Source organism: Tachysurus vachellii, chromosome 2 (assembly GCF_030014155.1).
Source record: "Tachysurus vachellii isolate PV-2020 chromosome 2, HZAU_Pvac_v1, whole genome shotgun sequence".
Lineage (NCBI taxonomy): Eukaryota > Metazoa > Chordata > Actinopteri > Siluriformes > Bagridae > Tachysurus > Tachysurus vachellii.
Window position 1 is genome coordinate 16678071 of NC_083461.1, and position 117344 is coordinate 16795414.

Sequence of the window (117344 nt, forward strand, 5' to 3'; positions counted from 1 at the left end):
AACAATTTATTTAGTTTAAATAAATAAACATAACCAATTGTTGTTACTCAGGTTGTTTCTCCTTGGATCCCACAATGTCTTCAAAATATCTGCTATAAGGGTTTGCACAGACTCTTCCACCAGAGGTGAGAATCTCAACCAAATCCAACATTACCTTAATCAGTATTAATAAAACATTGATGAAGTAATTCTTAAATGCTTACCATTTGTATATCAGCACTTATCATATGTGATGTTTAGTTGTGGGAGTTAGCATCAGGAATGCTTTATTTATTTCAATCATACCTCAAATATGTGTTTATAATGTGTTTATACACTGAAAAAATGTATTGGATACACAGGGACTGCAGTTTTGGTGTATTTAATAGATGTATTCTTTTTCTATTGTATTGTATTACACAATGGAGTTGAGTTACAATGTCTCTTGCAACATGCCAGATTACTGACCACTTTAAGAGAGCTTTTTTGGTCTTTTATAGTTAAATTTTGCTTGTTCATTAATTGCATAATATATCTATTTTCTTTTCTGCAACAGAAACAGCCTCTTCATTTACTTGCATTTTTTTCTCGAAGCTGTTGTGTATGGAGAATTCTCCTATGAGATCTTCGGGTTCTGTTTAGAAATGGACACCACTTTGTTCAACGTGTGTCTTCCGTATTTCTTCTTGGCAATTAAGTCGTATGTCTTTTACCTGTGCTGTGGTAAGGATCCAGGTAAGCAACATGCAAAGGTTCTACTAATGAGATATGTGGCTAATACCACAGACAGTCTGGCTAAACGTCTTTCTTTTTAGGTACACTGACAAAGGAAAACCATGCATTTCAGCTGAATGTGTACCAGTATGATGAGAAGTTGTTTCAAGAGGGAATCATTTGCCATACCTGTCATCTGGTGAAACCTGCCAGATCTAAACACTGTAGTGAGTATGAATTCATTGAGGAAGGTGCAATTTAAACTCGCTCAGGAGTTTTTTTTAAGAGCTTCAAGTTTAAATCTCACCATGAGAATTGTCAATTTCATGCCAAAGATCAGCTTGTTCTTGTGCTCTTCACTGACATTTGTAACCTTAAAATTGTTGTTAAAATCGCTGTAATTATGATCTGTGTCATATTTAGGTGTATGTAACCGATGTGTGCAGAGATTTGACCACCACTGTGTGTGGGTAAATAACTGCATTGGTGCTCAAAACACTAGATTCTTCCTGCTCTACCTGATGAGTGTATGTGCCATGGCAGGAGATATTGCACTTCTCACAGCAGACATGTTATTTCATTCTGTTGTGCGATCTGGAATCATGCATGCATATTACGTTGATGCAGAGGGTCAGCAGCAGCCTGTAGGAACTCTGTTTGTTATACAGGTAGGTCACCAAAGAGGAGGTCCTTTAATAAATGAATAATATTATAATCATAAAAGCATGAAATAATATTTTAATAAACCATAAGGTATCACGGAAGGAAAGACAGAAAATACATTATGAACAAGAATGTCTCAAGTCTCTCGACACAGTGACTTCACTGTTGTTGATCCAGTATTAAAAGATTTGTTTTCTACCCTTATGAAGAAAGCTTTGCCTAGACAGATGTGGGGAAAAAATGTCTAATTTCACAGTCCAGGATGTATCTACTTAGCCTGGCTAAATATGACATTTCCAAGGCTAACTGGTGCAAACCTCTCTCCACAGCACCTCTTCATGACCTTCCCTAGGATCGTCTTCTTGCTTGGATTTGTGGTATTTGTATTTTTCCTCGTGGCAGGATACACCATTTTCCATTGTTACCTGGCTTTGGTGAATCAGACATCTAATGAATGGTTCAAGCAGAAAGGCCATGGCTGCCAGCACTGCGATCCTGTCTCTGGACTTCAATGCCATGCTTCCTACAATCCACTGCGAGGATTTTATTACAGAGGAATCCTTAAAAATCTTGGGGAAATAATTTGGCCTTTATGCCCTACAGAGAAGAAAGACAATTAGTGTCTGGTTAAGGGAGTTTGGCCAAAATGTACTTAATTTCATGTTGCTAACAAGTAAAAGAATCTTATAGCTAAAAGTTTAACATTGTGCAAACTACATGCCTGAATCTTTGCACATTTGCTTTACATTCATTGATCTTAAACACTTGTTGATGGGGTTTCTGACTTTGTATGTCACTTTTATTTATAAAACGTACAACAGGACGTAAGAGAAACTGAAAACTCGCCATTTTCTTCATTATTTCGTTTTGTATGACAATAGAACCGATTTAAATAAAATGGATTAGGTTCATTTTATGAAAAGGTTTACATACATGTGGTATCTATAAAAATGCTAACCATCTTTCCTGTAGCGATTTGTATAAAATTAGACATAGTTTGCATAATGCTTTGTCTTTACCTTTTATCGATCCATTCTGTAGCTCCTGTATAACACATTTTGGACCCTAAACAAGTCTTATGACTATTTCTGTAGTCACTTCTACTATCTGTAAATTTCCTTTTGTCTGGATGTTTCCTTTTAATGTTTTTTTTTCCCTTATACCACTGTTTTTAACACATTGTGTTTTGTATGGCTTGGTGAGTGGGATTTTTTAAATAAATGTTTTTTGTCTGATGTTTGATAAAGAATGTGGCTGTAGATCAGACATGTTTTTTATGTTGCTGTCCCTTTAAGCCGGTGCGGAAGTGCTGTAATGTGCGGCTAATGCAATAAGGTCATGTCGGGATGTCTTGACACACACGAGTGCGTTACTTAACACAGGATATCTCTCTTTCAGTCTCGGTATTTGCTTGCTCCTGTCGACAAATAGTCTTAACGATAAATAACCAAGCTTATAAGGTTTGAGCAGTGTTACCAGTAGGACGTAAAATACCCACCGAGCTATAAGAGTGACATCGGTTCATATCTTCATGTCTGTGTCTAAATGTACGCGACTCACTGGTCCGGTGACCAAACAAGTGCTGGACTCAGTGGATTCTGTGCTGTTTGATTGCGATGGAGTGATCTGGAGAGGAGATCAAGCGATTCCTGGCGCCCCTGAAGTGATCAACTCGCTGAAAAAAGCTGGTAAACGCGTGTTTTTCGTCACTAATAACAGCACAAAAACGCGTAGAATGTACGCGGAGAAGTTAAACAAGTTGGGCTTCGAGGCCAGAGAGGACGAAGTGTTCGGAACAGCTTACTGTTCAGCTGTGTACCTCAAAACCGTGTGTAACCTCCAGGGCAAAGTGTACCTGATTGGAGGCAACGCGATGAAGCAAGAGCTCGAGGCGATAGGGATCGAGCCGGTCGGTGTTGGACCTGATCCAGTGTCAGGAGGACAGAAGGACTGGGCTAGTGTTCCTCTTGATCCGGAGGTCAAGGCCGTGCTGGTGGGTTTTGACGAACATTTCAGTTACATGAAGCTCAACAGGGCATTACAGTACCTCTGCAATGCTGAGTGTCAGTTTGTGGGCACCAACACTGACTCAAGGCTTCCTCTGGAGGGAGGCAAAGCAGTCCCAGGTGATCTGAGCTTGAACTCTCCTAGAGTGAAATGATGAATCCAATAGAATGAAGTGTTCACTGAAATGTGTGCTTTTTTTTCTTAGGTACCGGTTGCCTTTTAAAGGCTGTGGAGACAGCAGCACAGCGCCATGCACAAGTGGTGGGGAAACCCAGTAGCTTTATGTTCACATGCATGTCTAACCAGTTCGGGCTTGAGCCAAACAAATGTCTTATGGTTGGGGACAGACTGGACACAGACATCATGTTAGGTTCCACTTGTGGTCTGAAGACCCTGCTGACCCTGACTGGTGTCTCAACAATAGCAGATGCAGAAGAGCATCAAAGAAGCGGATGCCCCAGACGTCAGGAGATGGTGCCTGATTACTATGTTGATAGCATTGCAGAAATTTTACCAGCACTTCAAGCATAGCGGGTCAGTATTCGTGAGGATGTAAGATGTATCCTATTTTATGCAGGTTCAGTAAATATGAAGGTTTTTAATTTTGAACTAAAATAATTATTTGATTATATTATAGTAGTTCTGAACTAATTTAGTCTCCAGGACCCCCACCCCAAATGTCCCAGGTAATAGTAGGTGAATTTCTGGGTTAGGTCTCTTTGGAACTTCCCCAGAAGAAAACATGGACTGGCTCGTATGTCTTGAGGACCAGATCGAGACCCACTGCAACAGAGGATTCTAAAATATTCATATCTGTGGTTTCTTATCTCCAGTCCTCAGGACCCACAGCCACGTACCATTTTGCCTTACTTCAACACACCTAAGATCCAGTTTATGAATTGGTTTAGGTATTTGAGGGTAGGAAACACTAGAATGGGATCGCCATGAGTTGATTTCTAATCCAGCATTTGCTATTGGAAAACTGATCAGAATATGTATTGCCTATTATTAAGCTACAAAATCAAAATGTTTCCTATTAATAATCTGCTCCATTAGCAAGGTCTGCCTCTATTATTCCACAATGTCTATGTATAATATTGTGCTATTTGTCAGGTACAGTGTTCAAGTTGATTTGTTTGAGCCATTCTTTGAAGATATTTACAAAAATATAGGTACATGCCTATATACATATATGTACTGAATACAGAATCAATGTACAATGCTTTTCCCCCCCTGCTGTATATTTCAAACCTCAGGTACTGAAAAATGACCTGCAACAGACAAGATGGCTTATTGGTTGATAATGCAACCAATGTGGTTATTTGCTCGGATGAGCACCACTACACAGAACTAAATGAATTTTCTTTAAGGTGCATGTTCTTGTTTTTTTGTCATTGTTAAAGTTCGACCTGCTTGTAGGGTTTGAAGAATAACATCTACTGTAACTCACTTTTTGATCTGAGTTTTATGATCAATAACGTTTTCCTTTTTTTTTTTTGTCTTACCTTGAACAAAGTGCTGACTGCACAAAGATCAAATAAATAAGCATCAATTCAGACTGAAAGATGTGACTGGTGCAGTGTGTGCAAGCTGTTACATGTAATTATGTGATTTTTCATGATCAATTACAGTAGTTAAAGTCACCTTGGCCACAGCATCTGCAGTAGCTAATCCAAGGCAAGAGCAATGCATTTCTAAAATAACTACCTCTTTGTGATGACAAGCCCTGTTCACAGAGAGAAAAAAAAAACACTACCTCTCCCCTTTGTTTATTGTCTAGTATGGGGTGGCAGCCAATGGGTTGGTCTATGTTTTGTGTGGAGTGTGTGTTGGGAGGGTTAAAGATTAGCATTGAGGACCTGAGCAAGTATACAGCAAACTCTGTTGCTCAGTCTCAGTCATGAGCACAGCTTGATACAGACGATCAAGGGCTGGGGACTGAGGTGAAGCTTCTAGATGCAGAATGATGAGGTGGTGGAAATTCTCAGAAACCATTCTGGAGGAGCCACAGTGCATGGTGAGCTTCCATGATGCTCTTTTTCATTTTGAACATAAAAGATTCACACTGCCAAGTATAATTAGTGAAGAAAATGTATTTTAATAATTTTGGTAATTTTCTAAGAATAACTGATTTTCTAAAACCGACCGGGATTCATTTTTGAGACTTTTACATTAAAAGGATAATTGTTCTGCAGAATTTTCTCCAAAATCCAGCATAAAAATTCTTAAACTGAATTAGGCTGCAGTAGTGTTGTAATAGGGTGAAATTTATATTTCTTCTTGTCTCAGAATTGTGGCCCCATAGGCTCCTCCAGGTTTCCACAGCGTGTGTTATGGGGCAGTCTCACTGTCACATTGCTCATTGTTGTCATTGCCCTTATTGCCCTCATTGTCACCGGACAGTTCACGCTCCAAGCAGACACTCAGGTGAGAGAGAGGGCATCTGCTTAAGGCATTTATTACCTTTACAAATAAACAATAGAACTTAAATTGTTTTTAGTCTCTAAAATCTAAATGCTAAATACAGCTCTCACATACAGTCTTCATTGCAGGTTGTGCGCATCATAGCTTCTGACTATCCTGCTGCTCTGATCAATCAGTCTGCAGTAGTGGACAAACACAACAGTGTAGTGACATACTCAGTCACCTCACACACAAATCACACATCTACAGTGCTCTTTGACCTTAAACATGTAAGTTCTCAATTTCATTACTGGCATCTAATAAACCATCTAAATGTAATGGAAATTATTTAAAGATCATTTCTCCTGTATAGGGGTTAATATGCTACAAGCCTGACAACCAGGAAAGCTGCTTTCTTCGTCAAATGGAGACATCTGATTATGAAAACATGCACGTTCTCCTGAATGAGTCCAAACAACAGGTAATGCTTAATCAACAGCGGCTCAAATCCTCTTTTATTTAATTAAAAAAAAATCTACACACAATTTGAAGTTGACATCTTTGAAAAACTTCAGGACCCCCTTATGTTTAAGTGCCACTATACTTACTACCTGTCTAGCAAATTGACTGACACTTGAACATAGTGCAACCTCAGTGGAACCTCCTGAGTTGATTAAAGAGTGTTTTTGGCCGCTTTCTTCTTTCCAACTCCAGAAAAGGAGCAACAGACCGCACAGGTTCAGACGAACTCAGGCCTAGCTGGCTCTGAATTCCTTAGTACATTTGATCTGCCTCATACAGATCCCATTACAGGATGGGACCAGTAAGTGCACAATGGCCACTCTGTTGCTTTTTTCATCTTATAAGTCGCTACTGGGAGGAAAGAGCAGTCTTCCGTTAACAGGCATGAGACTTGTGCTGGCCACACGTCTCTCAGCACTTAACAAGCTGTTCCTGTGGTGGGTTATGATCTGCACAGAATAGACGGGTTGTTCCACTTGACTTGATGTGTATCCTTGTCCGGGTAGAAATTTTGGAGTAAGATTAGTTTTTCATTCTATCGTTGCACCTAATTGAGGCCATTAGACAACTCTGGGTAATTCAATCTGCTCACCAGAAGGGAACACTTACCCTACTGAATAGGCATTTGTAGTGAATTGCTATATATTATTAGAGATATTAACTGCTTTTTATTGTGTTCACTGACATCAGATCACAGGTACATGTCTCTCATTTCAATGGAGCAGTAATTAATTATGGTATAACTATGTTTATTAAACCTATAGATGCATTTATAAAACATTTTGTTACCAACAAGACAGTAATAAATGTATTTATAAAAACCTAATGCAACTGTAATTTAACCTACTAATATGTATATAAATATGATGGATGTGGTCATTATTTCAGGTTAATCAGATCTGGCTGGTGGGAAACGAGACTCAGAGACACACTGAGTTTTTAGGTGTTTTGTCAGGTCATCATGTGGATGCTTCAGTACTACAGCAACCACTGCAGGCTCTCTGTCAGCACAAGCCCGTATACTGGACCAGGAGAGCTGGTGGTGAGCGTTCGCCTACAAACACAACTTCCAGAAAGAAAAAATAAGCAAGCTAAAATGTTAACTCTTGTTATTTTTAATGCACTACCTTATTATTCTAAAGACAAACAAGGCTTCTAAATGTTCCGTTATGTTGGCGAACAAGCCAAGTTCAGGGGCACATAGCGTGAAGCACTTTAAAGAGCAAAGCATGACTGAGAAACATAATCCTGCACTTCAGTCGTGACCTTTTCTAGCGTTGTTGTGACTAACTGTGGCAGGTCTGGGAAAGTAAGGTAATTTTGTGATTGATGTAAGAATCTTACTGATCAGATGATCTCACTGATCTCCTTACAGGTCCCAAAGAACGACTAATTTACTTCTGCATTGACATCTGCTTCCCAAACAACATTTGTGTGTCTGTGTGTTTCTACTACCTGCCAGAATGAGCTTCTGTTCTGAGCGTTTGAGCACATGGAATGGAAACACACGTCTCCTGTTGTGGAGGCACATTCATGTTGCTATCAGTGAGACAAACCGGAGGAGCCAAACACAATGAGAACTCCCTTTTAAAATAGTTTTCCATTCAGAGACCCGTTGCTGCTTATATTATATTTGTATAACCTGATGCAGATGAGTAGCTGAAAGCAATGCTGAGCTACAATAAAGTGTCATGATTTTGGGTGAATCATTTTTCCTGAGTTCATACAGATACATATTGTTGGACTGCAACAGGACATTTTAATCATACAGAATAACCTTGGTGAAAAACTAATAGTGCTATTCAGTGATTAGTATAACATTACTAGCAAATATTACAATGACCCAGTCATTTAAATCAGTATTTTATTGTTATAGTTTGCATTTACAAGCATGTAGTTATATACAAATGTAGAAGCAAGAAAGATGTGTAAGAAAAAGCAAACCCCAAACCCCATGTGACGTGTGGTGAACCAGTATTTAAACAAATAATGACTGGATTCCTTTTGAACATCAAATCGGGTTCAAACCTTGCAGAATGCTGTTTAATAACTTATAGGACACGTATCTGAAGATATTATTTCAGAATCAAGGGTATACATATCCCAAACGCATACTGAGTTGTATGTTCTTTGTGCACTCAATTCTTGGGTTGCAACACTATTTTTTTTCCCTGTGTGTTTTAGAATTTATCTACAGCGTGTGTATTAAATGATAAATCATATTTAAATAACATTTATATTTAATAGCATACCATATTTAAATAGCATATACCTTTTGGACATGAGACCAATCATAACCAAATCTGATTTTAACAGTGTAATTATTATTCAATTTATAAACCAGGTTTTCTTTAGATGGAGGTACTAAGGTTGCACAATTATTTTCCTGTGTGTCCTGATGCCACTTTGTATTTCTAAACTAGTAATTAATTGGTTTATTAAGCAGGATGCCTGCTGAATGAAAATCACACAATCCCATACTGCAGTCTTGCATGTTCTTTGATGTTGCTACGGACTGATTAATGTTCTTGTTTTTCCATAAACTGTAGTTATAGACAAGCAATAATACTTCAATAACAAACAAAATAACATTTATCACTTCTGTCACTTATAGTTTAACATTATGGGTCCTGTAGGAGTACACAAGGGTGTAAACAGTCCTGCTGAATTGATTTAGACTAGTTCTGATTTAACCAAGCACACTGTCATTGAAAGCCAGACACACCACAGCCTTTTGATGCCCGCTGTACTCACGCTTGATTTCCCCCGTCTCTACACACCAAAGACGTGCCAAATTATCTGAAGAGGCTGAAAAGCAATGTTGAAAAACAATGAGAATGAGCTGCAAACCTGTACGAACTTCAGTTAAGCAAAATATTTTTTCTTCAATTCAAACTTATCCCTTGACGAACACACAAATACCTAACTACAGCTGCAGTGTAACTGTTCTTCATAAGCAAAAGGGAAGAAAAGGAAAAAAAAAAAACATGATGGAAAAAATGTACCTGTGACAATGTACTGCGAGTCTCCAGAGAATGCACAGTCCCACATCCAGCCACGAGACGTCTCTCCAGGGTTGTTACTCTTAATGCTCAGCTCTGTCATCAGTGAGAAGTTTGAAGTCCTCCATATTTTACAGGTCTGGTCTGCAGAGCAGGTAGCCAACAATCTACATAGAATAAAAACAGACTAAAGATAAAAATGAAGATAGGCAAAAACAAAACAATATACAATTGTTTACAAGAATTTCTTTAAATAATTCAGGATGCCCTTACGTGGAGTCAGGGCTAAATTTACAGCGCAAAGAGTAACGCTTGTGAGCAGGAATTTTGGTTTTGGGAATAAGCTGTGTCACTTCATCACCGATTCCTCCAGCCAAATTCCACACGTAACAGTTGCCCTATCGGTCAAAAATAGAAAATAATTTGAAAAATATTTGTGGCATTTAATGCAGAGCCACATTGTATCTAAGAACAGAAGAATCCTGACACAGAAAAAGTAGGATAAAGATACTCACAGAGCTATTAACAGCAGCCATGTAGCTTGCATCAGGGTCAATGTGCACAGAGTTGACGGACACCTCTGGCTCTGGGATGAGCTGCTCATTATGGTCTGTTTTAAGATCCCAGACATGGATCACACCACTTTGATCTCCAACAAACAATTCAGCCTAGAAACACACAAAACCTCAACTAAACTCTAATGAAAGATCCAATATCACAGCCTTCAATTTCAAAAACACAAATCTTACTTGGTTGGGATGAAGGCACACACAGTTAATGGGTGCGTTGACCTGAAAGATCCTTTGACACTGTAAATTTCTTGACCTGAATGAAATCAAGACAACATAAAAATGAACATTTCAAACATATCTTCCCTAAATCACTGGTAGCTTGTTTTTTTTAATCACCTTAGATCCCAGATGCGTGCCATGCAGTCTTCTCCTCCAGTATACATCCATCTGCCATCCTCATGGAAGCCAACTGATGTGATGTTTTTGCTAACGCCGTCGTAATTTATTACAGGATTTGGATTGTTTGAGTTGAGGTCATACATGCGTATGTGCTGATAACCTGTAAACAGAGGTTAACGGCAAGAACACCCGTTGAACAAAGTTCACCTTTTATTGTTAATCTGTGGATTAATAACAATAACTCACCAGCTGCTGCAATCATGCTCCTATCAGGTGTTACTTCTAGTGAATTCACCTGCTGGTGCTGGAGTTAAGCAATCAATGGGATAATTTAATATTCCCCATCATCAAAAGTCTGTCTCTGTCTGATAGACTATTTATCTATCTAATGTGGTTTAAGCAAATGTTGCATTTGAAAAATAAAACAGCATGTGTGTGTGAGTCAAGTCAAGAAGCTTTTATTGTCATTTCAACCATATATAGCTATTTCAGTACACTAAAATGAGACAACTTTTCTCCAGGACCACGGTGCTACATAAAACAAAGACAGAGCTAAGGACTTAGTAAGTCAGTCCTACCTACATAAAGTACAACTGTGCACCCTGGTGCAAACAGTGCAGGACAAGACAACAAGACAGAGTGTTTGTGTGTGTGTGTGTGTGTGTGTGTTTGTGTGTGTGTGTCCATTTTACAGATGGAAGGATACAGAGTCCTGGTGCTGTACTGTTCTGGTGCAGATCCCACTGTGTGCCTGCCAGAACCTCACAGTGTGGTCATACCCTGCAGTGGCCAGGATCACTGGGTCACTTCCAACTGTGCCTTGGTTTACATTCATGGTTAACTCTGTTGTTCTTAACTGCAGAAAACATAAGCATGTATAAACAGCGAGACTGTGTGACAGTTAAACACAGCGTGCTACTGTAGTTTAATGATTCTTTGATTAGGACAAGCAAACACTAAAGAACAAACACTATAGAAAAACTAGCGCTAACTAACTAGCGTCACGATGAGCTGTTGCTAGTTAGAGGACCGACTAGCTACCTAACAGCATCAAACGGAAACATAAAGGTTTTACCTTTTAGCAGATACACGATTAATCCTGCAGAATAATGGAAGAAAAAAAACCACGAACACCGTCATTTAAATATACTTTATTTACAAGAATGGAAAAGCCAAGTTATGCCCATCCGAACACATTCCCACTGAAACACGGAATGCATTTATTAGTTCCGGCATAGAGAAAACCTTTGGAAGCAAAAAAAAACAAAACAAACCCAGAACATCTTTAGGTTTATTTGAGAACTTTTGATAAACAACAACAAATACCAAAACAGAATACAAACAAGAAATACAAATTCAGGACAATTTGTTTCAGATCAAATATGACCCTTGCCTGACTTCTGACTTTATTACTATAGCAGTGACACTATTTGATCACAATTCCTGTGTGTATTATTAATAACTGGTGAGCCCACTGGCACTCATCTGTTCTAGACAGATATGTTTTGCTTTACTTCCACTGGATCAGCAAGGGTGCAAGACAGGATGCTTGTCCTCATGCCATTTTTGCTTCTTGTTGATGGTAACACCTGTTATATATATGAGAGAGAGAAAGAGAGAGAGAGACTATAAAATTTAAGGCAAATCGGTAAAATAATGTGAGAATTACTTTTTGCAAAATTAAATTTTTTATATTGAATTATGATCAACACACATGCACAGACACACACACACACACGCGCACACAGCCAAATGTTTTAGGACGTTCGCCTTTACATGCACATGAACTTTAATGACATTTCATTCTTAATCCTTTGGGTTTAATATGAAGTTGGCACTCCCTTTGCAGCTGTAACAGCTTCAACTCTTCTGGGTAGGCTTTCCACAAGGTTTAGGAGTGTGTTAATGTCAATTTTTGACCATTTCCCTAGAAGCGCATTTGTGAGGTCAGGCACTGATGTTGGATGAGAAGGTCTACCTTGCAGTCTCCGCTTTAATTCATCCCAAAGGTGTTCTATCGGGTTGAGGTCAGGACTCTGTGTCGGCCAGTCAAGTTCCTCCACACCAAACTCGCTCATCCATGTCTTTATGGACCTTGCTTTGTGCACTGGCGTGCAGTCATGTTGGAAGAGGAAGAGGCCAACCCCAAACCATTCCCACAATGCTGGGAGCATGAAATTGTCTAAAATGTCTCGGTATGCTGAAGCATTAAGAGTTCCTTTCACTTGAACTAAGGGGCCAAGCCCAACCCCTGAAAAACAACCCCACACCATACTGTAATACCCTCTCCACAATACTTTACATTTGGCACAATGCAGTCAGGCAAGTACTTTTCTCCTGGCAACCTCCAAACCCAGATTTGTGCATCTTTCTGCCAAACAGAGAAGTATGATTCGTCACTCCAGAGAACATGTCTCCACTGCTCTAGAGTGCAGTGGTGGTGTGCTTTACACCACTGCATCCAACAATTTGCATGGCACTTGGTAATATAAGGCTTGGATGTAGCTGCTTGGCCATGGAAACCCATTCCATGAAGCTCTCTACACACTGTTCTTGAGCTAATCTGAAGGCCACACAAAGTCTGGAGGTCTGTGGCTTTTGACTCTGCAGAAGACTGAAGACTTGAAGACTTCTGCACACTGTGCACTTCAGCATGAGCTGACCCCTGTCTGTGATTTTATGTGGTCTACCACTTTGTGACTGAGTTTCTGTTGTTCCCAATTGCTACCACCTTTTGTAATACCACTGACAGTTGACAGTGGAATATTTAGCAGTGAGGAAATTTCACGAATGAATTTATTGCACAGGTGACAAACATCAACAGGGTTCCCACTCTTTTTCAGAGATCATCTTCCAGGACATTTCATTCATTCATTCATCTTCTACCGCTTATCCGAACTACCTCGGGTCACGGGGGCATCAAGGCGTCATTGGGCATCAAGGCAGGATACACCCTGGACGGAGTGCCAACCCATCACAGGGCACACACACACACTCATTCACTCACGCAATCACACACTAGGGACAATTTTCCAGAGATGCCAATCAACCTACCATGCATGTCTTTGGACCGGGGGAGGAAACTGGAGTACCCGGAGGAAACCCCTGAGGCACAGGGAGAACATGCAAACTCCACACACACAAGGTGGAGGCAGGAATCGAACCCCGACCCTGGAGGTGTGAGGCGAACGTGCTAACCACTAAGCCACCGTGCCCCCCAGGACATTTCAAATTTAGCAAAAAAAGATTCACGGCCTAAAGTAATATGTTCTTCTCTCCAGAAGTCTTAAAAACAACGTACACTTTATGGCTATTACTTAACTATACTTTTAAAGACAATTTGTCATGTGAATGAAATTTCAACATTTATAAAATAAAAAGACGGCACATATTAATACCCTCTCCTTTCTCAGGCCAATGCCGTCATGCATGCTTTAGTTTGCTGTGCATTCCCCTTGCACATGATATTCAGATTAACAAGGTTAATATAACCTGCTTACCCGTCACCATTTCCTGAACACATTCGTACGGTGGCCGGGAAGTGCAAAACAAATTAACAAAACCGAAAACACATTAACAAAACCCAAACCAAATTAACAAAACCCAAACCAAATTAACAAAACCGAAAACACATTAACAAAACCCAAACCAAATTAACAAAACCGAAAACACATTAACAAAACCCAAACCAAATTAACAAAACCGAAAACACATTAACAAAACCCAAACCAAATTAACAAAACCCAAACCAAATTAACAAAACCCAAACCAAATTAACAAAACCGAAAACACATTAACAAATTCGAAAAAAGTCAGACAACCCAGAAACGGTAGTGTATCGTTTTTGAATGGAAACTTAGCGATCATTGGACAAGACACCTGTCACTCAAGATATACAGGTATGGAATCTTATGTGTAATGTGTAAAGTTCTCCATTTAAATAAAGTTCTCCGTTCAAGAAAATAACAGAATTAATCCACAGTAATCCATTCCATCCATCCATTCCAACTTTTCCCTGTGGCAGACTGTTGAACTTCATGTATACTTTGAGTGACAGGTGTCTTGTCCAATCACAAACTATACCAACCGCTTCCGGGTTGTCTGAAATGTCGTTGTGTTTTCTGATTTGTTCATTTGTTTTCTGATTTGTTAATTTGTTTTCTGATTTGTTAATGTGTTTTCTGATTTGTTAATGTGTTTCATGCACCGATTCAGACAACCCGGAAGCGGTAGGTATAGTTTGTGAATGGAAACTTACCGATCATTGGACAAGACGACTGTCATTAAAGATATACAGGTGAATGAAAGGTGTCTCGTCTGATGATGGTAAGTTTCCATTAACAAATTATACCAACCGCTTCCGGGTTGTCTGACTTGTTAATGTGTTTTTGGTTTTGTTAATTTGGTTTGGGTTTTGTTAATTTGGTTTGGATTTTGTTAATTTGGTTTGGATTTTGTTAATTTGGTTTGGGTTTTGTTAATTTGGTTTGGATTTTGTTAATTTGGTTTGGGTTTTGTTAATTTGGTTTGGGTTTTGTTAATTTGGTTTGGGTTTTGTTAATGTGTTTTCGGTTTTGTTAATTTGGTTTGGGTTTTGTTAATTTGGTTTGGGTTTTGTTAATTTGGTTTGGGTTTTGTTAATTTGTTTTGCACTTCCCGGCCACCGTACATTCGAGCACTTAAACCATTCCTAGCACCTGAAACCACCAACACAAGACAGCGTCATCCGTCACAGCGAGATTAAACAGCATAACAAAAAACCCCTCAAAACTCAGCGTCCCTGAACAGAGGGCTTTCTGTTACTAACGTTAATTGTTTTGACCAGTTGTAAACTGTTCTTTAAATGATCAAGAACATTTAAAAATAATAATTTTCCAGGACAACAAGATTTTTTCCAGGACAGTTTATGTTTTCTCTCATTTGCCATGTGTTTTCCAGGACTGGAACATTGGTGATTAATTTTCCAGGTTTTCCAGGACACATGGGAACCCTGGTCAATCATGGTACCACACTTGAATTCACTGAGCTCCTGCGAGTGACCTAGACCTAGATGTTTGTAGAAGCAGTCTGCATGCATGTTTGCTTGATTTTATACACCTGTGGCCATGGAAGTGATTGGAATCAATGATATACCTTTATATATGTTTTGCATCTTTCCAGTAGAAACCTCCACTTCAAGGCTGTCCGGTTAGACTCAGAGAGACACACAAATTCCTTAGACTAAAAGAGAGGCAAAATTTGCATTTGTAAACAGCTGTACTGTACCGTGCCATTCTAAATACATTGATAGATCACGTTTGTCTAACTCATGCTCAGCATGTTTATCCAGTGTTATTAATCTGACTCATTAGAGGTAAACAACATACCCTGGGTATTGCACTAGAAGCTTTGTCAGGAATAAAAAAGAAGATTTAGTTTCTACTCACAGTGCATCCCAGTGTTTTCTCAGCGACTGTGCCTGACAGGTTGCAGCCCTGCAGAGTTCCTGTGTGGTCACTGACATCCACCAGAAGATCAAAGGCTGCACTAACTTCACCTGCTTGTCCATGTCTTGGACACGCTGTATTAGTGCATACCTCAACCTCCTCATTTACACGAAATTTGCACCTGTCACTATAAAATGAGGAGTTCAGACCTGAGGAGAAAAACCATTAAACTGGGTGCATTAACTTCCAAGCATTCCTAACTTACCACCTGCTGCGAATGACTTTAGTAATGCAGGAATCTAATCCTAAAGTGGTGATGAACCCATATATCACACCATAAAAGGCTTCAGAGTTTTTTTGGACTCTGGCTTTAAGTTGACTCACTGTCAGTACATCACTAATGGAGTCCACTGAGAAATAAATAAGAAAAACAGATTCAGTACCTACCTAACATTATCGTATAAACCTTTACATATGCACATACTGCTACAAGAACATATATTTTATGCTTACATGGAACATTTACATTCATTTCTATCTCTGGCTCCTCTAGCTGTTCACTTTCTGATAATTCTTTGGCGTAACTGAAGAGCTGGTTGGCTTCTACTGTATCTATATGTAACAAAAAAAAACAACAGGGAGTGTTTGACACAAAGCTTAATAATGCTTTCCCAATGTTCACTAAATACGAATGATATTTTAATGGTTTAACATGTATCAATAGACACTACAACATACCAGGGTTTACAGTAATAATTGTTTTCGAGGTAGCTGTTGCGACCATACAGTTACGAAAAGTATCAAAGCTGATGCGAGCATCCACAATGAAGAGCACTACAAGTAAAAAATACATATATTAATCTATAGAAAATCAAATCCACATTCCAGTCATTTATATGTTGCCCTTTTGTATATTACTATACCTGTCTCCCTTGGCGGCAGGGTTTGCACAAACTGAATTGTTTCTCGATCCCAGCTATGAATGACAATTTTTTAATAACAATATAATAACACTGAGAACGTCAATTTGGAAATTGATAAATTACCATATAAAAGGGAAGGATGACAAAGTTTCATCAAACAGTTTAATCTCTAGCTTCTGCCCTTTTCGCCCATCTGAAGTAGTGAAGAACTTTGGCTCTCCAATCTTTGGGGCACAAATTACAACATGTCATATGAAAAAATCGTAACATTGTTTTATCAAAACAGTGTTTTAACGTTTCAATGCATGGACATTCCATAATTTCTTACAGATCGCACAGCAGCTAGAATATTAATAAAGTTCCCGTCTAGGCTTTGTCCATTTGCAGTAATGTCTCCCAGTGAGTAGAAATCCCCAGAGTCCTTTACTGGTATGTGGAACAGAGAAACCAGCCTGCTCTCGGTGTCTAAATCTGTACACATTCTAATCGTTGAGTGAGCTTCTGTCACCAACAATCTGTAAAAACTGGGGACAAGGAAATGTGTTTCAATAGTTTTGAGAATCAAGAATAAGTAGTTATAGGGCACCATTAGATATTTTTCAAAAATGTTCTTCCTTTACCTTGGGGTTGAAGGGCAGAATCTGTCCTCTCTCACTGGATCTTTAGCAACAACAAGAGGATTTTCAATGACAACTGAAAAAGAAATTATACGGTTACATCTAAATGACACAGTGGAAATATGCAGGACTGAGTACACGGAAAAGTGTTATATTTTATTTCTTACCACAGTCTCCTATTTTGATATGACTGGAAAGCCCTTGAATGTATTCTTCAGTGCCCCATGAAGATACGTTAATGAAATGGTCTGGAGAGTCTTTAATTGTGTAGCTGAAAGTGAATCGCTCCAAACCAACATCTAGAATTTATTACAATCACATAATTATCATCATTATTATTAGTAGTAGTAGTTGAGTGAATGAATGAATAAATGAAAGAAAAAGTAATTTATGATATAGCTAACTTTTCCTGTCAGGGAATCCTCTTGCATCAGTCTTTCCAATAACAATCCCGACCACATTCTGAAATTAAGATATAGACATTTTTAAGAAGTAAAAGTTAGCCAGTTATAAGCTATGCTAACACATTTAGCTGCTGAAGCCAATTCTTTTAAAACTACTGAGTGCTAAGCAGTATTAAATAAATAAACAAACAAATAAATAATAAAATAAATAAATAACTAGATAATTAACTAACTAAATAACTAGATAATTAATTAAATAAATAGATAAATAAAATAGATAAATACATAAATACTAAATATCTATTTAGTAGATAAATAAATATTTAATTAATTAATTAGATAGATAGATAGATAGATAGATAGATAGATAGATAAAATAAATATATATAAATAAATAAATAAATTACATAAATTACATAAATAAATAAATAAATAAATACTTGCTCACCGGACGTGCGATATTCGGGCTTAAGTCACGTATTGAAACACAGCTTTGTGTAGAAGCATATTCCATCTTTCGAGCTAAACCTAAAAAATAACAGCTATTCGTCTAAAGAAACGTTATATCATTAAAAATATTCACTTAACCTCTAAATTACAGGTGTTAAATTGAAAATAAACAAACAAACGTTCATACTTCGCATGCAGGTATTTATCTTATTGTTCTTACCAGAAATCGTCGACACAAACCTGTCAGGTAGCTTATTGCTAACTGGATGCGAGAGGTGACCTGTGAGGGAGATCAAAGGGTTTAGTGGCGCGTGTAGAAAAGAGCTGTGCACGCGCGCCACTGACGGCGCCTCAGAAGTATACGGATTGATTGAAATGCACTGGTTTGGGGATGAAGTCTTTTTGCACATTTCATTACAGATTTAGTCCCCACTTTGTTGCTAACCTCCATTCCGCCTGGCCCAGTCTGCATCCTGAGGGTATTCAGTGGGGCAGGATTTTATGTTTTATAAACATAACACACCTGGTCAGATACTAAGCTCCATATATAAATGTGCAAAATTATATGTATCTGGTTGTGTGTTGAAGTCATTGTTTTCTTTTCCAAATTACAAAAAAAAAAAATTAGGCACAATTTTATATTTAATTATACACATCTCAAAAAAATAAAGGGAACACTTAAGCAACACATCCTAGATCTGAATGAATGAAATAGTCTTATTAAATTCTTTGTTCTTAACATAGTTGCGGACAACAAAATCACACAAAAATTAATCAATGAAAATCAAATTTATTAACCCATGGAGATCTGGATTTGGAGTCACACTACACACTAAAATAAAACAAAACAAAAAAAATAAATAAAAAACACAACAACCACACACTACAGGCTGATTCAACTTTAATCTAATGTCCTTAAAACAAGTCAAAATGAGGCTCAGTAGTGTGTGTGGCCTCCACGTGCCTGTATGACCTCCCTACAATGTCTGGGCATGCTCCTGATGAGGTGGCGGATGGTCTCCTGAGGGATCTCCTCCCAGACCTGGACTAAAGCATCTGCCAACTTCTGGACAGTCTATGGTGCAACGTGGCATTGGTGGATGGAGCGAGACATGATGTCCCAGATGTGCTCAATTGGATTCAGGTCTGGGGAACGGGCAGGCCAGTCCATAGCATCAATGCCTTCGTCTTGCAGGAACTGCTGAAACACTCCAGCCACATGAGGTCTAGCATTGTCTTGCATTAGGATGAACGCAGGGCCAGCCGCACCGGCATATGGTCTCACAAGGGGTCTGAGGATCTCATCTCGGTACCTAATGGCAGTCAGGCTACCGCTGGTGAGCACATGGAGGGCTGTGCGGCCTTCCGTAAGAAATGCCACCCCACACCATTACTGACCCACTGCCAAACCGGTCATGCTGGAGGATGTTGCAGGTAGCAGAACGTTCTCCACGGACTTGCTGCTGGGTTGTTGCCCTCCTGCCGTCTCCTCCACGTCTCCTGATGTACTGGCCTGTCTCCTGGTAGTGCCTCCGTGCTCTGGACACTATATGCTGACAGACACAGCAAACCTTCTCGCCACAGCATTGATGAGCCATCCTGAGTGAAAGCACTACCAGCATTCAAAAGTGACCAACCTTCAGCCAGAAAGCATAGGAACTGAGAAGTGGTCCGTGGTCACCACCTGCAGAGCCACTGCTTTATTGGGGGTGTCTTGCTAATTGCCTATAATTTCCACCTGTTGTCTATTCCATTTGCACAACAGCATGTGAAATTAATTGTCAATCAGTGTTGCTTCCTAAGTGGGCAGTTTGATTTCACAGAAGTGTGATTGACTTGGAGTTACATTGTGTTGTTTAAGTGTTCCCTTTATTTTTTTGAGCAGTGTATATTGGCTATATGATTTTGAGTTATAGAGGTTTGTATTAAATCCATGTTTAAGACAACTTATTTCAGTGTAAATCCAATGACCCTTTATTAATAGAACAGTTTTATTTTAAAATTTTAAAATCAGTTGAATTATTCACATATTAGTAGGATACATCATATATATTTATTGAAGCCTGAAAGTTACATCACAGATCCCAGATAGAACCATAGGTCCAGAGGAGACATACTAACCCATATAATATGGATTAAAGAAGAATATTAATTACTATGACTCATAAAGCATCTGTCTTTGTTTGTATAATATTGTACATGTTTGAAATATTATAACTGTTTTACAGTGAGGTACAAAGCAGCATGACCATAATACATCTGTGAACAGGGCCTCCAGGTGGATTTTTGCCCTGTCCACTTCATTAAATGAGCATTCCCATAATGTGCATACTACAGCAGCTACAGCGTATGTTCGCAGACCTCCAGCCTCGCTTTAGTGCTTGCCGACCTTGTCTGTAAAATAAAAAAAAACAGGAATTTATGTTTAAAGTTAAGTAATTCATAAATTTTCAGATCTGTAACATAGCTAAAAAATACGAATTTAATGACATATCTATTGTTGCCTATATACCTTTTGGGACAAACTTCAGCGAGTGGCTAAAAATTCAAAATCTTGACATTCCTTCCTCTGGACCATCATTCAGAAACTCATGGCCTAGTCCATTGCCACACTTGCCACACAGAACCTGCACAAGGACCCAAACATTAACCTCATTTAATGGTACTGTTGAAGATGTAATTCTACTATGAGGCCGTATGTTTTAACAGTCAATCTTATGTGATGCTGATATTCACAGGTCACAGTTTCATTATAATCTTATAACCTTATAAGCTGTGAGTGTTTCCATCACTTTGGTAACACTGTCCTCGTGGATGGTTTCTGTGAAGGCTGGCCAAGGCGAGGAGTGTGCATATTTAGATCTACTTGAAAATAGTGGGTTTGCACACTGGGAGCAAACATATATTCCTGCAGACAATCAAATTTAAGATTAGGTTAAAAATAAATAAATAAATAAATAAAATATATATGTGTGTGTGTTAAAAATGAAAAATGTATCAACAGAATCAAATTGGTCATTTCATTACTGATTCAACTCTTTTGCAAGTACAAACACAAAAGGCATTAGAAAAGTTTTTTGTGTGTATTAGTAACACTATACAATGTTATTGCTGTATATTAAACTGAATCAAGCTATATTTCAAAGATTGAGATAAAAACACAGGCTTGTTACCTCGTATAAAATGGTCTTTGTACACTTCCTTGCCGAAAAAAGAACAAAACGACATTTTGTCTTTAAGGTTATAGACGGTAAAGTATAATCAACGCCACTCGAATTTAGATATTTGCATTGAAATTTTTAACAAAACAACATTAACGTCTCAGAGCGACTCCACCACGCATGCGCTGTTGGAAAATCCCGGTCACGTGATAATTACAACGCTTAATAGTGTGTAAACTGACCAGTAGATGTCAGTTTATTCCCATTATCAAGTTCCATGTAAGTGCATTTCCTTTACCCTTTCTTTCTTACTGGTGTCTTACTGACATGCAGCACAGTTTTAATAAAGGTCGAAAAATGGCTTAGAAAAGGGATACTATAACTTCAGTTTATTGAAGATGAACATGGAAGAATTAAAGTGGTAGATAAATAATAAATAATAATATCTTACATACATGTAATTGTTTACCATTTGTTATTTACATGTGTTGAACAAATGTTATAATCCAACTGTTAGCTGTGCAACTGTCAGAGCTTTTCCAGTTCTCCCATGACTTTGTTACTCAAATTTACAGTAATGTTTTAGCATCTCTGGGAGCTCCAACCAGTCCAAAGCCATTCTGTGAATGATGTACTTCTGAATAGTTTTTCGACAAAGTGTCTGAAGTGAGGGAACTAGAACAAAAAGAGAAGAGAGGAGAGAACAGTTCAATTTAGATCATACACACAGAAACACAAATATAACATGTACACACACACACACAAACATATATATATATATATATATATATATATATATATATATATATATATATATATATATATATATACAGAGAGAGAGAGAGAGAGAGAGAGATATTGTATGATTGAAAAACATTTGAGGACTCACGGCCATATTCCACTTGTACAATTCTGACACTTTTAGTAGCGGCGAATACATCCACAACAGCATAGAGAGGCTGAATGGTGGGAACACCTTTGGCACAGGCACCCATGTCTTCACCATTAATGACAATATGCATATCAGCAAAACCTTGTCTTTTTGGCACAAACAAAACTCCTATCCGACTGCGTCTGGCAGTGGGTGGCAAAGCGTTCGTTTTATACAGATCATCCAGGATGTGACTGAACCGACCAGGCCGACTACGTCCCACCAACTTATCCTTTGGTATGCATAAATTATCTATATACAAGTGACTTTCAGTGAAAAATGTTTTTATATTGCTGCCTTCATCCTCATCTGCTTGCTGCCCACCTGCTCCTTGGGCCTCCTGAACCTCATTCTCAATAACTTTGTTATGATTTCTGGTTATGGCAAAAACCCAGCTTCCTCCCTGTTCCACCAGGTCAGGCAGGGAATACTCAGGAACCGTCTCCAACTTTTGAGGGTCATGTGCTGTTAGTCCAATCCTGAGGTGGCCACACCAGCCTATCTCCTTGTCCTCGATTTCCACCAAGAAAATCTCTCCAGGGTTTAAAGGATGTTTACTAAAGCAAATTCCATTAGCAAAACTTTCAACACGAGTGGCCTTAGTCCCATAGCAGTCCAGTTTCACATTGGCACCATGAACTGGGTGAAACTCCATAAATTGCCCCAAAACTGTAGCCATTTTAAGAAGACATCCAATTAAATCTCAAATAAGTCTGTTTGACATAAATTACTCCAAGAATTACTATTGCATATGTGCCTTCTACCTGTTAAACCTATTTACGTACTTCTAGATATTATAAATCCTTGCTGAATGCATAGCGTTGGGGAAGACAAATACCGCTACAGCCCACCGAAGCTAGGAGAAGTTTCCAGTTTCAGAGTGCTTGCTATTTTTGATACACTACATCTGTCACTGGCAGTTTAAATAGATGGAAAGGTATGCAGATGAGATATGGGTGACTGGGTGGAGTTATAAGAATCCCTAAATAAGGATACCCTTTTCAATGCCACCTACTAACATGTATTGTTTTCAATCATTTTTGCCTTTTATTTTACTTTATTCAAAGAGCACCCATTCCTGTTGTGGACTTCAAAAACCTTTATCTGGGCCAGAACATAATTAATTTGCCCTACCTTTTTATCTAGTACAGTCTCAAAGGGTGAAGCAGGCACAAAGGGAAGGAGGTTGCTTGAAAAAGACGCTACTGTGATTTTCACTACATTTGGTTGTATTCCTAAATTTGGTCTGTCTTAGGAAATAGTAGCATAATAGAACTTTGTAATATAATTTAAAATGGTACTTGGTAATGGATTTTTTCGTAATGTCATAATATAGTCATATAATATAGCATTGTTGCTATAATTAATTCTGACTTCCACATCATGGTATACTGTGAGACAGGCATACCAATGTAGCCTATAAATTACTATTTATTTAACCCCTTTTCTTCTCATTTTTAGCTGTCCTTAATCCCAGCTAATTCTCCCTTATAGCATGTCAGCTAGTCAGGATGTCATTTAAACAGCATGGCAGCTACCTGTAACTGGATGCATCCTCAGTTTGAGTTCTGAAGTCTGAAATTTGGTCTCCTGCATCTCTATGGTAATCTGTTAGTGGAGTTTTGATGATGATCAGGCATACATAAATGAACAATGAACAAGAAAATGTAAAAATGTCTAGTGAATATTAAGAGTTAAGGGCAGAATCAATCAAGCAGCAAATGTTAAGCAGTTTTAGACATAGCTTTTCACATTTGAAATACTACTACGAATTTTCATTCAAATTTTCATTCGTCACTTCCATATTGCTTTTTTGAAATTAAACTGATCAGTTCCATTTTTAAAGTTTTTTTTTTTGCCAAAAAATTGACTTCTGATCTGATTAATTAATCACCCTCCCATGTTTCTCTTGAGTTTCCTAAGGCGCAAGTGAGATTTTATTCAAAACCAGATTATATTTTTGGCTAAAACAAAAATGTACATTGTCTGATCTCCACCAAATTTGTGCTGTGTGTTAATGGGGTCAAGTATAACATTGTGGTTTAATTCACTTCCTCCTGTCAGGCTGAAATTCTGAGATGTCATTTAATATACTGTATTATTCTGGAAGTCACTTATCAAATAAAATTATAATCAAAATTAATTTTTGCTCTGCTTACTCGCAGGATATTTTATATCTGTTACGGCTCAATACAGTGTGAGTACCAATCAGGACCTATTATCTGATTGGATAGAGTGGTGGGAAACACTGGACAGGGAGCTGTTATAGTCTGCTCAATAGTCTGGAGCAGACAATGCAGTAATAACAATAATAAATACTGGAAAGATGGCAAGTGCAGGACTCAAATTGAGGAGGTCATGCATAACAATCCAAGACCCAACATACTACCCACTATGCTATCAACAAAAGGAGGTAACTTTGTGTCAACTAGGTAACTTTCAATTCTATGATTCACTTATTTTATTTATTTTGACCACAATACTTCATGATCAGTGCCCCAAATTCTGTGCAGTGTGTTGTAAGAGTGATTATGTTGAGACTGCATTACTTAATCTGGATTAAAGATATAAGTAACCATGCATTTCATAATCACCTGCTGTTCGCCAAATCACATCAGGGCAGAAGCAGAAATGAAGAGATGATTATCTTCACGACTTCACAATATCATAGTTTCTAAAGAACTCAAATATGGTTAAATCTAGGTTTTCGATGATGTGGTCGTCTGTGTTAAAATGCCGAAGGCATGCAGGGAGAAGGCACCTAGAGTGGAACCAAGCTCTGAGCTGTAGGTAAAGAACATCCACAACTGGGTAAGCGTCTTTCTTTTGATTTATTGATCAGATGGAATTTTGAACTTTCTGTTAAAAATAAATATTCACACCTCAACTGGGTTTGACTGCTTCCATGTTTATAGTAATTATGACATATGATCTATGATTTTGAGTTTTCTTCGATTAATCATAATTAGCAATTAAGACGATAGAAATGCCGCATTTAGCCATGTATTTATGCATGAAAAAAGCAGCATCTAAAAACATTTGAATAAAGTTGCTGAAATAACCACTTCTTCAATTCTTTATACTTTTCTCCTAATAAATTTGAAGTAAACAGCTGACCAAAACAGATGACATAGGAATTGCTTTCTAACAATTATTAATACTTCAGATATCAATAATTTTATTGAACAAAAGTAGCATTCAGCTGTAACTGTAGTGTTTTTATGATCCTTAACAATTACATTTGTAATCAATGGCATTTGCTAGTCTGTCTCTAATTTTGCTTATGGATATGTTTTTATACAAAGGAGTCATTGCTTTAATGTTTGCTAATGCTTTCAAATGATTATTTAATGCAGCATAGAAATGCTTTAGGAAATATGATATAGGTGTGTGTTCCCCATTTGCCCCTTATTCCATCTTTTGTAGGTACACGTAATGTTTTGAGGCAGTTGAGATGCTGAATTTGTCACTGAACTTACAACAACTGCACAACTAGTCTTCAGCTAGCTTCAACGGAATGATTTTATTGCATGTTTGCCTTCTAGTCACTTCCCGATAGTTATGTTCACAGTTTGGTATGTTCACAGTACCAAACAATTGCCACTCATCATTACATTATACAGTTTTTAGCAGCAGACAGGTAACTTATAACAGAAAAAGATCCATTCAATGCTTTATATAAAAAAAAAATAGAATGGAAAGTAATAACCTGGTGTCATCTTAAACAGTGCTTTATCTTAAAAATAAAATATGCTGCTGGGTAGTAAATAGAATGCTATGAAATGATAATGCCATATTTTTAAGGTAAAGCAGCTGACAGTTTGTTTTTTCTTTTCTGATGTATTGAAGGTGATTTTTGTGTGGCACATAGAGATAAGAAGCATGGCAGGAAATAAAATTGAAGACCCAACTCTGCCGACTGAGCAGCATGACCCTGGTAGGATTGGCATCATCATCCAGCTAATAGGCACAAAAGGTGAATGGGACAGTCTCAAAGATGGTGATCTTACAGTCAAACTTGACAGGAATAACCAGAATTTCCTCCAGCCCAAGCCATCCTCCAATGAAATGCAGACAGAAAAAGACAAAGACTGGATTGTCCACTCTCCAGTGTTTCATGTTCCTGTGTCCCCATCTTCACCAGGCTCCCTTGGGGACTGCTCATCCTCCAGGCTGGGTTTCCTTTCCCCCTCTCATCAGCCTCTGGCTAGCCTGGTAAAGTCTCTTTCCACAGAGCTGGAATTAAAATGCACTTCATCACTCAAGCCCAGACCTTTCATCAGCTTGGTGAAGTCCATCTCCACTGAGCTTTCTCGCTGCAATCCTGAGGTGTCCCAATCCAAGTCAGACTCTAAGCTCAACCTGAACCTGTGGACCCAGCTCACACAATCTAAAGGCCATATTGGAGCCTCTCACACTGCCCCACCATCCCCTGTTGATCTTTCACCAACTGATGCTAAAACAAGCTTTTTTAAAGTGGAGCTAGAAGACACTTGTCGTAAGCTTACTGAGGCCATGCACGAGCCTCTCAGTGTGTTCAGTAAGATCATGCGTGAGGACAGCACGGGCAAGCTTAAGCACCAAAAGAGCACAGGCTCCATTGATACTTTCTACTCTAAAGGGTCTGGAAGTTCAAGTGGTGAACTTTCAGAAACTGAGAGTCCTAGGACAAGCTATAAATTAGAATGTGGGGGACTTGCCATGTCTAGTCAGCCTGTGAGGCTCAATAGGAAATGCATTCACTGCAGAAAATACCATTTCCATGGTAAACTCAACAAATTGGGAGCTGAAGAGCCCACTGAGATCTGCAAACATGAAGATGGTATAAATTTGACAAATAAAAGTGATCTGGCAGTCAAGCATGCATCGGACCAGCCCTGTTCCCAAGTCCCAGGGATGGGTCTCAGCTGTGTTGCTGTTTTATCATACTGCTTTTTCATCTTGCCTGTGTCCTCTTATTGGTCTGGAATGATTGTTGGCTTGGCATTTGGCTTCATGCTGGGGCTCCTCCTTATTCAATTAGAATTGACCAGACATCACTATTCTCTTCACTCAGATAGGTTTATTCAGAACACACATGACTGTATTCATGGTGAGAGCAAAATCAACACACTTAAGGTAATCTTTTAAAATGCATGTTCCTTTTAATTTGGTACTAATGTTGTAGTACAAATAAAGTGTGTACAACGTAATTTATCAATTACGTTGGGTTCTTTGGATGGTTATTGGTGTGTTTATCACATTCTTGGAATCAGACCTCTGACAAGGAAAGCCCAATGTTTCACTTTGTCCAAGGAGACAAAAGTTTAGATTTAACCCTGTATATTAAATTAAATTGCCATCATTTTAACATGTCTGCCTTTATTGATAGAATTGTTTTGAAGTCTGGCTGTCACCAAATCTGCTTAACCTATTTTTATTAAACAATAATTTATAAACATATTGAGGTATCTGAAACAATGTAGGGAATTCAACAATAGTAACATCATAACACCAATTTTTATATTTTTTTTTTAGATAAAAGAGGGACGAAAATTTGTTTTGCATTGCAGGGCTGGATTAAGGAGATGTATTCCTATGATCCAGAAACATACCACCCTTCTCTTATGCACTCTGTGTATGCGACACTGGAGGGGCCATGTATTCAGTTAGACTATCCCTGCAGCAACAATCCCCAGTGGGCCACCTTTAATGAGCTATGTTATGATCAAAGCTTCACCCACTCTCGTAGGTTTCGCCTGGACGGCAGCAAGGTCTGTGCTACACATTGAACTCAATACTACTACAGCATTGTTTCTTATTGTGTCTCTTGTTTGATTTGCACATTGTTTTACACACAAAAACATGAAGAAGGTTCTTTTTGCAATAGGTATTCCTGTTGCCCCCTACCCTGGCACAGAAGAGACTGTGGAACAGAAAGTATCCCATATGCATTACTGCAGCAAGTTCAGAGGAAATAACAGAGGATCAACAGGATGCACATTTTAATGAGAAATCATTCCTTTCACTATCTAAAGCCAATCACAGCAGCACACTCTACCTCTTTGCCAGAACAGGCAGGGAGAAAGAGCAGTGGTTCCATCAACTTCGTGCAGCATCCTTGTGCAGAAATGATGGCCAGAATCAACCTGGTAAGTGTCTGTTGTGCTTCAAGTTATAAAACAAAATAAATGAATTATATATTTTGTTCAAATGCCTGATACAATCCTGTTAATAACAATTATAATAATAGTAATAATAGTAATTTTTCCCACAAATAGATATCCCTGTATCACAAGAGGTTAAATCTTCTACATAAGTGCAGGTTTCTGGAAGCACTGAAAAGATCTCATCTACAGTATGTCTAGCTATGACTACACCACCTACATGACTGATCTAATCTCTTCAGTTCAAGGAAGATCTTCACTTTGCTTCTGCCATAACAGCAGGCAAAGCAGTTCTACTGAAAAAGATCCTCTTAAAGCATTCATTTTTTCGTGCTTATCTTTTTGAGCAGTAAAAGTGTGAATGAATGTGTCTGTCCTTTCATGAACTGGCATTAAAATTTTCTTTCTTTCTTTTTGTTTTCATTTCTCATTATGTTTGCTTTATTTAGAATGCATGTCATCACGGCGAAGGAATGCAGCCTGTCTGGGTTAATGCCCTGATTGGTTGTATCTTCTAAGATTTTCTCTGTGAGAAGCAAGTGTCTGATCAAGTTGCCTACAATATTCAGTGCAAGCTGAGCAAAATAAGAGTAAGCCACAAATATCACCAAAAAAACAGCTGATTCACATCAAAATAAATCAGTACAATGTATATTATGAATATTCTTGCATGCCCCAGATCACAGGCTTGTTCCAGCCCCAGGTCAATGCCTGAGGTGTGTAACCAAGCCTCACTTTATGTAGTGAAAATTCAACACAGCTGTTAAAGTTTACTCATTTAGTGATAAAACCACACAGACCACATGACAAGCAAATGGGTTTAAGAATCCATCAGAAATGACATTATCACATCTTATAAAACACATAAGGGGCATATTTCTTAAGAGCTGCTGCCGCTGGAGCTGTTGCACGTGATGGGTTCTTTGCCATGAGGTGCCATGTTGAACTTCCAGTGACCAGTAGTAGCGAGTGAGAGAAATAACACCAAATTTAACACAACTGCTCCCCATTTACACCTGAGACCTTATAATACTAACAAGTCACATGACACTGGGGAGAGAAAATGGCTAATTGGGCCCAATTTGGACATTTTCACTTAGGGGTGTACTCACTTTTGTTGGCAGCGGTATAGACATTAATGGCTTTGTGTTGAGTTAATTTGATGGGACAGCAAATTTACACTGTTATACATGCTGTACACTCACTACTTTACATTGTAGCACAGTGTCATTTCTTCAGTGTTGTCACATAAAAAGGTCTAATAAAATATTTACAAAAATGTGAGGGGTGTACTCACTTTGGTGAGATACTGTATGTTACCCAGAACCCTCTTATTGTTTACAGTCCTCTTATTTTGCATAAATGCTCAATTACAGAATGTATACTAGTCAGAACTATTTTGTATATCTGTCCTCCAGTATGGGGGGCATGGTGGCTTAGTGCTTAGCACGTTCACCTCACACCTCCAGGGTCGGGGTTCAATTCCCGCCTCCACCTTGCATGTTCTCCCCGTGCCACGGGGGTTTCCCCCGGGTACTCCGGTTTCCTCCCCTGGTCCAAAGACATGCATGGAAGATTGATTGGCATCTCTGGAAAATTGTACCTAGTGTGTGTGTGTGTGTGTGCCCTGCGATGGGTTGGCACTCCGTCCAGGGTGTATCCTGCCTTGATGCCCAATGATGCCTGAGATAAGCACAGGCTCCCTGTGACCTGAGTTCGGATAAGCGGTAGAAAATGAATGAATGAATGAATGAATGTCCTCCAGTGTTTTGTATTGTCTGTTTTTTGTCTCACACTGTTTGCACTAGGTTTCACACGAGGCACTTTATGTGACTAGGACAACTTACTTTAAGTGATTTGCGCTGTATTGTTTTATGTAGCACTTTGTTTTTATGTAGTAGCATAGACCTGGAGAAACATTGTTTCATTTCACTATGTACTGCATCAGCTATAACGTATATGGTTGAAGTGACAATAAAAGCTTCTTGATTTAAAGTGACTCGAGTTGGAGTTGGTCACCCCGATAGGTCAAAAAAAGTGTGTAATGTGTATTTGTACCTGTGTAGTGCTCCAGATATCCATTTCTGTATTTAGATTTACTATAAACATAAACATAAACATTGTGTGTCTTCAATTAAATATAATCCCTGTAAATACTGGAAAAAACTCCAGCAATGTCAACAGGGACTGTGACTCCTAGCTCTGCCATTTCCCTGTAATATTTTTAATAAGTTTATTTGGTTCTATTTCCCAAAATATACACAAACTAGTAGGCTAATGGTAACCCTGACCAGGCATTTACTAAGGATGAATGTTTGTGTATGATGTGCATTCATGTTTCCTGCTTTGAACTCCCCCAAATTTGGTGATCAGGTGTTTATAAACTTTGTGTGATTTGTGTTTATGCATATCAGCGTTAAAGACAATCTCTGTTTGAAGATGTCCAGATCTGTTCTCTGAGAAAGAGACTAGAATATTCTCTGTGAAAGAGAATGGCCTGTAAGACTATCTGTGTGTCTGACTTTTGCTGCTCCCTGCCTGATTATCTGCAGTTGTTATGTAATTCTTTGCATCACAGTCCTGCTGCTCTAATCACATTTCATCCCTCTTACAGATCATTATCATGCGATTTGGGCCTCATAATCTGCTGTAATAGTTTGTCATTTGTATTCTGTGTGATCCGAATCCTTTAATGCTCTCCACCAAGACCCTGATTATGACCCATTTAATTGTATTTTTTTATTTATCCATGATGTATGGATTGTTTTGGGGGGAAAAATATAGTATATATTTAATATAAAAAATATAACTATAAATAAATATAGTTGTTTTTCTGCTGTTGTTTTGTATATACAAACAAATAATTCAAGCCCTTAAAATCCCATATTGTTGTTTGTGGCTCTGTGGCTCCAGTTGAATATTGAGTATACAGGAGCCCTGCATATGAGATTAGAGACAAAAATTAACCTGTCAAAACTGGGCAAAGACCTAAAGTAGTCCTGAAAGTGATGCAGACCTACCATGTAAGGTTAGTTTGTGCTGAACACCTTTAATGATGCAGTTTGTTATATTATCCATTCATGTTATTCATATAATTTCAAATATTCCTTAAAGCAACTATACAATGTTCTATACAATGGATCTCTGGGTTCTTGATTTCAGGATATAGTTTATATTTTTTAAATAGTTTTTTCTGACCCAGAAATTACCTAGTCAAAACTAAAAATACTTTCTCAGTGCTGTTCTTTCCACATGGGAAATGAAGGCTTGTTGAATACAGTACAATGTATTTGCAGTTTGTCTAGCAGATAGCAGAGAGTTTTTAAGATGAAGAACTGCTATTTTTTTTTTTACCTATAATCACTTAATAATAATAGAAAATATTACTGTCTGGTTGTCTGGAGCAATCTTGCTGTACTGGCTGACATTGATGAGGTATCCTGTGCAGGCTCACCGACCACCGAGCCTCAGAAAACTCCGGTAGAGAAGGACACTAGTTCTGGTGCTGAGAAATGACTGATACATCCAAAAATATTCTTTAATACACGGCAGTTAGCTTTTTACATTGTGATGCATAGATTATATCTTTAAACTGCTTTCAAATCTAGATTTAGTCTAGATCAGTGTCAAAGCTGTCTTTAATCTTCTTTGCCTAATGCTTAATACCGTCCAGCTGTCGAACATCTCTTACTTCTCCTCTTTCCAGCAGTTTATCTAGAGGCAGGAGTGGATTTTGAGACTTGTCGACAAAATTGATAAATCCATATACAACAAATATATCAAACACGCATCTGCTGCTCACTGTTGAGATTAAAGAACTTTCTGGAGAACTTGTCAATATTCCACCTCCCCCTATGGAGAGAATATGGTACAGTCCACGCTCACAAACACTTCTTTTACATTACATTACATTCTTTGGTAATCTTAATAATCTGATTAAATGTTTAATGGAATATCTTTTTTTCTATGTGCCTCCAAAGCTTGACATGCAAGTTCATCCCAAACGGGGGGAATGGGAATTGACTTTCTGTCATGTCACTGAATGGATTGAGAAAAAACTTGAAGATGAGTTTCAGGTTAAACATTTACTATATTCTGTTTTTTTGTATATCATGTATTTACAGTGGGGGGCACGCTGGCTTAGTCGTTAGCACGTTTGCCTCACACATCCAGGGTCGGGGTTCGAGTCCCGTCTCCGCCTTGTGTGTGTGGAGTTTGCATGTTCTCCCCGTGCCTCAGGGGTTTCCTCCGGGGACTCCGGTTTCCTCCCCCGGTCCAAAGACATGCATGGTAGGTTCATTGGCATCTCTGGAAAATTGTCCCTAGTGTGTGATTGCGTGAGTGAATGAGTGTGTGTGTGTGTGTGCCCTGTGATGGGTTGACACTCCGTCCAGGGTGTATTCTGCCTTGATGCCCAATGACGCCTGAGATATGCACAGGCTCCCCGTGACCCGAGGTAGTTCGGATAAGCAGTAGAAGATGAATGAATGAATGAATGAATGAATGAATGAATTTACAGTTTTTAATATCTTGCGCACACTTTACAGAAAGTGTTTGTGTTTCCAAACATGGATGATATTTTTTCCCCAATAATGCACTCAGCCTTCGAGAGCCAACCAGAACTTCACACTCTTCTGCTCTGGGCTCTAGTGAGACCTGGATCCTGAACCATGCTTTACCTTCAGAATAGTGCCTCTTTGTGGCCATCTTTGAACCATTTTTTTACCACTGTGCATTTGGTATTTGGTTTATTCAGTAATAAAAATAAAATACAGTATAAAAGCAATAGTGCAGAATTAAATATGTTTATATTCTGTTGTAACTCACTGCAAGCAGAACATGGGTTCACTGTTTAATGTGCTTCCCATATGCACTCATATGTTTTTGGTTTTAATAAATGTGAAGACCGCACTATAAAATAAATTGATTATATGAAATGACATTATTATGTATGTACATTTGGTATGCTTATTTACTGCTATTTAGATTTGAAAAACTCTAGTTTTCTAGTTTCTCAGTTTTCCTCCCATTCGGTCATGCTCAACACAATATACCTAGTTTCTGTTGACGTAACATTCTTCAATACATATTAGTGTAGCAGTATTGCATGGTATATGCAACCCAACTGTTAGAGTTTACTCATATAGTGATAAAACCACACAGACCACATGACAAGCAATTGGGTTTAAGAATCCATCAGAACTTACACATTATCACATCTTATAAAACACATAATGGGCATATTTCTTAAGAGTTGCTGCTGCTGGAGCTGTTGCATGTGATGGGCCTTTGGCTGTCTCTGAAGCTTCTTCTTGTGCTGGTTCCCTCAGCAGGACTTTCCTCCTCCTCTCCTTCTTCCAGGTTCTCTCTGAGCTCCAGGCTTTCGCAGATCAGGCTGATCTGTTGAGTCATGTTGGCCATGCGGCTTTGCATGCGTTGCATTTTCCTGCGCAGTGCAGAAGCAATGGTTCGCTGTGTCTGTCGCTGGGCCTCATAGTGCTCCTGCAGCTCTCTGTAGCAGTTGTGCTCGGCTTGTGTAGTACGGTTCAGGAGCGTGCCACAACCCATCGGGCACAGCTGCTTCCAGTAGCTGCAGACCTGAGCATGTGCCTGGGCTTCTTTTCTCAGTGTCCTAGTTCCACAGCCCTGTTGTGGGCACAGCAGCCACTCGAATGGGCATGTGGAGCTGTGGAGGTACTGCTCTGAGAGGGGGAAGGTGGCTGTGCAACCCTGCTGCTCGTTTCGGCACTGAGAATAATAACATGTGATCAAAAATTTTGGCTGAGATTATCATTATACTTTTCCCATCATTCAGAGCAAGGTTTTTCTTACCTTGATTGGTAAACGGCCAATGGATTTACTGAGCTTGAACATAATAAATATAAGGCGCTGGCTGACAGGCTTCCTGCAGCATGGACATGTTTCCTGTCTAGATTGATTTGGTACAAAATTTTAGCATATTCACATGGAAACATGAATATTGGTCTGAATCATCTCAACTGCAAATTACATTTATATTATTCATACCTCCGCATCCACAGCAAAATGCACTTCTTGCAAAAGACATGGTTACATGCCACACGCACAGGGCAGCGTAGAACCCCTTTGCATATGATACAGATAAGGTCATGGTCTGGGGGGTCTACAAAAAGCTCCACTTCATAGCCACCACTCTGATATGAAACATAACCAGCCAAACACTGTTAGTTGGAGTGTGACTTAAAATCATGGAAAGGGTTTAATCTGAGTTCTATTCATTCTAGAAAAACTAAACCAATATAATCAATTCTAAATCTTATTGAAAATTTATTTAGATTTAATTTTAACATTTGACATTGTCACACATATATATATATATATATATATATATATATATATATATATATATATATATATATATATATATATATATATATATATATATATTTATAACTTTATCCCTATATATACATAATACAGTGATAACCTGCAATGGATTTTATACACTATATATATACAATAATATATAATATATTTATATATTATATATATTACTATACAATAATATGGGATTTTGAAGGCTTGAATTATTTGTTTGAAAGAACAGCAAATAAAAACCTATATTTTTTATAGTTATATTTTTATATTAAACTTTATCCCTAATGAGCATGCCAAACAACATTAGTAACCCTACTTGTACTTCTAACAAAATCTTGAATAATCTTTAAATGCAAAACACAGTAAACAAGCACATCCGGACTCACCATATTTCACTGTGTTAAAGATTTACAGCTGTTAGTGAAATGATACATCCTAAACAGTTCTGTGTTTCATCAAGTCCAAGCAGATGCTTCCATCCAACAAAACACAGCTTAACCATGCCATCTGAGACCATCTGACACCTAATGATTCAGATGATTCTATTTTCTTTTTCTTTTACTTTCTAGCACAGGGTATTATAAATATCAGGTGCTAACCACACTTGTCGAGAAGCAACGGAGGCCTATTTTAGTACCATCCAGGTTTTACTTAGTACCATCCAGGTTTTACCTTTTACAAAAGCAGAGCTGTGGAATCTACTGAGCTTTCAATGGCTTGTGTGCTCCAAATGACTACAAACTCTATTCTCTTGACACTGTTGTCTCTGAATGGCCAGTGGAACACAGTGGTGTTTTCTGCAGGTTGACTCATGTGGATATGCCGTATAATAGTAACCTCTTTCATATTCTTGCTATTTAATAAAATATTGCCAAGGTTATTCTACAGCATTAACATAGTTTCTGTATATTGTTCCTTATCAAGGATGAAACATAATTATTTGTTAGTGGAATATACTATACCTTCTATTTTATTGACTTGGTTTTATATTGGATTTTATATCAGTCATCATGGATCTTTGTTTGCCTAATTTTAAGGCAAGATAGTGTTTACTAGGAACATCCACTTTTACCTGTTTTAATAAAGACAAAGGTGTTGTTTGAGGCAGGCAGGATTGTTTAGCCTGTAGATTTTTCCAGATGTTTGGACAGCAGATGGCGATGTAACATTGTTCCTATCTATTTTGGATCCCATCAAATACATTGAACCATACACATTAGACAACACATGCAGTAATTTTGTTGATTTTAGGACATAGTTTTAATGATTTATTGCAGTTTCATTCCATTCATTACATTAATTATAAAAAGTAAAAACAGACCCAACATTCTTTATCTATAGATGGCAAACTGGCAGTTGTTCATTTAAAGTTATTATTTTCAGGGTTCTCAAGGTTATTAAATGGTTTCCTGTTTAAGAATAGAGGAAGAAACCATAATATTGCACACAAAGTAAGTGCACGAAGAAATGGCTTTTATTGTTTGACTTGCTTTATATAATGCAAATGCCCTTAATTCAGAGCAACTTACATAAGTGCATTGAAAAAAAAAAAGAGAACTAAAATGCTTTATAAATATGTCAGTCTTTTGTCATTGATTTAAGACAGCTAATGACTCACCTGTTCAGACATCTAGGGCGAGCCCATTCCACCATCTAGGAGCCAGAACAGAGAAGAGCCTTCATTGTAACTTGAGAGATGGTACAGTATGTCTGGCCAAACAATGTTAAAGTATTAGAGAGAATGTTCTCAATTTTATCTTTGTAGGAAATCATCAGTGTATTAAATCTGATCCACACGGGTACTCAAAGCCAGTAAAGGGAGAGTAGCAATAGGGTGGTATGTGAGAACTTGGAAAGGTTGAAGACAAGTCATACACTTGCATTCTGGATCAGTTGCAGAAGTTGGATTGCGTGCAGAAGCAGACGGGTAGTTAAGCATGTGACAAGGCTTTTTTGGCAGTGTTAAGGTTTATTACTGAAGCAAACTGTTAATATCCTACCTCCTGTACATGAAATAATTCACATTTAATGTATTTTCTTTTGGACCGTATGATCCTTATCAGTGGACAACTAATATTATATGCACTTAACATAAAACAATAAATTAAAAACAGATTTTAAAATAAGATCAAAACATACACACAGTAACAAGGAAAGCAGTATATGTACTATACACTGTCTATTACTGGAGCTCAATATTCATATGTGTAGGTGGAAGAGAATGTATTTTTTTGTCTCCTTTCATCAACCAACAGCAACTATTAAAGAACTGACACAAAAGATGACGACTGCTGAAAGACAAAACACTTTTATTTTGCATCCATATTATATTGTAGAATGAATGTCATAGCTGCACTTATATATTTAGCTGAGCTTCTTAAAAGTTCGGAAATATTTAATTCAATTCCAACATAATCCCATACTGTGGAACTAATGTAGTATTTTGGTCTTGCTTCACCCATTTAACTGTTGCTAACCTAAAGATTGTATAAAATGTAAATACATTTGCATACGATACTTCAATATCTGAAATGTAGACTGGATATATACATTTAGTCACTTACAATATACAAATATCTTCATAGGTGGACTGTGAATCATTTATTTACTTAGACAAACCTACATATTTGGTTGCCACACTAGAATAATCAATGTTTTTACAAGTGAAATGACATGACACACAAACCTTAAATAGAGGTCAAACAGAGGCTGACATACAAGGAACAGAACAATGAAAATCAGATCCATTTCCTTGCATAGGTAATAGAATTTACAAAGACAACTAGTACTCCAGGAAATCGTGCCTTGTTTATACCATTTCTTATAAGGTATACAGATGATTGTTTAAGCTGATGGTGAAGTCATGTATTCAGAGAGATATAACGAGTTACAGATTCCTTTGTATGATAACTTTTGTTACAGAGGAACCTAAGAAGCTTTAAAACTCTTTACGAATTACCGAATACCAAATGAGCAAGCCATAGATGAAAGTGGCAAGGAAAATACATGAGAAAATACTTTGAGATGAACTATACTCAAAAAAAGGAACCACAGCACCCATTCTATTCTGAGTGGTCTAAAATATGTTAGAATGTAAACAATTACAGTATACAGTAGAACACAGGCATAAGGCTTTTTTTTTCATTTAGACAAGAGCCAATGTAACATGATTTGATATGGATTACAAACCCTTATGGAAGACACAGTACAGCTTACAGGAAGAATATAGAATTTTTTAAAATTAATTACCAGCCTGCTTTCTGTCTGACACCTTGACAGCCTTATTGTACGACATGGCGTGTGACCGAAAAAAGGAAAGGCAAACATATTATTATTAAACCTATCTTAAGAATAGAACCTGTCTTACCAGTGGAAGTAATTAAATGGTGTTTTCATACTATGTTAGTATTTAAGCAACCATTAATTTCCCTTTAGAAATGAATGGTTAAAAAGGACATTCGAGGGATAGCATATAATCAGCTAGAGGAAATACAACAGACATGATGGTATTCAAACATATTTACTGTACAAGACAGAAATAATAGTATCATATGTTAGCATGGGATCAGTCCAGAATCACCAAACATTTGTTAAAAAAAACATATGCTATTCTTTCACAGGGCCTTCACAGTCTCAGTTCTATCAAATAGGCGAGCTTGGGTTTCCAGGGCTGATTTTCTGGTGTAAGTGGTACAGCGGGTGAGAATCTCTTGGGTTTGTGGACGAGGTGGCACCTGGGGGTGGTGTTTGGAAGGACTGCTGGTTTCAGAATTGGTAGGGCTTTGGCTCGCCATACTCAGAGCACTGTCAGGACTGTCTGATTCTGTATCTATATCTGACTGTCTTGGGTTCTCTTCCTCTTCATAGCCATTCAGACTCAGGCCCAGTGAAACAGAGGAGCTGGAGCAGAAATCAGTGTCATCGCTTAGGCTGCTACTGCGGCTGTTGGATTTGTCACGTTGGACTGGAGCACTGCAGCCAGGTAGTTCAGAGATCATCTCCATAGATTGGGACTTGCGGAAGTTAGACTTGTTGGTGGGGTGAGACAGCATGGTTGATAAAGTGGACAGGTTTAGGTTGGAGCTGTGCAACATTTTCCGCATGCTAAACAAAGGGTTTGTGTATGGCTGCAGGTATATAGAGGGCACATAACCTTCCTTTCCATTATATCTGTAAAAGCAAAGTAATATCACACAGCCAGAATCACCCACATCATAAAAGAACACTTAAATAAAACCTAAATTCCAATTAAAAAGGGATTTACTGTATATGTAATATTATATTGTATAATATAATTAATAATATCTGTACTACAGTAGCATACATTGTTAGAAAAATGGTTCTCTGTGTACACTTATGGGCGTTTGTAGATCCTTTTAAACTAGAGTGCTCCAAATGAGTTTCCCTACCAGAGGGTTCCAAGATGGAGCCACTACCATAGTGAAGCATTTGTATACAATAAAATATAGCTGATGCTGTACAACATCAGCAAAAACAGTCAGACTGAGTTACCTAACAAGCCACCAGCCATCATCAGACTTCTGAATAACCTTCACCACTGCTCCGATGTACACCGATAGCTCATCCATCATGGTAGAGGTGTAGCTCTTAATAGCACAGTAAAGAGTCACTGGGCACAAAAATTAAGAATTTTAAGATTAAAAGACTTTAACTCAATTTATACATTTTTACTTTTATCTCATCATCTCATCAACCATGTAACCTACTTTGACCACCTTCAATGTCAAACTCATCATCTCCCTCTTCTTCATCCTCACACAACTCCAAATAGGGAGCAGGAAACCAGGCTAAACGCTTCTCTTCATTCTCTACCAGCCACCATCCTGATGATTTCAAATGTAAATATAATCATGGATAACTGCTCAATCAAAAACATAATCCCTCTGTGTCATTGCATAGAAATAGGGCAAGACATACCTGCTTTATCTTTAATGAGAACTTCCAGCTTTTCATCCACTTTTACACTAAATGGTCTGTTTTTAGTGTCTTTGGTCTCATATGGAGCTACACACCGATACAGTTTGGTGATATATGGCTGGGACACGTTCCCAACACTGAAACGCTTACTGCTCAGGTCAACTCTGTTAGGGTTATCTTCTGGTTGAAAAACCATAATGCTGAAAAAAAAAAATCCCGATCAGTATAAAAATGTTTTTTTACCCAGAGTGCTCCTTAGGTCAAAACATTTGTTAACTGCTTTATTATTCTTTCAAAAAAAGATATTTGATATCATTACAAGATAACATTTTAACAATATTTTATCAATAGATAAAAAGAAGAAAAAAGATCAATAAACAAGAAAACTTGAGGTCTGGCCACAGAATCAAGCCTTTAATCATATCCTTGTTCATTCGATAAAGATTTAATTGGTACCAATGTTAAGATCTCCACACAGTAAACAAATTCAAAAGATACTCCCACAGATACTTTTATTTTTGGCCCCCAAAAGTACCATTCCTTGTACCTGGGATAGTACCCTCTATTTATTTTTTGCATCATTTACTAAATATGATTTAAGTGCAAATGTATGTGAATGTTATTGCTGAATGGTTAGTCCAAGTGCTCAAAGATGCAAGAATAGTCCTCATTAATGTGCAATTATGTACTTTATATCATGTTTACAGGTACACTCCAGGTACAAGTGACAAAGAAAGGCACAATTTATTACTTTTTTCCTGAGAGTATATTCCCATCTTCCTAATATATTCCTATACAACTTGTGTTTTAAGAATCCTAACTCATACCGCAAGACAGTTACTATAAAGCTAGAGTAGAAAGTAAGATACCTGTTTTGCACAAACTCTGGAAGCAGCTCTTCTTCGTTGGGAATAAAGAAATGAATGAGATCAGAGGATCGAGAGATATGTGGCTCACAGCACAGCAGCTTTGTGCAGTAGCACTCCAGAGCCTTTACACGCTGCACACACTGAGCTGGAGTCTTCCTCTGGAGGTTCAGCTTCATCAGGAAACCTGGCAGGAAAGTGTTTGGCACCTTCATTAAAAATAAATTTGAATTTTTTCCATCACAAAACGGAAAAAAAGTAAAGCGCTTTGAGCGTTAAGAAGCTGCAGGTACCTCCGAATCTGGGCAGCACTCTGTTTTGCTGGCGAAATGAGTTTTCCATTTGAATTTTCTTCTTTAGTTGCCTCTGTTTTGAAATGAATGGAAATATATAAATACAAACAAACAAACACTGAGCTTTGTTGGAGAGTGGGGTATACAGGAGTAGGCCTTGGTGTACTGTACCACAGAAAAGTAGCAACAGATAGATAGATAGATAGATAGATAGATAGATAGATAGATAGATAGATAGATAGATAGATAGATAGATAGATAGATAGATACTATATTGATGCAATCATATGTATACATGTAGTGCAATTCACAATTTAGTTATATTGTAAATAGACAACTAGACTCTATACACACTGTACAAGTAGACCCAGTGGGACAGGTACAACACAAAATAACTCAGCACTTGTGGTGTGTGAGAGCATGGACTACTGAGTGACAGGTCAACTAGCAGCATTGGGTGTTAAGAAAGTGTTTGTTTATGTTTAATGTGTTTTATCTGCTCTTCCTATATATGAATACCAAGCAACAACAAATCTCTCACACAAATACCTTGGCCCAAACATGTAAAACTGTCAAAAAAATAAGACAAATTCAACAATCTTTAGAATCCCATTATATGGAACGAGCTGAACAAGACTTAAAGATCTAAAAAGACCAGACACTTTATTGATCAAAACTACTAGCGATAAATAAATAAATAAATAAATAAATAAAGCACAGTTTCACTTTAAGCTTTCGCCCAAGTTGAAACTTTTTATAATAAACTGTTTACTACGACTTAATGTGTGAAATATGAAAATAATAATAATAATAATAATAATAATAATAATAATAATAATAATAATAATAATAATAATAATAATAAAACGTAATCTGCATTAGATTGAAAAAAAACAAAAAACAATTTATTTTACTTCAGTATTATACATATAGAAATGATATTTCATATGTAACATTTACATCCTTAATGAGCACTCCAGAAGCAGCATGGAGCATAAACTCCCTGAGACCACATGAAGACGAAACCAGGCTCAGACATCATCCTCATTCTCTACTAACCATGATGAACAGATATTCAATAAAATAACTCCACACAAAATAGATATAAACATGTTGGATCTCTTGATCCTTGTTGTAGAACATTAAGCAACGTGGATCGTTTTACAAAGCACTGAAGTTTCAGTATCTGATTCATTTCTGCATCTTCTGATTCTTACGTGAAGTTGCTTGAAGTCTTGGAGGGACCTGTATACAATCACGTCAGTCTCATCCGACCACATCACAGATGCCACGTACAACTGAAATACAAAACAGATAATAAATGAATTTATAATGTCAGTGCCATGGTTTCTAATCAGTACGTTAGATCCAGTAATCAGTAAAAGAGTCTTACTTTGCTCTTGCCTTTATACATGATGCCGATTATTCGGACGTTCAGAGGATAACGTTGGTCACTCATTGTGGTGTATAAAGCATAAATCCGAGCCCGTTACTGAGTGTGCACACTAGTGACAGCTCTAAAGCACTCTCACATACTCCGGTATTCCTTTCTATTTCTACTCGCTCCTGCACCAGCCAATCACATCACAGTGGGCGGTGCCAACGTGTCATCTCCTCCACGCCCATAGGCCAATTCATTAAACAGAGCTACATATTGACATCAATCACAATGTAACATTTCTACACATACACAATTACTGACTGCAGCTAGGGAAAACTTGTAGAAGGAAGTACATGCCAGGGTAAACTGAATGCAGTAGTCAGTCTTTATAAGACAAAATGACATTTTGTTTATTTATTTATTTATTTATTTATTTATTTTTTTCATATTTTATTTTATTTATTTCCTTTTTCAGAGCACAGTGAAAACAGCACCTTTTAATCACAAGGAAAGCTGTATTACTGATCAAAGACACTTATTTATAAGAGATGTCTGTCTGAAGAAAGCTTGAAACATAATCAACACCTCAAATATAACTCCTTATTCTCTAGGCCATCAGACATAACAACAGTGTCTGTCTTCAGCTCATTCTGTCTACTGAAACACGCTCAGATGAAAGGCTTTTGCCTAACCTGAAAAATGTATTTTGAATGTAGTCTAACAAATGGCACCTCAATAGTAGCTGTTATAATAAGTTTCGTATGCAAATATTTTTGCCTTGTAATAGTTTCTTTTCATAATGAAACACATGTATTTCATATACGCAAATGGTACGAGAAAGTAATTCAGTGAAATCTACAATAAAAAGCCATGGGGAACAACACTTATTTGAATTACAGTTGAAATTTATACATTTAAAATGTAGATATTAAATTTAGATATTTCTGTAAAGCTGTTTTGGACCATTGTGAATGATGTCTATTGTTAAAAGTAGTCTCAGGTACACTCAGCAGTGCTTTTGTTTAAGTACCTTAGAGACTCATCTTGCATGTTTTGTTGCAGCTAATCGCTTTTACCACTTCACAAAACCAAAACCAGTAGTTTTGTATTTTATATGTTTAAAGCAAATCTTACCTTATGTACACCACCACAACTGATTTGAAATGAATCAATCAAGAGCTCACAGGCACAAAAGTAACTGGTCAAACTAACATCATTATAAATGTAAGGATTATTTTTAATACATTAATTTCCTCCCTTGAGATGTTTTGCCAGTCTGTACTACAGCTGCCTATAGATACTCCTTATTTGTGGCTCCTTTTGCCATTAGTTTTATCTTCAGTAAGATGTGTTTTCTGGCAGGTTTTGAAGTTTTGTAACTTCAAATTTTGTAGTTTTGTAGTTTCATTTTCCACAACACGGAGCTTCTGTTCTGCTACCCTACCTTGTAAGCTTCATTTATTTTGTAAGTCACACCAATTGTTTACCATGACTAATGTGGGGAAAAGCCTGCTTGTGTGTCTGCTCTTCAGGTTGGCTATAGATATTGCTTAACATGGGTTGTACCAATAATATGCAAAAGTAAAGCTAAAATGCCCCAGGACAGTTTCAAATTCTTTTGAAGACACAAGGTATGTAAATGTAATACTGTGGATTCTGAACTTAATAGTCCTGGGAAATACCACAGTGGAATAAAGAAAACAGATTACATATAACTAAGACTTTTATACAGTTGTCTGAAAATGTTTGGACACCTTGGACAAATTGCATATTTTTATTTTTTAAGAAAACACAAATTCTAGCAGGTATTTTAGAGTAAAAAGTATTTGCTAATAGAAAAAAGCATGTTGTTCTTATAAAAATAAAAACTATTATTACTGTAGCATTGTCAGATTATTTTAGTACTAGAGGAATAAACTATTTTGGCAAATGCTGTTATTGAAAAATATATTTTTTGTGACAAAACTCAATAAAATCCCATCATTAATTATTTTCATTTAAAAGCATGCCATGTGTTTTCTTCATTGTAGATCGCACAATAAAAGGAGGGCTCAAAGGTGTGCCTCTTTAAGTCAAAGGTGTCTCTGTACAGAGAGCACTCTGTTTGCAAACAAACAAAAAGCAAAACATTATTTAATATCCTTGGAAATGTGTTTGTAATGGAGGACAGAATAAATAATGTGTGCATGCATGTGTGTGAGTTGGCATTGTTTTTTAATAACACTGCGAGAAAAGTTGTTCCTCACAACACTGTCCCATGTCAAGGTCCTCACAAGTGTACAAATACGTGTATGTGTGTTTTCTAAATTAAATTAGAAAGCTTACTGACATTACCCTGATATTTAATCAAACAACAAAATAAGTCAATCCAAGCTATCATCTATTTCCAATTTCTCCACAATGACATGGTGTCTTTATGGAGAAAGATCAGAGAAAAGATGGCGCAGGTGTCTCTTCAAACCAGGAGTGGTGAGAGGAAGCTGGCTATTTAGACAGGAAGGCAGCTGATCTGAGGCCACTAGCATCATTAAGGCCTGTGAAGGACTGCCAATGTTCATTCCATGGAGGGCTGCTCAAGATCATCTGCAGTCCAATCTGTCAGGGTTACCATTTGAGGACATCATCACCTGGTATAGGAACCCCATCTGCATGTTTTTATCTTCTGACTGGTTCAATGGGTAGTGAGAACAAACAATGCCACAGCACAGCTGAATTCTTAGATCTGATTTAAAAATTAGCACTTGTCCAAGAAAAAAAATATTTGGGGGCTGCATGAGTGCAAAAGGTGTTGAGGAAATGACATTTATAGATGCTACTATGAATAACAATACCAAAATACTGGCTGACTGTACAGCTGAAGTAGCTGTAAATAAACATTATGTTATTATGTGATATCATGATGTTATTGTGGTGTCCTGTTTTTTCTGCTTGTTGATGATGGCTCTGGTACATCTAATGTTTTGGAAAAAAAAAACGAATGCCTCTCCTGATTAACACCTTTCAACAAAAAGATCCCGTACATTCTGAAGTAATCTTATTGATGACGATAGCAGGTGGATGGCACAAAGATTATGTGATTTAATGTAAATGTGTGTGTTTTTTCCCCATAAAACTTTTCTGTGTGTTTTTCATTTGAATTTTATTAGTTGTCAACAAATCTGATATGATTTACCTTTACATTTTACATGACAAACATCTGCAGTTTTAAACCAGGTGTACATACATTTTATATCCACTCTTAAGCCAAAAACTATTTTGTTGTCAGCCAGACAGTGATTAATCATCATTAATACAATGTATAATTATATCAGTTGCTACATATAGCTCAAAGGCATTTAGTTTAGTTAATTGAGACTTGTTTCTTATTATGTTTAATTAGTTATGAATCCACAAGAATGCTGTATATTTAGATATAGATAACATATATATTGTTGTATAAAAAAACTGAGGAGATGATTAAAGGTCTAGCACAACCATGACAGTGCTGAGATTTGAATACAGAACCTTTTGAGCTGTGCCTCAATGTGCCTTATCCACTAAACCACCTACTATAATCACTTTGCTTTGCACATCTTTGAGAGAAAAAAATGATTTCAGTTAGGTTTTCTCATAGTTATAAGTACTGTATCACCACGAGAATTGGTATTGAACTGCTACAGCTTGTTGTTTGATAAATTTCAATAAGCAATCAAGGAACACATTGACCTTTGTTAAGAGTTACTCAGGGCACATTAAGACTGACTTTAGTTGTTTTACAAGTGTACATGTGAATATGCATGTTTACATTAGAGATAGGTAAAGGGGCAGAGTAAGTTAGACAGATTATTAAGCTTACTGGTCAAACAAGGAAACATAACTGTGCCTTACAGTAAATCTAAAGATAACACTTTCAGTTAGGGGAATCTGACCTGAAACAATGCTCCATAGGAAAAGCCTAGGCACACCTGATTGGTGTCAAAAGGAGCTCTTTTTCAGCCCTTTGAAGGAAGACCAAGCTTAGCAACATGTGTAATTTATTAGCCATCAATATCATTAATCTGCTGGGTGATATCAGTGACTCAGTCATTTTTAATGCTACTGTACATAGTTCCACCTTAACTACTTAACTATTAATTTCAAACAATATTTGTACACACACATGTACAATGTAAGTGTGTGTGTTTGTGTGTGTGTGTGTGTCTGTGTGTGTGTGTGTGTGTGTGCGTGCGTGTGTGTGTGAAAATTAAGTTTGATTTGTCAAGCTATAGCTGGTTTGAATATGTCAAAAATGCTCATCTGCTAGAGTTTACACAAAGAATATGTGAAAAGAAAATCCATTTCTTTGTCTGGCACTAAATTTTGTAGAACAAGTCATAAGATATTGCATTGGCTTGTCAAACAATATAGAAACTCAACTTTCCTTTTAAAATCTACTGGAATAAAGACACAATGAAAGAACATCCTACTACAGTACAATGATACAATTATGTATGAAGTCTACACACCACAGGCTTTTGTAGTCTATATAAATGAAGCCAAGATAAATCATGATAGAATTTCCTGGTATTTGTTGCTATTAATTTGGAGTTCATCTTGATTAAAGCCCCAGTTCTGGCTAAAGAAAGGCAGCCTTAAAGTATGATGCTGTCACCACTATGCTGCACTGTGGGGTATGGTGCTCTTCTGGGCTTCTTCTATGATTTTCCCTGTATTTTGTGTTACACTGAACCTGCCACGTTAACAGAAGTGTGTAGATTTAGCAGTAGGTATTATGGAGCCTGTAGAACACAGTTTATCAGGAAAATCCAGTCTGAGGTATAGAATTTGTTGAAATGTTCAAGAATAGTTACTATAAGTTGGAAACATACCTACATATATACATTACAAGTTAAGAAATTGATACTGAGAAAGCACAACCTATCCAGCGCCGGTTTTGCTTTGTTTTGGTTTTGCTTTTCCCTTTGGCATAGCATACAGTCTATGGGGTTTTTTTTTAGAAAAGGAAATCAAAAAATCAAATCAGTTAACAGGTAAGACCAAGAAACAGCCATTATATCTTGTAAGGAAACACTTGCTAGTATTAATAAACTCAAATTCCTTAACCTACAGGTAAAAACGTCACAGCTTTCTTCCTCCATATGATTATATTATATTATATACTTGTGTGGGAGAATTGGAACTTAAAATCTGTTGTCTGTTTTTTCTCACTCTCTCAGCTTATATTACTCATAACCACAACTGATATCAATAAACAAACATAGGCAAATGTATTTTAAAAAAAAGTATACAAATTCATAAATGTATAAAACTAAATAATAGATAAATACAATACATGCTGTCAAAGTATTTATTCATATAGTGAATTTGATTATGGCACAAAACCACAAATATTTCATAGTTGCACTGTTAAAGAGATATAATACATGTCATTGAGTATTTTTATAGTTCAAACAGCTTGCCCTTAATGGGGGAAACCAAAAACAAACAAGCAAACAAAAAAATGAAACCGGGAATATTCTCTATGCATGTATTTCTATTCAGTATACTATTTCAGTTAGTGAGGTCATTCTCTGTGCACTTATGAAATGCTTTGTCACTCTATTTACACTATTGCATTGGCCTGGGCGTGTTTGGCTTATTGCACAGAAAATTACAGTGAATACATAACACATACAAATATCATTATAGTAAATTGATTTCATTTTAAATGTCTTTTAAAGCATATTGCAATAAATCAGACAACATCTGATTTATTGAAAGACTGATGAAGAAGGCTTCATGTAATCATGAACCTTTCTGTCCATTATCAGCACTCTGTAACGTTCATAAACTGTAGATATTACTCATCACATATCTTTCATTCACTTTTAATTTACAAATTCACACATTTTTGTCAATTCTTGCATTTTTCAAATTCTTGTTTTATAATAACCATCCTCCTTTAAATTGTCACAATATTTAAGTCATGTTAATTCTATAATGATGCTTTTAAAAATGCATTATTATATGTTATGCATTACTAAGTTAATAATCCATTAATAATTATAACGTTAATAAACCACCTGAATTAGGAGGTGTATTCACATACGATTGGTCATATAGTGTATATATGTGCTGAGTAAACACCATACAGCACAAAATCTAAAAGACGTTTGCCAGACAACATCAGCGAGGATGGACTATAGCCTGGGAAGGAAAAAATGCATGAGTAATGCAATCTAGAATAATATACTACAACTTGCCTCAAAACATTTTGGGTTGATAATTTAATAGCAATAGCAGTTTGCAGATAATAGTTTGTTTTGTTAATTTTTTACTGGAATATAATTAGAAATAAAACTGAATCAGATATCCTGGGAGGGAGGGTGTTTAGACTGGGTGGGGTTCTGTCATCCTTTAAAACCTTTAAATCCCAGACTTTTCACTATTTACTGTTCTCACTGTACTTCTGTCTTATAAGACCTATTTTCACATTTTTAAATAAAATTTATTTTCCAGCTAATAATAAGCTGTTTGTTTGTTTGTTTGTTTGTTTCATTGTTTGTGAACACAAGTTCTCAAAAAACTGGCAAAGTATGTTTGTTTGTTTGTTTCATTGTTTGTGAACACAAGTTCTCAAAAAACTGGCAAAGTAATGCTTCAGTATTGTCTGCAGTAAACAATAGTATAATCTACGAATGCCTCTCATCTACTCTGACCTATAGTGCTGAAGATACACAGTAGTTTCAAATACCAATATCACAACTAATTCCCAAATTTTTCCAATGATGTGTGTAAGCTGTGATGTGTATTCTTTTTTTTTTTATTACTAAACTGCACCCAGTAGGTGGTAGTAGATGCACACTGTAAATGGTTGTATGCATTACAGTTAATGAGTTGCGGTAAAGTAACTCATTAACTGTAATGCATAGGATAGGATAACATCTGTGTTTACATTAAAGAGTACAATGAAACTGTTATATAGGGTGGACTGTAAACTGTTTATTGTTAGACCCCACATATTTATTGTTTACTTATCTGTTTAGGGTGAGTTTGGCTACCAAGAACTAGTCCTTTGAATGTCCCTAAGGTTTTGAAAGAGTTCTTTATATGCTTACATTATAGTTTATTAGGGACACATGTACATCTACTCAATTAGAGCAAAAAAGCATTTAAGAATACACAATATTTCAGGCAGATGGGCTAAAACAGCAGAAAACCACATCAAGTTCCACTTCTGTCAGCCAAGAACAACAGCAGAAAATGGGAATATGTAGCCTAGTCTGATGAATCACAATCAAATGAATCCATGAATCTAACCTGCCTAGTGTGGTTACACTTGGGAAATGGCATAATGGGAGATTTACAACATGAAATTGCATCTGAAAAATCTGTTGAGATTGCAGTTGAAATTGAGGTTTATTCTTTCACCTACACAGCCAATTCCCATACATAGCTTAAGCTTAACTTGAGCTTGAATTTAATTGTAGTTCCCAAAAAGTTAAATCCAAATGACTTAGATATGCAACTCTTAAGTATTAAATTATTGTGTTTTACATTTGGGCAAGTTTTTTGACTCTATATAAATAATGCATGTTTTTCAAATTTCTTAGACATTATAGCATTTGGCAGTCGTGTATTATTTGTTCTGTTCACCTCATATTTCGTTTGATCTGCATTATTATTGTTATATAATGTATTACTGTATATTAGTTCATTATGCTGTATTAATATTTCGTAGTATTTTTAAGTTCATTTAGTTTGTATATAATTATTTATTACAAAGCAGCTATGGTTATTTCAATATAATGAGCAATGTTACTTCTTTATATTTATGAGGACTTTTATTGTCAACACAGTTTATGCAAATTAAAACAAACCAAAATTATAATGCTAGAGTAAATGTTTAAATTTTAATATTTAAACTGAATGTCTGTTATGTTTTATAATAAAATCAAAACAATTAAAACTATTTAAATAAACAGAAGTTGCTAACTAAAATACCCACAAGCAACAACACAGGAAAAAGAGACTTTTATTTTAAAAATAAAAAAAGGAAGTTTCCTGCTTCACACATGATGGGGAAGGTCAATGTGGAGGATTTAAACTCGTGTTGTGAGAATTAGGAGCTAATTATTAATTATTTCTTAAGTTTATCGTTCGTGTTGATAAAACAGCGATGTTACAGAGTTTGTGTAAATTTCACCAGCAATTTGTTGGAGCTCTTCTGCCTTTTGCTGCTCGTCAGTTTACACTAGAAGCTTTACATTTATCAGCACACGTGCAAAGAGCCCATTATGGAAGTGCCACAGCAGGTGAGGTGTTGGGATGCTGTGTTCACTGTGCAGTTAGAGAAAGTGTCTGCTGCTTTCTATTTCATTATTCTATTATTCATTATTAAACCTTATTCTACAGAGCGTAAGAAATTCTACCAGGATGTCAGTATCTCTCAAGGTGAAGGTGAGTGTCCATGAAAAGTGCATGAAAATTTAACACGTTTCAAAAATTAAAAAAAAAAAAATTTGGTTTAGAAATTTCAACATTTTCAAAAAGAGTTTTTAGCAAATGTGTATTTCCATATTTATTTAATCTTACAAACAAAAAAAAGTGGTATTTTGACATCACTGAAGACCTGCTCAAAGGACTTTTACTTAACAGTTCATTTAAGTTTTTAATTAAAAAAATATATTATTATATTTCTAGAAATATAGTATGCAACTTCCAGAGTTTCACAGTTTAAATTCTGTTTTAGATGCAGAAGGCATTTAGGTTTTTATTGACCTTAAATTGAAGAGGTTTTCCTGTTGCTGAGGTGTTACTGTTTCTAATACAAGCATGATGATGAAGCTGAGTACTGGATTTGTTTTTGCCGAAGGTGGTCAGTTTGAGATCAACCTGGACAGGAGAAAGCTAAAAACTCCAGGTGGAAAACTTTTCACTGTGCCCAATGAAGCCCTGGCCATCGCTGTTGCTACTGAATGGGATGTTCAGAAGGACACACTGAAGTTCTACTCCATGCATCTAGTGAGATCCTTTAAATCGAATGAAACATGGATTGGTGAAATTATATTAATTATCTAATGTTGCATTTTTATCTATTGTTATAGACCACTCTGTGTAATACAGCTCTTGATAATCCAACGCAGCGCGACAAGGACCAAATGATTTCTGCTGCACTGAAATTTTTGGAGACTGACACCATTTGGTATGTTGCGTGATTGTGACTGCCTTGGATCTCTTCATCTGGAAATAAACTGCATTCATATTAACCATTTATTTCACTCATGAAAGGAAGCAGTGTTTGTAGGATCAGAGTTAAACTGATTTAGAGCTGAGCTGTTACCATGTCAGGGTTTATCAGAAAACATATGATCGCATGCTGCCTGACTCTCATATACATTTAGTTACAGAGTAGATGATCCTCCAGGTCTTGTTGAATTACAGAAGAATGAATGGGACCCTGTAATGGACTGGATTGAAAAAAGGTAACTATGTTTATATCATTATTAAAAAGACATTCTTTGTATTAGAAATGTCGATCTGCATGTACAGAGGAAATTGTTAATGTACAATTTATGCGTTTAATTTTTCTTTTAGGTACAATGTTGTTATCGGATCGTCCTCTAATATAATGGGCCCACAAATTCCAGAGAAGACCAAGGAAACATTTCGTCAGCACCTTAAATCTTATAATTTGTGGTCTCTGACAGGTATATCTTTCTAAACTTTAAGCATTTTAAAATTATTTCTTTTCTTTTAAGGAGTTGCGTGTAATACATTTTTAAAGGACATAGACTGAGTTAACATGGTATAGCTTCTTATAAATGGATTATACTGTGGTATGGAGTATTTATTTATTTTTGTTTGTTTATTTCAACTATGTGATTCCACTTAAGCTCAATATGGGGCACCTGTAAATAATTTCTATTATATTTCATTTGTCTTTTAATAAGGGTCAAAAGGATTACTGTTTGCTTTGTTATTAAATTAGCAGACTTTAAATAAATTGCATCTTTCTACAGGGCTTGAGTATATGATCTCACAGCTGAAGTCATTGATTCTGTCCTTTGGGCTGATTGACAGACATTTAACTGTGGAACAAGCAGTTCTGCTGTCTCGTCTAGAGGAGGAATACCAGGTATAATGATAAACATATCATTCAGCAGGTTACCTTTTAAACCACGCTGAATATAACAATAGTACATAAAGATAATGACATTTAAACTAACTGAAATAGTAATAACCACAACATCTAATCAGTATTTAAACATATTTTAGTGTCCAAGGCGAATGACCAGTCACTGTCTGTGTGATACTGTCTGTCTCACTTCCTCAGCGTGATTTCTGAGTTGTTTTCATACCATTAATAGCAGTATTTTTCATTGTCCAGTATATTTGTATTGAGCATTTGTGTGTTCACACTTCAGATCCAGCATTGGGGAAACGTTGAATGGGCTCATGACTACGATATGTATGAGCTGCGGTCTCGTACAGCAGCAGGAGCCCTGTTTGTACATCTATCATCTGAAAGTTCCGCAGTGAAGAAAAAACTGCTTCAGGACTAATCTGACCTGTACACATGAGAGATAATCAATTTTTTTCTAAGATTGTAGATTAATCCATGGCATCCAATTATCATGGAAACAAAATTTTGTGTAATATGTAGCATGTATGTCACATACATGCTACATTTTGGATGTTAAAACAAAAAGCTTTCTCTTCAGTGTGTTTTTGTGAATAACTTAAGAATGTGAATAACATGTTAATAATAACGTTAATAAAAATAATGGTATTTGTTATTTTCTATTTAGGCTAGCATTACCATCTCAGAGCTTCAGGATCTTTAGTGTAATTTTTTTGGTTACTGTTTGTACTGTTGACTCTACATGTCGCTGGGTTTTCTTAGAGGTCTTGGGTTCTCTCTCACCTCCTAAGAGCATATCAGTAAAATTGCACCTAGGTGTATGTGTGTTTGCATGGAGCTCTGTAATGCCCTGTATTCCCCTCGTGTGTGCATTTCTGTATTTTACTTAGGAAAGTCTTCAGATCCACCTTGAACCTGACCATGCTAAATACTTAAGAATGAATGAATGATGTTACATTTACATATTCTGTATGTTCTAATAATATTTCTTTGAAACATTAAATATACAGTGTTTAGTGAATTGACTAATTGACTTCCTTTTTAACTGTTATCTCTTAAGGTAAAATATTAGCTAAGTCTGTGGTGTACTTTAGGATCATGTGCTACATTAATGCTATCACCTCCTATAAAGGTCCAAAAGATAAGATTTCAAACAAGAACAAGGCCATATTTGTCAGCTAGTACGAATAATTATCCCCTGATATATAATGTTGTCATTAAAAAAACAAAACCTTTATATGTACATATCAGTTTTACATATACAATGTTTTAAGTACAAAATGCATTATTTCCCCACCTGCTGGTGTCCCTTTAAAGTTTTTTGTGATGGACAAGACTTTTGACCAATATGTGTAAAGTCCAGCGTTGCGTCTTCCAATTGGACCGTGTGAGAGGCGGGGCTTCAGTGTTTACAGCTTTATTCACCGTTAGTCGATGGGATTGTTGTTGACAAGATGGAGTTCTTGCTGGGAAATCCGTACGGTACTCCGGTGGGGCAGTGCATTGGTATGGGATTAAGAAATAAATTCATGTTATGTCTCTTACAGTGAGGTTAGACTGATTTACTAAAAAAAAAAAAATAAAAAAAAAAAACAGCTGTAGTGTTTGTGAGATGGTGCTAAATGCTAGCTCGCTATATTAGCTATCATGTATTTGGGATTTTTCTGTTCATGAATTAAACCCCATAAATATGTTGACATGCTTATTCTATATATTTAGAGCTGCTGTTGTCAAAAGAAAAGCTGAAATTTTAGATAAAGAAGTGTTTCTGATGCATCATCGCTACTGAAGGGCATCACTGTACTGCCCTTTCCAGTGCTAGCTAATGCTAATGTAGGCTGCACCAGCTAGTTTTAGTGATATTCTCTGATACTTATACAAATGTAGCTCAGCATTTTATGACTGTTTGTTAAATACTATTTTAAACTCAGTATATTGTTTTCTTTCTTAGAAAAAGCCACGGATGGCTCCTTACAGAGTGAAGACTGGACTATAAACATGGAAATATGTGACATCATCAATGAAACAGAAGATGGGTGAGGAAAAGAAAAGAAAAAACATCAGAAGAGGGACACTTTGGGTTGGTTTTGCATTTATAGCAAATGGAAGACGCCCAGCTCGATATTCATTTATCATGACTAATCAGTTGAGGATTAAAGGTCTTGCTCAAGGGTCCCTCAGTGGCAGTGTGGTGGTTCTGGGATTCAGCTGTTTAATGACTTGTCCAATGTGCTAGGTTTTTTACCAGTAACCCTAACAGTCCATGATACTAATAGTGAGGCTCCAGGACTCTGGGGTTTATGAAGCCGTGGCAGTGTAATCTGTATTTATTTATTTATATATTTATTTTTAAAGTGTCGTCAAATTACGATAGCTCACGTACATGTCCTATCGAAAATTACTGTTATGTCGTGTCGTTCAATCCGAGTACTGTTACTAAAAAAAACTGAAAGTGTTGTCAATATAATACCACAGTCTTCTTATTCTACATCTTAACAACAAGGATCCTTGGCTGAAAAATGTGTGAGATGGTTGCAAATTAATGAAAGACTCTTGGAGTTATGTTATTATGTCTAGATTATTTTGCTGGTACAGATTGGGTCAAATTGTCCCCTTAGAGAGAAGAGTCAAATCAATACAAAGTTATTCTGTCTAGTCAGCTTTTTCCTGTACTGAAAATTTGCCCAAATTCACAGAGCAGGGTCGCTGAATGGATTTAATAAGAATGAAAATGCTGTAATTGATATACTGTGGCCTAGGTAGTCCTCAGATTCCAACCCAACTGAAGACCTATGGGAGATTTGGAAGCTGACAGCAATTGAAACATCAGCATTGTCAAAACACCAAGAGAATATCTTTTAAAAAAGTTCTTTCTCTGTACAGTTCCAGGAACTTGGAATCAAAACTCGGTCAAGGCCATAAAAGCTGTTCTATCTGCATCTTGCTAAAACACTTTACATCCTTTAATTTGACATCTCTTTTATATGACCAAGAAAAGATAAACTGTCTGAATGTGTGTGCCAAAACTGTAACACAGCTCTTTATGTTACTAAATATCAAATATATTTCCTAATTGTGTATGTGGATATTCTTTTACAATAGCACTGGTATCAAATTTTGTTAGTCAGTATGTGTTACAGTACAGTAACTATAGCTGTCATAGATGCTGGATTTATGTTCAGATAAAATATATAAGATAATACACTGTAACATTCTGAGTTTATACATAATGCACATATAAATAATGTTTATGATTATAGAGTGTAACCAAAAAGTGAAATTACATAACTGAGCAAACCATACTGTACGGTTTCCTTTGACCACATGACAGATTTTTAAAATTACACAACTAAACGTTCTGAATGCGTTCTCTAATAGTCTTCTCTGGTGACAGGCCTAAGGATGCCATAAGGGCTGTCAAAAAGAGACTTAATGGGAATAAGAATTATAGAGAAGTGATGCTGACTTTGACAGTAAGCAGATTTCTTTTAATACATAAAATGATGATTTTTATCTTGTTTAATTGGATCTCGCTGATTATGCCACCTTTTCTCGTCTGTCACTAGGTTCTTGAGACATGTGTGAAAAACTGTGGTTATCGCTTTCATGCTCTCGTCACAACCCGGGATTTTATTGATGGAATTCTGGTTAAGGTCATTTCTCCTAAAAACAACCCACCAGCCATCGTACAGGACAAAGTGCTTGCTCTTATACAGGTGCAGATATGTGATACTAATGTGATGAAGATGAAAATATGATGCTTTGTAATTTGAAGCAGAGTAAATTAACTCCCATGCAGTGGAAGGATCAGGAGAGCTTCTGGTAATGCTTAGTTACAAGAGACCATGTAACCAAGGAGACCTGGCAATGTGCTTTGTCCCAGGAGTTGCTAATAATCACCATGTGTGATCTGGTTACCTCAAGCATCTCAGGTGTCTTTGACCAACTTGTTCATGTCTATGATAGTCTGTTGCTCTTTATAGAACTGCAGTGAAAGCTGTGACAGCTACAGTATGTAAAGATTCTTATAGTACCTTAAGTGCTTGTTATTAAGTAATGTGAAAGAGAGTATGGGTTTTTTGTTTTGTTTTGTTTTATTTTGTTTTTGTTTTTTTTTTTTTTATGTTTCTCAAAGAACAATTTGTTCTCACTTCACATTCATTTTCCTGTTCAACCAGTGCTGTGATTTGGTTTGTAAAAATATTGGTGATATTACTTCCGAAATTTCCCCTTAATGTCTTGTATGATTGTATGATTCACTGAGTACCTTTTTGTTCTTTATGGAATATATAGTAAACTTATACGACAGATTCTATCTCTAAACTCATACCTTATTTGGTTTGGATCTATAATGTAGATCACAGCACCTGTATATATTATCTTAACCTCCTTGGACTTAATTTCTGAGTTACACCCATTTTATTGTATAATCACACTACATTATTGTTCTTTCTGTGAGGTCTGGCTGGCAGAGTTGGTAAAGTTTTTTTTTTTTTTAAATGTTCTTTTTTCACACTTAAAATTCTGTGAAATCACTGAAGTCAATGTTTATTAATTATATTGTGTGCTGTGGCTCAGGCTTGGGCTGATGCTTTCAGGAGTAGTCCGGATTTGACAGGCGTAGTCCATGTTTATGAGGAAATGAAGAGAAAAGGCATAGAGTTCCCAAGGTCAGATCTGGAGACCTTATCACCTATCCACACACCACAGCAGGTATGATTCCTGCTGCCCTTCTTGGCAGGGATTCAGCATGTTCCACATGATCTACTAGATCTAGCTGATAAGAGATTGTTTCAGGGTTAAAAATTGCTGTACACTGTTTGTAGTCATATTCTAGTGTGAAGGTATTGTGTCACTTGCAGTGTGCCTCAGAGGGGGATCTCAAACCCAGTGCTCCAGCTCAGCCAAAACCTGTCCAGTCTTTCTCTGCTCCTCCTGTCCACGGCTCACCTCAGGTTCCTAACCTGCACGTGTCTGGAGACATCAACCCCACCCCAGAACAGGTATTCTGTTTCCCTTGACACAGCACTGCCACATTAGTGCTTGTGCTTATAATGCGCTGACATGCTTTCCTGGCTGTTTACCCTGAAGATTTCTAGGTTGCGCAGTGAGCTGGAGGTTGTGCGTGGAAACACCAAGGTGATGTCTGAGATGTTAACAGAAATGGTGCCTGGTCAAGAGGATCCATCTGACCATGAGCTTTTGCAGGTGAGTAACTCTTGACTCAGAGTTTTTATCTCATTAGTTTATTATTGCACTGCATGAGCAGTTTGTGTTCTCAGACAATGAGTAAACCTAATCTCTAAAAAATGGACAACATTAATCTGGAATACTTTTCTAGCTGGGTTTTAGAGAATAACCACTCAAGCAATCAGAGAAAGTGACTGTGTGAGTTCTGTGATTATGTTGTTATCTTGTATTATTCTGTACATTTTTCCTATCTGTTGGTAAGGAGTTGAACAGAACCTGCAGGTCCATGCAGCAGAGGATAGTAGAGCTCATCTCCCGTGTGTCTAATGAGGAGGTCACAGAGGAACTGCTCCATGTCAATGACGACCTCAACAACATTTTTTTGCGATACGAGAGGTATTGATTGTCGAGTGTTAAAGCTATATAGTTTATAACTAAAGACCGTGTCTTTAATAACTATTTTTGTTTACTTAGGTATGAGAGGTTCCGGTCTGGTCGAACTGTTCATGGTGTCAATAATGGAGTAAGTTGTGTTGTTTTACCTAATTTATACTCTTATTTAAGTTAAATGGTGAATCTGTTACACAGAACTGTAACTTTATAAGTATGACTGTCTTGACAGTGAAACAAGCCTTAAGACAACTAACAACTGTATAACAAAACATCTCCTAATGTCCACCTACTGTATTTTCTCCACATGCATCATATAGGATCATAATTGATCATATTGTCACATTCTTTGCAGAGTGTCTTTATGTCCAATTTTCCAGAAAATGGCTCGCCTTTAGTGCTTCACAACCAAACAACATCAAATTTCTCTTTAATATGATATTGACTGGTATTCCTTATTATTTTATAACCTTTTTTGTTTAATTAGCATGTTTTTTTTTTTTCTCAATTTGTGTTTGTGGTTTCCCACATTACCCACAATGCCGTTCAACTACCTGCTGCAGGAGGTATCTAACTATCGAACTCTCTCACATCATCATCTATATACTCTGCATCAAACAGATAAGGTTCTAAAGCCTCACCTTGCTTGATTAGAGACGTTGTGCATGACATCTTGTTTCTTGCTAACTAGCCAAGCTAAACACTTTCCCCTAATTCAGTGCAGCAGTGGTGTGTAGCTGTATTGTGTTCTGTAACTTTGAGATTAATGTTTGGTTTCTTCACCACTTCTACAATTGATTTCTCATTAATAGGGTTTGATCATGTTGATCATTATATTGAAAAATATCTCAGGATTGCTTTTGTGTGTCACTGACGTCCTTTTACTATGCCTTTTTAATAATGTGAGCTCCATTCTGGTCCGAGGTATAAATAATCAGGATGGAACTGATCTTAGTCTCATAATTATTGACTGAAATCAGAAAGATAAGAAAAAAGTATTGAAAAATCTCTTTAGCTTCATTGCTTCCTTTTAATTGTATTGGTAGCATTCATTTTTGGAAAGCCCTCAAATCCCTAGACAACAGAGGCTCTATGGGTTGTGTGTTTGTAGTGTGTAAATCTACAGTATAATGATATTATTTGAGAGTGACGTCCACGAGTACTTCGTTGAGTTGATTCTTAATTCTCGTCTTCAAGGCTAAATACACATCCTTCACTACCTGATGTGTTATCAGTGTACAAATGCTAAGCCGTGTCAGATGCCCTTTCCTTGGGTTACGTCTGTTTGTTGCCCTATCTGTTGGTGTGTAACTGTTGTGTGTCTGCAGGTCCTGAGTGAGGCCACAGACGACAACCTGATTGACCTTGGGCCAGGTTCTCCTGCAGTAATGAGCCCCAGGATCAGTGGCACTCCTCCCTCCAGTCTGCCAGCCTCAGTTGCCCCTGTTCGCTCTGCTTCACCTGCTACTCTCTCTTCTCGACTAGCAGGCCTGGGTGAGTCTCTGCTTGCACTGATTCTCTTTGTCTCTTGTGTGTTAGCCCCAATAATAAAAATAGTAACACGTGGTCATAATTGACAGAGATGTATGTTTTCAGATGTAGGAGCTGACAGTGTCAGTGGCACCCTGAGTTCTCTAACTCGCTGTCAGCCACCGTCAGATGACTTCGACATGTTTGCCCAGACCAGGAGCGGCACTCTGCCTGACCAAAGGAAGAAGTAGGACTACTTTTATAATAATAATTTACTGTACACATATGTGCCATATTTTTCTAGGCAAAGCAGATCTTTAATATGTTTGACAGTTATAAGTGATAATGATAACTAGTTTCCCTTGGTGTTGTCATGCCATTCCCACTTACTCCATGATTAACTTAACACATTTAACACATTCAGTTTGTGGATTTTAATCAAAAAGTTTCGACACACTGGATTACATGTATATAATACATGTATATAATTACACTGTCTACTTTTATTAGGAATATCTATAGACCTGGACATTTATCTAATCATCCAATCATATGGCAGCAGCACAGTGCATAAAATCATGCAGATACAGGTCAAGAGCTTCAGTTACTGATCACATCAGAATGAAGAAACATTGACCTTAACCATGGTTGTCGGTACCATATGGGCTGGTTTGAATATTTCCAGAAACTGCATTTTTCCAGCATTTTTCCTTTTTTTCTTTTGTGCACACTAACTGAATCTCTTAAACTGCATGATGCATTATGCACTATGGTGCTCCTGATTGGCTGATTTATATAACTACATGAATGTGTAGGTGTACATGATTGATTAATAAAGTGAATTCAGGGTAATAAAAGCAGTCAGTTAAAAAAACTACAACAAACAAACCAAGTTCTGCGGCACTTGATGCACCGTCACCACAACCATCCATTAAATGATCCGCCACCCCAAAGCACTTCATATCCTTCACAGCATTAGCAGCACTTTGTGGTCATTTTGATGAATTTAATAAGGTAAAAATCAGATAAACATTTAGTGTCTTTTACAGTTGGTTTGTCTTTTCTTGTCCAAATTATAGTCCACCGTTTGAAGACACTCAGTCTGCAAGTGGAGCAGCTCCTACTCTTGAGCTTAGACAACAGAACTCTGGCGGGGTGAGTGTAGTGTGTGTGTGTGTGTGTGTGTGTGTGTGTGTTGTATTATCGTTGTATTAGTATTATATTGTATTATCTCTTTTTGATGCTACAGTTTGTGGCGAAACAAGAGGACAGATGTGATCAACGTTTCTGTTTTGTTATGAAATATAGTTTATTTTGAAGGTTTAATATATTTGAATATTTGCCTGTAATTTTCTTGAACATAGAAGGAAATGTAAAATGTCAGACCTGTTGTCTATGTGACGCAGTTATTTTTTAGATAATTTCAGTGTTTATGAAGAGGCATTGCAGTCATTTTAATTTTAAGGAATTTTAATTAAATAATTTATTTCCTTATTTATTTATTTGTTTTTTTGTTTGTTTGTTTGTTTTTTTTTTTGTTTGTTTTTTGTTCTTTGTTTGCTTCTGTCCCATGATTTGGCCATGACTTCGACCCAAAGTTCGCTCTTGCTCAGTCCTCTGTCATGGATGACATTGAGGAGTGGCTCTGTACTGATGTGGTGAGATGGGTTTGTTTTTTTTGTTTGTTTCTTTGTTTTTAATTCCATCTTTTTGCTTCTTTTTGGATGCTGCATAACATGCTTTTATGAAAAGAAATATGCTTTGTTAAAAGCATATTTCTTTTTTGTTTGCGTTTAATTATTTAACCAATCAGCTCTGCTGTCTAGCAACTTCTTCTAGGAGGCTTGTGGCCCATTAACAGCTTTTCTTAAATGTTCACATTTCATTTGGACTTTTGTGGATATTTTAAGGGTTTCATTTCTATTTCTCTGAAAATGCAATTAAACAAATTCCAATCTTGTTTACTATTAATTTAAACTTTTTTTCTGTCACTTTTAGCTTTGCTTTGTGCCTCAACTGGCAGTGGTGTGACTTCTAAACAAGCTCATTGTCTCTCACACACACACACACACACACTGACACACACACAAGCTTATCAGCCTGCTTACAGAACATGTCTTGTCGGTATTTTTGCTTTAATTTCTTTACTTTTTAAAAATTTTGTTTACATTTCTTTGACAGAAAGGAGATGATGGAGATGAAGGTGTGACGAGTGAAGGTATATAAATCTTATTGTCATAGAACATACCGGCATAAAATTCAGTTTTTACAATCAGGCGATTGACAGTCGGGCATAAACATACAGCGCACTGTATGACACTGACTTCCATTGCTGTGTCTCTTTCTCCTGCAGAATTTGATAAGTTTTTGGAGGAGAGAGCTAAAGCTGCAGAAATGGTCCCCACACTTCCACTGGGCCCGAGTGCAGATCTGACCAGTGCAGCTGGCTCAGCTGTAAATCCGGGGAATAAGCCTGATCGAGCCGAAAACTCTCTGTTTGTCTTGTAAAAGGATTTTGGGACTATTGGGTGTGTGTTTAGCCTCTTGTGTGTGGTAAGTAGGTGGTCCTGCAGACTCAGCGGCCCGTCTTTCCTCTGCTTCCCACATTACTACACGATCGACACTGCGGCGGCCGCCTCCTATGCAGTTTGTTTTCCTAGACTGGTTTTGTGAACGGATTCTAAAGACAGATGTTCTCATGAGCTTCAGACATTCATTTCTTTCAAAACAAATTCAACTCTAAGCATGTAAGAGGTCATTGATATTTTGGTGATGAAACACATGCCAGGAACTTGCAAAAAAAACAAAAAAAAAAGCATTAAGAAGAAGATAAGCTTAACATTTTCTCTACAAGCGAGCAGTGGATTCTTTTGGGCCTGGGTTATTTAAATCGCAATTCCACAGCACAATGTTACACAACGTTAGCTATCACTAATGGGTCTGAGACATTTACGATCAGAAGCAGGTGCTGCTTACACAGAAACTTGTGAACTGATCTTTACTGATTTTAGCTGCGTACATGTCTTATGATAAAATATGCACCTGGACACCTCAGGGGCACGTAAACCTCCTTTTACCTAGAATAAATTCACTCTAATAACAGTAAATTTAGCAGATTTATCTATTATATTATCTAATGTGTCTATTAGATGAAAACGGACAGAGGGAGTTAGTTTTTTGTAGTATGTATGAATTGCAGTACGTGAACTTGGGAGAGTGGTTCATTTGATTTCGGTTACGTGAGCTCGTTTTTTTTGGTCTACCTCGCAAAGCATTGAGAAAGGGAAAAGGATACAGAAGTGATTGCAGTTCAACATAAAGCACTAACTGTAGTGACAGTTAAGATGGAATGAGTCTGGTTTTTTTGTGCTGCTCAGGACAACGTGTCATTAATTTAAAAACTGTTTAAGAAATCACAAAGCGATAGAGCGTTAATGTGTATGTTTAGTGTCGTTTGCACCGAAGAGGTCTTTTTGGCTGCGCAGATGGAGCTTTTGCTAAGATGCAAATCTTAGCTGTCGTTATTCAAAATGCTGCCTGTTATATGAAACATATTCCAAGTAAATAGAGTTCAAAGCTGATGGTGACTGGAAGGCAGGTTAAATTGGATTTTTCTCTAGTGTAGAAGTGATGTCAAGCTCACTGCTGTTACTAGGAAATAAAATGGATCTGCCTTAATGAACAGAAGTCAGACAGCTAACATGAACCTATTTGGTCAAATTTGTAAATCTGTAAGTTAAGTATTTTGTTTGATACATTTGTGTTTTTATGTTGTGTGACTTACAGAGCTATGTCGTTTTTATGGACCAAAACTGCATATATCTGATTATAGGTGTCCAGAAGAATAGCCTGGATCAGGCTTTCCTGCATGGGCTAGCTTTTTAAAAATGTGTGATTCTTCCTGTACGTCAAGAAAAAAAACAGATCTACAAATCTCAGATTTTAACATCAGAGAAAACTGCTATTAGTTGTCTCCTACAAATACGGAAAATATCTCTGATCACCGCTTACCCCATAAAAAACGCCACATGGCCAATGAAAATTGTAACTGGACTGACTGACAGGTTGCAGAGGTGTTTTGAACTCTCCAACAATGGAAGCCCCACCAACTGTTTCATGTTGGTCTCGTCTTCAGATTTCCACGAGTTCACGTGGCACGTTCTTGTCAATGTAACTGAAGAATTTTGAGGTCATCAGAACATAAAATGTCAAACAAATTATATTTATTTCTCTATATAAATCTTCTACATATTTAACATAAGTTAACTATAATCATTAGGGATGCCACAGACAAATTTTGGACAAGAATAGCCAAAAATAATACTTCCAGGTAAAAGAGAGAAGAAAACCCAAACCACTAAACTGAATAGGTAATTTATCTACATTTCTTTTAATCATCATTCTTCTGTCATTAAAGAAATTACAATATCTGTTATATCTGACTATTGCTAACCAGAGCATTTTAATAAGAGCTAGCTACTTCCTGTCATCTAGCAAATTACTTAGCAAGCAGGAAATCTAGCCCAGGTGGGAAAAAGTCATCAAATAATAATAATAAAAACACACAAAGGCAAAACAACAAAAAGGGTGAATTAGGATAGCTCATGTTATTAAAAGTCCTGGCTATACATAGATACCATGTATAATGTAAAAAATGTATGTGTTTAATGCATGAACACTAAACACTTAGATAAAAAGATGAAAAATATTGCATCCTTCAGGTAACTAGTAAGCTACTGCACAAGCACTTTAAATGTTAGATTTCAATGCTTTCAGTAGAAAACCTGGAAGTTCTTTTGTTTGTGAACGACAGCAACGGTTTGAGGAAATTAAGACCTCTAAATAAACATTTCCTATTCGAAATCGTGATAATTCCTGAATTTATTGATGCATCCGACACATTAACGAAACGCCACTGTAGTCTGTTTTGGCTTTGCAGATCTGGCTCGTTCCTGAAAAGTAATTTTGTCCTCCAATCTTCCTGCTTTGTCACGATCGTCATCGTCGCTCATTTTCAGTCAGGAGTAACCCTGTGTAATGTTTGTCTAGTCTGTCTATTAGCTCTGTTTTTGTTGTGGGCTGAGTGGATAGACCACAGAGATGCATTATTTTAGTGCAAAAACACTTATTTAAAAAATCGTGTACTTCCCTAAATTCTGTCCTCGTGAAGGCAGGTGACCCCTGAACAGTCCAGGTGTCCTGGAGGTTTTCCTGGACACAGCATATGGACTGTTGGACAGGACATTCCGATAGCTTACATTGAACGTGAACTAAGGTGAAGGAAGGTGCTGTTAGATGAGACAGAGACAGGACTGAGTGATTTGCTCAATGTTTTTCTCTGCTTAATCTTTATTTTTAGATTTGGTCAGTTTTGGTAAGAACGTCTGTTGGAACACAGAATAATGGTTTTTGAGATTAGTAGAATTTAGTTACATAAAGTACATTTGAAAATATAAGCCTTGGTGAGATTAATGGAAAGTCAGTTGGAGGAAATGTTGAGTAGTCAGTAGTTGTGAGAAATTCTTGGAATTTTATGAGAGATTTAAAAAAAAAAAAAAAAAAAAGTCATGTCTCTTTTTTTCTCCATCATTTCTGGAGTGATTTTATGTTCAATTTAGAAGACTGGAAAACATTATTATTATTATTTTACCACTAATCAGCAACGGCTTATAATGGATTCTTTCCTATACAACAGAAATAGAAGGATTTGAAGGCACCTAATGAATACTTCAGTCACATTATTTCCTGACTGATGATAAAAGCCTGGTCTATGAAGAAAACTTTTATAAACACATAGAACACTAATTCAGTTTGTTAAATCAAATACGTGCAATTTTTGTGTATGGATATTTTGTGTGTAGAGTAACACTCGTCAGCTTGTGCACTACATCGTCAGCGTGATTGGGAGTGTAAACTACCCTGTGGTCTACACGGAGAATGAGTGAGTGATTTAATTTGTCTTTCATAATGACAGTATTGAGGTGGTAAAAGCGAACTCAGTGATCAACTTCACAGCATTTGACTGTTGACTGTTGTTTATTTGTGTGATTTAAAAGCTTGTGTTAATAGAAACCTGAGTGTGTTTTGTGTGTTGATTTTTTTGTAAGCTTTATAGAGCCTTTTGCACCCGATGGTTCAATGATCATGACTATCAGTTTAAAGATAAATACAAATCATTGACTTCACTGCAATAGAAAAGAGTTGCTTAAATGATCACATAGTGGTTTCTGTTTTTTAATGTAATGTGAGAAGGAAATTATTCATTTTCATATACACGTATGCATAGTGTTTTTTTTCCCTCTGGTTATATATTTGAAGTGTTATGTGTCTGTGTGAGAAACTCACATTTCTGATGCAGGAAATGTTCGTTTTGGTGAGAAAGAAGAACAAAGCAAAGAAATTTCGAGTGTGATTGTGTTTAAGCACGTGTGCGGCACGGCTAAACCGTACACTGCTGTGTACTGATGTGCTGGTCTGGGTGTTACTTGTTGTTATACCTCAAGTTGCACTCTGTGCTCTTTGTTTCATGCATGTGCTAATCTCCAATAAAACATACCAAGGTGGTGACCATTCATCCAGTCTGCTTTTTTTTTCTTTTCAGTGACTATACAGTGAATGTGTTCTTCTCTTTAGGATCGTGTCCAGGAAATCTGTAAGAGTTCATGAAGCCACATACACTTGAGCAACTATTACTCTAAAGACGCTGCCTGGTTTATTGCCTTAAATGATAAAAGCCTGTAATTTGGGAGGAATTAAGCTTAATTAAGAGTAAATCTCTCATGCTGTAGGCTGTTCTGATGTAAAGAGTTAAGAGAAATGCTGTGAGGAAATCAGAGGGTTCAAGCAGCAAAAACCTCATCAGACATAATTACTGTACACAAGTAATAAATGTTTCTCACAATTCAGACAAATGATGATGATGAATATTTGTATTCCAGTAAACACATAGCGATAGAATTGTATTATATTTTTAATTGTTTTGTATATATTTTTTTTTTGCTGAGCTAAAGACCCACATGGTATTTATAAAGTTTTCTACATAGATATTAGGATTTTATTTATTTGTTTATCTATTTTTTTTTATGAATTTTCTCTCACAGTACAGGTCATATTATTTTGCTTGGACATATGTCATTTCTGTGTACAGGTTTAACACTCACGTCTATATGATTTTATCCTCCACTGTCCCTCAAGGTCATTTTATTTTATGAACGATCAGCTGTGTGCCAGGTATAAATCAAGTTCAAATAAATGTTAACATTGCCACAGAAAAATGCACAAAATTGCAAAAAAATGTTGAGTTTCTTTGTGATGGTAAGAATCCCATTAATGTGCCTCTGGCCTCAAGATATTGAACTAATCCTCATTAAGCAGCAAAAGCTTTTAGACATGTAGATTAATCTTCATCTTTAATCTTCAGCGAAAACAGACCGCAAGGAAATTATTATTAATCAGGAAGGTAATAATTGTTTTGCTATTTCTTATACATAAACATGCAATAATACATTTTTTTTAAAAGCATATTTCTTATATGAGTTATTGAGTCATATCAAAAAAGCAATTATAATTTGTGTAGAAAAGTTGGAAAGAGTTGTGAAAATTGGCTATTTATATTTGTGATGTGGCTGCTGCAGCTGTCGCACACCGCTGATTTCCCAATTGCCTCTCTCTCCATTCTGTTTACTCTGCCCTAAGCTCCTAATTTCACCCATGTCATACTTGGTACCACATGAAATGATGTTATGCAAAAAAAAAAAATAAATACTATAATATTATGAAAAAACACATTTTATTTGCATAGAATAAAAGCAAAACAATCCATATTTAAATTGTTAGGAAAATCAATAAATCTGTTGTGAATCATGACATGGCATTTCTACACATGGTGATCTTAAGATGACACCATAAAGAAAGAGTCTATCGCGGCTCATGGCTTTGTTTTTTTTTGTTGTTTTTTGTTTTTTTAAAGCCCAGGCCTTGGAGCACTTTATGCTAAGTTAATTTACCCAAATATATCCACACCACAGCCCACAACATCAACAGCTCTGTTAATAGAAACCTGCTGATCCATAACAGTTCTACTGCAAGACAGGGGCTGGGGGCAGTGCAATATTAACATTAATATCAATGATCGATCAGGGGATTTGCAAGCCGGCATAAGGCATTTAATTATAATTGCATTGGGAGTGGTGTTGTAGTGGCAGCAGGATTTGAATAAGGTCACATCTCCTGCTAACCTTGCAAGTGTAATACTATATTAAATGCCACTCATGGTAAGTGTCTCGAAACCTTCCTGATGTAGTCACACTATAATATAAAGGTTAAATTGAAAAATGTCCCCTCTCTAGCACAAACGCTATGATTGATACACCTTAGAAGGAAAATAAATGTTAACAGGCTTCCATTTTAAGCGTGCACTGTTATGAATGATATGTATTCTAATAGAGCGGCGGATCAAATTGAGAGAGACTCTGTTTCAGCACAAAGGAAAAGGTCAGTCACAGAGATTAGTCGGATTCGGAGAAGGTTAGACCGCACTGGTTTGGCAGCATGTTAATTACCATGTCATGGAAATACAGAATTTAAAATACAAAGACTGACATATTTTAAATCTTTAACATGAACTGTTCTGACACTTTTATTGTAATAATCTTTGTTAGGACTGATGCTGTTTTACAGTTTTCAGTAAGCAGCTGTTTATTGAAGAAAAATATATTCATTAAGCCAAACTCAATGCTATGCTTAATGCAGATTTTATTCATTTAAGGTATATTGTACTTGTTCTTTGTTTAGTTAAGTTTATATCTTTTTTGTATTATGACAATAAAAAGGCAGATAAATTCGATGTCCTGTGTCTTTTGTTTCAATATTTCCATTAGATTAAGGTAGTTTTCAAATTAGCATTCATCTACAACCTGATTAGCGATTTGTTTTAAGTGTCTGATCTGATGTTAGCTGATGTTTTTTTTTTGTTTCCAGAAAGCAGGTATGCAGATTATATACAATATGAAATACAATATAATTACTGTAGTACACACATACTCTATGGTGGTGGTATTGCACAAAAAAAGGTTCTTTCACTTTCTTCTAACCTACTGAATGATGACAAAAGCTCAATATTACATGTTACAGCGATTATTAAGTTGAAATCTGTCCTCTGTGCACAGGATATAATAGGAAGAAAGCTTTAGTGTGTGTAATTAGGGAACACAACCCTCCTGTAAAACAATAAAAGGGTCAGCTTAAAAAGATTTTTTTTTTTTTGTCGGCAAATGAGATATGGTCCATCTATAAATGTCTGACAGAGCAGTGAGCGTCAGGGGAAATTATATATAATTTAAACGCTGAAATGTGCAAACAATACGGCACCTCAGCTCTTCTCCAAGAGGGGGTGCAATACTGAACGTTTAAACTCCAAAGGCAGGTTAAACACATTAAATAAACCCCAACAGTCCACATAATGTGCTGTGATAAGCTTAGGTCTGGAAATGATTTCAAACAAGCTAAGGAAACAAATTGATCATATAATAATACATCAATTATATGTCACTGTCAGCACAATAATAAAGCATAGGAATATGCTGTCATTACCTTTAACACTCGAAAGATATGTGAGTGAACTACAGCAAAACTTCCTTTATGTCTATTCTTCCGTTGCAAACAAACTTTACTTCCGATAATCGGAAATGTTTGTATAGAGAGATGATAGAATTTTAGTAACATGCCTAATGAACAAGGCAAAAAAAAAATCCACTGTACCATGAGTAGTAGTCCAAGCCATATTCTCTGTCCCTACATTGTGATTAAGGATTGATCTCGAAAATATGAACTTGACACCATCATCATCACATTATTGTCCCAACTAATTTGCACCACAACTTAAAAAAGTTCTGTGAGGTTTCATGATTTTTTTTCCCAGTTTTTTAGACTGTGTAGTTCACAGGGTCCAGAAGTGCAGGTTGAGCTGCTGAGGCTCCAGGTGCTGTATCATGGCTCCTGCAGATCCGCTGTGTGGAGGTCTAAACCCTGGTGAGGGGTCTGGCGTGGACAGGATGTAGTCGATGCTGAATTTGATCTCCGGCTCTGGTTTGCTGAGTGGAGGGTTGCGCTGGTCCACTCTGTGGTTTGAACTCTCTGGACAAAAGGAATCAGGATGAAGGGACTGCACCGGGGCATTCTGTTGGGGGTCCATGGGGCTGAAAGGTTCAGAAGGCTCCCTGAAGCCCAGGCTTAAGTTACGTCGTCGCCGTCGCCGCCGTCGAAAGTTACCATTTTCGAAGAGGTCCAGCATGGACTCACAGCCTATGGCAAAAGTCCAGTAATTTCCCTTCCCCTTCTCATTGCCTTCAGTGCGAGGTACCTAAAGAAAACAGATTTGTGTGTGTGTGTGTGTGTAGGTTAGTTAATCAGGTCAGTTAGGTAAAAAAAGTTCAGAGGGTAAAACTCTTTAAACTCAATTAAACACAAGTGCTTGTTACACAAGTACAAGCCATGTAACAAAAGTTCAACAAAAGTACACCCACTACTTAGCACATTTTTATTTAATTTAATTTCATCTTGGCATGAGTTTCTGCTGTATAAAATTTTGGCACTCTTCTTACCTTTATAAAGCAGCTGTTGAGGGAGAGATTATGGCGGATGGAGTTTTGCCAGGCTCTCTGGTTGGATCTGTAATAAGGGAATCTTTTCATGATGAACTCATAGATGCCCGATAGCGTGACTTTGTTCTCTGGACTCTGCTGTATGGCCATGGCTATCAGCGCAATGTAACTGAGAGATGAAGAGAGAAAGACACGTTTGATGAGAGAAAGACACATTTAATAGCGGCAGAGGTTTCAACTCCTGGGTGAAAGCACTAAGCGAATGTTAAAAAAATTTCAGCGTAAATAATTACTCTTACAGTTTGGATAAGTGAGCTGCTTACTTTTACACATAAACTTTTAATGTCCATGAATAATAGTTGCACCGTTCACACTCTTTTTGACTCATAAAAAAAGTGAAAATTCCAGTTTCCAACAGCAATACTTATATTATGGTTGGACTAACATTTTATGAACTTAATCTCAACTTACCTAGTAATCAAAATTGTTATATTAATCAGCTAATTTGTAGTATTATGATTAATACAAGCAATTTTCATATTTAAAGTAGTAATATTTAAAGAATTAGTAATGATTACAATAATTAAATTGCACAATTGTGTAATAATTATATTATTATTATTATTATATACTATTATATTATTATTGCTGTTGTTACTTGAATTGATTACATTCATTTTTAACAAAGGTTAATTAGAAATAATAAGTAAAATATTAGAAGTACTAGAGCAGTTATAATAATCAGTATAATTTTAGTATAATAATGTTAACAGCAACAAAACATCAGATAATAATAATAATAATAATAATAATAATAATAATAATAATAATAATAATAATAATAATAATAATAATAATAAATGGATTTAAGAAGAAACCAAAAACAAATACCTGTAAGCAGGTCTGCACACTTTCTTCTCCTCCTCAGTGCCACAGGAAGGATAATCTCCATCATAATTAAAGCAGTTGTAGGGATACTGTGAATTGTCGAACATTGTGTGAAGTGCAGGATGGAAAGTCACCTGCGATGGTAATTCAGTATAATTCAGGGCTGTTGAGGGCAGAAGGGAAGTTGGTGAACTGAGCATACTTCGGTGTTGCCCTAATGTGGTGGAACCCACCCCCACCCCCTCTCTCCCCACACACACCTCCCTTGCTCTCCCCACACACCTCCCCTTCTCTCACCCCCCATCTCTCACCCTCTCCCTTCACACACCTCCCCTTATCCCCCCACTCCCTCCTCCCCCCCTCTGTGTACCGCTGCTGCTGTAAAAGGCCTTTAATGGCGGGAGCCTGCAAACACCCTCACACTCACTCCGGGACTCTGGGTGGTCCAGTCCTACTTAAAAACAGTCTTTCTTTCCTCACGCTTTTTTATAAACACCTTGAGCCACTCCATAGTGACTAAACACCGTCTCAGGCCCTGTAACAAACACACAGGAGGTGAGTGAGTGAGCGGTTCTCCAGTGTTTTCAGCTTCTTCACTCAGTTTGTGTGTTTTGCGAATCGCACAAATCTTCCAGCAGCCAACGGAGTTCCGTAGAGATGTAATCTATAATGCTGTGTAATGAGCACAAATTGCGTTTCCGTGACTAAACGGGAGGACGTGTGTGTTCAAAAGGAGCCTGAACGGACCAGATGAGGGACCAGGGTTTACTGTGAGGCCAGCAAACAGCCTGCGGCGGCACGACTGCGTGTGTGGCCTCCAATCTGACAGGGATGCTGCTGCTACTGCGCGCGCACACACACGTGCGCAATGCATGTCAGCAGCGCCTCACGTCGCTTGTATTTCATTCTCAACACAAAAGTTGGGTATTTGTTTGCGGCCAGCTTTCTTGAAAACATTTCATTAGATTTTCTGGTGTATCTGACATGCACTAGAGAGGAAGGAGCCGTAGATGTGTATGTCCGTCCTGAACACATATCAGAATCATCACATCGCACAAAATAATTTCTAAAATTTTAGATAAGTCGGTCATTTTAAAATGCATAGAAAACATTTCGCTCGTTTGGATGCTTAAAAAAGATGTGAATCAGGAATGTTTGGGTTGACAGATCTTCTTTTCCAGTTCCTTCTTTTACTCCAAATTTACTACAATGTTGCGGAATGACACTTTTATGCGCCGTGCAAAACAATAGACAGATAATCGACATAAGATGGAATAATAAAACCAAGCTTCCCAAGGTTATTGTCAGCTGTTTAATCGTTCAATCTGGCAACCACATGTAACAGCGCATGTTGTGCTGCGTTCCCATGTCGCTCTTTCCTCTGCTTGGTGACTGCAGCTTGTCTGATCGCGATTACTGACTTCTAGCTGTCCCAAGGGACTTTACTTTCTGCTCTGTTTCCGTCCACTGTAAGGATTGTTGTGTCTCTGAAGTTAGACACAAGTTCCCTCGGCTAAGGGCATGTGGAGGTCATCATAACTCAAATAATACTTTGTTATACCAAGTGTTTAAGAATTTGTGGTATTGGGGAATAAACCTCCACTCCAACACATTTATTTCAAACTGAGGACATATATAGGAAAACTCCACCCGTAACAGCTTGTATTCAATGTTTATAATTATTTGAACTCTTCCTACATGTCTACCAACAGAGTAATGCAACAGTGTTTTAGTCCTTTAGTCTGTTCAGCTCTCACACTTTCTCATCTGTAGGTGCTGTTCAAAGAGATCATTCTCTGTAGATTCAATTTTCATGTCCATACCACCATCAGCACCTTAGTGCTTGTCATCTTTGTGTATCTCTGACTAGCTGAGATGAGTCTCTGGAGTGTCCAACATTTGCTGTCTACTCATGAATTTCCTCATAATATGACATGAATGTTGCTAAATTGACGTGTTTCTCTTGTGTTTTTAGGACATTTACATTTACAGCATTTGGCAGACGTCTTTATCCAGAGCAACGTACAGACGTGCTTAAGTCCCTATCATTGGATGCATTAACTCTGGTTCACTAGGTTACATACTTAAGATACGGTGAGTCTAAAACACTGTTGTTGTTTTTTTGTTTGTTTTTTTGTTTTTATAAACATATATGCAACAAACAGGGAAGGTAGTTCTAGTTGAATGTTCCATGAATAAGTAGGTTTTCAACCGTCGTAGGAAAATAGCCAGTGACTCAGCTGTCCAGACCCCTAGGGGAAGTTCATTCCACCTCCTAAGAGCTAACAGAGTCACCTTACTGTTATTGCTTATGTTTAGAATAGACTTGCTTTTTATTCATATTAATTGCCATTGTAACTGTTATCAATGTCCCCCTATGATGCCAAAGATAACTTCTAACAGGGGTAAGAAAAATACTGCAGTAATTGGCACTTGCATTGCTATACAGCACATACAGTATTTTAATACAAACATGTATGTTTCAGAGAGGAGTTTTACTTTAATTTACATTGAACACTTAGATTACAGATTTCTGTATAAGAGACTAAAGACTTCAAGGCAAACACTAGTCATCCGGAAAATTACTGCATCTGGTCACTGCACCGCCCTACATGGTTTATTGTGATAAGCATGAAGATAAGCTCCTGGTTTTCCTGCCTGTCGAAAATTTCAATGAAATAAAATATGTTATGGAATATAACACTAATAACTATAACAATAATTGATTAAGTTCAGGACAGCTACAGCATGTCAGTACACTGTACTCAGATGTGCTGCAATGGTCAGTTTATTGCACTTTAAGATGAAAAAGAATCCTTACACAAAAACGGTGCAATTAAAACGTATGTATGGATCTGTAAAGTTCATATGTTAGTGATATTTCTGACTGAACTCAACAGGAACACTGTAAAAAAATGTAGTGAATGTTACAAATTATCTTAATTTGGCAATGAATGCCAGCATTTAGTCATCTAACCCATTTATATAGAACCCACATGTTCAAGTATTTCTAAGATTGCACAGGTAATAAATTCACATAATATGTACAGGCCTTTTTTTTCCCAGCAGATACTGAAATATGCTCTAGTGCAGTTTAAAGACTTTGTAAATTAAAAGCCAAGTTCACTCCTCCTTGAAGAAAAAAAAAAACAGCAAATAATGGTAAAGTAAATACAAGGCTTATAAATCATGTTGAAACCAGCATTTTAAAATATATTGGAAATAAATGTGATAAAAATCTGTAAATAAATGGTATTATAAACAGGAAATGGTGCTTTGCTGAATAAAATAAAAGCCTTTTGAGCAAGTGAGAGTGAGACAGAGAAGGAAAGCCAGAAAAAGAGTGTTTTTCCTGCACAGCCTCGCATATCTCAGTACACTGCTTGCTCCGAAATCCTAAACGTTTGTGTTCTGACATAGCAGCAATCCAGCCTAGCATGATCACACTACAGTTTATACAAAGCCTGTTGAAATATCGCAAAACCAGTCAAAATGAATAATATGGAGAGAGTCTGATAAATGCGGATGCAAATGAGTGTGTGTACCACTGTTATACATGTAAGCTAAAGCTCAAGGTAAAAACACAAAGAATGCTGGTTTATTCAAGTATTTACCTCTAATAATTCTGATGTAATTTATTTACTGTGTGTTCTGTATGTCAGTCCAGCTTGTCTTATAAACAAACACACTCAGTACTCACAATATTAGACAGTCTCCCTCTAATTATATTTATAATTATATTTGCTAAAAAAAACCCTTTCAGGTGATCATACAGATTGCATTAATGTGATTTATTGATATTGAGAGAGTGATAAGTAGCATTTTCTTGGTATCCAACAGCCTATATCAGGAATGTCTTTAATACACAAAACAATCACTTACTAAATGCTATCACAAACACTGAAATTTCATTAAAGTTTTCTCTGAATCCATCTGTCTTTTCTGTACCGACATAAGAAGTTGGTCAAACAATTCTCGAAAATAAATATAAAACTTAATAAATAATTATTGGCATCTACACCTATTGGAGCTAACCTGCACTCCACTCAAAGCTCTTTGACTTAAAAAAAGAAACCTCTCTTAAATGCACAGTTCTTCTTTGCCATAAAGAGCAAGAATAAAAGCCTCTGTTATACTGCATTAAGACACAAATGTCCACATACTCAGGCAGCGATGCACATGTTGTCCACATGTATGTCTTTAACACCACAGACATGGTCCACCGATTGCGGACGGAGTCTTTGGAATTCACTGAATTCAGAAAAGTCATCTTCGAGAGCTTCCCTCGTGAGAAGTTCCTTGTCTGCTGAGAAGAGTTGGAAAGCCAGAAGACCAATTAGTCCAGACCTACTACCTCAGAGGAGCTGAGGCTTTGTCCATTCTTTCTGATGTCATATCGTCCTCCACCACACTGCTATAGCCTTCTTTCTCGATGCAGTCAGCTAACACCTGCAGCACGAGGCGCAGACGGCGGTCCATGGCCTCCAGGTGGGGAAGGATGAGGATAGGGGTCAGTGAGTCTCTCTGCAGTGACTCCTCCATGAGAACGCCCAGCTTGTATTCCTCTTTAGCCAGCAGCTGCAGCCGCAAGTGAGTCGACTTCTTTACTCTGTTGAAATGCACATGATCATTCAGTAATTATATAGCCAGACCGCATGACAAGCCACGCGTAACAGCTATGAAAAGGGCCTCACTGCTGTTTTTTTAAACCTTTTTTTCAACTCTTAAAGCATAAAAATAATGTGTATTTTTGAAATGTTTCAATATTTAATGCTGAAAGAATGTCAGGTTAAAGGTATTCCCATATTTTCACAAGCATTTATTCACAGGAGCTCAAAATCGATGCCTTTATATTATACGATCTTCAAATTTCAATTTTATGCCACACAGTCATACATAGTACAGCATGTAGTGTAAAGTGTATCATAAAAGTAGAATTAAAAATAGAATAAAAACAGTTAAATTAAAAATACCTGTACAAGCAAAAAGAAAAAAAATATATAGAAAATATAAAAATCCTTATATTACATGGATTGATGGTAGAACATTATGACTACTGCAACAACTGTGCAGATGTGTCAGTTATACTAACAAAAAAACTGTCTAAATAAATTATCAAAATTTTCCATATTCTAGTTTCAGGCATCAAACTACAGCAAAGTGTAACACAAATAATATATAAAATATTTATGACTAACCTGCAGCACTGACTCAAAGGTGCCAGAATCGAGACTTCATCATGGGAATGTTTGCCAAATCTGAAATCAGAAAGAAAAATGAATCCCTCTGTGCTCTTTACATATATTTTAGTACCTAATCTCAGTATTTACATACTGAAAACTACAGTTCATAGTTTTAAATAAAAATGCATTTCTGTTCAATTCTGCTGAATATGAAACAAAGAGGAGACTCGTCTCACCCTCTTCCGTTATCAAGGTGAATAATAAAGGTCTCATTTCCAAACTTCTCAAAAGTCTCATAGTGATGCCGGTCCATGTTCCCTTTAATGAACATCAATTATTATTTAGGATTATGATTCATCTAAATATGTGAAATTTGATCTAGCATCAAAACCAAGAGAGTGCTCTTACCCATAAGGAAGTCAAAGATGGTCATGTCCATGATGTCCAGCAGACGAGTGCCGCTGTCATACGGGGGAGTTTGTTTCACCTCCTCGCAGTAGTCAGGATCCACCTCCCACCTAGGCACACACACGGAACTCATTACAGCCCATTATCGAGACTGATCTGAGGTAAAAATGCAGGATCTGTTTGAACAAGTATATTGCTACTGTTCAGTAACATGAGAATGGCATGCAACACTGGCTGCTCATATTTACTCTGTTTACTCAGGATCCTGCTACGCTTCTTGGATTCCACCTGTAATGATTCTTGGCTTTATATATATATATATATATATATATATATATATATATATATATATATATATATATATATATATATGTGTGTGTGTGTGTGTGTGTGTGTGTGTGTGTGTGTGTGTGTGTGTGTGTGTGTGTGTGTGTGTACCAATTTCCTGCTATCTAGCTAAATGTTTCTCATATCAGACACCATCAGTACTCCATCTGAATATAAAGCTTATACAATCAATCTTCAAAGTAAAGATAAAGCCTAAGCCTGAAAAATCCTGAACAAGATGTATATTATTATTATTATTATTATTATTATTATTAAAAAACGGAAGCCCAATTCCCTTCTTTTCTATTAATTATTATTACTAATTATTCTAAATAACAAGTATTTATTATTATTAACAATAAGAAGAGGAATAATAATAATAATAATAATAATAATAATAATAATAATAATAATAATAATAATAAATAAAATATTACACCACTATTACTACTACTACAGAATAACAATAATAATTATTATTATATTATTATATTATCTATCCCTATTATCTATATATTAAGTCATATAGCAATGAATAAGACTGAATGTGAACCCTGTCATTTTTGCAGATTTACAGAGGGAGCGAATGGTGCTGTTCTTACTCAGCTTTCTTGCGCTTATGGTAGGAGCGTCTCCAGGGGTTCCTCCAGGTTTTGCGCTTGGCCAGGGCCAGGTCTGGGAGGAACGCTGCCAGAGATCCCTCAATCTGATCTGGCTTCCCACACAGAGCATGCTCAGTGGAACAGTAGTATGAGCACTCACCATAGAAGCAGATATTATTGGCTGTGGATGAGAAAAAGAGGGTTAGTGTAATTCAAACAATGGGGAAAAAATAAATACAACACTTATGAGTTTAATTTAGATTTAATAGGAAAAAAATTAATTTTCAAGGTGCACTGCGTTGGCCTGTATTTATTTATTTATTTATTTATTTATTTATTTATTTATTGCTGTGCAATGTCAGAATCCAAAAACCAACACTGCCACCTAGTGTCCACTGTACTGTTTTACTAAATACTTGGTCATTAGTGCTAGTTTATGCCATCACACCTGCATTTTATTCCACTGCAACATTCAGTACAAATTCAGTACATACAAATAATCCTATTTTTATGTGGAATTGAGGTGAGGTCATACTGTAGATCAGTCAGTGTGTCTCAGTGTTTTATCATGTTCATCAGCACACACACACATTTAGCCCTACAGTATTCATCCTGTGTCAGTGTTATGCATGGACGCACATTATAGCAACTGATAGCAAGATCTCGTTTAACACCTAACGTTACGTTCATCCAAATGCATTACATCTTTACATTATACAACAATAGCTGCTTTTAGTGGATTTGATTTATTTTGTTCCTGGGGAGTTTAGGTTTCTGTTAAATAATAAAAATGAAAAATAAAAAATTATACAGTGCAATTTGGAGGTTTTGCATATTTAGTATAATTTGTGTATTCCAAGAAGAAATGCTAGTGATTATATCAGTATAGCTAATTAAGAGATATTAGTCTGTAAATGCAGACAGTATTTGGATGTGTGTACATAAGGTTGGATTTGAACAGCAAGTTGAAATGGTTAGGAGTGATTATATTAAATGTATTTCTATAATAAAACAGAAAAGGAGAATCGAAAAGAGCCAGAGTGTGAGTGGAATAAAAGCACCTTTTACCATTTGGGAGTTTTACAATGTGCTCTGTACCTGGAGAGATGAAGAAGGTTTTCCACAGCTTTTTGTCTCTAGTTACATCTCGAATTTCTTTCGTCATATTCACCAGCCTACCAGCCACTGGAGGAACACGGCGGAAATCCAAGATTCTGTTACAAATCAGAGAATTTTTACCATTTGCAATAAGGCCAAAATTCATTGCAAATTATAATGCACTGAACCTCTTGCAGTCCATCATATATTCACAGCTCATATTCTGTCACCAGTTACTGAAAGCATTTAGTGGACTGCATTTAATCACAAACCTATTAAGGTGCTTGTACACACTTGCATTAAGTCATTAGCTAGCATGTCTGACATGAAGATTTATTATTAAGTGATTTGACTAGGATAAAGAGTTTACTTTAGATGAATGAATGAATGAATGAATGAATGAATGAATGATTGAAACCGTGAAAGTGAGTGTTCCATTTGATGCCACCACTAGAGGGCGCTTTAGCCACACTGTTTACTTTCCTAGGTATCTGGACTGAGAAAATAATTCAGCAAGATTGGAGAAATGAGTTGCAAATGTTGGATCTTTTGATTGTTTTAACAGAATAAAAAAATATTCCCATGAAAAAGAATTCTATGATACAAAAGGAATTAATTCCACATGGAATAAATCAAAATATCAAACTGGTTCACCTTATCAAATCCTGCAACCATGTATATTTTTTTAAAGATGAAAATCTTTACCTGATATCAGTCAGTATATGGCCTAGTTATTGAGAATGTCTTTATGAGCCGCTAACATACAAGCAGCCTGCCATGCCATGAGAACACCTCCATCCATTCATACTCTAATAGGCACTCTAATAGCATGCGTGCCTCATTTTAGACTCCTAGGAGGCTTTCTGCTGACTGAGCAACTTTAAATATTCATCCTGAAAAACATTTAATGGACTGAGCCTGAGGGATGACTGTACTCCAAGCTACTAATTGTTCAGTCACATTGACAGGAGCAGCAGAAGGCGGGTGCATGTTGAGGAAATACTGCTTCACTGTCTAAGCACAGTGTGAGCCATGAGAGAAACTGAAAAATGGTTCAGTGTCTTCTTTGGAGCGGTTTATGGCCAGGGCCATGAGCAAACGCCTTTGACTAAAGTCAGATAATTAATGATATGATGCTGGAGGTCGTGTCTGAAGAGTACAGGGTTCACTGAGCCATACTGCATTCAACCAACACCAAACTAAAAACCGGCACTTTTGGCTAACCCAGACAATCTTATATTTAGAAGGAAGGTGGCTTTTTCATGCTCTTGGTTTCCTCTCTCTTCCCACACGCATGCCTGTGGGCAATGAGAGGTTACAGCTGAGGGCCAGATGTGTGGAGAGAGCATAGGAAGGTTGAACTGAGCTGTACTGGGCTAGGCCCTCTCGATCGTTACATTTCATCCAAAGCAGAATAGAATCAAATCCACATGAAGAAGACCGCAAGAGGCTCATAGCATTACCTAACAAACAGTGAGATAAACTACACAATTAATATGAGGTAGGACGATTCAATAAAAAGGGAAATCACGTCCCAAAAGGAATCATTGAGTTTTACACCTACGATGGCATATAACAATAACAATAACAGATGACTGACAGACTGCCTGAAATCTTTTCACTCTGTTTTACTTCGTCAGTGATGCCAGTGCATTAAGCTGATACTATATGTACGCATCCTTAAGCACATAGGATAGTTTTGTAGTGAGCTTGGTGGGTGTTTATAAATGGAGTTGCATTGATTTTGAGTGAGTCACGGTGGCCTCTGTGCTCTATGTTCAGACTGTTTACTCACCCGAAAACACAGACGCACGCACACACACGCACGCACAGTTGCTTTTTACTCTCAACAAATGCGACATAACACACGCATACATTCACACATGTATGTCAGATTTCACATTGGAACATCCTGCAAACAACACATAGACATATACATCTATACTGTAATAGGACATTGTACAGTAAATTCCTAAAGTTCTAAAGGGCTAAACCTGTAAAACTGCTAATGGTGTCATTTTCCTGTGTCATTTTCCATTTTTTTTATCAATAAACCACACATTCAAATAAATAAATCAATATAAAATATGAGGTTGAGTCAAATGAAGCCTTAAAAATGAGACATAAATTAATAAAATATAAAAAAAAACAAAAAAAAAAACTGTAGCTGCAAAAGATCAACTGTTCTCATGCTGATACACTTTTATGACACCCATGTGGAAAAACAACACACACCCTTATATAATAAAATAAGTCACTGGAAAAAACACAGACCTGGCAACCCTGCGGACTACCAAAGCCTAACCAAGGTCAAACGCAATATTTTGAATTACAGAAGAACTCTTTCACGGTTCATGCAAAAGATTAGCATCACCTCAAGCTCACGTTTCACTATTTCAGCATGCATAAGCATTCAATGTGTCCTATATAACAAACCAGTTTAAATGACATATTTGTACATAGCCCTTTTCACATCCTGTCCAATAAATGTATTAATCTAAACTATTACCTTCACTTTTGAAATTTGGCATCAATTTAAAAAGGGCCAAAATACAGAGATAAACTGTTTAATAATTCAGGAATCGACAGCAATTTGTTGTAAACGGTTTGTTATACTATTACTGGAGTCTACTGTAAATGTGGCTTCAAAGATGTCAGCAATCGTTTATGAGCACAAGCACATACACGTAAACACAATTTTATTCATCCAAATGCCTGACACTGACAGAACAGAGTGAGGGATATTTACCTGTCCAGATGATAAGCTGCAATCTCTGCGTTGTGTCTTTCAAAATCAGAGAAGTAGAAGAAGTCCGGAGGCGTCTCCTGCTCCCGTGTCTGCCTGTAAAACAGGTTTTCTGTGCTTTTAGTCTGGATGGATTTAAAAACCCCACATCATTTTACTCTGAGAGAGTCCATTGTGTGCTGCAGAAACATTTTAGGATAGATCTATCTCTACCTATTTCTGGATTCCTAAATCTATACCGAAAGTACCTGACATATGAAAGCCAAAGTTATCCTGAGGTGAGAGCTAGGGCTAGAAAACAAATAATCTCAACAAGCTCTAAATCTTTGGCTTTTCTGTACAGTGGCAAAATCTCCCAATGAGAAGAAATGCATGACATCCTATAAAGTAAGAAATAATCAATATTGAGGATAACCGATCACACACAGGACCACATATAGGGTCAAAAGAAAAATGTGAGAATATTTGGCTATATATGAAATAAATAAATAAATAGATATACTAAAAAGTAAATATGTCCGACACGGAAAGACCATAGTTATAGCTTGATAAAGGTTTGTACCTTAGTCCTTAATATAATGAGAAGTTTTTGAGAGTGATTTTAGCGTGCTACAGGCTTCTGTGTTACAGTATGTGCCAGTGTTGGCAAAGCACACAAAGTTTCAGAGCAGACTGGCAGGACAAATGGTCAATAGTCCAAGATCTGCTCTCATATTCCTGACCTTTAACCCCACAGAGCACCTGTGAGATGCTCTGGATCACAACATGACCTTCTGTCTGCTAACTGAAGGAACTTTATAGGGCCCCTGAGAGAACAAACACACACACACACACACACACCAGCACTTTTAGAAACTTGCCCAGAAGTATTGAGCTGTGATGATGCAAGAGACATTCATGTTCTGTTAATGTCATTATTCTTACCTTCTTCCTGTCATTGCCTTTTTCACTTAGATTTTGTTGTTGTTTTATTGCTTTAATGCAGTGTAGGTAAGGAATATCAACAAGTGTTATTTTTTTCTTTTGGTCAAGATATTTTTACCTCATATACATTGGTGCTGGGATGTTTTCAGCAGCGCTCATGTCAGACTCACTCAAGATCTCTGCCTCTCTCTGGGTTCTCGCATCAAAATGTCAACCAGGAAGCTCTTCCCTTACTACACTTGGCACTGGCTCTCCCAGGGTTTCGTGGCAATATTTCTGTGTGGAGTGCCATCCTGTGCCGGCTGCTTGTTCCAGACACAGCTGTGAGGATGACATATGCGCTGCTCATTAAATAAGCTAGCACTGACGCTGCCAGAGACAATCCACATTGCTCCGCTATGAGATGAAGCTTGCGCTCCTAGTGCTAGTGGCTCACTGCCACTTTGTCTCACACCTAGCGCTCCTGGATCATTATCCATCATAGCCCTGACCAGGTTGAAGCCCTTATGAAAGGTATATGAATGAATATTTAACCATTAATTTGATAGCAGGTAGCATTCCTTTCTCACTGTTTCATGGTCCCTGGTTTAATTCTAATCTTGGGTTACTGTCTGTGTTGGGTTTCTTTGCATGTTCCCAAAAACATGTCAGTAGGTGCATTGGCTAGTGTAAATTGACCATTGGTGTTAGTGTGTGTACAATTTGTCCTTAAAATGACTGATGCTCCACCCAAGCTATATTGGTTTTTCCTTATTTTTAATTCATTCCCAGTTTTTTTTTTTTTTTATATATATATATATTTAATCCATGGCTTATTCGCACCCTAGTCTCTGCTGGAAACTGAGGAGAAGCTGTGGATGTGGTGATCCTTAAACCACCTCCTGCTGCACTGCCTCCCCAAAGTACCTTGTACAACAGCAGCTGGAGGGTTCATGTCTTCCCATAAAAGCTCAGAATGGACTGAAGAAAAGACCATGTCACTTCATTGCTGTACAAGGAAAAGATAAAGGAAACTAGATATGTGTCAGAGGGTCATAAGATCAAAAATCAGCCATCAAGTACATAGGACATAATACACCTCTATCAACTGGGACAATCTGACAATGTGAGCTACAAAGCTTTAACTGGGTAACTGTAAAGAGAACTTTAATAAGAAGGTGTCTGTGTGTATAGTAGTGTTGTTTATGGAAAGACTGAGGTTATAGTGAAGCAAAGAATTAAAGAGCAAGGAAGAGAGAGACTGAGGCTAGATTGTGAGGAAAGATTGAGGCTCAGGCTCCAGGAGGTTTTTCTTCCTCATTCAGTAGATCCTAACTGCTTGTGATACACTATATGACCAAGAATACAGTATCTGGACAACTGACCATGACACCTATATGTGCTTGTTGAACATCCCATACCACATCTATGGCCATTAATGTTAATAAAACGAGTTGGTCCCCCCTTTGCTGTTATAATAACCTCCACTCTTCTGGTTTTCCACTAGATGTTGGAGTGTGGCTGTGGGGATTTGTTTATTCAGCCACAAGAGCATTAGTGAGATAGGCCCTGATGCTGGCTAAGAACCCTGACATATTACAGTTCATCCGATTTTAAAGTCTCTGTCCAGACCACACGAGTTCATCCACTCCAACCTTGGCAAACCATGTCTTTACTGACCTCGCATTGTGCACAGGGGCATTGAAATGCTGGAACAGGTTTATGCTTAGCCACTTAGTTATAGTGAAAGGAAATTTATATGTTATGTAAATTTGTATGTTACAGCGCACAGAAATATTCTATATAATATTCTAAGATTTTCCAAACCTCTCGTACATATATACATGCAATGAATTATTATTATTATTTATTATTTATTTATTTTATTTTTTTGTTAGCAAAATCTAACTTTACTTACCATTATATGTATTGGAACTAAATGTTTAATATTAAATAATCTAGTGCTGTATATCTTCCCTGTATACCAAGGCCTTTTTTGTCAAAGATATTTTTAATGGCTTGTAATCTGAAAAAAAAAAAATTATATTATATTCAAATTATTTAACCACATAATGTATTTCCCAATGAATGCCAAAATATAAAGAAATGATTTAAGCATAAACTATTAAGTATTTTCACCTTGCAAGACTAAACACACCACTATGTTCAGTCTGCTCCTGTATTAATATATGTCATCTTTATTTCTCTGCCTAGATTATTATCTAACTGCACACATAACAAAACTGCCTGACAAAGACTGAAAAAAACTGCCTGACCTAGTCACTGCTTTTATTTCAGCCTGATGCACAGTTCATACACTGGTCATCATAAACTGGTCTTCATCTTGACACGCATTTTAGAGAAAGCAAAGACAGGGATTTGAGAGATGTGTCTATAGTGTATCTTTTAAAATGAAAGTCTGCTGAGACAAGGACCTCATGAGCTACAGTATGCTGAGGATGCAGTTTGCATGGGTGTAAAGACTCATGTTTACTCTTAACATGCAGACAGCTTACTTGCACAAAGTTCATAAGGTGCACATGTGCACAAACACACACAAACACAGACAGACAGACAGACAGACACACTCACACACACACAGACACACACATACACACACACAGACACACGCACACACACAAACAGACAGACAGACACACTCACACAGACACACACATACACACACACAGACACACGCACACACACAAACACAGACAGACAGACACACTCACACACACACAGACACACACATACACACACACAGACACACGCACACACAAACACAAATAGACACACACAAACACAAACAGACAGACAGACAGACACACTCACACACACACAGACACACACAGACAGACAGACACACATACACACACAGACACACAAACACAAATAGACACACACAAACACAAACACACACACACAGACAGACAGACAGACAGACAGTCAGACACACACACATACAAACACACACAGACAGACAGACACAGACAGACACAAACACACACACACAGCAAAGACTTAGAGGACCACGCCAGCACAAATTCATTGACAAACACACACAGACAGACAGACAGACACACACACACACACACACACACACAAACATACACACACACACACACACACACACACCCCAAAGACTTAGAGGGCCATGCCAGCAAAAAATTCGTTGAAAACACACACATGCAGACAGATATACTGTAGACACACACACACACAAACACACACAGACATAGACACACACACCAAAGACTTAGAGGACCATGCCAGCAAAAAATTCGTTGACTGTTTGCTTTGCAAGCAAAAATAGGAAGCAGATAGCAAAATGCTGTGGGGTGTAAGAGCACAAAAGGTGTGCATAATACAAAATCTGATACCATGAGAAAATAAGTAAGAACAGATTAATGGTTCGAGAAACAGCTGTGACTGTGCATAGTGCCTGAATCCCTTACTGGCCCTTCTCTCAGTAAATACCATTAAACATGTGTCACTGATAATTGCTTGGAGAACAGGAACAATACACATGCATGGCAGCTGTACATGCTCTAAAAGCTTACTCCATCATTCCAGTTAATGTGATGCAGAGGAACAACTGAACACTGAAACCACATGCTGTTGAACCACATGCTAAACTTCATCACTTGATGTGCACTTTCCAACGAGGCTGCACCAGGACTATTCGACTTTACTATGATTAGCAAATGGAGCATTGTTTAAACTCTGCTGGAGCAGAGATGACCTTTGGAGCTAATGCCCTGGCTGCTGTAGAGTGAACAGTTCTTTATGGGGAGGGTGTGAGGGGTACCTAGGAGAAAATAAAGCAGCCTTCACTTGTGCGTTGCTGATAACAGTTAACGCATTACGCCAGGAGGCACTTTGTTTTACCAGCCTCACTACTCCACCTGAGCCACGGTTAGAGCACCATTCAAATGAGGTGAAATGCCCTTAACCACATTTCACCACAATTTGTGTCTTTGCAGCTACAAAACATATGAGGTGTGGAATAGAAGGATGGGGTGGTGATGCTGGTGTCTGAAACGGCCTGTCAGATAAAACGCTGCTATCATTTTTCTCTCATTCAACATTAAAGCACTTGGTGCAGTTTCACTTGTGAAGGGCGCATTGGCCCCGAGCGAGAATCGAGGCCATTGCACACATCCACACATGCAGCGAGCTCAGCTCAGCCCAGATGGACACTATTTAGTGCCGTGTCTGACAGTGCTGGCAAAGCTGTTTATTGAGAGAGCCCGACGACAGCCTTGAGTCTGCTTTATGGGAGGAGGAATACTTGGCCATGCTGTAAAAATTCATCCAAGCAACCAAACATGTTTCTTATTGTCTCTAGATAGTCACTTTTTTTTTTCTTGTGAACCCTAGCTCAGGCTCGGGTGTCTATGTTTGTGCATGTCTGGGGCTGGTATATATTTTTACGCATGAATGAGTATGTCTGTGTGTATGTATGTTTCAGTAGGATTGCTGTTTCTGTGTTGGTATATTTATAACGGAGCATTACTGTTTGGGTAGTACTACTCTATGTTGAACGCTATATAGCTTCCTCAATCATGTCTCCCACTAACTGTCAGCGGTGCCCTGTGGTGTGAAGCATAGATACACAGATACAGGAGGCCAGCTGTTTGCCTTCTCTCAGCACATGTGTGGGAAAAGCGTTGGAGGAGATGGTGTGGGCTCAAGAAGGATGTGTGGTTTTTTTCTGAGTTCAGATTTGTAGCATGCAGTTTTGCCTAAAGCTCAAGCTGTCATAGAGCTCATAGATTGTTAGATACTTTGGATAGATGTACCTTTGTGGAAAGCATCAGGTGTCCAAGACAGCAATCGATTTCTTCTCGCTATCACAACTGACTGTCAGTTTAAAGGGGCCCTCTCAATATGACAGAGGGCTGACAGCCATGCTGCAACAATCAGAAAACCAATCCTTCCCGGCTTTGAGAATAGCCCACCGAGCTGAACGACAGGCAGGCCTAAACAGTCTGCTGCATCAAACCCCTCTATGGTCCATCACACCCATAATGGCATCCTGTAAATATTCCAGCCAGATCAACAGACCATAAAGAGGAATCTATCATCTGCACATAATCTCTGACAGATTTACCAGCCATAGATGTTGGGCTACTCTGTCTGATAATGTATCCAGGATCTTACAAACGTACACAGCTTGCACTGTCCGCCCATCTTACTTCAGGCAGCTGCTGATGTCTGATGTGAGGTTATAAAGTGCACAGGAACACAGAGTTGTGGTTTTCCAGACTCACTCAGCTTGATCATGCTGTTAATATGCAGGACTGACAAGAGGCTGGAAAACATATCACCCCTTGGCTCTTTGCAATTACAAATTAAAAATAAGACACCAGCTGTTATTAGAGCAAAATGAGGTGTGTAATGGCAGCCACAATGAACCATAGCAGTGATTTCAGGAGCACTTTAGTGGGACCCTCTTGGAAATGTATAACATTTGAAAGTATGCCTTTCATTTAATTAAAATTTCTTTGATGAGAAAGCTCATTTGGGATGTACTGTAATGCTTAGAAACGTATTTTCTTGCTGGAAGTGATTATTCACAAAGGCCTGGAGGGCCAATTACTATTCTGAAACTTTATTCCAGAAAAGTGTTCAAACAATATCAACGTTTCTTTGGCCTGCGGGTGAAGGATCTGAGGCTGAGATTACCTGAAGCCTAACATTGTGTATTTATGTGTGATAAGTTCACAGATAACATTGAATAACATAGAATAATTCACAGCATCATATGTTTCATTCAATTCGACAGCCAGGTTATTGAGCATGTTTGCAAAGTTATTCTTTATGTTTTACATGGAAGTAGCAACCACACTTGAAAAATTCATTCGGAGCAAATTCGGGCATGGAATTTTACATATTTGTTGTGCTCAATGGTATTTTGCAAACTGAATAGGAGTATATAGCCTTAGCATGTGGTGTGCCTCAAAGCAGCATGGCTCATTTATAAAGATCCACTGAGACGGGAGCGAGGCTCTGATTGGTATTCTTTGAGCATGAATACACACTAAATGTGCCTCAGTTGCATAGCAGGAAATTAGACATCATAATAAGGTGGAGAGTGACATATATTTGAGATTGATTATGACTTATGTTACTGATATACCATCTTTTCTACCATCTCAAAACAAGGAAGTGAATTTTTCAATATGCAAGAAGACTGGATTCAACCTCACAAGCCAATGGGGTGGCTAGTGAGTAAGGTGTTAATGAACACTGTCAGAAACTTTGAGTCGGTACTGTAGCTGCTTCTAAACTATGATCATTAATGATAATTAACTGGATACCTGTTAAGTATCAGTTAATACACAGATCAGATCACTGAGATCTTTGTTTTGGTGTTTAAATACACCACACCCAGCTGAAACTGTCTTATTTGCACATTGCACATTAATTGGAACTGATCACTTCATCTCAGCATGCCTACTGGAGCTCAAAGAAAACAGCCACCATTATCAGTTAGTTGCCCTTTTATTAAGGTAAATGCTGATTATTTAAAACCAGTTACAGAAGTGTTTTTACAACAACAATAAAGCAAACCTATGTATATTTTTGTGTAATTCAGAGGAATTTAGTAACAGTTAACAAGACACAGCTTTGCCAATTTAGTGAAGATGTATAATTAAATCATATGTTAATGATGTTTATCTCAGAAGCCAATGTACATACCTTTCTTCTGCTTTATCGCTAATTACTACAGTATGCAAATATATTGGTTTGACCTTTCATGCACATCTAAATATATGCTGTTTTTCATACAGAGGTCATGAACATAGTTTAAGTGCAAAGCCTAAAAAGTATACAATTTACATTTCTCCAGAGAAAACAAGTAAATTGCTTTGCCTATACAGCAATTACCACTAATTAGCAGGCCTAAATCTTCCATTCTTGATTCTGTACACTGTGCACGTAGTCTACCTTATTTGTCCTTCCTCAGGCTCATCTTCCCCATGGATATCGAAACAGCATTTATCTAGCAGTAGGGGAACACCACAAGCTGATTGCCACAGAAATCCAGTACTGGGCCACAGTAGAAGGGCATAAAAGGCATGGGGTAACAGTTTAAAGAAGGAGGGACAGTATCAGCTGACATCCTCAATACCCACAACTCTAGTGTTAAAACAAAGCCTGAATATCAGCCTTTGTTGAGCAGCAGGGGAGGAATGCTGCAGTAAGACTTTTTTTTTCTGAGGAAAATCTCAAGGTCCAGAATTAAGCTTTATCCTCTAAAGGGAAAACACAAGAAGATGGCACAGAGCTGTGAGAGCGAAGCTGCACGGCAGGATGTGACTGAATATCGTAAGAGCAGGCTTTACATAATTTATAACTAGTTCCCCTTCCTTTGAGCAGGAACATTTAAGAGACATTACAAGGAATCTCTGACATTCCGCCATTGTATTAAGGTCATATATTTATTAGAACCTTGAATGTTTGACACCAAATCTTTCATATTTTGTTTAAATTTATTTGAAAACTCTGAATTAAAAACTCATTTGTGTCCCTAAATCCCTTTCCCGTTTGACTGTACACTTGAAAAAAGTTTCTTAAAGATTCTTTGGATAATTCATAAGAGATCGTAGCTTCCTCACATATCCCAGAAGGACAAACCAAAAGCCCTTTAGGGTACTAGATGCAACTATTTCTTTAAATGTACCTACTGAATAATTCATGACTGTTACTTTGCTTTAAGAGGAATAACTGAATAATAAGGCAAGGTTTTTGGGGGTTTCATTCAATAAAGAATTCATCTGATCTGTGTAAGAAGTGCAGGGATTTGAAATATCTGAACATTCTCTGTATCAGCAATAAGAGTAATCTGTATGAGAGCAGCCGGAAAATATTCCTGGATCAGTGAGACGGGTGCCTGTGAGAAAGCTTAAGGAAAGTGTATCTGTTTGTAAAGGCAGGGATTTGCTCGATTTGGCATTCAGAGAGCTGTTTTTGTGCTTTACACGTAGCTCCTTTCCTCCTCTCTCTCTCTACCTTGGCTGTTAATAGGATATCCCAAACACATTATTTGTGTCATTCCAGGGTCATCAGCAGCTGTGCAGCAAACACAGCTCCACATCAAGCAGATACACAGGCAGGCTATTAGAGCAGTGTTAACAATGACCCAGTCACAATTTCATTGTGCCAAGGGCACACCATTCCTTCACGTTACAGAGCAGCTCGGTGAAAGTTAATGGGCAGCATCTGAGGCTAGAGTGTACCGGAGGGCAGAAGGGGAGGAGGAGGACCCCAAGAGAGAGAGAGAGAGAGAGAGAGAGAGAGAGAGAGAGAGAGAGAGAGAGAGAGAGAGAGAGAGAGAGAGAGAGAGAGAGAGAGAGAGAGAGAGAGAGAGAGAGAGAGAGAGAGAGAGAGAGAGAGAGAGAGAGAGAGAGAGAGAGAGCAATGTAAAGAGCAATAAAGTAAGATAGAGGAAAAAATGAGGCGTCAAGTGCTGCTAACAGGAATTATAGACCGTTTCTCTAGGCATTTTAAAAATAATGATAGTTATTGAGTCTTGCCACAGACTGTCATCTAATCTTGGGTGTAATCCCAACTCACATACAGTGATCTTAGAAAAGGCTATTTATGAGAAGAATAACATTGCACAGTCACTGATAATGAGTGTGTGATAATAATTGCTGATAATAGAGAACTTGATAAATGTGCTGTATTGCTTTGACTGGTTTTGATTGGTTTGACTGGTTTCTGCTGCGATTTGAAGCTGCTTGAAATGTCACTTACAATCAAAACATGCTCAGAACACATTTGCAGGTACAGACTTGTACAAACAATTTGGCTTGTGAGGTCCTATGATTGAAAGGCATTTCCTCTTCACTGGGACGCATCGTACTTGGCTACAGTGTCAGCAGCTGCCCTCTGGGATTCAGAGAGGCTGAGGAGATGGAAGAAACATCTGCGTCACAAGTTCTGTAAAAGCTGCTCCTGCTGTGAGAGGTTTGTAACATACTGTAAATGGCTTGCTGGTGCTCTGATCAGGACAAGTGAACACTGTTCTTAACCTCTGGACTTACTGTACCACCATGACATATTAGCAGTAACATCTCAGTTATTTCTGCTCCTTCCACTTCTTTTTCAAAACATGAAACTACACTGAATCATACACTAAAACACACGGACAGTGGCACACTATGTTAAAACATTTTAAAGTGATTATTCATGACAGCCCAAAACCTATAATGAGAAACCATGTCAGTCCAAAGAAAAATGAGCTCCATGAAATATTAAAAGACAGAGTAAAGACAAGACGTTTTTTATTTTTAAACCGCTCACTTTCCTTGAGAAATATACAGTATAACCTTTCTGTCTTTGTGTAATCCAATTTCACTGGCTACAAGCTGCTATAGAAGAAAGACACCAATTAGAATTGTGTAATAACACACTCAATGCAATTCAGTTTAAAAGTTACTACTGATATAGGGAGATATTAGCAATAGCACTCACGTGAATAACATTACAGAAATCAAAAACTTCACCCAACATTTGTTTTCTAGCTTGTTGTTCTGGCAGGCAGACGCAATAGTGTAATATTAGCAAGCACATGTCAAAGCTCTTACCACCTGCCTTATGCTTTAGGGCAAGTTCAAATATCAGATTAAGAGGCTACCTGCTAATATTACACCTACATCACTGCTATGTCTATTGAGAGAAGTATATGAAACACAGCTTCATGTTACTTTCATGTTATAGAAACCTTTGGAAATGATTGCTTATTCTTTATGGTTTATATAACCGCACACTTGTCCACATGAACTGGAAATGTTCTTTCATAACCTGGACCCCATACAGCTCTGATTAGTGACACTGAATAAACACAATGGCAAGAGATTTCTTATTCTGAGTGTACTGTTTAACAAAAAAAAATACAAGCCCTGCTAACTCTTTACTTTCTCTCTTAGAACAGGATGTGGTTAAGTGGCCCAGCACTGCATGGCATTTGTAATGAATCTGGAACGTTCAACTAAACAAATTCCCACTTTAAAATGTACACCCTCGACTTCTCCTATTATGGGTCAGTGTACCGCTTGAGACCCACAATTCTCTGCTCTTACGCTAATCGGCTCTACTTTCTTTGTCCTTGGTATGCATTTCGTACAGATAAAGGGGTGGTCAGAGCCGAAAGTGCAGGACAATAGAAGTACAGAGTCTCCTCTGTCCCACCTCAGGCTTGTATCTGGTCCTCTGGATAAAAACAGAGTAGAGATCAAATTTCCAATGCACCACCTAAATACTGGGGTGTTGCGCAACCATGGAAATTTCTGACAACACAGAGATCAGACATGGAGGTTGGGTTACTTTATTTAGGGAATAATCATCTCTATTTCTGTCTGTGTTAAACAAGAGAGATTTTAGAGCAAAGGAAATAATGATCAGTTTATTTATTACGAGCAAAGTGCGATAAATGCATCAGAAGTGCACAGTGTGTGCAGTGTGAAATTCATCAGTTCAATTTCTCTCATTAATAGCGGCTGTTTATAGTTGTCATATCGCATCTCTATTTCCAGTGGGATATTTAAAGCACCAGACCCATTTTCGAAGATTGTACTTTGGTCTTCCTCACAAATGAGCTCTGAGAGTGTGATCACACCTGCAAGTTTCTTGGTGCAGACCCAAACAAGGAAATAACACACTGTTGCTTTAATTCCTGACATATGTAACATTATCCTCATTATCCTTACGTATACAAAGTGTTAAACAAAGAGTCATCTATTTCCTCAACAATGTCATTCTGGATGTGTGACCTCCTGTGTGACCTTCTGTGTGTCCTTCTCATGGGCTCTTATTGTGATAGTCTGGTTCATGCCAGTGTTTTAATGGCAGTGCTTTCACTCAAATAAACTGTGCCAAATAAGAAATCAAACCAGTGTTCAGTGAAATTGATGTGTGACTATGCCCAGAAACATCATTACTTACAAGTTCCTACCAGTTTTAATCCAGCATTCCTAACTTCTACATAAAGTTGTTCCTTAGGTACTGTGTTTATTTGGTCTTCTGTGTCTATAATTAAAGATGTTCCCCGAATTCTTTCAAGTCTGGATTCAGATTTATTGCAGGAACACTTCAGAGTAATTATACAGTTTGGTCTGGCCTGGCTGTTGGCAAGATTTGACTTGTGGTCGAGCTTTGTTTTCTCATTTTCCTCATGCTTAATTATAAAAGAGGCGGCTCTTGATCTTGGTTTATAATCTGCTCTAAAAATACTCATATTATCTGACAGGTCTCGAAAGGGCATTAGACTAGCAATTAGTTTGTCACTAAAGTGTGATAACATTACATAAAAATAAACTTCATAAACACCAAGATAAACTGAAACACCAACATAAACTGAAAGCATTGCTTCAGATGTTAATCTCAACTAAACAGCTGAACAAAAGCTCAGTCTGGGCTCATGCAATAGGTTAAAAGTGAAAAATAAGTACTCTGGGCACCATGGCCTTGATCTTGGACTTTGTAACAATCAGATGTAAAGCTAGAACATTACGTTTTCCACCACAGCTAATAGGACATTGTATTTTTTTGTATTTTATATCGAAAGAGAAAAAATAAAGTCTGTGGAGGGAACAATTTCTTATAGCTGCTATAAAGTAAGCAATAGCAGGAGCTAACTTGTTTGACAGATGTTCTACTGCATCAAATGTTTCCTAAACTACAAATAGATAAAAAGAACGATGTGTCATTGTCACAGAAAGCACTTTGACATGTGCTGTTACTAGAAAACAATCAACTTTGGGATGGTAAACCCACATCACACCTCTCGGTCAGTAATTATTTTCTTATAACAGCGTGCCCCATGTGGTTTATAGCTTACCTATACATGCTATAAAAGTTTAATCTGGAATACTCAGAGAACCCTATAGTCTCACATTACATCCACAGTGAATGCCAATGACCATGGCCATACAGATCTGCTGTACAGACCATGAAGGAAATAAAAAAAAAGGCATCTAGTCTAAAAAAAAAAGCAGAACTGAAATCATTAAATATTTATGAGAACAGTCTGTGAAATTTTATTGGTGACACAAAAAATACAAGCCAAGAAAAGTAAAAAAAAAAATAAAACAAAAAAAAAAACACAGCTTCACTACACCCTTGGCAACAATGATGTTTGATGTGTTCACATTTTCCAGCTTAAGTTCCTTTCATAATCCTCCAAGCACAAACACAAAGTACAGAAAAAACAACAACAACAACAACAACAACAAAGAACTACCTTCAAAAAACTACTAGGCTGCAAGCTGTGACTAAAGAAGAGGTCAAGTTGCAGAGTTGAGAAAAGGCTTTGTGTATAAAATCCTAATGTATAATTATTCCACATTAACCATTACACATTTTATTTAATTCTTGAATCTGATTGGTCAGAAGCCATTATTTTAGCACAGGTACCTCTAGCTGGAACATGGCCGAGGTTAAAATTAATGTGCTCTTTGTAATCCGATATATTTATAGCAACAGTTCATACACAGAACAGACTATCTATCCACATAGCCTAAGACCAATAAACAGAATTTTAAAAAAACACTCGTTATTGCTATACAAGCTAAAATTGTAGATGTGGTGATGTTTTAAACATTTTTAGAAGTTGTGGATTACTGGGCGGCCGTGAACGCTTTGTAACAGTCATAGTGCTTTGAGAAGTTTATCAGCACAGGAAAGTCTTCAGGACCCTGTATGCTCAGTAAAATGACAAGCTAAGTGTTTTGAGAGACAAAACCCATCTCTCATTAAATCTAACTATGAACTGTTAAAATGTGGGACATTTCATATATTCTGAAAAATGAGAAATGAAACATTGCAATTTTAGGCAAATTGCTGTGGTATAAGAGGAATTAACACACTCCAGATCATGCTGTTATACAAAAACAACTAACGCTGCACGCTGCACCTATTGCACATTGTGCCACATCGACCCTCCCCCCTGCTCCAGAGTGTGTATTATTTCCATATAACAGTACGGTCCGTTCTGTAGAGTGTTGATCCTTACATAACGGCAGCTCTGACAATAGTGCTAACAACAGTGTTACCTGGAACATCACATGTTTATATTCAGGCAATGCACTCTGTTAGATTATACGTTCTACACACAGGGAAGTTCATGGCAGACACAGTAGATTCCTGTAAGAAGACGCTAATTTAGCATTTTTTTAAAGAATCTCCATTGTCAGCACTCAGTGGGAAAGATGTAACATTGGATTTTCCGACACAGGAAAGTCTCCAGGATAGCATTTACTGGTTTCTCTGTAATGCAAACTAAATTTTTTTTGCCAAATTAAATTCATGAGAAAAATAAAAAAATTAAGAGGCGCTGCTATAACACAAGTGATAACAAGTGACAACGTTAAACATAGTTATAAATGGGTGAAAGGTATTGTGTTCTGTTCTTTAATTTGAAAAAAATATTATGACACTATGTTTTAAGAGGAAACAAACACTTTGATGTGTTCTGTTATACAAAAATAATCACCTCGGTAGCTGGAGATGTGTCACATCGTGCCCCATCACACCACCCTGTCGCTGATTATTTTCCAGCACACCCCATTGTGTGGATATGAATTGGGCAGCGCCTCCTATTATTTTGCTGCTGATAATTTCGGTCATTTTGCAGTCCAACATATCATCAGGTTGTAGTAGTAATAACAGCAATATAAAAGTAATGTCAGGAACCCTTTAAAAAATCATTCCCTATTTACCGCTAAAGAATTTGAATACACAAACATTACAGCATGCATCTTAAACAGCCAAACTACTTATCTTCACTAGTCAGTTGCAAAACAGTCGGGATGTTTGAATAGCTGCATTCATACCACAAAATGTTTATAACAGTCTACAGTGAGCAACGCACTGCCTGTGGTTAACTGCAATTTTCTTCCACCATAACTCTTTCACCAATCTCTATAAAAATAGTTTAATAACAGAAAGCATGAAATGCTCTCACAGAAAGTAAGATCCTGGCTTTCTGAATCTGTAACCCTCTTTTCAATGTAAGTCCTTTAAATGATTCAGCAGCAAAGGCTCACAGAATATTACAAAGATGGGCTGTTTTTAGGAGAGGATTAAAGAAGCAAGTTTCACGTGAGATTCTTGGATCAGGGCCATTTATAAGGTGCGCCTGGCGAAGGACGCTGGAATTTAGAGAAACTTCCAGTGTTCCAGAAATAAGTGCCTCCTCTGTGCTCTGCTGTCTGCCAGCACTAGTGTTGTGCCTGAAATAATACATGCACATTATTTTGCATGATTTGAGATTAGCTCCCAAACACGGTCCTACTTTAACCACAAATTAGATTCCAAAGCTCATATTTGCATATGCTGTAAAACAAACTGGCGAATGTGTGTGCATTTTTTCCCCACTTCTGCTCATCTCTGCAGAGTAAACAGATCAATGATTTCCTGCAAGCCTGCTTTGCTTTAGTGTGTTTAGCCCTCATCTTCAGTTTTAGCACCTTCTAAGAACTAGTTTAAGCTAGCAGAATAGCTGCCTTTTCCTCAGCTTTAAAACATACTAATCTCTTTTTTAATACCACAAAAGGGCCATATCATTTTTTTGTGTCTCTATCATTTCATCCCAGCACAAAAGACTTTGATCAGTCGTCTGTGTGAGAGTCTTGACAACAGAAGAGCAGTCTGAGGTTAACGCTGGGCCTTTATGGCATACATGCAATCCTCCAAGGTTCTGCTGTAACAACTGCGGTACTGATCACAACACAAAGCTTTGCAATGAACTTTTGAGACTCGCACAGGGGAGAGGAAGCACTGAGGATGAAACAAAAGCAACTATCCAGATACAGTGAAGCAAAAATTCACAACCACTTCAGAAAGACGGACGAAATTTGTGAATCTGAATCCAGAAGTAAATTTATAACTGGTTTTGCTTACATGCTTTTCTCTGACACAAGCAGAAATGGCCAGTATAGAAAACCGGAGGACATTCAGATGAGTTAATTCACCTCAGGCTCAGATGTAGAGAGTGTGTGAACCAGCCTGGGGTCCACAGAAAGACTGAAGCAGCGTGTGTTTGAAGTTAAGATGTACAACAGATGTCTCCTAAGCCTTGTCCAGGGCCATAAACTGATCCTTACTCTGGCAGGAGCTGATAGAGTCATGGTGCTGCACTTTCTGTTGTCCTCTAATTATCTGTCTTATTCCAAGCCATGTTTCAGATAGCCTAGTACATGGTGTGTGCCAATTAGAGAGTCTGTCCTAGTATAAAAAAAAAGGAAGCCCAGAGCTTATGCCTGTGCCATTATAATTAATACTGACAATCAAGATCAAGAAAATCAAGTTAACAACGTTGAATTTTTCCTTCTTCATGAATTTTGCCTCATTAATGGGTAATTATTTCTCAGGACAGCACCTGTAGGTTATGTGATGCAGTTGTTTATTTCAGAAGGGAATGAGAAAATATGCTAAATAAAATTACCGTCTGATCTGTACATTACAATGATACGTGTGATACACTCAGGCATTTTAGCTGGATGTTAGAAAGTAGCTGACAGAAAATAAAATGTAGTTAATTAAAACTACAGGGCTGGTAAATATGAACGAATGGCTTTGTATTAACTTCATTACATCACATTTACTGTTTATTTTATATATATATAGTGTATAGTGTTTCAACCATATGCATTTCTTACCCTTTATCCAAGATATATTACAAACTGGCTAAAATCTAAATAGTGAAATATTATATATAATATTATAATATTATGAGATGTGATGTGACCCATACTCAGAATTCGTTCTCTGCATTTAACCCATCCAATGTGCACACACACAGCAGTGAACACACACCCATGTGTTCTGAACACACACCCATGAACATACACCCAGAGCACATTTCCTTCCTGTTTCCCAAAGCTAAATCTTCTTTTCATTTCCAGCTTTAAATAAAAAATGTTCAATATGATCTCAGATTTTTGACCTTATTTTTTGATATTTATAGACCGACTATGTGAATCAGTATGTCTCCCAAAAATCTGAGAAGGGGAAGCTGTAGCTGTTTAGATGATATAGATGAGATTCGAGCATTGAGTCATAGATCAGTGTCATTTAAGGGAGCTCTATAATATACCTTTAAGGTCACATCTTGAAAATCAAGAGATCTATGGTCTCTGCACACCATTAACCTTTGCTATGAGTGAAATCCTGTAGCTCATCACACATACCTACACTGATCCATTATGAAGGACTTGAACTGTTTGACTGTGTTTGTGTTTCAGTTCATTTCTTCATATCCTAAAGCTAATTGTGCAATGACAAAATGCTGAAAAAGCGAACAGTGGCCATCAGGTCAGATCTGCAAGTTTGACTATCTATATGCTTCTAATATTTTACATGGCGAACAAAGATTGTCGTATTTGGCATAAGGTTGTACAGTCATTGAGTTTGCTCAGTGGCTGGGGGGTATTTTTATACTTCTGGTTTAATGCAGCGTGTCACATACAATCAAAGCTCAGAGTGAAATAACTGTTTAGAGGGCAGCTACACAAATACTGCCAGTGGCCTGCTGTACTAAAGCAGATCCAACCATCAGCTGTGGCTCATCGACCAGGCACATCTTTCTAAATACTGAAACCTTTTTCCTTTCTTTTTTCTTTTTTAATTATTCCCCTACGTATCAAATAGTTTTCCTTCAGTTTACAGGATAAATCCTACACGTCTCAGGTCAAACAAATACACAAGGCCGCATTTTTAAGTCTGCAATCACCTGAGAATCAAACATTCTACAGAAGGTCTTTAATTTGTTTTCTTCATCTGTCATCAGCACAACACCACAGTGAGACAAACTCTTTGCAACACTGTAATGGATGGCAGCAAACTTAACCGAGTTGCTTTTGTGTGTTTAAAAAGGTGCTAATTAAGTATGAATCATGTCAGTGTCTGTAAAGCAGTCTGGCTCCTCTGAGAGTTGGCAGAGCTGCAACAGTCAGACACATAAAGGATCAAGACTAAGGCCTCTCCCACTGGAGATAAATCTCAGGTAAACATTCACCACCTGCTACTGTCGACAATCACACTTATTCTGCAACAAAGCAAGCACTCCATGAAAATATGACTGTCACGATTTTGGTCAGTAAAGGGGTTCAGCAAACCAAGGACGTGTTGTTTTAGTCACAGGACATCTAGAATATAATGACAAACAACAGGGACACACAGATGAATTGTATTAATCAGCCTGAGACTGTCTCGGTTTCACACAAGAGGAAAAGATCTTTTCTGCAGCATTTTCTGTCATGGAAAGTTTTTTAGACTGGCCTCTGCTATTTTATTGCAACACAGTATGACTCATTGCTCCTTGGTCTATTATTATGCTTGCATTACTTTAACTATTGAGCCAGAGATTTGACCAAAAATATTACCTTTATATTCTGTTAGTCCAACCATCAGTATGTTTGATTGATCTTTGGAATATTGTGCATTATGTAGCATTACTCCTTTTTAGATGCTTTAATGCAGCTTGTAAACAGAATTTCATTTCCACAAAAAAAAACAACAACAAAAAAAAAACAAAACAAAACAAAAAACAAAAATAAATAAATAAAGCTTAAAAGCTTTAAAGGGATTTGATCCCATTATGCAATCTGTTCAGGTTGATATGACAGCATGCAAAACATGGGAAGACAGACATGAATCACTTTTCTGCACCTGATTCACTAAACCAAAAATGTTGCAACAAGGAAGATCTGTACGAGAACAAAATCAGAAACAGGTTTAATGTAAATGCAAACATTAAAGTAGAAGGATTTTCAGGAAGGACTGACTCATTGCTTGGACATGGAAAAAAATAATCTAAGGCCATGCTTAAGACACTGCATACTCAAACTCAACTCACAACAGCCACTGTTTTTCCCCTATAAATATAAGCTGGATCTGACACTTGAGTTAACCAAGAATGCAAAAAAAGAATGCAAGCGCCTAACCTTTTTATCTAAGCAAAGAAAAGATGAATTTTTAGGAATTTTTCTTTAATGACAGATCTTAAAATTAAACTACAGGAATGAGGTCCAGTTCAGAAGAAGCCAGAGTCGATTGTTTGCTTTGTGCTAATTATAGAAGGAACAGACTGTATGCCGATCCCTGCTCTCTAATAACATTTATTTTCTCACCAAAGGACCATTGTTCTCTTCTGTCCTAAATACTCCCTGTGCAGAAACCAAACACACTGTCGATGAAAGTATTCCTGTGAGGGAATTATTTGTGTACCGTTAATTGCTGTATGCTATATGTAACCTACTTCACAGCCTTAGCCAAATGAAGGAGTGTTGACCTACTGTACTGTGCATAATCATTAGGGTGTAGCTTCTTTTCTTTTGCTTCTTTTTCACATGCTCATTTAAATTAACCTAATCAGATTTGTGTTTGAGATGTCGCTGATCCACTGAAAATGATCTACGCATGGTCCCAACCTCAGTCTGAGCTAAAAAGACTATAATTCAATGGAAGCCCACATCAAATACATGTGTGTGAAAAACAAATCTGATTTTATAAATAGACCTACTGTGCCTCACATAATTCATAAAGCTGGAAGAAAGAAACCCCCAAACAGGCTTCATTTTTGAAAGTCTTCATGCCTACCAGTTTAAGAGAAAATCAACACCCACCACACTTACTAAGGTCTATATCCTGCACATTTGGGACATACGGTTAGTAGTTTTTAATCATAATCATATTCCAGTTTGTGATACTGGTAAGCTGAGCTGTAGTTACTGTATCAGACAACATTAGATATTGACATTTATTGTTCTGTGGCATCTGTATTTACAGAAAATTATAAAGTTTGCTAAAACACATTTGTTTTTTATATACAGAATAAAATAATCATGTTTATCATTTTATCAGATAGGTTTCACCTGTGAAGACTGCATTTGTTGTTAAAAATGAAACCTTCATGAAAATCAAAGAGCGGAAGGAAAAAACAAGTCAGTATGAAACTGAGAAAAGGGGACAAATTGCATTGCACAAACACTGAAAACATTGTGAGAGATTTGAAGAACAACCCAAAAACAACAGTGAGTGGCATCACCAACCTCCAAAAAGCAGGGGTGAATGAATCATAGTCCACCATTCAAAAATAACGTTGAGAATAGAAATATATAGGCCATAGCACAAGATGTAATAAACTCATCAGCAGTAAGAATCAGAAGGCCAGAATGCAAAAAAAAAAAAAATGCTACACAAAAATTCATAAACCAAGATAAACCTTTACCAAAAAAAATTGAAAGTCCACAGTGTGAAGGAAAAAAAAGATCTGCTCAAATCCAAAACATACAGGCCTATCTTTGAAACATGGTGGTGGTATCTTCAAGGTTTGGGCTTGCATGGCTGCTTCTGGAACATGCTCACTAATCAAAAACTCACATTTGAAATATCAAATGAATTCATAAATTTGCAAGAACATTTTGTCTTCCCATTTACAACAAAATGCATCCAAATTAATCAGGGGACAATGACCAAAAACACTCAACACTGCCAACTCAACAATGGACTTCATCGGGGTTACAGAGAAAGCGTTTAGTCTGGCCAAGTCAGTCACCACATCGTAACCCAAATGAGCAGCATTTCACAATCTAAAGAGGAGCATAAAGGGAGAAACCCACAAAACCAACAACAACTGTAAACTGAAAAGGTGAAAGCATAAACTCTCATCTCCTGTGATCATTTTTGATCTCAAATACAAATGTCTTTGCTTTATAGCATTAAAAAATGATTACTGAATTGGCCTTGTTGTTCAGTAGCTACAGAGGAGACTTTATAACTCTGAGTTGCTATAATGCTCTAAAAACACAACAGAGTGAGCCAAAATAATTTCACCTGCCAGAGCACCTGCACTTAGATAGCACCATGACTGTAGATCGACTGAGAGGTGATTCAGGTTCTGCCATTTATAGCTTCAGAAAATTATAGGGAGGCCATTATTACTTGTAGAAAGGGGCATGTCAAATCCACACACAGCGACCCTCCCATTGTAACCTATATTTATGACAGAAGATAAACCACCTTCTAAACTACTGTGATGGCTACCATAAATCCTCCATCAATGGCCCAAATCCAAAGCTATTATTTAATGATTAGAATAAAAGATGATTCCAAATTAAATAAAACAGCAGTGATAAAAGCGTACCTCCCAAAACAGAGTAGAAATAATCAGAAATGTGAGGATAAAAGCAGACAGGCATAGCTTGCCAAAACAATCCTATGCACCACAGCGCTTATTTGTGACTAATGTTACAATCCCATTAATATCATCAGACATTTGTTCTGAGCCAACAGATTCACAGTGTTTTAGTTCGGAAATTCTGAAAGCAACTGCTCCTGGATGAAATCCATGTAGAAAATATGCATCTAGGTGGCTTAGCTCAAATCAAAACAAATATTAATAGAAAATCAAATACAAATGTTTGAATGTATTTTTATGGTTAAATACAAATAGAGCCACACTTCTCTTGTCATTGGCATTTTTCCTTTTTTCTTTCACAAATTCTCTCACACCTTTCTTTTTCATGATGCACACATTTAGTTATTTTCATGCAAGAGTGACAGAGATTCCCTGTCTGAAATGCACATGCACACAATTATTTTTTAATAGCTCTGTTTTAAAAAAAACCTGACATAAAACCTCACACCGCAGCAGACATTAACATAGTACTTACTTCATAGGTTTGAAGAGCGCTTGGCCATAGTTCTGGAATGTCATGATGAGCTTCAGCTGCGTACCTCCAGATTTCATGGCTTTAAAGAAAACAAGAGTGAGTGCATCATGCAAACTCTCCACTTAATGAATTAACTGTTGTTTTATTAAAGTTCAAAAAGTTACATTGCTGCTATTTAGTGCAGAGAATATATCGATGAATTTAGAGACCAAAAGGAAACAAGTATATTGAAATTTTCTTGGCAGGCCATGGTACAAAGCCCTCCGCCTACAGAATGAACCATCTCAAATAAAGACTCTGCTGAAACAAAAAAAGACAGCTGACCTTAACAGGTTTTGATTTTCCACAGTGCAGTGTAAGTAAAGTATGTTCTGTTCTTGTCAATAGTGTGTGTGAGTGCCAACGCAGCTGCATCCCACTAATCACTGCCTGATTCTTATTAGACAGCTTTAGTTGCCTACAGTACATGCAATGTATTTAAACACTGTATTCTTTTAAGTCACATTTTAATTAAATGCAGATGAAACTGAAGCTGCAGTGTAGATAACCTTTTAGAATTAGATGAAAGCAAGTCTATAGTCAACGTACACCAACACAATGTGCAAGGCACCAAATCCAATCACATCTGTTTCAGGAAAAGAAAAAGAACTTTGAAATTCTCCTCTCTGTCATCATTCCAGCTCCAACAATGTCACTGTACTGTTTAATAGCATTAGAGTGGAATCATACACACACAATACTTAGCTGCTGACTTACCAACACTGGTGATTCTCTGTGTAATCAGGTCGTTCAGCATTGCATCGATGACAGGGTTGTGGCGGGAGTAGAGCTCATAGCGGTTGATGCCGATGTGGAAGCGCAGCCAGTTAGGATAGGAGTCTGCTGTAAGCTCACCTGTAGGGCTGAACTCACCATCCTTCTCCTGTCCATGCCTGTGGAGCATTTACACACACACAGCTTTTGGTAGGACCAGCTGCTGTTTCTAAATAATAACTAAACTCATAATTCAGAAGACAGTTCTTCAGTGAGAGCGTAATTATTTGTTATTTTAAAGGTTTTCAGCAGCCAACTTAAAGTTACATACTGTTTATATATATATAATAGGCAACGTTTTATAGGCAAAGTTATATAGAAATAAAATATATTTCATTGTTATATAATAATAATAATAATAATAATAATAATAATAATAATAATAATAATAATAATAATAATACTCAATTAGGCACTAATCAGTCCATAACGCTTATGGATGTAATAAATCTTTTCCAGACCTTTAACGTTTCTAAAAGAAAGGCAAAGAGGAAGAAACTAACCATTCTTGGTTGTCTGCTCCTTTGGGGTCAAACCTGATGTCGGTGTTGACGTTGAACAGTGTGTCCTGGTCAGTGAGGACAGGTAACGGTCTCTTATAGAGCGGATGCTCGAACAGAGCTGCGAGTCTGGAGCGTGTGCTCACTCCTGCTACATGCGTCTCCTGCTCCCGGTCCTGTCCCGCCTGTGCGCGGTGTTCACCTGTCCTCCGCGTGTCCGTCTTCTCCCCGCCCGGGCTGAGCTTCTCCAGCGAGTGTGAGGACACGTTGGATCCAGGTTCGCTGCTGAAGTCCTGCAGTATTCGCAGAGTGTGTTTGTGAAGCGGTAGAGGTTCCGGGGCGGCGGCTCGGCCCAGAGGCCGGGCCCAGTTCCGCGGGTCCTCACTGGGCGTGTGAGAGCAGGAGCAGCCGCCGGTGCCTTTACTCTCCAGCCGCGGCAACAAGTCTATCATGATATGCAAGGAACACGCGATCAGAAACACGGTCAGGATCAAGACCCGGAATTTTCGAAAGAGTATCATTTTCAGGCCCTCCTGTTCGGTGACGCCCCAAGATTTGTTGGGAATGAGAAGGAGGAAAGTGAGCAGACGCGCTACATCGCACACGGTGCACACGACGCGAGTGGCCAATTTGAGCAGGACGCACGGCACAGCGTGGCTTTCATGCGCCAGCTTCAAACGGGATGTGGCGATTTACGGACGTGAAAACTGTTCCTTCTCAATAACACGTCTGCTTGTGTAATCCAGCCTAGTGACAAGCCTATTCCAGTGAAGCAGTCAAAGTAACAGGAGACACGGAACGCTCGGAGATTCAGCTCGCTTCACTTTACACCTATTTTTTGGAAAGTTTAAAGGCGTCACAAGAAGCCATGGAAATCTCCCCAGATTCACAGCGGTACATCGTTGCAGTGTGTATTTGTAATGTCCGGAATAAAAAGGGGTTACGGAGGAAACATTTGTACTTGGAGGGTCACAGTGAGACCCTGAAGCTCCTCATGAGCGCAGACACTCTTCAGCAGACGCGCGACTGTTCGCTCCTGCTTTTTATCCCCGACAGCGCAAAGCGTAACGCGAGCCGAAAACAAAACCCGGGGCAGGTTAGTGAAGAAAGCGCTGCGACTCTCCTCCACCAGGACGCGGAAATGTTCGAGGAAGTTTCACAGATCACATTCGATGACAAGCGGAAAAGATTTTCGGTCTGTTAAGAAGACTGAAACGTTTAGTGTCTCGCGCTCTACTCTGTTGCGTCGCGTTGTGTGGGTCCGTGTGTGTGTGTGTGTGTATGTGTATACGCGCGCGCGTGTGTATATGTGTGGGTGTGTGTGTGTGTTAAAGGGGCGCTCCTCTGATCCGCTTCAGCGTCACTCATACAGACACGCGATTGGTTAAAGCCGCGCAGTGGAGCTCAGCAGAGCAATCAGAGCCCAGACTGAGCCTAATGCTGTCTGCAATGCCACACTGTACAAGAAGAGGGCGTCTTATCCAGTCCACTGCTTTATCCGTGCTTTCCTTCATGAGTATGGAATAAGTAAGGGTATGCTACAGCTGCATTGGTCATTCATTCATCTTCTGTAACTGCTTTATCCTGGTCTGTGACTTATCCTGGGAATCCCAGTGTGAAGTGGCTATACATCCAGGATGGACCCCCAGGACGCCCGCCGACCACCATCCCACACACACATACACTTTCAGTCACCAGTCCACCTATACCTGCATTTTTTGAGGAAATCTGAGAACTCATAGGGAACACACATCCTCATTGTGAGACAGCAACGCTACATGCTACACCACCATGCCACTACAATTCCCTTGCAGGTCACTGAAATTAATGTTACGCTTCCCATAGACGTGCATATCACAGCTATACAATTACTGACTGCAGTCCAAGTCTTCTATAACATAATGTCAATCAATAAGTGGGGACAGTCATGATTAGATGAAACAGATTGAAATCAGATTGAAACCAAAACAACAATAATAAATGGATAATTTCCATAGAGTACTCAGATTGAAAAACTGTAGAACTGTAACTGTAGTTAAAACAAAAAGATGGAGGTCTAAGAAAGTGGCCAGTAATTACACTTTATATAAGTACTATTGTTATTACAGTGTTACTGCTGTGCTGAGAAAGGAAAGGACTACTATTACCCAGGTTGTGTCTGATTAGTGGTGGTCTTTGTTTTGTAGATTAAAAACTGAAAGAATTATAAATTGTAAACAAATCAGTGGCCATATACTGTCTATTTTAATAGGTAAGAATAAGAATTCCAAAAAAGGAAATAATTGATTTTTTTTTTGAAACAGTAACAAAAAAGGACTAAATACCGATCTGTACAAGACTATACAGTTAAAGGTAAGTTACTGCTTTAATATTTACTATATTTACCAAATAAGAATTCTTTGTGTACACATGCATAATATGATGATCATATATTATCTACCATTCACATTAGATTCTTATTGATGCTAGGTTTAGAGAAATGCCTTCACTACAGGACTCATTTTCTCTGAATGCTGAAAATATTCTGTTGTTTAACTCAGGTGGCAGTGTGTTGAGGGTCTTTGTATCTGCACCTCACCACACAATGTCATGCTTTGTCTAGAGCCTGCCCATTTTCTTCATGAAGGATCCTTTGAGTTAGGATGACCACCTAAGGTCAGTCTTGATAAACCAGGATTGATTCAAAACGGTGTTGGGTTTCACATCCAAAAAAAAAGCTCCTCTGTTTTGGACCCAGCATCAGAAAACCTCCTGTTTATTCGTACTGCTTGGGAAACTTTGGGTGAAGGTTCAATTTTTAAATCAACAAAACCACTAACTTTTTTGGAATTGGTTGTAACCTATCCAGAGCTCCTAAGAGGCAATCCCGTGTCCTAAAAGCACAGCTTTGTGTTTATGAAGACAACACACTCAAGAGGAAATAGTGATCTGACTTGCAGTAGATACTCTTCTGTTTCAGCAATGATTCTTCAGCAATGACCAGCAGCTTGGCATCAGCTAGAGTCCTACAGATGGCAAAGGTACCTGAGGATTTGTACTGTTTAAAGTGCTGACTACAGCAGAGGCTGTAAATAAGCAAGAATAGATTTATGAACAGGTACCGTATGTCATTGCAAGGTAGCTCACAGAACCATTAGATACAGTTCCATGGACAGAGAAAGGTGGATAATGCTGAAGATAGAAGCTGAAATATAGATACAGATAGGGTGAGAGTGGGAAAGTATTGGGTGACTTGTCTATTTATTATTGAGTCAGAGATTAATGCTACACTTTGTTTGAATGGTGATGGAGTGTTGAGGGATGCGTGAGTCAATAAAACAAAAAAAATAATTTACCACATTCCTCTCTTATTCTTTAAGTGTTTCTTTTACTAACTGAAAGACTAACATAGTGGTTCACTGAAAGCTTCTAATTAAACTGGCATGAAGAATTGCAGTGATCCATTTCTGTCTCTCATATATGCACTATGGATGTTCATGTTTCAGAAATCTTTAGAAACTTTAGACTTTTAGAATCTTTAGTAGAATTTCATAGCTTACAGATGTATATGCATTTTCCATCCATTTTCTATAAAGAAATATGTAAAATTATCATATATACTGTATATAATCTATATAAAAATCATAGTATATGTTATACATGTTATGCCTTTCTTGTGTGCCTGATAAAAAAGTGAAGGGTCATGTGCGCCTGGGTGCCATGTTTGTGTCTAGATAAGATGATGCACAGCCAGTGCCCCATAGGTTCTGTATACCACTATAATTAGCCCCAGGCGGACGGCTTAATGAGCAGGAGCAAGAACTGTGGAAAGGCTTTGGTTCAGATCATTGCGTTATGTTTATTTCAGTGTGCGGGTTTTAATGCGTGTCTCCAAGGATGACTGGTCAACACTAATTATAGTAACGACCCCCTTACCCTGCCTAAATAACAGTCATCTATGCCACAGTTAGTCATTTTACTCAAGGGCTATATATACTGTATATATTCAAAGCTGAAAATGACAGCCAAAGGAGTCTTGGTTTGTTTTTAATGGAGGAATGCAGTTGATAAAACTCACTGTGATGTTTGTGTTTTTGCCACAAGTGAATCTGTTTATCAAGTGAACCTAAACAATGGCCCTGTTTCAATGGAGATTGAAATGGAGACATATTTTATTAGTTGGATGTATCTTGTAAATGCACTGTACTGCACTTTGCCTTAGTAATTGATACTAGGCACATGTAGAACATTAATAATCAAGCAGTATAGCACTATAATGTATATTGGAGCTGTGTGGATTCCAACATTCTTCACCCTCTTAATCTGCCACCACCTGCTGTTTTAGCACACCGAGCAGTCAGCAATCAGCTGTGGGCAAAAGGTCATTCCCTCAGAGTCTATTACATCAAATATGCTACAGTAATACTTTTCCCTGTACTCCCTAACAAAAGGCAAGCTACAGGTATGGAACATCCATCCATCACCAGGGACATGGAGTCTACCCCAGGGGACTGGGGCACAAGGCAGCTGATGGCCTGGATAGGATGCAAGCTCATCACAGGGCACAATCACATACATTACAGACAATTTAGAGACTACAACACATGTCTTTGGACTGAAAAGGGAAGAAAAGGTCAACTCTGCACACCGGGGTGGAATTAAACCCCCAACCCTGGTGGTGCAAAGCTAACATGCTAACCACTAAGCTACCATGTTCCCTGAGTATTGAGCAATTTCAGAGAAATGTGTTTCTAAGTCAATAAAGAGTATCATTTGAGATCAAGGGTGGAAGCACTGTAGCATTTGTCAGCATGATTGCATATAATGGGAACACGTGCATTTGGGTGACATAGTGTATGTAGCAGACAGAATAGAAGAACATGAAAAAGACATGACTGAAATCATGTCTTTTTCAGGCATTGCACATACGTATCTCTAATAATAAACCCATAACTAATGAACACCTACTACATGTGGTATTGTAAGAGTCTGGTTAAGTTTTCTGATATTGTTTTTCAGGTATTTAAAGAGGATCTTTCCTCCTACCATTTCTGTTTAAAGACAACATGACTAATAGGTCATGATGCATTCTTGCTATGAAGTAGCTGTCTAAATATGAATGAGAAGTTCTTTGCTAGATACTATACAAATCCTTAACAAAACTATATACTATATACTATACAAAATCTCTGACCTCCCTTGAATCCTAAGGTAAAAAAAAAGTTAAGTCTTTTAATCTGTAACTCTAAGGATTGCAAAATATTTCAAGTGAAAGCTTTAATACTTTTGTATATAAGGTGCATACTGATAGGAACATTACAGTGTGTCATTATTTGGAACCATGAAAAAAATACAAATACATGTAGAAATCTAGAAATTCCCTGAATGACCCTGAGCTTTGTCAGAGTCTCAGATCCTGAAGTCAGCTCACCAAACCACTGCACTGAAATTATTCAAACACTGACTTAGTAGATTATCTACTCACAGTCTCACAGTCTCTCTCGGTTGAAATTTATAAGACACTGGGCTGAAGCAGGTAACATTACTTGCTAAGGCTTTTATTACTAGAGCTGTTTGCCTTGGAAAATTGCAAGGCTGGAGTCCATGTGGCTGTGTGCACTTAAGCTTGTGGTGTTCTGGTGGTTGTTTAGTGGGGGCTTTGAGTTTTCTGCTGAAGGGATCTGACACGGCACACTGACTGTCAAAACTATGTCCTCGCCTTAGTGCATAACCATGTGACAAAAAAACGAGACAACAAAAACAACATTCAATAAAATACCATCCACTATCAAGACCATAACAGTGAAATTTTCAGTTAAAAAGCTGGACTCAGCATCTTTCTGACCTTTTTATCACTGTAACGCTCTTTTCAATGATAAGGAATACTATTATATGAGATCTCTGTGATTAAATTTATGTTACATAATGGTTGCTATAACATGCCAGTGAATTGCTGGAGAATTATTTTTTCCTTTCATCCTAAATGATGATAAATTTCTTTTACAGATGTTACTAGTAATTACTAGTGGCCGTTAGAATCAGAAAACACAGACAGCTCAAACACATCTATTTATGTTGGTTTGTTTTTTTTAGTTTGTTTTGCCAGAAAAGTTCACAAGGCATCTTGTTACAGAAAAACTGGGATTCCACAGGACACAAGTTAGTTAACTCAAATGAGCATTCATCATTAATAAATGCCTGAACATGATTACAAACAACAGTCCTGTGTACTAATCTGTATTTTTTTTTTAACTGTGAAAAAAAAAAAATCATTTCTGTTTAGGTCACACCCTCTTCAGGTTTAAATCCAGATAGAGTTCCAGCATTGAATTATACCCCGTGTTTTCATAGACAGGTTATTGTGTTTTCTATACTTTTCAAGGTTGCTGACCTTTCTGGCTTCACTGGAAGGTGCTTTCCTTACAGCTATACAAAGAGGCATTACTAGTTTCTCCAAACACAAAAGCTTTATTGAACACAACCCTCAGCTTTGGCTCATTGGTCTGCCTTATCAGCTGTCATGAGAAATGCTAGGAAACTCTGAGTCGTGTCATTCTTTTTCCTGATATGTCTTGTAGAGAGAGAAAAAAGCTTTAATGGAAAACCTTCACTTATGTGATGAAGTTAGGTTTCTAAGGGGAAATGTAATATATGAGCATGAAAACAGAAATAAACAGAAAAACATGCTTCTTTTGTATTCCTCTAATCAAATAAATCTTGATTTCAGGATCCAGACTTCAGGATGTTAGGTGTATTGTGATGACATACAGGTATGTATTATTTGGCATTTTATTTGTGGCAGGGATCGAGATAATGTATTGAGTGTTTTTAATAGTGGTTCTTAATCGGTTTTCTTTAAAACCCCTCTGTTGTGTCAAAGCTGCATAATTGATGAACAGGTAGTGCTTACCGTGGTGATTGATGGGCTTTTCTGTAAGCAAACAGCAGTGAGTTTAACCAGCTGAAAAATACAGGTGAGAACAGAAAATTGGGCCATGTTGACTACACCATACAAAGTTGAGTCTTCTTCCTGATACTTCTACACGAATCATATTTCTGAAGTCTGACATCAAATATTCTATATATTCCATATCTTCAGTTATAGGACTGTGAGACAAACCCTAATGTCCATTTCATATCCATTGCATGAACTTCTGTTTGTAATAACGCTACAGTGTAAGTGACTCAGGTTGATACCATAAAGGTCAGACTGTCTGCACAGGCAACTTGAGACAGAAATTTCCAGAGAGAAATCCAATTAGATCATTACGTCATAGGGCAGCAACACAGCCACAGCATTCTTAGTCCATTTTTCTGAATTTAGGCGTCATCATTGTGGTGCAGAATTGAGCTTTGAAATGCTGCACCCTTTCACTCTGAGCTCTCTTGCCTTGTCTTGCCATGCCTCAACAAGACCCTTCATTACGCTCCACACCTAGTAGTGTATTTTTCTCTGGGTGGAGAGAACACCAGAGCCCAAATATTGCAGCAATGGCTGACCTACTGTATATTTGTGTGAAAATATTATTTCATTAAAGTCAAACCCATAAACCTAACCGTAAACTTCTCTCTAACCACAACAGCAACTCTAAAATGAACTTTAACCAATACATAATAATAAACCTCAGCCCTAACCTGAGACTCAGTATATTCAGACTAAATTAAAATATTTCACCTTTGATTCATTGCAACTACATGCAATCCCTTTTGGAATAAAAACCTATATACACACATACACAACATTTAGTTAAAATACAGAGAGGAACTGGGACTTTCTGACTAAGATCTAACCACACAGACTTCCTCTCTCCTCCACGTCATTTGATCAGTAATCGGAGCACGTTGCCCAGGTTGCTCAACAAAAGCACAGTGTGGAATCACTGTTTCCGTTTAGAGAGCTTCACGCACTGTGGTTCAGTGTGAGTTAAGCGTTAATGTATTTCTTTTATAAAAATCACAACACAAACCTGAGGTCCCGTTGACAATTTACTCAAGTAATTACATTCCGTTTGAAATGCAAGTGTACAGCTCTGTTATATCTGTAATATGGTATTTTCTCAGTTCCCATTTCATTTTAGATATACACCTGTATTACCTGTATATATCTGGATATATTTTTTAAGAGGTTTAACATTTTTTCAGCTTTATGAGTGATCTCTGTTACTGCTCATATACAACATGAAGGCATTCCAGGCACAAATGTTCTAGATCGCTAAGTCTCTTGTGCACAACATAATGATGCAACTTTCAAAGGTTCCTACATTGTAAAGTGAACTTAGTAAAATTAAATCTGACATTCTATGTCATTTGTCATGTCCAATCATTAAGATAAAGGTGCAGGAAAATATGAGTTTTTATCCAATTTTTCCACAATAAATGGAATAACAATTTTCCATCACAAACATCCTTTCACGTAATGGTAGCTTTTATGAAAGGATTTTTAGCTCTCTGTGGAAGCAACAAAAACGGTTAATGATCTTTTAGTTAAAAGGTGTCATAGACTGGAACCATAAACTGAAACTTATATGGTATCACTATGGAATCACATTAAATAACCTTGTCTTGCACTTAGCAGGATCTTCTACAACACGTTTGTATGCTTTTATATAAAAAGAAAAACTTTAGGCACCCATTCGCTTGCATTTAATAACAAAAGTTACATTTGTATTTTCAAGTACAAACACTATTTGAGGTAAATACCCTGCACCTGTGGTTTTGTAATTTTTTAAATGGATGATACTGTAAAGCATAAAAGTGGTATTATAGTATTATCCACTCACTTTCCCAGCAAATATTTTATGTCCTGTCTTCCACTGCTTTGTAAAACTACAGCAGTTTCATATGTCTAGCTGAGCCTAATGGATGAGAGAGAGACACAACAGCACAGTATTGCAGTGGGCACAGGGAGCACGGAATCCTCAGGAGATCTCTCTCTCTTTCTTTCTCCCTCATCCATCAGAGGAGGCGGACAGTGGAAGTTATGATGGTGCTCTCTGCTTGCCCTGGGTTGCTCTGAGGCTCGGATAAGGCCCCTAACCTCCCACCCCATTCACATAGAGCCTACAGCTGAGCCTAGCCAGTAATTGTAGACATCAATAAAGCTTTCACATCATATCTTTTCCCCTCTCTCTCACCCAGCTAGGATGGGTCGAGGACATCATAATTTAATTGAGGAGAAAATGGGACCGAGGCTGAAATAATATCTATATTACCCACATAGCTGGGAGGATGATGAGGGAGAAGCTGTCCAGTTTGCAATAGCCAATGACTTCTGTTTCTTTCTTTATGGTCCAGCCTCCCAATTTCCTTGCAGTGATCTGCTGTAAGGAAAGGAAATGGATCTATAACTCATTTACTCTGACCACCAATGCATGGTCAGAGAAGAGCTTCAGATTCATAGAAACCTACATCTGCATTCAAAAAGGCGCTGAGGACATGGTCATTATTAAGAATGATGTGCTCATCGTTAAGAATTAACACTATGTTTTTGTCCCTTAGTTCCTTTCCTTTTGTCTGTGACATGTTCATTTGAATCAAATCTATAAACTGTAGTATGAATTATTAAAAGACATTAAAGTTACTGAGAAATTGCCACTGACCTAAAATGGAATGCCAGTGTGGTCTGGATTGCTAAAATGTTTCAGCAGAGGATGTTCTTCCTACAAAAGCTGATGAATGTCCATCCTGTCACAGGGGCAGACTGAACAAGCTGCATCGCTCCATTAGCTCAGCTGAAAAGGTAAGTAGAAACCTGTCCACCCTCAGGATCTGTTCACTTCCACAGCCAGGAAGCAAACATAAAGAAAAATCATCAACCTCTCACACCTCCAGTAGATGTCTGTCAACACCAATAGAAACCATAACAGCTTCTTTTCACATATGTAACCAAGCTCTTCACCAAAATGACAGGAATTATTTAAGTACATGGCTCATCAAATGTTAGTTATATTTTTAAAATCCATCTTTCCCACTCCAATAAAATGTAAACATATTGTAGTAGCCAATTCAGGGTTAAAGAATTGCAACAGTAAATGAGGCACACAGAAAAAGACAGTATACCTCTACACCTCTCTGTGCAGAGTAGATAAATCCACACCTATTTAACTCTGCTTAAATGTTTAACATCCCAGTGAACAATAGCAAATGGATTTAAATCAGAATTGTTACATGACCTTGAAATCTAAAATCTATTTTCCTCTCTTAAAATGTAGTTGCATGGCCTGCAGAACTAAAACAACCTTTATGAATACAGTCTGCCATTATAGAATGCACAAATACTCAGAAACAGCCATTCATACTGACCCATCTGCCTGAAATATGCTCATCTTTATTATTAAAGGGCTGCTTATTGTAAAATAAAAAGCCTGCAGTGCCACACTCCCTGAGGGCATTAGCACAGAGTTTGACATTAACTGCATTCCTCCAGACTCCTCTGGAATTATTGATTTTTCTCATAAAGCATGCGTTTGATTAAGAGAGTAGGATTTAGACATGAAATTCAAATTTAGATGAGCTTCAGAGGGCACCACATCTGCTCGTGAATTTTAATGTGAATAAGGAACGAGAGAGAGAGAGAGAGAGAGCGAGAAAACAGTAAAATCGGAGACTCTCTGTAATGAAGTACCATCATCTAAAAGAAAAAGATTACTGATATTGCTGCTCGCTTCCCTCAGCACTTCTGATCAGAAATAAGTACAGGCTTTGCTAAACAAACCCTGCACTCCTACTGCTTAAAAACTGCTATTTGTGTAATTATGGATGTCCTTGAGACAAATAATAGATGCCCAAGTTATGTTTACTTTAGAAAGCTAGCTTTGTTGGTTTCAATGTTAGCATTGAATTGGACGCGATAAAACCATATTGCTACACCAGATGGTTAGGAGCTTCTGAGCTCTGAAACCTTCAGTAGACTTTATTTTTGCATTACTGTGTCATGGTTATTAAGGTAATGGTGCTGTGTTTAAACACTGTGTACATGGTAGTAGTAATTAACTACACCATGATGTAATCATACTGTAAGTTTCGAACTGCTGCTTGCTTAGAGAAGAAGCTTTTTAAAAGTTGCATAAAATTCATATTTTATATTGTTCTTTAGTCTCCTGAACATATAATAAGGGATTTTTTTCAAAATAAATCAAATAATCAACAAAAAGATTATAGATTTTTTAAGAAAATCAGATATTGTATTTCTTCCTTGAAAGCTCAAAGCCCATTTTCCCCAACACTATCCACTAGTCATTAATATTTATAAAGCAGACCCCAATGTTTATTAATATTAATTGGCTTACTAAAAAAAAGCTTTTTTCCAATAACCCATAAGCTGGATCAGACACCATGCCCTGGGTTTCAGTGCGTCCTGCTGGCACATTTTCCGAGCTCTTTTTCATCACTTGTTTTGTTTTATTCATATTCTTCTTAGAAAAATACTGTATGTTTGTATCATCCCAAATCACAAACTAGCAAACTAGTGTTTAATAAATAAATCACTTTTAAAATCTTACATTTACTACAGTAGCCTGTGTAGGACAACAGTACAGGTGTGTTATTATACAGTATGAGCCAATCACAGGGGCCAAGAGAATCTCTGCTGCTTATTATTACTTCCAAAAATACATTTATATTATAAATACTAGCAATGTGTCAACAATGACAATACAGTACATTATACCATTATAACATTAGAATCTTTCCCTTCAACAAGTTTCAGCTTTACTGTTACACTCACCATTAGCTGTTAGCTCTTACAAAACATTGGCAGTGACACTTCCAAAAAAATTTTTTATATTTTTTTTTCTTAAATAAAGAAAAGTTCACCATATCAACATTACATATGTTCTATAAATCAACTTATGTTGTAATACTACCATAGAAATAATAACATTTTTATATAAAGCTGGTTATTATAAACCTTCTGTTGGAACTACTGTACTAAAAGCATGTGTATTTCATGTGTATTTGCTTTGTATATATAAAGACCATCAATGTTTACATAATAAGCTGAACAAAAAAAGATGAAAATGTTGCTTTCATGACAGAAAAATTAACAGACAAATTAACAACACAGTAGTGTTACTAGCCTTAGACATTAGACCTCTTTAGAACACTGTGATTAATGAATATAGAATTATTTATTATATAGATATTAATTCCTATAAAGTTCAGCATGGTGCGCACTTCTTTACCAGAATACAGCACTAAGATTAAGATGTGCCATTAGAATTACCAAGAAATGTACCATGTTCCATGATAGATAAGAATGTGTATCTACATCTTTAGTCTCATTACACAGGCTTCTGCGAACAAGGGCAAAGGCTGATGGTCAAGACTGGATACTTATTAGGTTTTATTGTAAAATGGATGCTCTAATTAAAGCCTGTCAGTACTGATTTTGGCCGTTGTCGCTGGATGACAGACCCGAGGCCAGGAGGTGGATTACAGAGAAAATGAAGGAGGAACTAGACACTTAACCGAGGTTTCTTAATTTAAAGTTGGTTCTTAATTTCTTAACTCTGTAGCTCACGTTTAAATTACTTGTGCTCACAAATCCGTGTCACATTAAATTCTTTTTGTGGTACCAATACAAACACATTCGGTGTAATAAGGAATTAAAATATCTGATTGAAATACTGTACATGTGAATGTGAAGTTCTGTTATTTTACGGTGATCAGTGGATTCAGTGAAAACAGTGTATTTAAAAGTCACAATGGTTCAACTTTCCCTGAGAGACAAATCCTGAGTTCCCTTTAACACTTACTAGGCCTTTATGGTCCTAATGATCAGAGTGTAGGATTCCTCACTGCGCTTTAAACCCATTGCTATGGTTACTTTGTGCCACATGTTCAGCACTCAAAGCATCAGACAAATAATCATTCAGCATGTTATGTCTCCTTAGTGAATCACACCAAAATCAATTTGCAGTAATGTGTAATACTGGGAGCCTACGGATACAATGATACAGTACTGTTACAGTAATAATATGCAGTCAGCAGTAATTTACTGGTATTTACAGTATGCAGTACAAAACCGGTCAATAGACTCATTTGGAACAAAGTTTATGCTCACAGTTTCTGTGAAATTAATCTTTATATTTATTGATAAAAGGTGGTTCATGCCCAGTATTCCTGGTATAGACTCCGGATCCAAGGTGAGCCTGATCTGGATAAAGCAGATAATGAAAGTATGTGAGTGAAGATGGTTCAAAGTGATTATATATGAATGACCAGGGACTGAGCACTGAAATGTGATCTGCACCCTGGGAAATTTTCTGTTTTCCTGTCTTCAGGCTTTATTCAGACTAAAGAATATTCACATTTTTATTTTTCCGTCACAGAACATCATGCACAAATATTTGCACTGTTATCT

At 37.4% G+C, this 117344-nt stretch overlaps 14 protein-coding genes across 18 annotated transcripts in view; 6 read left to right on the forward strand and 8 right to left on the reverse strand.

The window, feature by feature from the left end:
* The window catches only part of zdhhc4 (zinc finger DHHC-type palmitoyltransferase 4), an 8293-nt gene extending 5671 nt beyond the window's left edge, over positions 1-2622 (forward strand). Inside the window, exons 3-7 of the mRNA XM_060860213.1 lie at positions 52-125; positions 536-714; positions 795-920; positions 1117-1361; positions 1686-2622. Of these exons, the coding sequence (XP_060716196.1) occupies positions 52-125; positions 536-714; positions 795-920; positions 1117-1361; positions 1686-1976 (915 nt within the window). The 3' untranslated portion in view covers positions 1977-2622. The remainder of the gene's footprint in view (positions 1-51; positions 126-535; positions 715-794; positions 921-1116; positions 1362-1685) is intronic.
* Positions 2623-2692: 70 nt separating this feature from the next.
* On the forward strand, positions 2693-5770 carry pgp (phosphoglycolate phosphatase). Of its 2 annotated transcripts, XM_060860248.1 has the most exons (3): positions 2693-3482; positions 3569-3897; positions 5653-5770. In XM_060860248.1, the coding sequence occupies exons 1-2, from the start codon at positions 2888-2890 to the stop codon at positions 3892-3894; spliced, it is 921 nt and encodes a 306-aa protein (XP_060716231.1). In that variant the 5' UTR covers positions 2693-2887; the 3' UTR covers positions 3895-3897; positions 5653-5770. The 2 variants fall into 2 exon arrangements, with proteins under 2 accessions (XP_060716231.1, XP_060716223.1); XM_060860240.1 differs by lacking the exon at positions 5653-5770 and having other exon boundaries at positions 3569-4927.
* Positions 5080-7994, forward strand: bricd5 (BRICHOS domain containing 5). 2 transcript variants are annotated; one of them, XM_060860260.1, is made up of 6 exons: positions 5080-5380; positions 5653-5790; positions 5904-6056; positions 6140-6247; positions 7177-7330; positions 7664-7994. In XM_060860260.1, exons 1-6 carry the CDS (start codon positions 5327-5329, stop codon positions 7753-7755), a joined length of 699 nt encoding a protein of 232 aa, XP_060716243.1. In that variant the 5' UTR covers positions 5080-5326; the 3' UTR covers positions 7756-7994. The 2 variants fall into 2 exon arrangements, with proteins under 2 accessions (XP_060716243.1, XP_060716251.1); XM_060860268.1 differs by having other exon boundaries at positions 5916-6056.
* A 144-nt stretch (positions 7995-8138) lies between these two features.
* On the reverse strand, positions 8139-11421 carry mlst8 (MTOR associated protein, LST8 homolog (S. cerevisiae)). The gene is made up of 9 exons (XM_060860226.1): positions 11277-11421; positions 10908-11057; positions 10448-10499; positions 10199-10361; positions 10040-10115; positions 9806-9958; positions 9564-9688; positions 9294-9457; positions 8139-9096 (listed from the first exon to the last, which is right to left on the reverse strand). Exons 2-9 carry the CDS (start codon positions 11034-11036, stop codon positions 8978-8980), a joined length of 981 nt encoding a protein of 326 aa, XP_060716209.1. The 5' UTR covers positions 11037-11057; positions 11277-11421; the 3' UTR covers positions 8139-8977.
* A 196-nt stretch (positions 11422-11617) lies between these two features.
* meiob (meiosis specific with OB-fold) lies at positions 11618-18295 on the reverse strand. 2 transcript variants are annotated; one of them, XM_060890542.1, is made up of 14 exons: positions 18242-18295; positions 18020-18099; positions 17572-17629; positions 17335-17466; positions 17171-17243; positions 16879-17074; positions 16674-16774; positions 16551-16603; positions 16366-16461; positions 16141-16239; positions 15893-16037; positions 15628-15814; positions 15335-15421; positions 11618-11790 (listed from the first exon to the last, which is right to left on the reverse strand). In XM_060890542.1, exons 2-14 carry the CDS (start codon positions 18083-18085, stop codon positions 11692-11694), a joined length of 1392 nt encoding a protein of 463 aa, XP_060746525.1. In that variant the 5' UTR covers positions 18086-18099; positions 18242-18295; the 3' UTR covers positions 11618-11691. The 2 variants fall into 2 exon arrangements, with proteins under 2 accessions (XP_060746525.1, XP_060746534.1); XM_060890551.1 differs by lacking the exon at positions 18242-18295 and having other exon boundaries at positions 16879-17032; positions 18020-18129.
* A 1760-nt stretch (positions 18296-20055) lies between these two features.
* msrb1b (methionine sulfoxide reductase B1b) lies at positions 20056-21376 on the reverse strand. The gene is made up of 4 exons (XM_060860292.1): positions 21195-21376; positions 20787-20929; positions 20534-20648; positions 20056-20415 (listed from the first exon to the last, which is right to left on the reverse strand). The coding sequence occupies exons 1-4, from the start codon at positions 21247-21249 to the stop codon at positions 20396-20398; spliced, it is 333 nt and encodes a 110-aa protein (XP_060716275.1). The 5' UTR covers positions 21250-21376; the 3' UTR covers positions 20056-20395.
* Positions 21377-21608: 232 nt separating this feature from the next.
* Positions 21609-23001, reverse strand: neurl2 (neuralized E3 ubiquitin protein ligase 2). Its single transcript, XM_060860280.1, has 2 exons — positions 22072-23001; positions 21609-21857 (listed from the first exon to the last, which is right to left on the reverse strand). Exons 1-2 carry the CDS (start codon positions 22790-22792, stop codon positions 21742-21744), a joined length of 837 nt encoding a protein of 278 aa, XP_060716263.1. The 5' UTR covers positions 22793-23001; the 3' UTR covers positions 21609-21741.
* A 2871-nt stretch (positions 23002-25872) lies between these two features.
* tex2l (testis expressed 2, like) lies at positions 25873-32949 on the forward strand. Its single transcript, XM_060887932.1, is given in 14 exon segments — positions 25873-27231; positions 27666-27866; positions 27983-28244; positions 28374-28444; positions 28447-28567; positions 28707-28849; positions 28903-28976; positions 31160-31253; positions 31256-31287; positions 31664-31761; positions 31998-32133; positions 32221-32335; positions 32807-32867; positions 32870-32949. Coding segments are annotated over 14 exon segments (2724 nt in total). The 5' UTR covers positions 25873-25995.
* Positions 32950-33506: 557 nt separating this feature from the next.
* Positions 33507-36305, reverse strand: rnf151 (ring finger protein 151). The gene is made up of 4 exons (XM_060887944.1): positions 36235-36305; positions 34287-34432; positions 34092-34188; positions 33507-34007 (listed from the first exon to the last, which is right to left on the reverse strand). Exons 1-4 carry the CDS (start codon positions 36244-36246, stop codon positions 33507-33509), a joined length of 756 nt encoding a protein of 251 aa, XP_060743927.1. The 5' UTR covers positions 36247-36305.
* Positions 36306-38120: 1815 nt separating this feature from the next.
* noxo1b (NADPH oxidase organizer 1b) lies at positions 38121-42264 on the reverse strand. Its single transcript, XM_060860299.1, has 8 exons — positions 42107-42264; positions 41931-42011; positions 40714-40786; positions 40424-40607; positions 39555-39754; positions 39344-39460; positions 39129-39246; positions 38121-38786 (listed from the first exon to the last, which is right to left on the reverse strand). Exons 1-8 carry the CDS (start codon positions 42170-42172, stop codon positions 38231-38233), a joined length of 1395 nt encoding a protein of 464 aa, XP_060716282.1. The 5' UTR covers positions 42173-42264; the 3' UTR covers positions 38121-38230.
* Positions 42265-50122: 7858 nt separating this feature from the next.
* Positions 50123-53217, forward strand: atpaf2 (ATP synthase mitochondrial F1 complex assembly factor 2). The gene is made up of 8 exons (XM_060890560.1): positions 50123-50367; positions 50468-50512; positions 50928-51076; positions 51160-51257; positions 51457-51537; positions 51650-51762; positions 52075-52190; positions 52480-53217. The coding sequence occupies exons 1-8, from the start codon at positions 50232-50234 to the stop codon at positions 52615-52617; spliced, it is 876 nt and encodes a 291-aa protein (XP_060746543.1). The 5' UTR covers positions 50123-50231; the 3' UTR covers positions 52618-53217.
* Positions 53218-53597: 380 nt separating this feature from the next.
* tom1l2 (target of myb1 like 2 membrane trafficking protein) lies at positions 53598-65820 on the forward strand. Of its 2 annotated transcripts, XM_060860311.1 has the most exons (15): positions 53598-53702; positions 54148-54232; positions 55591-55669; positions 55763-55912; positions 56775-56909; positions 57059-57199; positions 57288-57404; positions 57649-57782; positions 57861-57909; positions 59105-59270; positions 59373-59493; positions 60326-60401; positions 60845-60904; positions 61428-61464; positions 61600-65820. In XM_060860311.1, exons 1-15 carry the CDS (start codon positions 53651-53653, stop codon positions 61752-61754), a joined length of 1557 nt encoding a protein of 518 aa, XP_060716294.1. In that variant the 5' UTR covers positions 53598-53650; the 3' UTR covers positions 61755-65820. The 2 variants fall into 2 exon arrangements, with proteins under 2 accessions (XP_060716294.1, XP_060716304.1); XM_060860321.1 differs by lacking the exon at positions 60845-60904.
* A 1358-nt stretch (positions 65821-67178) lies between these two features.
* Positions 67179-70937, reverse strand: foxl3 (forkhead box L3). Its single transcript, XM_060890572.1, has 3 exons — positions 70739-70937; positions 69848-70016; positions 67179-69606 (listed from the first exon to the last, which is right to left on the reverse strand). Exons 1-3 carry the CDS (start codon positions 70933-70935, stop codon positions 69184-69186), a joined length of 789 nt encoding a protein of 262 aa, XP_060746555.1. The 5' UTR covers positions 70936-70937; the 3' UTR covers positions 67179-69183.
* Positions 70938-73507: 2570 nt separating this feature from the next.
* fam20cb (FAM20C golgi associated secretory pathway kinase b) lies at positions 73508-105302 on the reverse strand. Its single transcript, XM_060860332.1, has 10 exons — positions 104006-105302; positions 103446-103621; positions 102690-102768; positions 81103-81195; positions 78354-78469; positions 77256-77436; positions 76327-76436; positions 76155-76236; positions 75934-75993; positions 73508-75344 (listed from the first exon to the last, which is right to left on the reverse strand). Exons 1-10 carry the CDS (start codon positions 104521-104523, stop codon positions 75086-75088), a joined length of 1674 nt encoding a protein of 557 aa, XP_060716315.1. The 5' UTR covers positions 104524-105302; the 3' UTR covers positions 73508-75085.
* Positions 105303-117344: the final 12042 nt, after the last annotated feature.

What these genes read in the sequence shown, in the direction of transcription:
- atpaf2 (XM_060890560.1), top strand. Translation starts at nt 50,232, where the DNA reads ATGTTACAGAGTTTGTGTAAATTTCACCAGCAATTTGTTGGAGCTCTT. An exon ending in AGTTCTACTCCATGCATCTA is followed by an intron (nt 51,077 to 51,159) that starts GTGAGATCCTTT and finishes CTATTGTTATAG; the next exon opens with ACCACTCTGTGTAATACAGC. An exon ending in GTCTAGAGGAGGAATACCAG is followed by an intron (nt 52,191 to 52,479) that starts GTATAATGATAA and finishes TTCACACTTCAG; the next exon opens with ATCCAGCATTGGGGAAACGT.
- noxo1b (XM_060860299.1), bottom strand. Translation starts at nt 42,172, where the DNA reads ATGAGTGACCAACGTTATCCTCTGAACGTCCGAATAATCGGCATCATG. An exon ending in TGTATAAAGGCAAGAGCAAA is followed by an intron (nt 42,012 to 42,106) that starts GTAAGACTCTTT and finishes TTTGTATTTCAG; the next exon opens with TTGTACGTGGCATCTGTGAT. An exon ending in AAGACTTCAAGCAACTTCAC is followed by an intron (nt 40,787 to 41,930) that starts GTAAGAATCAGA and finishes ATTTCAAAACAG; the next exon opens with AGGCAACTAAAGAAGAAAAT.
- rnf151 (XM_060887944.1), bottom strand. An exon ending in ATTTTGCTGTGGATGCGGAG is followed by an intron (nt 34,189 to 34,286) that starts GTATGAATAATA and finishes AAATCAATCTAG; the next exon opens with ACAGGAAACATGTCCATGCT. An exon ending in TTGGCCGTTTACCAATCAAG is followed by an intron (nt 34,008 to 34,091) that starts GTAAGAAAAACC and finishes TATTATTCTCAG; the next exon opens with TGCCGAAACGAGCAGCAGGG.
- neurl2 (XM_060860280.1), bottom strand. Translation starts at nt 22,792, where the DNA reads ATGGCTACAGTTTTGGGGCAATTTATGGAGTTTCACCCAGTTCATGGT. An exon ending in TGTACAAGTGGAATATGGCC is followed by an intron (nt 21,858 to 22,071) that starts GTGAGTCCTCAA and finishes TTTTTGTTCTAG; the next exon opens with TTCCCTCACTTCAGACACTT.
- mlst8 (XM_060860226.1), bottom strand. Translation starts at nt 11,036, where the DNA reads ATGAATGTAAACCAAGGCACAGTTGGAAGTGACCCAGTGATCCTGGCC. An exon ending in TGGCTGCTGTTAATAGCTCT is followed by an intron (nt 9,689 to 9,805) that starts GTGAGTATCTTT and finishes TTTGACCGATAG; the next exon opens with GGCAACTGTTACGTGTGGAA. An exon ending in CTCGCAGTACATTGTCACAG is followed by an intron (nt 9,097 to 9,293) that starts GTACATTTTTTC and finishes ATTGCTTTTCAG; the next exon opens with CCTCTTCAGATAATTTGGCA.
- meiob (XM_060890542.1), bottom strand. Translation starts at nt 18,085, where the DNA reads ATGGAATATGCTTCTACACAAAGCTGTGTTTCAATACGTGACTTAAGC. An exon ending in GCCCGAATATCGCACGTCCG is followed by an intron (nt 17,630 to 18,019) that starts GTGAGCAAGTAT and finishes TCTTAATTTCAG; the next exon opens with AATGTGGTCGGGATTGTTAT. An exon ending in AGAAAACACTGGGATGCACT is followed by an intron (nt 15,422 to 15,627) that starts GTGAGTAGAAAC and finishes CCTCTCTTTTAG; the next exon opens with TCTAAGGAATTTGTGTGTCT.
- tom1l2 (XM_060860311.1), top strand. Translation starts at nt 53,651, where the DNA reads ATGGAGTTCTTGCTGGGAAATCCGTACGGTACTCCGGTGGGGCAGTGC. An exon ending in AAGTGATGCTGACTTTGACA is followed by an intron (nt 55,670 to 55,762) that starts GTAAGCAGATTT and finishes GTCTGTCACTAG; the next exon opens with GTTCTTGAGACATGTGTGAA. An exon ending in TTCTCGACTAGCAGGCCTGG is followed by an intron (nt 59,271 to 59,372) that starts GTGAGTCTCTGC and finishes GTATGTTTTCAG; the next exon opens with ATGTAGGAGCTGACAGTGTC.
- bricd5 (XM_060860260.1), top strand. Translation starts at nt 5,327, where the DNA reads ATGATGAGGTGGTGGAAATTCTCAGAAACCATTCTGGAGGAGCCACAG. An exon ending in TGCTCTTTGACCTTAAACAT is followed by an intron (nt 6,057 to 6,139) that starts GTAAGTTCTCAA and finishes TCTCCTGTATAG; the next exon opens with GGGTTAATATGCTACAAGCC. An exon ending in TGAATGAGTCCAAACAACAG is followed by an intron (nt 6,248 to 7,176) that starts GTAATGCTTAAT and finishes TCATTATTTCAG; the next exon opens with GTTAATCAGATCTGGCTGGT.
- fam20cb (XM_060860332.1), bottom strand. Translation starts at nt 104,523, where the DNA reads ATGATACTCTTTCGAAAATTCCGGGTCTTGATCCTGACCGTGTTTCTG. An exon ending in CATCTTTGACTTCCTTATGG is followed by an intron (nt 76,237 to 76,326) that starts GTAAGAGCACTC and finishes TGTTCATTAAAG; the next exon opens with GGAACATGGACCGGCATCAC. An exon ending in CACCTTGATAACGGAAGAGG is followed by an intron (nt 75,994 to 76,154) that starts GTGAGACGAGTC and finishes TTCTGATTTCAG; the next exon opens with ATTTGGCAAACATTCCCATG.
- pgp (XM_060860248.1), top strand. Translation starts at nt 2,888, where the DNA reads ATGTCTGTGTCTAAATGTACGCGACTCACTGGTCCGGTGACCAAACAA. An exon ending in GGGAGGCAAAGCAGTCCCAG is followed by an intron (nt 3,483 to 3,568) that starts GTGATCTGAGCT and finishes TTTTTTTCTTAG; the next exon opens with GTACCGGTTGCCTTTTAAAG.
- foxl3 (XM_060890572.1), bottom strand. Translation starts at nt 70,935, where the DNA reads ATGCTCAGTTCACCAACTTCCCTTCTGCCCTCAACAGCCCTGAATTAT. An exon ending in GTGTGCAGACCTGCTTACAG is followed by an intron (nt 70,017 to 70,738) that starts GTATTTGTTTTT and finishes TTCATCTCTCAG; the next exon opens with TTACATTGCGCTGATAGCCA. An exon ending in TCAACAGCTGCTTTATAAAG is followed by an intron (nt 69,607 to 69,847) that starts GTAAGAAGAGTG and finishes TGTTTTCTTTAG; the next exon opens with GTACCTCGCACTGAAGGCAA.